The sequence below is a fragment of the Myodes glareolus genome, chromosome 2 (genome assembly GCF_982192425.1).
Source record: "Myodes glareolus chromosome 2, mMyoGla1.1, whole genome shotgun sequence".
NCBI classification, from domain to species: Eukaryota; Metazoa; Chordata; class Mammalia; order Rodentia; family Cricetidae; genus Myodes; species Myodes glareolus.
In genome coordinates, this window is record NC_142027.1 from 87890360 (window position 1) to 88008176 (window position 117817).

Here is a 117817-nt window from a genome sequence, read left to right on the forward strand (position 1 = left end):
CCTGGTCTGTCTGTCACACACAGAGCCATGCCACAAGCTCCCACCAGGCCACTCCACATCTTCCCTGTCATGATGGACTGCACCCTCTGAGATCACGAGCCATTAAGTTACTTCTGTCACATCAGTGATTAAAAAAAAAATAGTAAGAGCTAAATATAATAAATGAGACAAGTGGAGGTCATGGGAAATCCCAAAGCTGAAGGGTTTGACAAAGGTATGAACCGGTACAGGGCCCAGAGAGCCCTGGGTAACGAGCAAGGAGACATCCCAAGTGGAAAGGTGGGGGGGGGGGGTTCAACACGGACTCCTGCTGCAGGGACAATGCAGCCACCTGAGACTATGGGGTGAGGCCGGCCATGATGGGGAGGCCTGGGTTTGGGAAGGGGTGGTCAGGTGAAATGACTTCAGAGGTCTAAGCCCCCTAGAAAGCTGAACCAGGGTGGACTCATGGAAGCATGGTGAGAGGAAATGTTTGAGGGGGCCTCTGAGTTCCTGCCGGCCTGGGAAGTTGGGATCCAACACTCTGCCTAAAAGTCCCAGAGGAAAACCTCCTTCTGCAGTCTGCGCCTGGCCTGCACTGGCCTCGCGAGCTGGCCTGCTCTACAGCATGTGCACAGACTGGCCTTAGGGTCACTGGGGTCACACACCTAACGCCACATCACGCCACAGCTTGCCAATCTGAGGCACGGAACGCCAATATAACTAGAGGGTGAGAACAAAGAAATCGCCACCAAAGTTCGGGAATTTCATATCCCTGCTGTTTTCCAAATAAAGAAGTTCTTCCTCTGCCACCGCGGAGCAATCTGACCAGGGAAGCTTTCTGTGTTCCTAACCAGGCGCATAGATTTACAACCCGTTGTCACAGGGACCTCTCACGGAGCTTCAGCGAGTGCTTAATCAGATGGTTGGCCTGTTGACACCAGTGGGTCTTAAAGTGGGGTTATTTACGGATGTGGTTTCTTGGGTAGGGTCACTGTGGGGCCTAATCTGCATACGGTTCTCAGTAAAGCTGGGCAGTTATTTGCATAAGAACTAGTCGGGTCCTTTAGAGGATTATAAAGATAACAGGGCAGACTCACCACAGGGAGGGCTCAGTCACCCAAAGCTCTGGTGAATCTGTCTAAAGCACTCTGGATACTGGGGAACCCCATCTTTACCACACCTCAAGTCAAAAGTGAGCCAGTTGCTGCTGGCTCCATGTCTGAGGGCCTCTCAGTTATTAGTCTAGCATGGATACCCAAGAGCCCCTCAACTCCTCCCTTTGAGCTCTGCCCCAGGGAGAAGGGATGTGGTGTTTGTAAGTCAGAGGACAACTGAGATCTACTCGCGCTAGCTTTGGATAAAACCATATCCTGAGCATTTCGTGGGGCAGGCAGTATGAGAGAGCGAGCTCCCTGTGCCCACAAAAACTCGTAGTCCAAAGAGAAAGAGAAATGCCATCAAAACCAGAGCAGCAGGTGCTGGAGAGATGGCTCAGTGGTTCAGAGCACTAGCTGCTCTTGCAGAGGACCCAGCACCCACGTGGGGACTCACCACCATGTGTAACCCCTTTCCAAGGGATCACAACCCTCTGCTGGCTGCCATGAGCAAGGCATAAACATAGTACACGTACACTTGCTTACACACTGGCTAAACACTCATCCATATAAATTAAGAATACAATTCTTCTTTTCAAACAGAGCAGCAGATTCTTTTGTATTCTTGACTTATGAAAAGACCACTTTATCTCCAGTAATTTTCTTTACTCTGGTCTCTATCACTTAATAGCGGACTCTCGTCTCTCTTTAAACGTTTAGATAGTATATCTATAAATGGAGAACATCCCTTAGCCCGGTGGTTCTAAACCTGTGGGTGGCGATCGTCTTGGTGTCAAACGATCCTTTCGGAGGGGTCGCATATCCCATATCCTGCATATCAGACGTTTACATTACAATTCATAATATCAAAGTTACAGCCATGAAATGGCAAGGAAAGTAATGTTATGGTTTGGGGTCACCACAACATGAAGAACTGTATTAAATGGTCACAGTGTTAGGAAGGTTGAGAACCACTGCCTTAATTGTTCTGAAGAGACAGGTTTGCTGGTTAGACATTCACCTTTTTTATGTATCTGAGAATGTCTTTATTTCCCTCCCCCGTTCCATTGCAGAAAGGTATTTCTGCTGGCTATGGAATTTGTGGTAAGCCATTCATTTCTGTCAGATTTTTTTTTTTTGCATTTTTATGTGTGTATGTAGGTATGTGCACATGCAGTACTGAGGAAGGCCAGAAGGGGGCATCAGATGCCGCCCTGGAACTAGAGTTACAGGCATTTGGAAACCATATGATGTGAGTGCTGGGAACTGGACTTGGGTTCTCTGTAAAAGACGTGAATGCTGTTAACTGCTGAACCATCTCTCCAGCCTGGTTGTTCTTTTCTTCCAGTACTTGAAAAGGCTTACAAGCTCTGCCTGGTGTGGTTTCAGATGGAAAGCAAAAAAAAAAAAAAAAAAAAAAACAAAAACAAAAACAAAAACAAAAACTTTTTGTTTTATTTTGGTTTGTAGTCTATGACTTTAAAAAGCTCAGTGCTGCTGTATTTTGGTATGGATCGCACATCATCTGGGTTTAATTCTTCTGCATTTCTCTAAGCCGCTTCATATTTCTTTCTCGACTCCATGAATACCTTCCAAGGAAAAGTAGGATCATCCATCTACACTGCCTCACTGCCAACAAGGGTGGGTGTGAACTCGGCTCCCCCAACCCCCCCCCCCTCCCAATGACATCCAGGAGTGGGGCGGGGGATGCTCATACCGCTTCCTGCTGCAGGGTTGGGACGGGTGCTCAACTCCTTCCTTGACCTCTAACACCAGAGAAATGGAAGGGCAATGAGTCGACTCCCGCATCCTTCTGCCTCTCTGACACCAGCTAAATATACGACTCCTCACTGTGACTTGAGCCCGAAATGCCCCCCACAGGCTTGTGTGTCCGGACACCTGGTCCCAGCTAATGATACAGTCAGGTAGGCGGTGAAACCTTTAGGAGGTGTGTGTGTGTGGGGGGGGTCACAGGGCTGGGAGGTCACAGGGGCTGGACTTTGAGGGATCTCCTCTTCTCTCCTGGTCTTCATATCTGTGAATGAACTGGGCTGCAAGCTAGCGCCGCTGCCACAGACCTAGCAGCAGCCGCTGGCACGCCTCCCCGACAGTGGTGGGCTGGCTATACCTTCCAGAACTGTGAACAGAACCTACCCTCTCCTTCCTTAAGCTGCTTCCGCAGTATCTGGTCACAGCAACAAGAAAACTACCATACCTCTGTATTCCATGAACATCCCCTGGCAGGGTCGTCAGAGCATTCCCGGCTTCTACAGAGCGGAGGGTGGAACAGTTGACCTCTGGGCCAATCACTTCACTCACCACGCCAGAGGGGAGAGAGGACGCCTCGGCTGCGCTTGTGCCCTCCTCATCTCCGTGGAGACGCAAGGGATGCGGTTGTTCTTCAGCTGAGCAGGCTTCTCAGCCATCCTAACACTGTGGTCCTTCAATACAGTTCCGCGTGTTGTGGTGACCCCGACTATGAAATTATTTTCGTTGCTACTTCATAACTGTAATTTTGTTACTGTCATGAATCGTAGTGCATTGTGGGATATTTGATCTCACTGTCAACCTGAGATTGTGTTAACTGAAGAAAAACCTGAGATCAGGGGGTAGTGCCAGCAGCTAGCTGACAGGAAGTAGCCATGGAGGGCAAAGAAGGAGTCAGGAAAACAGAGAAGCACACAGAAAATAGAAGGGAGGGACGGGGAATTTGGGAGTTCTTTTGGATTGGAACAGCGGCAAAGGCTGTTCTCTCTCTCTCTGAGATGCTGGCTAAGGAGGAAGGTCAACTAGCAGCTCCTCAACCTCTCCGACCTCAGGTTTTTATTTAATTAGCCCAATTTCAGGGTTCACAGTGTGAGCTAACAGCCTGCAACTGTCATATAAATATCTGCGCTTTCCGACCACGTTAGACGACCCCTGACCCCTACAAAAGGGTCGTTCATCCCCCATAGAGGTCAGGACCCACAGGTTGAGAACCACTGATTGGAGGCTGTCAAGAGGGGCCGGGAAGAGTTTCTGTGGTGCTCGGGCACACTTGTCGGAGGTTCTGCTGGAGTCCTGTGGAGAATAAGAAATGCCCAGGAGTCACCACCATGGTCACCTAGATGTGAGGACTCTAGGAAAGACATTGAGCTCAGTCCTCACTTCAGAGCCGGCTAATGTTTCTCTCTCGTGCCACCTTGACTTGTCTAAGAATCGTAACCCAAAGTCTGACTCCACTTGGCATGTCTGGGGAAGGCCAGAGGTGCTTCAGGAGACCTTTTGGGGTTACAGGAACATCGCTGAGTTTCCTTATGATTGAATGGGATGGAGAAGGAACTGAGAGAAAGATCCAATGAGCTGGCCCAAAAGACGTGGAGGGAAGAGATTCTGTTTTTTGTTTTCTTTTTTAAATTGCTCTCAGCAGAGGGTCTTTTCCACAAATGCTGATCTGGGAACTTGTTTGAGGACCCTATTTCAAACCATAATGTATGAACTTTGCAGGACATGACTCGCTTTGAAAAGCCCAGGAATATGCGGAATTATATGCCTATAGCCTAGCCCCTCCTCGGGGTCAGAGAGCCAAAATCACTCTTTTCTTTTTTAATCCCCGTGATGTTTTTAATAAAGTTGCTTCCGATTAATAGACTTTGGTGGTCTGCTCCCCGTTATTTGTGCAACCCCAGGACCCAACAGCTTTGCTCATGCTGGGCAGACACGTTAGTTATTATTGTTCATTCCTCAGAGAGCTACTTAAGGTACTTCAAAGAAAACCACCTTCGGTGTCAAAGGTAAGGCGAGCCCTCTGGACCCTTGCTTGCCTCTACCATTTCTTCACTATGGGCTTTCAAGTCATCGTCCTCAAAGGCTCTTCACAGAACATAACACACACGGGGCACCACGGCAACACTCAAGCATGCCAGAGCAGCGAGCATGGGTAATTCTAATGGGCTTTCTGGGAAATATGGGCGGGCAGGGGTGGGGGGAGACCAAATCAATAAGGCGAGCTTTGATGTACTTCAAGAAACAAATGACTTTTGTCCCCAGTTTCTGACATCTCTTTCAACATGAAATGTCTAAGCATCTATTTCCGAGGCTGAACAGGGAGTCTCCGAGCAGTCATGGCGCTTCTGGGGTGTCACGTGGCAGCTACGGCTTCTGGGGTGTCACGTGGTCAGCTGCAGCTTGTCTCCATTTTTGCCTTTTAAACAAGTTCAAAGCCAAGCATTTTAATGTGGGGGCGAATCTGCAGGGCCACTTTTACAAATGGTGTCATGAGCCGTACTCAAAGATGGGACTCCCACTTTGAGGGTGACAAAGGGTTGCTTGACCCCTCAGTTGGAGTTATCTGTTGGGCACTCCCTCTTCTGGGCACCCACTTTGAGGTAAAAAAAAAAAAACAAAAACCAACAACTCATGATCCATTGACTGATCAGCTTCGGTGCTGTTTCTGGTCTCTGTCAGAAGCTTGCATAGCTTCAGTGGGTTGTGAATTTCATGAGGCGTGGGTGCGTGTGTGTGTGTGTGTGTGTGTGTGTGTGTGTGTGTGTGTGTGCTGTGAATTTTTGCATGTGGTAGTGGGGAGGTCAACGTAGAGATTTTTTTTTTCTTGATGAAATAGAAGAGATAGCATATGGTGAGGTAACCTGAGAAGGCCAGGTGCGCCTGCATCAGAAGCTAATGTGCCGTTGCCATGGAGACCAGCGCGCCTTCCACAGTACAGGGCCTCTACCTCCCTGCTCTGAGGAGCTTGCCTGGCTAATAAGAGCCTGTGCTTTGACGAGCAAGAGAATTAAGCCTTGAGGGCAAGCCTTCAGCAATTTCTGATCTCTTTTTCCTTGCATTTTCCGGGAGAGTTTGTGCCCTCTGGACTTGCAGCTCCGCTGGCAATGCCTTAGCCGAGTAATCATATTTACATCTACGGAGACAGGACTTTGTGTTACACACAGCGGCACAGAGGTGTTTTAGCTGTTTATGAGGAAACCAAAAGCTTTCAAAAAAAAAAAAGTGAGACTTGTCTCCAAGTCGTAACTCTCTGTCCAGGCTAGGATCTGAATCCAGAACCATCAGCTGTCAGCTATTAATTTTTTCGCTCAAGTCAGATGAGTTGTTATCTAAACCAAACCATTGTGATTTTGTCTAAACCCATGCCTTCGTCATAGAAGGGAACACAGTAAGAGCCTAAATCCAAAGGAAAGTGGATGTGAAGCAGCTGCTCTTAGACAGCCACGCTGCCGTAGCCTGTTAACAGGACGGGTGTGATCCTGAGAGTGCACGGCTGAGATTTACCGAGCATCTTCGTGTCATTCACTCTTTCAACAAATATGTATTGAGACCGACTTAAGCCGAGCATTGTCCTCAGTGTGTGGGTACAGCTGTGGCTAAACAGCTGGACAAAGGCGACTGCCCGTGGGGACTCCTCTCTGGGCTGGCGCTGTGTCCCCGGGAGCTGGTAAGCAGGAAACGGTTTGTACTCCAGAGTTGCAGACAATTTAGGCGTCGAGACGAAGCATAAATTACCCAACTGTAGAGCACAGTGTTTAACTGCTGGTTTGGGGAGGCAGACGGTCCAAGTGCTGTGGCTGATGACTTACAGGGTGGCTGTGGGTGACCTGGCTGCCTCTCACCGTGGCCCGTTCCAGTTCTGTTGACCTCCCAGGGCTTCTCTGGTGACACATGGGAGGGCCACCTTCGTTCTAAGACCGGGTTCCCAATCTAGCACATTCAGTGATTTCCCTCCCTCATTTCATTCCCTTACACTTTGCTTTACTCATTCCAACTCATCTTTTCCCTGACCCTACAGAGCCATTTGCAAGAAAAACACCATCCTCGGAGGCTGGGGCAGAGGGCAGCTCAATCATTGCCGTGCAAGCACAAGGACTTACACCAACAGAGGAAGCAGAGACAGGAGGGTCCCTGGGGCTTACTGACCCCAGTCTAGCCCAATCGCTCCAGGCTAACGACAGGCCATGTCTCAAAAAATAAGGTGGACAGCATGCCCAAGGTTCTCCTCTGATCTCCACATGCATGCATACGTGCATGCATGCACACACACATATATGCACATACACATGCACACACTCACACACATGCATGCATACCCATATGCACAGACACGTTGGTGCACACACACATGTACATACATAAATACATGCACATATGTGTGCACACACAGATCTTGACAGAAAAAAAACCGAAGGGGTGAGAGAGATGACTGAGCAGACTCACATCATCTGCAATTCCAGTTCCAGATCATACAATCCCTTCTTCTAGCCTCCTTGCGCATTAGGCACACACGTGGTGCACATACATACATGCAGGCAAAACACTTATATACCCCATGTACATAAAATAAAAATAAATATCCCTTTTCTAAAAGTCAAGAAAAATCACAATAGCTTTGAAATCAAAGCTACAAAAATCACACTCCCCAAATCTCTGGCCATGAAGTAGGACTAGGCAGCTGTCCCTCTGTTTGGTTCATCTGTGAGCAGACAGGCGTGATATCTAAGTCATACAACAGAGTCCAATGTTAGTAATGAATAAAACTTAGAACGACATGAACCTAATCCATATTAATGATGCACACAGTCATGATGGTGCCCTGTGGTAATCAGATAGGACGGGTAACAGACTCAACAGAAGCTGAAGTCCTTCCGTCAAAGGCCCCAGGGCACAACCTGGGTAAAGGGAGGAATGAGAAAGAAGGGATCAAGGTCTAGGGACACAGACGTGATCATCTTTACAGGTGGTGTTTGCTCTTTCTGAAGCCAAGCATCTCCAAGGGCCACCATATACCCTGCTGTCCAAGGGCTTCCTGTCCCTGGAGACAGTGGAACTGAAAACCAAGGAACCTGAGCAGGGGAGCAGTGTGGGGACAGCTGCTGAGGAACTACTTTCCAGGAAGCTGGGTCTGATGTTCTGAAGGCGTTCACACGCAGAGCAAGTGCCCCCCCTTCCCACTCATCTAAGAGGGGAAAGATCTTAGATTAGGGGAAGAGGGGGGGTCCACCTTAGACAGAACTCTTATCAAGGAAGTCATCAAATCATCCGAGGAGAGGAGGATGTCAGTCAAAATGTCAGACAGTTATGTGCACCAGCTGCTCTTCCAAAGGACCTGGATTCAGTTCCCAGCAACCACATGGTGGCTCACATCCATCTCTAACTCCAGTTCCAGGGGATCAAACTCCCTCTTCTGACCTTTGTGGGTACTGCATACACATGTGTGAAGGCCCAAAAATGTGAGCCTATTCCACCTTGTCTGAAGGTCAGAGAGTTTGACCAGTTCCTGGTGCTGTGCTGATGCTACGTACTACATTTACGTGAGTTTCTTATCGCACAAATGTGACTGGGAGCGGGGCTGTGGATATAAAACCAGGCTAGGCTTCATTCCCAAAGGGATCCTGCAGCTTCTGCTTTCTGTCTCTGTCTCCCAGAGAGATGTAGCAACAACCCATGTTCTTTGGCGACACTGCCCCAAGTTGATATGATGAGGGACTCATTTGCTCCTGTGACCTCACATGCCCTCGTAGAAACACAACAATGTTCACCCAGCTGTAGCACGAATTCTAGTTGGTCTTAATGACAAAAACCCAGAGTCAGTATAAGGGTTGATGCTGAAAATCAGAGAAGCAGAAAGACCAGCTACTAGAGAGTTCTTCTACCTCTACCTATCCTGTCCTCAGACTGCACCTCCAGACTCCGTCTGTCTCCACCACACCTCAGACTGCACTAAGCTCCTGTCTCCTCCCACCCCACACTCCTCTCCCTGTCCAGCCACATCTCTCCTGTCTCCACCTCCCTGTGCTGGGATTAAAGTCTCCTGAGTCCTGGAATTAAAGGTGTGTGTGTGACCACTCCCAGGCCTCCGGTGACTTAGCGCTGCACTCTGATCTTCAGACAAGCCTCATTTGTTAAAACATAAACAAAACGTCACTGCACCCAGCTCTAGAACTTTCTGATGTTCCAGCCTTTAGACTTCCAAAGAAGAAAACGTGACTTTGAGAAACAAAGTCATGGGAGCTGGGGTGGCAGCTCAGGCAGTGCAGAGGTTTGCCATCAAGCCTGATTGCTCTTGCCACTGTGAAGATTGGTCACTCAGACTGGTTTAATAAAGAAGCTGACTGGCCAGTAGCTGAACAGGATAACGTTAGACAGGGGATTCAAACTGAGAATGTTGGGAGGAAGAAGGACGGAGTTGGGGAGAAAGAAGGGCGGAGCTGGGGAGAAAGAAGGGCGGAGCTGGGGAGAAAGAAGGGCGGAGCTGGGGAGTCCCCTGCAGATGCAGAGAGAAGCAAGACAGGCATGCCGTACTGAGAAAAGGTATCAAGCCATGTGGCAAAACATAGATATGAAATATGGGTTGATTTAAGTGTAAGAGTTAGCCAGTCACAAGCCTGAGCTATTGGCTGAGTATTTACAATTAACATTAAGTTTTTGAGTGATTATTCGGGAGCAGCAGCCAGCACAGGAAAACTCTGCCTATACCTGCTAACCTGAGTTTGATCCTCAGGGTCCAACATGGCAGAACAGAAAACTGACTCCCCTAAATTGTCCTCTGATCTACATACACACACTTGAGGACACCACACTAAACATAAAAGAAATCTTTAAGTTACACAGAATAATCCCAGTTGCCAGGGCCCTAAGTAAGGAGCACTATTGCATGGAGAGATGGTCACTTCCTGCGGCTGAGTGTGCTATTATGCCTGTCTTGGTGTTCTGTTGCTGTGAAGAGACACCAGGATCATGGCAACTCTTATAAAAGAAAACATTTGATTGGAGCTGGCTTACAGTTCAGAGGTTTAGTCCATTATCGTCATGGCAGGAAGCATGGCTGCATGCAGGCAGACTTGGTGCTGGAGAAGAAGCTGATAGGCTTACATCCAAATATGCAGACAGCAGAGAGAGAGAGAGAACCACTGGGCCTGGCTTGGACTTCTGAAACCTCAAAGCCCACCCCCAGTGACACACTTCCTCCAACAAGGCCACACCTCCTCATCCTTCTTAAGAAGTGTCACTCCTATAACTAAGTGCTCAGACATTGAGCCTATGACGGGCGCTCTTATTCAATCCACCACAGCGGCCATCTATTAAGCCTCCCTCCCTGGGAGAACTGTCGGCTGATAGCACAGAGGGCACTGTCTGGCTTTGGGGACAGTGAGCTTGGCCCCATGGCTCACGGTGGCTGAGGGGGCAGGAATAGGAATGAAATCACAGCCAACACATACACACACAATCAGGAAACACATCCTGTTATTGGGGGATGATCTGTTACCCCACACCAGGTGTAGAAGATAAATATTCCAAGACTGGCCAGCGGACCTCGACGAACACAGGCCTCCAGACAGAAGCAGCAGAAACTTCAGGAACAATAATGCTGTGAACACTGAGAGGTAAGGTCATGCCAAGGTGTAGTGCCGGTGGCCTGCCGTGGGAAGTGGGAGTCAGTATGGCGAAGCCATCATGATCATACCTTAATCCCTCCTATCTCCAGCTGGAGTCCACGTGAAGGCAGAGAACACTGTTCTTGTCACCCAGAGCCCCAGCTCACTCCCTGATTACTAAAGCCCTCCGAAGTCTACTTCGGAGATCAGCTGAGTAACCTGGTACAGACATAGTGATTCTTTATCCAGGGGTCATTTCTGTGGCCCAGACTGTGCACACGTGTGTGTGTGTGTGTGTGTGTGTGTGTGTGTGTGTGTGTGTGTGTTTGTACACACAGAGAGAATTTGTGGTTGTCCATCAAGTTGAAGATGCAATGTTTATCACCCTAATAGAGCAAACGGGTTCTAGCTTGGTCTGTGTGATACTGAAAAGAAGATGAAAGCATTGTGCAGTCTGGACACAAGCCTCACCCTTCACGGCAGACGCCATGTCTGTTAGAGGCACGCATCGACTTGATGCATCAAACTAGGGCAGACCAAAAAAAAAAAAAAAAGAATTTTCCAAGTGAACTGTCGGATAACATGGGTGACCGTGGTTTTCTATGGAGACCCCTCGCTTAGCAGGTGTTTGGTGAGCAGTGTCTATGCTACTTTAAGAGAAGAAAACAGAAAAAAAAAAGACACAACATAACAACATATAGAGATAATTAGATTTACAATCTGGGAACAAAGTCAAAATAAAGATCTCAAATCCATTTTCTCCCTTTCTCTGCAGCCTGAGGGCACTGGGCAAGAGAAATTACCATTAAGTGTGAGTAACGCAAACTAGATTGTGCGAATTCCTATCTGAAATGTGTGAATTTAATATACAACTGTAAATTGGGAAGTGCCTTTTGATTTTTCCAAAGTAGGCTGGGTTCACAGGTGGAACAAGTTCTACCCCACTGACAACTCTGGAGACTGGGGAGAGAGAGGGGCAGCGTCGGAGAGCTGGAAAGAGCCCCACAAGTGGAGAAGGCTCAGAATCCAACAGCTCAGAAAAGCTACGCTGTGGCAGGGCTGCACAGCTCTGGGGACTGTGGTCCCCTCCCTCTGCGTAAGCACAGTGTCCTAGTGAGCCCACGGCCAGCCATCCCAGAGTTCCCTTTAAGTCATATCGCACTGGGAGGAAATGAATTCCTGTAGCTGTCCAGGCCCAGCCACAGGCTGGACGATGGGTTTAACTCTGAGCTTTCCACTCCGGAGAAGGTCAAACCCAAGACCTTGCTATGGTGAAATATCTTCAGGGAAGTGTCTTAGCTTACAGAGAGGAGACTTTCATGTCGGAGGACAGATTGGTGAGTAAGTACCAATGATCTTCAGACCCCCGGGGAGGGTGTAAGAAGAAGCTGCCTCAGCCCTCACAACCAGCGTAACTACTGAGAGGCCTCCATAGCACAAAACCATCGAGATCAGTAACATCTGCTGGATGAACGTCCCCTCCCTCTGTAGCCCGACTGCAGGCTTCGCACGGCTGGAGTAACCTGCTCCTCATGTGAAGCCTTCTCTGTCCTCTTCTAGACGGTCTCGCGGCCATGTGCTCACCCATCCAACACAACCAGTATTCTCTGGCTGACATGGCTCTCTACCATGCCGAGCTGTGAGGGCAGGGGCCAGGCCTCAAATCAGTTAGGGAATCAGTACAACGAACTGATCTTACACAAATCCAAATTATAGACTTACATCAAGATTCAAAGTAGAATAGACGGGAAAATAAGTCCTGGCTCAAGCCTGCAGACTCTTGTGTAACATCCCAGAAGTTACACGTTAAACTTCCTGGGGAGAGACTTTAGGGAAAGTCCTATGGAACCCGAGCCCCTCTGCTGTCACGCAATGGGCCATGTCACTCTAGCGTGCCTTTTAAGCAAAGCGCGCAGAAATCAGGCAGATTCTCGCTAAAGGACATGTGCCAGGTCTACAGTAAGGAAAAACGTGATGTCTGTAATCACCCTCCAGTTCCTCTTTATTGAGAAATTGGGGTTGCTGCTTAGTTTCTGCTGAAAGCAGAAATGGCTGCCCTGCTGTGTGCCGCCTGAGGTTCAGGAGAGACTGGGGACCAGAGAGAGCAGATTCTCTCTTCTCGCCTCCTCCTGGCCATCACTAGGAAAACAGCTCAGCAGAACACTTGGTGTGCCCGTGGCTGCTGAGACCGTGCGCCTCAGCTGTGAGCTTGGGGACTTGCAGGACAAGAACCATCTGCCTTGACGAAAGGCCAAGAGCAGTGTGGGATAGCCTAAGTGTTGGCAGGGAACACGGAGGAGCGGCCACTTAACTCTTGTCCTACAGCTTCTGTGACATAGCAAAAAATACAGAGGAGACCTTGGTTTTGACAGCTGCCAAAGCAGTCGTTCATCCCACAAGTCCAAAACGGTTCAGTGATAGTTCATTATCACATCTGCGTGTTCCAGGCGACAGAGCTGAGAGGTGGCCAGAATGTAGCGAACAGCAGCATGCTGGTTAAGAAGCCCTCCTGGGACTCTGCAATGGCCGCTGCTCCACCATGCTGGATGCTCTGGCCTCGTCCACACCAGGGCTAGCACACTGCAACCACGGACTCTTATGAGAGGCCACTGCAGCACCAGAGCCGACAGACTCCTGCCTGTCAAGCACCTCACTTAACCTCAGCAGAGATATCAGAAATGATGGTTATGTGTATCTCCATTTTCAGGTGAAATAAAAGGCACAGAGAGGGTAAGTCACTTGCCCAAAACCTCACAGCTTGAAAGTGATGGAGCTGGGGTTAGAATCCAGGTCTGGTTCCAGAGCTGAAGTTCTCACGATGCCAGTGCCTCTTGCTCTCTGATGGGTGCGATAGGCATCTCAAGGAGGAGCAGGGATAGCTCTTTGGATGGGGAGGCAGCCTGCAGAAGACCAAACGTCCACACATCCCTTAGACCTTGCCTGCCCAACCACAGAGCGCATCCCACCATCCTGCTTTGAAAACTCCCTTTCTCTCTGCAGCCTGCCACACCCTCACAGTTTGTTATTAGTAAAGGTCTCTGCCACTCTTGGACTCATGATAGCCAAAGTTACATTTTTAACTTTTTATTACTATGCCTTAGAGATCCGTGAAACAAAAATACCTCTGACCTGCAAGACCCCTGCCCAAGGACAGACCGTTCCTGAATGCTGGAGACTGTCGTTTATGGGAGATAACAAGCCACGTGTTCTCACTCCCTAAACAAGTTTGTTTGACCCGTCCGCAGTGGATGTGCTTGGTCCATGTGGGTGGGAGGTATGGGGGCAGGAAATAGGTCAGGATGTATGCTTGCCCCTGATTGGACCTGATGGGAAATACAATGAATTATGGGTTCACATTCTTAAACCCTTGCCATACTAGATTCTGGGCCATTTTCCGGGAACCTGGCCATGGACCTGGCCAGAGCCCATCCACCTAGCCAGTATTTAATTAAAGCTTGCTTCAGATTTGGCTTTCAACTCTGGTGGTGGTCGTATTCTTGATCGGTGTGATTAACAGAATTCCCTTGCGTTGCTGCTGGCTAGGCAACCTAAAGCGCCGCTTCTGTTCGCGACCAGCAAAGGCCAGCAAGCAGCTGTCTAACGATCCACGCTGCCACCTTCCCAGGGAACTCGCTCGATGTGGAGAAACACAGAACAGACATTAGCACAAGGATCACCGACTGCCGACTGGTTTCTGAACAATGAAGCAATCCTGATGACATCTCCATGTCCCATCTGGATGTCAGGAGTTTATGCTTGTGGCGAAATGAACGTTCAATCAGGAATCAGACTTCTCCCAGGTACGGGCTGGAGAGATGGCTCAGAGGTTAAGAGCACTAGCTGCCCTTCCAGAGGACTCACGTGGCAGCTCACAACCGTCTGTAACTCCAGTGCCAGGAGATCCTCTACCCTCTGCAGGCACCAGGCATGCGTATGTTACACAGACATGCAGGTAAAACACACATACACATAAAAATAAATGAAACAAGAACAAAAACCTTGCCCAGGCCACCCAAAGACAACGAGGACTGGGCTGAAGAAGTCCGGAGCAAGTGACTAGGGGGCAGACGCCTAGGATGTCACCTTGACAAGCTGCGGGAGCTTAAATGATAAATCTGTTCCTAACGGCCACTTGGGAGCAGCATGGTGGAGTACAGGCAGGGGCATGGGTTTCTGCTACTCCCCAGCCCACTTCTAGAATGGGCTAGAGGATCTAGCACCGATGTGCTGCTGGGGCGGGGTGTGCATCCAGGGGCTAGCCGGACGGGTAGCCAGTTTCCTACACCAGATCAGACAGCTTTATGAAAGGAATTCACTGGAGAGTAATGCTGTGCCTCACACATGGTAGAGGCAGATATTGGTTTGTATTAAACTTTTGCTACGCATATAAACGTATTCCCGTACAATGAAATGCGCATCTCAGTTATCTATAATTGATTCTCTTTTAAAATGAGGAAATAATGATCATTTTAAAAGGAATTTGTCAGATGAAGACTGATGTTGAGAAACATTCCCATTGCTACAGGGTTTTGCTGCCAAAACCGTTGAGTCTCTTGTTAAAACTCTTAATATGGGCAACTTGTATTTGAAGCAATTTTCCTATTTGTTAAAAAAAAAAAGTTTGAAAGGAAGAGGTTTGGTGGATTTTGCACTGTTAATACAAAGCTGCGACCTTCCAATTAACGTGAAGGCGCTGAGGCGCTCCAAGAAAAACTTGAAAGTTAAACAAAAACTTCTGTATAATTAGTGGGCACGGTTCACAGTGAAGCGCATTAGGAAGTTGATCTCACACGGAAGCGAACGATGAATCAGCTTTCCCGAGCGGGCGAGTGCAGCAAAGACCCTGGGGGAGGGAAGGGTGCAGAAGACGGCTGGGGGGGTGTGGGTGCGAGGCTGGGCAAGGGGAATAGCATGGCAGGTTCCATATAGCCCGCAAGCGTAACCACAGCCAACTGCGTGACTTCACGGTGACTAGCCAAGAGGACTCCGATGTTCCTGACACACGGAAAGGCTAGGAAAATGATGTTTCGGACTTAAAAGTGCAGCCAGCGATTTCCGGGCGGACCTCTGCCCTGCTGTAAAACAATTCTGTGAGCAGTGACAGCCACTGAGGGTGAGTAGGAGGAACAAAGCCAGTGCCCCCAAATTGTTACCCTTCCCTCCCCTCAGAAAAACCAGTGGAACACATTTAACCTCTTGGCTTTCAACACAAATCGTTCAGCATTTTTGTGTAGATTTTGTGCCAATAAGGTTCTCTGCGTTCACAAATCTCATCTTTAAAAGTTCTACATCGTGTTTTTAGATATTTTATACAAATGCTGTCAGTTACAAATGTTTCTATAAGTCATCAATAGAGAGGCCAGTGGTAAACACACCTGTGTGTGTTGGGTGCTGTGCTGTGTGGGCAAACCCAGGGTCTTGCACTTGAAGACAAGCATCACCTACTGAGCTACACCCCCCAAGGTCTCGCTGTGCAGTCGTGTATCCTTTCTTGGAACTTCCTGTGTAGTACAAGCGAGCCTTGAACTCATGATCCTGAAAGCTGACATTACAGGGGCACACCAACCATGCCTGACTCCGTCAAAGCCGGGGGCAGACTGTCCTAGGTTAGTGAAGAGTCTGGCATGATGCAGCCCCAGAGTTAAGGGGAAGAGTGTACTGACAGCCATGGCTGGGAGGAAGGAGTGAGTCACTGACCCAACTTCTACTGTGTTCTTACACCTTAAAATGTGTGTGCTTCTTTTGTAAAGAAACCACATGGGAAAAATACATAGTAAACAGCAAAAGAAAAAAATCTTACTAAGGTAAAGTTGATATTGTCTTAGTTTCAATCAAGTATCAGGCTAATTCTTAAATTCATCTATCACTATAGTTTCCCTGAAATATTAAGATTCCCTTTTGTGGCACAAACTAGTGAGCCCGTGAGAAGCCGAGTTACCCTCAAAAGGCACAAAAAAAGATGTCTCTACCAAATAGATCCTAGGAAAACTAGTTATTATGGGGAGGGCGTCAGGTGTGTTCTTGTGCTAAGTGGATGCACGCTTTCCAAGTGCCTGCCAGCTCTGACAGACGGTGTGGCTCTCCTAGTGTCTCCGAGTGGTGTCCAGCTGCCTCCAGCAAGCCCCTTGCTTCGTCGCTACGCCTCTGCCAATCTTCCCCGAGTCACTGTGGCTTATGACATTTTGTCCACTTAGCTGTCGGCAAGCTTCCCTGTACCTTCACTGCAATGACTACTAACTGGTTCAATCAGAGCTAAACAAACAGCCGTTCTCAAAACCCCACTGCGGGGCAACGGGAACCCGTTCAACTAAATCTCCAGTGGAAAATATTCCTAAAATACAGATCAGATCAACTATTGCAACTCCACTAAATTGTTAATTTGGTTGAGAATAATATCTTGTAAAAGAAAAAACTCTCAGGAAAAGTTGAGAATCAAAATCTTGGAAATCACGAACTTAGGGAACAGACATGGTACTCCTCTCAGATTCCGAGCCATCTTGGATTTCAAAGTTTCTGACGGGATGGGCTCAATTAGTAAAATCTCTGCAAACATCCCCAAATCCAAACAACTTCAAACGCTGAAGCACCTTTCTTTGGTCCTGAGCATCTCTGGTAAGGGGTATACAACCTATACAGGCAAAACCTAAGTTGACCTATCAGAATTCATGTCATTTCTTTAGAAGCCAGGGTCTCAGGCAGTGTAGCCTGGCCTCAAACTTGTTTGTAGCTGAGGGTAGCCCGCCTGCCTCCTCTACCTTCTGAATTCCAGGATTTCAGTCCTGTTTCCTCGGAGTGTTAGGGAACCAAAATGGGGCTTCAGGCATGCTAGGCAGGCGTTCTACCCACTGTGCTACGCATCCAGCCCCTTCCGGGCTGTTTTCATGGGACGACGAATACACCCCAGTGTGCGATGCTGGGTTACACACTCAGTGTGTGTGCTTGAGCAGTTCACCTCCACTGAGTGTGACAGGCAGCGAGCGTTCCGGGCCTTCACACGCACATTTTGTAAGTCCTTTGCTGGTATTTGCTTGGAAAAACAGTGAATGAAGCTGCTTCTCACCGTGAAATCAGACTAATTCATTATCGTCAGTCTGGGGCTAGCTTAGATGTCAGGCTCGGCAGCTGCAGCTGAACTAAAGCACTGTATCCACATCCATCATCCGAGGAAAAGTTACAACGGGGGTGTGGATTTCCGAGGCTAGCAGAATTCGTGAGAAGGGTTCTTACAACTTCTCAGAAAACAAACTGCTCTTAAAAAACAACTTTGATGAGTGAAGTGCAGAATGAATGAGAAACACATGGGTTATATTTCCCTAAAGATGCGCGAGAGTTTAAACACTAGAGGGAATGTGTTTGCAAAGTGTGTCTGAGAAGGGTTACAAAATAGATTTCAAAATGCTTGAAAAATAGCCTGAGGTAGCTGGCAAACCTCAGATGGGGCACAATAGTTCATCTACCCCTAACTGCATAAGAAACGCGAGTACCACAACCCAAGATTTATGTTATAGAAGAGCAGTCATACTGCGGTCAGCTATTTGTGTAAGAAATTATTGAAGACGTGCTAACTGAAAGCCATCTGAAGCATGCAGCACTAAGCCGGGCTGTGGAGCGGAGCGTCGATGGTGCCCCATAGCTAATGACAACCATACATACAGCCGGAGAATGAGGCTGCACGGCCAAGCGCTGGAGAGCCGTGCCGCCTCCATGATGCTCCAAATGCATTCTTTGAAACTCTCAGGAGGCTTAGTTTATTCCATAAAGCCTTGCACTAAAAAAACAAGAAACATACACCTGCCCTCGGACACAGCGAGTGGCAGCAACAGCCCCAGGTGCATTGCTTCCCCCACCCCCATCGCTAACATGAAAAGCAACAGGAGATGTTAAGATGGTCTTCTAAAAAAAACGTCCGGGTCAAAGAGCCCTGCCGGTAGGGGAAGGTGAGCGGTTAAGGATCTCAGAAAGCAGGGCAAACTTGGCGAGTATCTATTGTGTATATTTGGCTTTGCTCAGAGTAATCCAGAGCCTAACCTGAGCTAGGCTAGGTTCCAGTCCTCCTGCATGAGCGCCATGTACCTTCAGCCGGTTGCCCTACAGCCTCCTCGTCTGCAGGAGGCTGAGCAGAAATCTGATGACAATAAACGTATCTCGAAGACACTCAGCATTGCAGATGGCATCTTCGGTTCTTCAAGGCCAGTGTCTTGTATTTCTTAACTATTGTCAACCTGAGCGAATCATCGTGGCATCCCCAATCCAAAATGCTCCAGAATCAGAATGCTAGACAAGATGCCACAAGCAGAGCCCACCCCAACAAGCCTCATGACAGGGCACGGCTTAAACAAAGGTATAGTAAAAGGACTGTAAGCTGCAAGATTACCTTCAGTCTCCATCTAGAAAATATGTACAACACAAAGGATCTGGGTTTAGACTTTAGTCCCAGACCTAAGATATACACACATACTCCTAAGTCCCAGACTCCTAAGTGCTTCCGGCCCCCAGCACACTGTACAAGGAATACTCTAGCTGCACATATAGCACGCACTTTGCTCTCTACCTTGTTGCCTTGCTGCCTACCTTTGGCAGACCGCTTCGCGGTGAGAAGTGCACACGCATCGGTTCCTAGATCAAAAGATCACTTAAAATCTCTGGCCAGCTTTTCAGCCCAGAGAGACATGTTTGTGCCGTCACTGGCCCCTGACTTCAGCTCTGAGTGATGATGAGCCGCTCCCTCGGCACATCCACAGAAGGTAATATCGGGAGAGGTTTGATTGCTTCCTTTCCCACCTGTGTGGGGTGCGGAGGAGCAAGCGCCGTGAGGAGTGAGAGCTGGAGCCAGCCAAGGGAGGCAGGGGATCCCCGTTCCTCTGTCTGTTCACTGGAAAGGAAATAAAGGATGGGGGGCGGGTGAGAGGACCAGGCCACGCTCAGCTTTCTCGGTTTCTTGATTAACTCCTGGTTTCTCTGGGGAAACCCCAGCAGTGAACACCACTCTGCCCCCAATCTGCCCCCACACAGCTCCAGGTTTCTCTGGCCCTCAGCCCTGGACAAAGGGCAAAGGGCTTATGGGGCAGAGTGGGACAAGCTGGTCCTCCCTGGCCTCTTCTAGTTTGGCATCACTTACCAGAAGGACAAAAGGTTTGTGGTCACAGGAAGTAAACTAATCTGCTTCCAGGTACGACCCTGTGTGCGGCAATGTAGCTGCAGGCAAACCCCGGCTTCATGCTTGGTCTCCCCAGAGCTCTTCTGGGAACCAAGTGTCTTGGTTTCTCTTCTGAGACTTCAATAAAAATACTCTGGCAAAAGTCACTTAAAGGAGAAAAGTTGAGTCTGGCTTACAGCTCAAAAGTACAGTCCTTCACAGTGACGAGACAGGGTGGCAGGAATGCCATGCGATGGGTCACATGGTATCCTCAACCAGAACGCAGGGAAAGACACATGCCTGCCAGTGCATGCTTGCCACTCACTCTCTCCATCTGTCGGAACCCAGGATCCCAGCCAGGACGGGTCCAGCCCACAGTGAAGACACAGTGTCTCAGACATCCCCAGAAGCTAACCTCAATCTCCACCATTCCTCATGGGTGTGCCAGAGGCTTGTCTCCTAGGTGACGGCAGATCCTGTCAGGATGAACACGAAGCACTAGGAAGAATCACAGAGAATCCAAGGAAGGGAGACAACACAGCTCACACACCAGAACTCCCCTCTTCCCTGTCCCCAGACAGCTTGTACTCGGCTGCTATGATTCTCAGCGGAGGAAGAGAGGTCACTCGTGCTACAGAGTGGTAGCAACATTTGAAAAACAAATGCCAAAGAGGTGTTTGGAGCCCCTAATTCTCTACCACGAAGAAAAGAAAAAAATTAAATCTCTCACTTAGGAACCCAGAGCAACAGTGTGTTATGTCTAGGCTCCAATTAAATCTCATTAAAATAACTGGGTGGGGGCCGTAGAGATGGCTCAGCTGTGAAGAGCCCTGGTTGCTCTCCCAGAGGACTTAGTTTCCAATTCTCAGCACCCACATGGTGGATCACAATCATCCAGAACTCCAGTTCCAGGGGATCCAACACCCTCTTCTGGCCTCTGCAGGAGTGTATGAATGTACTACACATACAGAAAACACAGACAAAACTCTATACATAAAAATAAAATAGTAGTTTTCAAATTAATGAGCATATGAAAAGATGCTCACCATCAGTTGTGGCTGGGAACAAGTGAATTAAAGCAGCTATTACACACTCACCATAGTGGTGAAATCCACACCACCACCACCACCAATTGCTGGTAAGGGTTTGGAGCAAGGGGATCACACATTCTCTGCTAGTACACATGCAAGAGGGCCTTGGCCACACAGGAAGACAGTGCTGTCGTTTCTTAGAAACTTGTCTTAGGCTGCTCAGGGAGCACAACTGGAGGTATTTACTCGAAGGAGCTGAAGAACTTAGTACCTCCTCACACAAACCCCCACATGTGAACACTGTAAATATGAAGCATGGTTTACAGCCATTTTATTCATAAACTGCAGAAGTTAGAAGTCATGAGACATCTTTCGGTACAAACAGAGAAAAGTTAAAGGTGCAGCTGATTCGCGGGTGATGCACAGAAGTCTAAAAAGCTATGTGTTCTGGTTCAACTAGACTGAGAGGTGGAAAAGGTGAAACTACGGAGACAGGAGCACGGCTGGAGGGCCTGGGAGGTGGCAGGGAAAATGCAGAGCAGGTGGCCCATGGGGCTTTCAGGGCAGCGAAATGATTGTCCATGAAACAGGTGTGGTAGGTACGTGCATTGTACTCTTGTCAAAATCTTGTCAAAATGCAGACCGAAGCCCATTGCAAGCTATGCACTTGCATGCCAGAGCACGCGGACCACACCAGTGCAGCATGCTAGTCGAGGGGAGCTGCGGTGTTGGTGCGGGAGGACGGGGCCTGGAAGAACCATGTCTGCTCCTGTTTTCCTAAAAGGTCTCTAAAAACTAAAGTCCAATAATTCAGGAAATGGCTTTTGGGGTATCATCAAACAAGACTCACGATCTAGAAAATTCACCATACAGAACTTCCATTATGCAACAGCATCACATAAATATTTATTAAAATGATTAATTGGAAAACTACACACATTTACTACATCAACCTTAAATTTATTAGTATATTGCACAGAAAAAATATCAAGTGGCCAACATGTGACTTCCGGAGGAAAGTCCGAACACAGATTACTGTCAGCTGGGGGGGAGGGGGGTGGCATGCTGTCCCTGTAGCCACGGGAAGCACATGTCACATCCACAGTAAGCCACAGGAGATACCACCAACAGCCGGCTCTCTAAATGTCTATCCCGACATCACAGCTCACACACAAACACAGCAGACAGCAGTGCAGAAAGCAGCATTGAAAGATGACAATGACTGAGAACCTCTTTTTATTAATTAGTTTCAAATACTGGATGACAAACACCGGAACCAAACTCTTAGTGGCACACCTCCGAGCCATTCTGACACATAGGGGTCCCACTGGACGCTGTGTCCACTGAGTGGCCACCGAGGACAATGAATGCTCACCAGTCACACAGCTGTGTGAGCAGGAGGGCTTTCCTAAAGTCTGTAGGTTCTCAGAGGGTGGACAGGGGAACGGCGGGGCTCCAGGTGTTTAAGATCAGCGTGTGGATTTGGATTTGCAGAAATCTGAGAAGCTAGCAGAGCATGCGCTGTGTGTGGATCTGCTCCATGGGATGAGACACACTCAAAGAAAGAGGCCGGTCCCACAAGGGGAGAAGCAACTTCTAGGCTTCACAGAAGGGTCATTTGGAGACCCTGGCTTTGCCAGAGGAGGGATGGCAAATGTGTTCAAAAACAAAATTCAAGTTAAGCTGGGTATGTGGCGCACGCCTTTAACCCCAGCACTTGGGAGGCAGAGGTAGGAGGATCTCTGTGAGTTCAAGGCCAGCCTGGTCTACATTGTGGTTCCAGGACAGCCAGGGCTACATGGCTAGATCTTGCCTCAATATAATAAATAATAATTTTAAAAAATTAAAAATTAAAATTCTAGTTTAAAATTTGAAAGTTAACAGGAGGAGGCCAGAGCAGCAGAGAAGACGGCACCTGAAAAAACAGACCTGCAGGGAGAGGGGAAACTAAGTGAGGAGACTGAGCCCTTGGCTCCTCTCCCGAGGGCGAGCATGCTCAGCTCACTGAGGGCGGGGGAGCAGACTTTGTGTTCGCCCGTTCATAGCAGAAATCCCTGCGTCAATCCCCATGTGGTGCCAACCGTACCAATCCCATACCACTACTAATAAGCCAATATTTAGATTTTAGGTTTGTTTTTAGTTTTCTCAAGGTCTGAGAAAAGCAAAGCAAAAATAATTTTGTAGCATCATCTTAATATAGTTTTATTAACAAGGCACCTGAAATGAGAAATATCATCAAAATTAGAATTTTCAGAGAAAAAAAACTAATAAAAATTCAAAGAATTACTATTAAGTAAATATGCAAAAATATATTATTGTACAGATTTAATTTTTTACTCAGTTTCATGTTAAGAAACAATATCAAAAGCAAATGATCCAAAAATTAAATAAATAAGTATGAAAAACCTAAATTAAAATTATAAATAAGTAAACATATAGTAATTCAAACAAAGTAAAAAAAAACTACAAAATAATTAGTGAAGATGAGAATTAAACACGTAAGGTTTCATAGTCTATCCTGATGTGTCCTTCAACTGTGTCCTCCTGCTTCTGTTGTGACTGACTCAAAGAGTCACATAAATGCTGTATGCACCACAAATTTAATACCATACATTCAGAACATTAAGAAACAAAACAAAGATACAAAAAAGTTGGAATATTCCTGATTCTTTCTTCATACCGAGTTAAATGACCTTTGCTTGGAAAAGGCCAAGTCCCACCTACCATTTTCCCCCAAAGCACAGGGCATACTGTAGTGTGACCTATATTTAATAACATAACAGTGGAAATGCATTGCTATGGGGGAAAAGGACTGAAGAAGACGACACTAGGGGAGCCAAAGCCAGACGCGCTGTGCAAATGACTTTTCCAGCTCTTCACTTCCACCTCAAGTGGACGAGGAAGAGGAGGTCAGCTTGTCTATGCTTGGGCAGAGTCGGGATCCTTTAGTGCATCCAAGGAAGGAAGGAAGACTCATGGCCTTAGATACCTCAGACCGAAGAGACCACTGAACCCTACAGAGTCACGACACAGAAGGACAGACGAGCAACAGGCAACGCTGTGAGCTGGCCTTGCGTGAACCTTCCCGACAGCTGCTGGTTTTAGAGCCCGGGCACTTGCCCGCCCTCCTCTGGGTGCAGCCCCACCCCGCTCCACTCTCTGAGCTGTCTGAGGTTAAACAGCTATTTGAGGAAACTGTGACACAGGTGCTCCTGGGAAGCCCATGGCAGGGTGCCCTGCGGTGTCTGAGGATTTCTGATGACCGAAGTCAGAGCCCAGTGTGTCTGGGTCACTGCTGAAAGGGCTGTGATGTCACTGCATTCCCATGCTGGAGTTTCCCAAGCCATTTGTCTGGGGCATTTCACCAATATTCATTTACTTTCTTTTTTTTTTTTAAAAAAAAAGAATTATGGAAGCAAAACATTTACAGCAAACACATTTCATGGGCACATCTTATCATAAGTACGTGTGTAACTGTCGCATGGAAAAATAAAATGGGTGCATTGCAATTGAGCTTTAATTCCTTTATACTATTTAAAACTTTTCATTTTAAGACAAATCAAAGGCCAAAGAGGAGAGAGGAAAGCCTGTTTGTATATTCTCTTCCCCAAGCACAGAGATCACTGTGTCTCTCCATTCATGAGCTAAACTTGTGCTTTAGCACGGAAGTCAGGAGTGACAGTTACTGAAAAAAATGGCCAGCCAGAGCTTCACTGTCTGCAGCAGCTTTGCAAGCTGCGCGGCCTCCACCCACCGTCCTGTGCACAGAGAGTGACCAGCACAGTGCGCCCAGGCAGGGGCTGTCCATGGCTCCCGTGAAGGAAGCCTGCACACACCAGTCACTGTGCTGTGGCCCCAAATGCTCCTGCTTTCAAAGGACAGAACCAACCACCTCTGCTGGGATAACACATCGGCCTTACAACTGAGAAGCAAGCAAACGTCTCCTGCGGCCAAGACAGGGATGAGAGACATCTGGAGGGGCCTGTGCCAGACCCTTCCAAGGGTTTAAGACATGCAAAGCCTTTGCCGTCCATTGACAGCCAAAAGGGACCGGAGGGCTGTAGAGACACCTGACTCTCCCACCTAACTCAGCTGCAGCAAACACCACCTACCCTAGGATGGATGCGCAAATGCTGCACGGAATTATATGAAGGATTAAGAAAAATTCGATTGATGCAAAGGAAGTAATGCAAAATCCAGAAAAGGCCTACTGACCCGGAGTGACAGAGAGGCTTCTTTGTGTTTGTTTGTTTGTGAACAACATTATTAGATGGTGATGGTTTGCTAGAGAATTTGAGTGGGGTTATTTATTTCTGTTTGTTTTTGAAGATGGGGCCTTGCTATGCTGCACAGGCTGGATTCAGACTACATGTATGTTTGTGCAGGCTGGATTCAGACTACATGTATGTTTGCGTGCCTGGGGCCACGGAAGTCAGAGGATGTGCTGCATTCTACTACCCACTCAGCAGCTGGAGGACACTGGGTCCTTTCCATTTCCTAGTGATCCTCCTGCCTCGCCCTCCACGTTGGCTGCTCATTTTAAATGTTTATAAATTATCTGGGGAATTCTGCCAATGCCCTGATGGAGAAGCTGAGGTCAACATCTAATCTGAAATATTAAAAGTGGACACAAAACTATTTCCAGAGTGCAGACACTGAGTGCATTGTTGCCGGCGATGGAGATGATGACAGAACCTGCCTCCTGATAGCTTATACAACAAACAAGTCTCCGCTGGAGCGGGTCCAGCTGTTTTAACAGCTGTGCAGTCACAGTTAGGACTGGTAGAGAGCCATGTGCTCTTGGACTTTTTGATACTGCAGGGCAAGTGGATCATGACAGACTGCAGCCGCTGAGTCACCCACAAACAAACATTTTTCTAGTATGTTTTCCAGTGGTTTCTCCATCCTCATTTGAAAATGTGAAAGAAAAGCAGGGACCTGAGATAGCTCACGACTCTCCAAAGACTCCTTTCATACTTGTTGGAACCCAAACTGATCTCAGAGATATCCCCTCTACTATTGGGAAACTTGCCAAGAACAGACAGAAGCCTATCACTGAGGGACTGCTGAAGAGCTGGCCCAGGATTGGAAGGCAGTAAGCGAAGGCTCCGCCTTCACACAGAAAGGCCTAAGGAGCTGTGTGGTGGAGCACTCTTGGCTGTCCTGCAGTCTCAGGTGTGTGCTGCCACGCCAGGCCTTTCCAGAGCCTTTCCACACAGCCGCTGCTGTCATCACACTAACGGCAATGTCTGATCAAACTAAGGGTTAAAAATCAAAAGTCATTTCTGCAATAATGACAGATGCCCTGAACCTCCCCACACGCACCCTTTGGTATGGTCCCCCTTCCAGCAAGTTAGTTTTGAATAATTGTGTATTGTCTGAAAAGTGATAAGTGCTAGTTTTTGTTTCCTTGTTTTTAAAACAACAACAAAAGCCCACCGCCGTTTTGTTTTGTTTGAAGGCAAGGCATGCTGTGGTGACTTGTACCAGACTAATCTGGGTTGTCATGCTTCTTTTGGAGAGTTATCTGGGCATCTTAGGTCCCCCTCACCCCCAGCCCTTCTCTCCTTTTGGAGTGTGCGTGGGGTTCTTAGTCTTGTTTTTTCAAAGTTGTTAACCAATGGACAGCTCTTAAGGAGGTTATTTCCACATCCTACAAATGTGTCCCCCCCCCCCAGCTCTTAGGAAGGCGTGTAGAAATGCCTTGTTTAATAACACGCTCCTTGGAAGCTGCCGTCTCTCTCCACCCTTGAGTGGATCCGGACTTGGGTGAAACTCAAGAAAGTGGATGGAGGTTGTCCTGCCCCCTTTCTAGGACGCACTACGTACGTGACTGTGGCCTTCAAGGGTGTTTGCTTGCCGTTTGCTGATTTGGGGGTGAGTTTCTAACTTCTTTCACTGACAAATGAAAAAACGCATTGCACCTTTTGAAGTACACTAAATGAATCAAATCACTAATTTACAAAAAAAAAAAAAAAAGAAAAAGAAGAAGAAGTTCTTTTGCCCCATCAGCCATTTTCTTATAAGCTTAGCCCAGATTTGCAATCACTGTAACGTTACTAGGCTTCCCTAAGGGACGGTGCTGGAGGGCGTGGTTACTGACAACTGCCATCTCCCTGCAGGTGACGCGGTCACAGGCCTGCTTCAGTACGATGCTATGACATGTGGGCTGGGGAGCATACTCAACCAGCACGGGGACCAGTCAGGCTATCCCCTCCTTTCCTTCCATGCCTATGAGGAACCCTTGAACAACTGGCTGGAGCTCTCTCATTCAAGGAAAAAGGCAAGAATCTCCTAACTCTTCAGAAGTATTAATAGATTTTATCAGATTATTTTGTTTGTAGGTTCCAATTTTTAAGAATGTTTAGGTGGCCTACTCCTTTCCCAGTCCTAACTGTGTGGATTCATCAGTGCTGAACCAATGCTTCCTTGTGTCTCACTTCTTTGTAGAAAATTCTTTTCAGATGACATTAAACAAACAAAACTATTCACAAGTCAATAAATAAATAAATAGATAAATAAATAAATAACCTGGGGGTACGGCTAGAGTCCCAGCTACTCACGAAGCTGAAACGGGAAGATCACCTGAGCCCAAGAGCGGAAGAGCAGCTCAGACAGCTCTTCCAAGCGAGACCCTTCCTCAAGATAAACAAGTAAACACAAGCTTGCTCATCTGTCTCTCTTCCTAACTCTTCAATAATTAGTCCCATCACGATAAGATCATGTCTTCCGATTTGAAATGTATAATGTGTGTCTCAGAAGAGGACACTTTCTAGGAATGAGATGAACCCAGGAGCTTGGAGAGTCAGATTTAGATTACCTGAAAAGAACACAACAGGTTTGAGTAAGGAAAAGAGATCAAATATCTTAAGCATCACAGTGAGAGATTCTGAAAGTGCTATAGGATGTGTATAGTTTTAAAATAGTAGGCGTGAGAATCAAGGTTTCAGGATTTACCACAGGCACGCTTTTTAAGTTGACTATGGAAGCATGGATTGCCTGATGATCCAAATGGATGGACATAATTAATTACAGAGAATCAACTTGAGGACCCAGGACTTGTGACTGGATCCATGCAGCTCCCTTTCTGAGGTCTTCCTACTGTCTAATTCCATGTCTAATGAGCATGTCGTATTATTATTCTAATCTCATTGCATACACAGGGTCTTAGAAGGAAAACTTTCTAATTATTGAGTATTGTTCACTGTTAGTATTCTGTTTGCAAAATAAGCTGTCTGAGAACCATAAGAGATTTTATTTGTGGGGCTGGGAGATGGCTTAGCAATTAAGAGCACTGAGTGCTTTTGAAGAGGATCTGGGTTCTATTCCCACCATCCTTATGGTGACTCACAACTGCCTGTAACTTCAATTCCAGGGAAATCCAATGCCCTCTTCTGGCCTCCTCAGGAAGTACAACACATGTGGTAAACACATACAAACTGGCAAAATACTAGCATATGGAAGAAAAGGAGATTTTTGTTTTGCATTAGCCTAGAGGCTAGACTTGTTTAGAACTCAGGGTACTTATCTTAAACACGAAAGTCAAACTCAACATAAAAGCAGTGTTGGAAGTGAGAAGAAACAATCGCTCTATTGATTTGAGCATATTGAAAAAAAGTGAGAATTCTGGAGAGTAGGGTGAAGACAACTGCTAGCAAAGTAAGATTCTTCCCAAATGACATAGCAGAGGCACTAGCAAAAAAATGACTATATGGCAGGGAAAAACCATAGATCAGACTATTCCTCAATAGACAGAAGCCAGCAGCTAAGAAGAACTGGCAGAGAAGGGAAAATTCTAACTACATATTAGATCCTAACAGTAAGCATTAAGTTCTACAGATTTAAAATTCATTATTTCTTTCAGAATTTACTATCTATCATTCTCAAAATGACAATTAATAAATTTGGCAGAAACTGAGTTTTGCTGTGTGTGTGTGTGTGTGTGTGTGTGTGTATGTGTGTGTATGTGTGTGTGTGTGTGTGTGTGTCTATGTGTGTCTGTTTGTGTCTGTGCACTCGCACCTGGTGCACATATGTGTCTTTTATGATCAGAGAGCAAAGAACTGGGAAAACAGACAATGAATGCAAGTAAGCAAGAACATTTTGCCAAGGCTCTGTAAGCGAGGCCCTCCAGCACAGCCCCACCCCTCAGCCCTGCCCACTGGCTTGCGAGCTCTGTGGCATGAGGACGAGGCTTGTTAGCTCGAAGCCAGCGGACTCTACAGACGTCTCATCTCTCAACTGCCTTTCTCTGTAGCTCTAGACATTTTGCTTTGTTTTGGCGTTTAAGTGAAATTTTCTCTGACGAAAAATTCCAGATTTTTTTAAATTTAAGGAATTTCTTCACACTTTATAGGTAAAAATACCAGAAATGGAAGAGCTGACAAAAATCACGCAGATCCAAATTCAACCATCCACTTCTCGTACTTCTCCAAGTCGGCGGCAGAGACAGACTTGGCAATTTTCTTCAGCGCCAGCTCGAAGTCCCCTCTGGTGACTGGCATCTGCAGCTCCTCCTTGGACAGGGCCCTGATCTCTTCTGGACTCAGGCCGCTGATGCGCCGCCTCATGGCCATCAGAGACGCGTCCCTGGAACCAGGCAGAGCAGTCAGTAGCCGGGCCGCACACGCTCTCGACACGTCTAGCTATAACAAGCTTATGGCAAACGTGCCAAGGGCTATTTTATACGTGCTCCTATGATGCCACTCAGAAATTCACCCTTCGTCCTGAAATTTCAGAAGAGGTTAACAACTCATACACAGCTGGGGAGGTGGCTCGGCTAGAACTGTGCAGGCTATGAAAGCACAAAGGACCAGGGGGTCAATCCCCACCCACCCCCAAAATGCTGGGTATATTGGCACATGCTGGTAATCTTAAGGTTGGGGATGTGGAAACAGATTTCCATAGGACTTGTTAGCTAGCTAGCCTAGCCTACTTCGCAAACCTCAGGCCACTGAGAGACTCTGTCTTAAAAAACAAACAAACAAACAAACAAAAACAGGGAAAGGCCAGGTGTGGTAGGGCACACATTTAGTCCCAGTAACCAGGAGACAGAAGCAGGCAGACCTTTATGAGTTTAGGGCTAGCCTGGTTTACATAGCCAGCGAGAGATACACAGTGAGACCCTGCAAAAGAAGAAAAAGCAAAAGAAACCGGCCCATATGTACCATACACAAAAAACCAGGTGGCCAGCGCCTGAGAAACAAAGCCCAGAATTGATCTCTGACCTCCAACATGCATGTACACACATGTGCACAGATATCTGGACACATTCATGTTCCTGCACACACAGGACAGGAAAAGATAGATTTATCACAGAAGCCCGGGGCAAACTCAGCTAGCACTCAGTACTCTTTCCTTCTCTGTGCCTCTAAAACAGCCAGGAAGTTTAGGAAGAGGAAGTCCAATTTTGGAATCCAGAGCTGCATACTTGGAATGAGCATATGGCTAATGTGAAAATAATTTGATCTGTGTGAGTCAGTCCACAGCCCGAGCAGCAGGAATGAAAGGCAGGGCATGAGCATATTCACATACTGGAGAGAGCTCCCTACACGGATGTTTGTGGGAAGCCAACAGTAGAAACTCGGGCTTCTGACTTCATTCAGCCCCTTTGCCCAACTATAAATATAAAAGAAGGTTTCGAAGAAATGGCTAGGTTCTCATCAAGACCTACTTGGGAGGACAAGCCAGCCACACCTTCAGGATTGCCAGGTTTTACTAGAGACTGTGAAAACTACAGTGGGCGTTGGGCCTTTGGACTCAGACACACCTAGAAAAACACTAGCAGAAAACATGAGAAAAACAGGCAAGCGCCAACGCTTCCAGGGAAGGCTGCTGAGACCAGTTACGCAGACTTCTCCAAATAAGAACAAAAAATTCTCTTTATCGGGTGATGTGTCTAAAAATTATGAAACCCTAAAGTGAAAGAGAAAGAAAACGTGTGTTTCTTGCACCGATGAAACGGGCCAACTTCATTCATCTGCATGTGGTTCAAATTTGCCCGATAAAGCACACAACATTGCCTCCATCCGTATAGCTGGGCTCCAACAAGTTAACTAGCCAGAGGCTGCTCGGCTGTTATTGCCAAGTAAGACACAGCGGTTCTCGGGATAATAAAAGTCTAAGTGAGGAGTGGGGCTGGAGCTCATCGGTGGAGAGCGCTTGCCCAGCATGTACAACACCCTATGTTTGTGCCCAGTGCCACAAAGGGGAAAATCCCAAACCCTAAGTGAGCATCTGTAACCCTAGCACTCCTGAGACAGAGGCAGGAGGACCATGAATTTATACTCTGGGCAACAGAGGATCTGGTATCAAGAGCAGAAGAAAGCAAAAATCATTGTCTAACAACCAATGAAGGCATGTGTTAAGGGGACACTTCCGTATACTATTAGGTGGATGTGTGTTTTCAGGGCTGACCATGTGGCACTGGATAGCTTGCTGGCGGCTGCTCCATGGGGAAGACGGTTTCTCCTGCTCTTAGCATTCCTTTGCCTACAGTTCCTTGTCTAGGGTTGAGGCCTCCTGAGCTTGGCTACCTTCTTATTGCCATGTCTACTGTTAGATAGTTCACGCTTTGGCAGTCACTGGGGAAGAAGAAAAAAGGGAGAATAATGTAATTATATTATAGCCTCAAAAGTATTTTTTTTGTAGAAGAAAGTAAAGCTCATTGAAAAAAAGAAGCCAGTGCACCAGCAGGAAAGCCTCTCAAGGGAATGGGCTGCTGCCCTCTGTCTGGGACTCTTCCACTGACCTAGAGACTAGCTGTCCTATAACACTAAAGCTGACGCCAGGGTCACAGGTCACAAAGACACACCTGCAGACATTAGTTATGTCGGCGCCGGAATAGCCCTCAATCTTGTCTGCAATGTCCTCCAGGCGAATGTCAGGATCCAGCTCCACCTCCCGAAGGCTGATCTTCAGAAGCTCGGCTCTTCCTTTTGCTGTTGGAAGACAAAATGGTTTGTGTAAATTTACAGATCATTTTGCTGAGGAATCCCATACAACATCCAGGCCAAGAGAGCATTATGAAGAAGAGTCAGAGATGGTGAGCCCCAAGCACTCTGGACAGTCCCCCAGCGCTCCAGTGCTCTGCATAGTCCCCTGTGCTCCAGATATTCCCCCAGTGCTCCGGATAGTCCTCCCTGTGCTCCGGATAGTCCCCAAGTGCTCCAGATAGTCCCCCAGCGCTCCGGATAGTTCCCCAGTGATCTGGATAGTCCCCCAGCACTTGGATCTGCCGCTCAATGCAGAGGCATTCTCCTCTCTATGTCGCCACTGAGAAGTTCAGGGACTTCATTCTCCTTACAGATCCAAGGCCTGCTATGAGAACTGAAGACCTGAGCTCTCCATGATAGACAAACACTGTATTCAAATGCCAGAACTGCTTCTGAGTAAATCATGGTGGGGGGGGGGGGGGAGCGCAGCTCAGCAGTCTAGAGCACCTGCTGCTCTTTGCAGAAGAACTGAGTTCAGTTCCCAGCACCCACCGGGGGCTCACACCATCTGTAACTATCTCCAGTTCCAGGGGGTCTGACACCATATTCTGGGTTCCACAGACACTGCATGCATTTGGTATATATAATACATGCTGACAAAATACTATACACATAAAATTCATTTTACGATTGAAAAATGGTTTGGCCTACTTTATCAAATACAACTGAACGAAGTAACTCCTATAAGTGGCTCAGCTCCCGTGTTAGAATGACAGATTTATGGAACCCTCCCAGTGGGTCTAAGAGGCTCCGAGGAATTAGCAGTGAGCACAGACAGCTCATTAGCGAAGCTGCTACTTAGAAAGTTAGTCCTGCGCCACTTGCTGCCACCACGGTTTCCCCCAGTGCTGGTGCTCATGGGGCTCCCTACTGAGCTACTTGGCATTTTACTGCGGCACTTGGTGGCAGACCTGCTTGAATAGGCGCTATGACAGACCATAGCAGGTTTGCCTTGGTCTCTGTTCCCTAAGATACAAAAGGTTTAATTTTCCTCAACTGTTATTTTAATCCACTGGTTGCTAGTAACACTGCTCGAGCTTCCTACTTCTCCCTCCACGGACACTCGTGAATTGCGAGCTGGGTGCAGGTAACATCATACCCACATGCTCATGAGTAGCATCTCCTGAGAACAAAGACAGATCCATATTCTTCACTAACTTGGAAAGACAGCAGCAGGACCTAAGCAGTAGCTGAATCACAACTCAAGGTGACTCTCCCTGTCTGCCCAGCCTCGTGGCTGCTAACCATCACATCCTGCACTCACACCCTGTCTCATCCGCGTCTCCCATTCAAGTCAGACCCTACAAGTCTGTTTTTTTTTCTTTCATGACACAATTCTTTCCCCAATTCACAACATCAAAGCATGCCCACGAATGTTCGAAAAGGTCTATTTACAGAATCTCCTGGCAGATTCTACAACGCGAATGCATACGGGAAGAACCAAGCACCACCGAGGTGTTCTAGAGGAACCGCAAGGTGGAAGAATCGCTGCTAACAGTTTACAAGACGGCCTGCAAAGCCACAGTTTCTGCCAGTGGGACGCTGTGGGGACAAACACATCAGCGGACAGAAACAGGAGTGGGGGACATCCGACTCCAGGTTATAACAGGTGGGTCAGGCAATACGGAAATGTTAAGTCTGTCCTCGGGGAGAAGGAGATCCAGTTTCCCCTCATACTATGTACAAAAATCAGTGCCAATACATTACAAGTAAAATAAATGTAAAATTATAAGCATTTTAGAAAAGAACTAGGAAAATAGTTCATGATCTTAGGGAGAATTCTCAAGATAGATGTTTTTTAAAGAGGAGGACTGGGGCTGGAGAGATGGTTCAGCAGGTACACGGCTTGGTGTTGAATCTTCAGGACCTGAGTTTGGATCTCTAGCACACACATCAAAATCTGGAAGTGAACACATGGAATCCTTAATTCCTGGACTGGAAAGAAGGCAGAACTGGGAGGCAGAACCAGGGTCCTGAAAGAGAGGGGGGCAGAACCGGGGTCCTGGAGGGGGGGCAGAACCGGGGTCCTGGAGGGGGGGCAGAACCGGGGTCCTGGAGGAGGGGGCAGAACCAGGGTCTGGAGGAGAGGGCAGAACCGAGGTCCTGAAGGGGGGACAGAACCAGGGTCCTGGAGGAGGGGACAGAACCAGGGTCCTGGAGGAGGGGGCAGAACCGGGGTCCTGAAGGAGGGGGCAGAACCGGGGTCCTGAAGGAGGGGGCAGAACCGGGGTCCTGAAGGAGGGGGCAGAACCGGGGTCCTGGAGGAGGGGGCAGAACCGGGGTCCTGGAGGAGGGGGCAGAACCGGGGTCCTGGAGGAGGGGGCAGAACCGGGGTCCTGGAGGAGGGGGCAGAACCGGGGTCCTGGAGGAGGGGGCAGAACTGGGGTCCTGGAGGAGGGGGCAGAACCTGGGTCCTGAAGGAGGGGGCAGAACTAGGGTCCTAAAGTGGGGGCAAAACCGGGGTCCTGAAGGCTCATTGTCCAGCAAATCTACTCAGTCAATGAGCCCAGGTTTGTAGAGACAGGAGTGAGAGATGAGGACCCCGGCACTGATCTGGTCTCCAGAGGCGTGTGCACAGCACTCCTGCACACAGGTCCACATGCATGCAACACATGACACACACACCACACACCACAAAGGTGTGGAGAAAAAAAAATGCTTGAATAATTAGTCCTAATTATCAGAAGAACCATGTCCTCAAATATTCTTATGCTGAAGTCCTAACTCCAAGTCCTTTGGAATGTGACTGCACTTGGTGACAGGGGTTTTTAAAAAGATACAATGAGGTCACATGAGTCTGCCCTACCCCAGTATCACCAATGTTCTCATTAAAAGGTTAGGACACACACGTATTCAGGAGGAGGCCATGTGCTGACAAAGAGAGGGGCCTCAGAGTGAGAGATGCCTACACAGCCTTGATCCTAAGGAATCAGAGCCCTTTCTCCTCGCTTGCTCAGGTGACTGGCAGCATTGATACTGGGTAAACCCAGCCAGGTCATGACTTCCCCAGCAGCCTTGCTGAGAGGCCCTGTGCTCTGTGCTCCAGCTTACAGTGGCTTCGGCTCCTTTCCTAGAGACTCGACAATCTCCTTAGAAGGAAATACTGTTTTCCCTTGGCTCCACAGATGGCCCATGGCTAGGACAGGATGAGAAGGTCTGGCATCCTGTGTCTGTCCTCCTGGCTGGCTTACCCTCCGGGCAGATTCCACTCACCCTGCACATAAGCAGGCTGATTTCTAGAAAAATATTTTGTCTGGAACCATACTTCAGGGTTAATCTGACTGAGGTGCACCTAGTCTCGCATCCCCTTCAAGGTAAAGTCACACAGACCAGAACACCAGCCCATCAATGGAAGGAGGAAAGGTGGCACCTGTGCTCTGGATGACCTCTGCCTGTGCCCAGGAGGAGTGTGGGTGTTCCTCTCTCCTCTGTCACTCCTTCCAGTATCCAGAACCATCTCTCTGTCGCACGGAAGCTGGCTGCCAGCAAAGTTTCCTCTTCCCCATCCTCCCACTGCTGATAACACTTTTCAGCATCCCCAGCACTGACGTCTCGGAGAGATCTCCACATGCACCACACCCGGGTCCATTCCACCTGCAGCTTGGACTCTGTGACTTACTCAGCTATGAGCCAGTGTAGTTCTGTCGGTAGACGCGAGTAGGTTGTGGTGCCTGCAGTAGCACCCCTAAAAACCCAAACACAGTAGAGCACCACATGGCACCAGGAAGGAACTATAACCATATCTGTGTGTGGTAACGCAGAGTCTCTAAAAACACACTGAGAAAAAGCAGCAAGGCAAAGAGACACCATTTTGTGAATGAATTTATATAAAATTGCAAAAGAGATAAAGCTGTTTGGAAATACATTAAGTGATAAAATTACAAGGAAAAACAATAAATGGCTTCTATAAAAGGAATGACAGTGGTCAGCAGTCAGGAAGAGAGTGTGCTAGCGAGGACTCTGTGGCGCTGCTGCGTTCTGAGGACGTCCTGTTTCTTTCCTAGAAGAAGGGACAAGAGTACTTGACTTGCCAGCTATTGACTAAACCGAGAATGCTAATAAACGAGCCTGCCTGAGTTGTTCACGTGTACAACACAGAAGTAGTTACAGCGGGAAGACAACAGGCAGGAATTGTTTCAAGTTTTCCAGGAAAAAAAAAGAGAGAGAGAGAGAGAGCGCACAACTCGGAAACCTCCACCTGAAGATACAGCGCTCGGGAGATGAAAATGAGCCTGAGGCCTTTGGGACAGACGTGTTCAAGTCACTGGTGCGACAGTGCAGGACGGCTGTGTCTCTGAGGGGAGTCACTCCAGCTACTGCTGTAGGTGAGACCATTTCACCGCTCAACTAGTAATTAAGCACCGCTGTATGAAAGAGAAATGTTTTTAAGTCATGGGAGAGTAACAGCCAGCAAAGGAGCCACGAGGCAGAGCCTGAAGCTGAGATTCTACCAATAATTATAATACATAGACTGAAGGCCAAGCCACAATAGTGATCAAGTCATAGGCTATAAAATACGGTTTCAAAATTCATAGGCAAGGCTTCCCTTTCGAGGCAAAGAGAAGTAACTGATACCAGACCAGCCGTCCTGTGGCAAACAACTATAAACTTAGATAAAATCACAAGGCCAAGTGTTTTCATGCACGGGCGTTTGTCGGCCTATACGGCTATGCACCCTGTGTATGCAATGCCTGCACAGCCCAAAGATGGCAGTGGAGCCCCTAGGATTCAAGTTACAAATGGTTGTGAGCTGTCATGTTGGTGCTGGGCCCTCTCAAAAAGCAGCCAAAGCTCTTAACCACTGGCCATCTTTCCAGACCCAAGAATTTTAAGATAGGGTTTTCTGAGTTTTACCCTTTAGAGGAAAGCAATACCCAGACTCCCTACAATATAAGGCATATTAAATAAATCACTAGACATATTAATAAACAGAAAATGCAAATAAATCAAGAAAAACCAGACAATAGAAACAGGTGGTCTAAAAGCCAGAATGGGTTAACTAAGTGAGAAGTAGCAGTCTATTTCTGAGAAAACATTAAAGTTCAGAGGCTTAAAGTAATGTTTTAGTCCCACAGTTTCTGAGAATCAGAATCTGGAAGCAGCTTATCTAGAGAGTTCTGGCTTGGGGTCTCGCTGGCTAATTCATTTGTTCAACTTGGCTGGAACACGGTGCCCAAATTTTATGTCCAACTATATTCTGAAGCTCAGTATTTAAACTGATGGACTTTGAGGATGGCAGACCAGCTGCCCCACGATGTGGCTGAGCCTCCCCAGGAAAAGGGAACCCGGAGGCCAGCAGCTGTCTGGCTTAACTGCCGGTGACATCAGCTCTTCCTGGGTCTCTACCGTGGCAGCTAACCCTGCACACCATGACTTGCCAGCCTCCGTGGTTGCATGAGCCATACCCTGGAATTATTCCATCCGTCAGTATCTCTCTCTTCCTGTCTCCTCTTCTTTCTCCTTTCATGCCTCCAGCACACAGACAGAGAGATGTACTCTAAAGGTTCTTTCTCTCTGTCCAGCCCTTTCTGCTGGATAACATATTCTTTCTGCTGCTGTGATAACATATTCTGGCCGAAGTGACTTATCAGGAGGACGGGTTTATTTGGCTCACATCCATCACTGGGGAAAGTCAGAGCAGGAACTCAAGCAGAAACCTGGAGGCAGGACTGCTGGCCACTCCGTGTAGCATTACCTCTAACCTGCGAACTCACTCACAGCCAAGGAAGTAGAGCAGAAGATGGAGGCTTAGCTAGCTTTTCTATATAGTTCAGGCCCGAATGAATAGGATAGTGCTACCCACAGTAGACTGCCCCCTCCACATCAACTAATAAGACAATTCCCCATGGACATGCTCACAGGCCAATCTGAGAGGACTCCCTTCTCTAATGCAAATCAAAATAACTCTGAGATTCCATCTTACACCTGTCAGAATGGCCAAGATCAAAAATACTGATGACAACTTATGCTGGAGATGATGTGGGGTAAAGAGAACACTTCTGCATTGCTGGTGGGAGTGCAAACTGGTACGGCCACTTTGGAAATCAGTATGGTGATTTCTCAAAAAATTAGGAAACAACCTACCTCAAGGCCCAGGAATACAGGAACTATAATTATAACTATAATTATATCTATTCTTCAACTTCATTAAAGACTCCAGAAGGATATAATACCGCCTAAGTAAACAGGAAGTGCATTGTAAGCAACTTCCAAAACTCTAGAACTGACCGAAACATCTCGCTGCCTGGACAGTCACCCAAAGTTCTTCTGTATCATTGGGGCATCCATCTTCAGCCCACAGGCCCATAGTATCCAGCAGACCTTTTCATGTAGCAGGAAATTTCAAAGACAGTTCTGGCTATAATGGTAGTTTGTCAGTCACTTTCTTTTGTGTCCTACAGAATATCTGGCAGACTCTTTCATGAAGCAGGAACCCTGAAGGACTGTTTCACCTTCTTTAGGTAACTTCAGTAGTCATTTCTCTGTGGGTCCTGCATGTCCAGTTTATACAGCATAATATCAAGCAGTCCAAGCAAGAGCAGTTTCTTGCCCAGATGGCTAACAAACTTCATGAGGAGCCTTTTCGATGCCCATCTTCCTCTTGAAGTAGCTTGGTGCTGCCAGGAGCAGATGTGTCTCATGTCATGAAAAGTTCTAAGTTCTTAAACATTTTAAATGCCATATTCTGTAGTTTTTGAAAGGTTTGAAGAATGCCTATCCATCTGAAATAATCTATGTACATCTAAAAAATCTAACTAACATGACTACAAGCTTGACTATTATAGATGACTCTTTATTAACCTATATTTCTTAATTATACATTACATTTTTAAATGATCTGTACAAACACAATACCTTAATCAAGAGCAGGAATATATAAATATATATATATATAAAATTGACCTTAAATTTCTATCAATAAACCAAGATCCATATCAATGCAAATTTCTATAGCATATCCCCCTTTAAATGTAAACAAACATTTATAAACAATCTTTTAGAGAATTTGGGCATAGTTCTCTCCATACTACCTCCTGCATTTTGTTGAGCAAAGTAATTTTTGGGGGGTGTTCAAGGCAACCTTTTGGGGGATCTTGGTCCACCAAAAAACATTAGTCTAGAATTAATCCACAGGTTCTCGTCTTCTGTGGAAACAAAAGCAGAACCTCTTTTCCAAAGCAACATATCCTTAGATCCAAATTTTGAAGACAAGATACCTTTAAAGTATATATGTTGGTTAATTAGCTCCTTCACAGTCAAAAAATTCAAAGAAAACACAATGGTTGTCTTTACTCTCTTTAAAGACTTTGCCCTTTTTTAAACCATTTATTTCTTTGTATAACTGTCTATATTCTTTTTCTTTTCTCTCCCAAGTCTATGTACATTTATCCAACACTGTGACCAATAAAAGCAACACATAAATACAGAAGGACTTCCTACACCAAACCTAAACAACAAAGAGGACCCTAAGAGAGATATACATGGATCTAACCAACATGGAAAGTAGAAAAATACAAGATCTCCTGAGAAAATTGAGAACGAGGGGATAACGGGAGAATGGGGAGGAAAGGAGGAGTAAAAAATATATAGCTCAATAAAAACAATAATAAATAAAGACCCCCTTTCTCAGGAGCCTCTGGGCTGTGTCAGGTTGACAGTTGAAGCTAACAAGGACAGAAAGTATCTCATGAGATTGTACTCCAGGGCTACACCAGTCATTCAAGAAGCAACTAGTTTCCATGACTGGCAAGATGGTGGCTATTAGTAGAAGTCTTCAGTTCCTATGTGGGCTTCCCCATGGCTGCCTGAGCAATCTCACGTCACACCTGCTGGCCCTCCAGTGAGGAAGTCAGGCAGAGACTATCATTTTTCTGAGCTAGGTTTGGAAGTCCTTGGCATCACTTCCACCATACTCTATTCCTAGACACAGAGCACCCAGCGAAAGTGGGAGCGAATTCTGAGAACTAAAGGGAAAGACAGGCAAAAGTGAGTGATACAACAATTAAGAGTCCCAGCAAAATAATAGAAGCTATTTGAAAACTGGAAATGACAGATTTGCAAAACAGACCTAAAATGAAAAGTCACAGGACAGATACAAAGCAGAAAAGAGATGGCAGAGGCAGGGGTCAGTGAACAAAGATAGATGACGCCTATCAGAAAAAAGGGTTAGAAGAAGTGAACAGCACCCCAGTGATGGTTACAGCAGGACCAAGATGTCCAACACACATGCAGAATAAAAAAGTGGGGAACTCCATGTGACAGCCAAAGTGCACCATCTTAAACACAACAGGGAAGCCAGTGACTAGCCGGTTACTATAGCCAAACATACGTCACCATGTCACTTCTCAACACTGATGCAGGAGAAACTGGAGCATCAGTGCTCATAGCAGCCTCCTTCACAATGGCCTTAAACTAGAAACAGTCTAATAACATCCAATGGGGAGTGGAGAAACAGTCTGTGACATGTTCAGACAAACAAACAACAAATCAGCTCAGGTGGGGGGGGGCAGACTGGAAAGACTCCAGAGGCCTCTTCAGAAGGAAAACGTATGTTTGCTTCTTGGTGTGTGGTCTCACGGTGCTATACAGCTGCCAGAGCTCAGACTCTTACACGGATGAGGTTTATTGTGTCTCAGTTATTCCTCAGCAAAACTGATTTTATTTTTTATTTTTTTTTTAAAGATTTATTTATTAAGTATACAGTGGTCTGTCTGCATATGTCCCTGCAGGCCAGAAGAGGGCAGCATATTTCACTACAGATGGTTGTGAGCCACCATGTGGTTGCTGGGAATTGAACTCAGGACCTTTGGAAGTGTAGCCAGTGCTCTTAACCTCTGAGCCATCTCTCCAGCCCGCAAAACTGATTTTAAAAACAAAGAATTCACCAGAGAGGGAAGGACATACCTTGACACACAAGGGGACAATGATATTAATGACAGATGACATCACATAAAAAGAGGCTCAGAGTGGCAGCAGCAGCACAGGGAGTAGGAGCCCCTGATGCTGTTCCTCCTGACGGTGGGAAGACAATGGTGTAACCTCACCATGGCTCAGAAGTCCCCTAGCAAGTCACAGAAGCAGGTATGTTTGCTCATCCTAAGAACTTCGTGGAAATGGGTAAGAAAAGCTGCCTGGCTCTGTAGTCACTTCTTCGCCAAGCTGACACCGCTCCTAGAGACCGGCAGGAAAAGGCCAACTAGTAGCTTCCCCTTGGGAGGGAATGAGAAGAGGGAGGCGTGTGCCCCGCATTCCAGCTTCCCATAGCACTGCCAAGGGCCTTGACTCTGCTGGCTCTGGCTCCAAGCACATGGGACCAATCGGCACACCTTGGCCTGAGGGCTGCCAGGAACAGACCTCAGCAGCTGCTCCTGCACCAGAACCTATGTCACCTTGAATAAAAGTCTGCAGGGCTGGAGAAAGTGTCCAGCGATTCCCCTGGAAGGAAAGAGGAAAGTGGAGCAAGTGTCTGTGTCTGACACTCTGACATTCAGGAAAACTGCCTGGGGCACTAATATCCAGCTTGCTAGACTGTGGTGCAGGTAAAGTTTATCCTTTGAGTTTAACTTCCTCCTTTTCTGAAAGAAGAGGTAGAGGATAGAGTTGAGGCCTTTCTTTTTAAGTGCAAATGTTGCCAGCTGTGAATATCTAACACACAATGACTTCCATGGTTTGTGCTGATCAGAAAAATGCAATGAAGAAAATTTAGGGAGACTCCACTCTCACTTAGTTGAGGTCCTCTAGAATTACACGCTTCATCTTCCTTTACTGTCTGTAGGAGCTGTAATGGTGACTCCTTCATTCCTAATATTGGTAATTTATCTCTGTTGTTCTTGATTATATTAATTTAAAAAAACAAATATTTCCTTATTAATATTTTATTTCATATTTCACTTATTTTTTCTAATTTATCTCCCTACATGCTGAGACTAATTTCTGTTTCGAAGGCTAACACAGTATCTACTCAAGTTTTTTTAATGTACACATTTACAGACCTTAAAACACTATGTTTGCTTCATATCACAATATTTAGTGTGACATATTTTTCTACTAAGATAAAAATATTTTTAATTTTTCCAATTTTATTTGGCCCTTCTGTTATTCAGAGCTAACTTATTTAGTAGCAAAATATTGGAGATGGTCTAGATACCTCATTGTTGGTTCCTAACTCAATTCCATTACTATTGAGAATATATTCTGCAAGATGCCAGGTTTTAACATTTCTATTGAATTGAGAAAATTCCTTTCAGCAAATGGTACTAGAACTGAATATACATATGGGAAAAATAAAAGCCCACCCCACTACCATGCATACAATTAATTCAAGGAAAATCACAAAGCTAAATATAGTTTCTAAAAGTAAACAGAAGAAAAAAGTCTTACAGCCTAGGGGTAAGCAGATATTTCCTAAGATACAGGAACTCCTACTAAGGAAAAAACAAAACAAAAAACTGGGGGAAAGGTCTTTACAAATTAAAATACTCTGACTATCAAGAAATAACATTAAGGAAATTGAAAACTAAACTACAAACTGGAAGGAAAAAATATAAAAATGTAAGTAAAGATAGTTTATATACAGCATTAATAAAACATTAAATATTACAAAATGAGGGGCACACTACATCAGTTCATGAGAAGGTGCTCAAGATAGAGGTCATCAGAGGATGCAGATTAACCATAATGGATGTCATTTCACACCAACCAGAGCAAGTAAAGTGGAAACACTGACAGCAACTATAGGCCAGGCTTCTGCATTGTCTTCCCGTTTATTGATGGTGACGGTGACAATATAACATGTAAACCACTCAGGAAGACAGTGAGTATTTCTCATAAAGTTAAGTACAGGTGCCTTGTTAGAAGTGGGCAGAGTATCAGACTCATAAAGTTAAACACATACCTCCCCTATGACTAATCTATCCTACTCATACTAGCTAAAGATATAACGACATCAACTATAAAAATATTTATAAGGCATATAGCTCTACTTATAATAGCCCAAAACTAGAAGCAACTCCCGCCCCCATCAGCAGGGGAATCAACACGCAGTCACATCAGCGCATGGAGAAAGACATTCTGCAGGGCGAGCGTCACCAGACACCAGCTCCATGCTGTCACTGTGCGTTTACACAAAGTTTAGCAGGAGAGAACACGGTCTCAGTGACGGGGGGACCAGGCAAACTGCTTACGCAATGGAGATTTAGATGAACTGCCGCGGCACCCAGAAGCCTTCTGAGGTGGCAGGATGTTCCCACATCCTGTCTAGGATACTATCCTGATCCACACACTTCAGAGAACTCATCCAGTCAAAACACACTCGACACACACCTCTCACTACATATACATTCATCTCAAAGGAAAAAGATGAAAACAATTTAAGAAAATTTCAACACTCATGAGAAAATCATAATTTTTAAAACAGGGCTTATGAAATGCAGTTTTAGAAGGGAACCCAAGCGCCACCACACTTATCAGCACAGATACTGCTCTGGGCTAAAGGTTTCTCTGAAGTGCAAAGGACTTCACAAGGCCTCTGCCTCCATCACTCGGCTTGGCCTCCTAATGCCACCAAGCCCTTCAAACAGTGAGACAGTGAGACAGAGATAAATAAATAGGAAAGGGTTAACAGGAAATGACAGAGTTCAGGGTTCAGTAAAGGGAAGACATCTTACCTGTCGGGAGGGGGATGTAGATCCTCTTCTCTAGTCTCCTTCGCAAAGCTTCATCGATATCCCACGGGAAGTTAGTGGCCGCCAGAACCATCACCATTTTGGACGGATCATCATTTTCTAAGGCTCCTCCAACTCCTGGGCACAGGGAGCAGGGAACAGGCTGTCAGTGCTGTGACGGACACTTGGATCCTTTCCCTCAGTCAGCCTCTCTAAGTGTCAGCCACAGCTCTTGATGGACCTCAGTGAAGCAACTTCAGCATCTCTGGAACCTTGATGGAGTGGCAAACCCAGACAGCAACACAAAACAAAACAAAGGAGCTAGAGAATTTGACAACCTAGGAAGGGATCTTGCCATCTTTATGTAAGGACAGAGTGCATATTGCTTCTGAAATTCAGACTGCAGGCCACTTAGTCTGTTGATGTTCCCGCTCTAAACTGCCTCTGATGTTTTCTTTTTCTTAGTTTTAGGTTTAACTTAGTTGTTTTTCTGAGGAAGTGAGACCAGCTGACACACTGTAGTGTTTTGCTTCTTCACAATGAAAATGATAGGATTAAAAAGATTAAAAACTGTATCAGGGCATGATGGTGCACACTTTTAATCCTAGCACCTGGTGGGCAGGGGCAGATGAATCACTGTGAGTTCAAGGCTAGCCTGGCCTATATAATGAGCTCAAGAACAGCAGGAGTTACAAAATAAAGAAAACCTGTCTCAAAAAAGCAAAACAACAACAACAACAAAACCTTTGAGAGTGTGCAACTGGCTCTGGGCAGTCCACCGTGAAATATCATTGGTGCATGTGCTCACAATACACCATGAAATATCACTGGTGCCTGAGCTCACAATACACCATGAAATATCATTGGTGCATGAGCTCACAATACATCATGAAATATCATTGGTGCATGAGCTCACAATACACCGTGAAATATCATTGGTGCATGAGCTCACAATACACCGTGAAATATCACTGGTGCATGCGCTCACAATACACCGTGAAATATCACTGGTGCCTGAGCTCACAATACACCGTGAAATATCATTGGTGCATGAGCTCACAATACACCGTGAAATATCACTGGTGTATGAGCTCACAGACATGACTGGCTATCAAAGTAGCATAATTTGAGCAACCCAGTTCAACATGCATAATTAATAAATCATTACTAAATGCCTTTTTAAATCATTCTTAGGAGGAATAAAGATGTCCAACTAACAAGTAGTCATGATACTGTTCAATGAACTCCTGCTGGCTGAATGTGTATTCAGTGATGCCCTGGCCCCAGTTTTAAACACTTAATGTTTTCTGCTATGCTTTTCTCCCAAGTAAAACATATTCCTTCCTTTCATATTTAAGCAAGAGCTGAAATGGTGCACTGACTGAGGGACCGGTCTCCTAGCACACAGTACCATTATTGGTCTCTCAGTGCCTAGCACTGTGTACCATGTGATGTTAAGGACCCATCCTAAGTATAGTGTTTTGAATGAAAATGGTCCCCATATGCCCCTATGTTTGAATGCTTCGGCCTCAGTTAGTGGAACTTTTTGGGAAGGATTGGGAGGTGTGGCCTTGCTAGAGAAGGTGTGTCACTGGGGGTGGGCTTTGAGGTTTCCAAAGCCCAACCCAGGCAGTCTCAGCCACTCCCTGGTGTAGGAGTTCCTTCTGTTTGTGTGTTGCTTTCATTGGTTAATGAATAAAGAAACTGCTTTGGTCTAGTTGATAGGGTGGAACTTAGGTAGGTGGAGAAAACAGAACTGAATGCTGGGAGGGAGAAAAGCAGAGTCAGAGAAGCCATGGATCCTCCTCTGCCTCAGAAAGATGCTGGTTAGAATCTTGCCGGTAAGCCACAGCCACGTGGCAATACACAGATTAATGGAGACAGGTTAAACTAATATGTAAGAGTTAGCCAATAAGAAGTTAGAGCTAATGGCCAAGCAGTGTTTTAATTAATACAGTTTCTGTGTGGTTATTTTGGGTGTAAGCTAGCCGGGTGGCCAGGACAAACAAGCGGCCCTCTCCCTACAGCAACTCCCTCCCCCCTTTCTGTTTCCCCAGCACTATGCCTGTCAGGTCCCCACCATGATGATACTGACTAGCCCTGTGGCACTGTAAGCAAGCCCACAGTCAGATGCTTTCTTCTGTGAGTTGCCTTGATAGTGGCGTCTCTTCGCAGAAACAGAACAGTGACTAAGCCACTGAGTTCACAGCTGGTAGATGATCAGAAACAACACTTGCTGGATATTTTAGACACATTTTTACCTTCTCTTGTGGATTGCTTAAATTGCCTGTTGTCTGCCATACAAATACCAGACTGAGCTGTGTCTAAAGAAGTGCTAGGCCCCTAACTTTTCTTCATGGCTCCCCAAATGTCTGGGCAATTCTAGCCATGCATCAAAGCTCCTCTGCCTCCAGCGCTGCAGCCCTCCCACCCTGACCACTGTGACTCCCACGCCCAGAGTTTCCTTCTGCCACAGAAGGGCCACTGTGTGACTTCTGGTCAGCACTCTGCCTCTGATCTCAAAGGTTTTGGTCTCAAGAGCTTTGATGCTCTTAAAAATCCCTGGAACTCTAAAGAGCCATCATTGTGTGGAGTATGTCTATCAGCATTTTCCACTAGAAATCAAAACAGAAAGGCTGGGGTATTGGCTCAGTGGTGCCTGTCTATCAGACACAAGGCTCCAAGTTCTGGTCTCGGCACCATAAGTAGATATAGTGGTAGATAGAATGTTTAAAGTATTAATTCATTGTAAACATAAGACTCCATGACTCATCAAATTCAGATAAGTGGTATGTTTAATGAAAAATAAGCATAGTTTTCAAAACCTCCCAAGTCTTAGTTAAAAGACTTTTGTTTTGGTTTGTTTTGGTTTTTCCAGGCAGGGTTTCTCTGTGTAGCCCTGGCTGTTCTAGAATTCGCGCTACAGACCAGACTGGCAAACTCAGAGATCCGCCTGCCTCTGCCTCCTGAGTACTGGGATTAAAGGCATGGGCCACTACTGCCTGGCCTACAAGACTTATACATAAGTAAACGAGTAGATAAGAGAATATCTGCATTTTCCCAGGGTTTGTGGACCCTACTACATACTTGTGAGAAAATTAAAGCAAAACCAGTAAATATGCCTTGTTATTACTGAAACTGTGTGGCCCTCATAGAGCCCTCCAGTGGTCTAATGGTCCATGGACTCCCAGTCACACCTTCAGAGCCTTGGCTCTACCAGCAAACTCCTTGGAGGCCAGAGTAGTCCTTTGCTCCATAACCTAGAACCTGGACTGGAGCACGGTTAATGAGTCCTTAAAAAGCACAAACAAGGGCTGGAGAGACGGCTCAGAGGTTAAGAACATCGCCTGCTCTTCCAAAGATCCTGAGTTCAATTCCCAGCATCCACATGGTGGCTCACAACCACCTGTAATGAGGTCTGGCGCCCTCTTCTGGCCTGCAGGCATACACACAGACAGAATATTGTATACATAATAAATAAATAAATATTTAAAAAAAAGAAGAAGAAGCGCAAACAAGTGGGTGAGAAGCAAGTGATTAAAAATAAACCCCAGCTGCCTCCTGATGGCTCACTGAGTCCAGCCATGGCTGAAAGGGAGTGATGGTGGGGACAGTCTTTAAATGTCCGTTACCGTCCATCTGGACGAGGAGCTCAGACTTGACTCTGCGACTTGCTTCATGCTCGTCAGACGTTCCTCTTCGACTGCAGATGGAATCGATTTCATCAATGAAGATCGTGGTGGGGGCGTAGAACCTAGCCTTGGTGAAAGCATTTTAAAGTAATCATTCAGCGAGCTCATAAAGCACTCTGTATTTTTAAAGAAACTGTTGTTTTTCATTCTAAGACAGTGGCAAATGAAAGCAACAATTTTTGGCCATCAAATTGCTCCCACAATCTTATTGCTGACAATCATTTCAGGAAAAAGCAGTCCAAAGATAAATCTCACAAAGTTGGTGATGCTGGGTGAAAGATACATAGATAGTTGTTGCTTTTTTTCTACTTTTTATTTATTATTATTTTGAGACAGATTTCACTATGTAGCCCTGACTGACCTGGAACTAGCAATATAGACCAGACTGGCCTCAGACTCAAGTGATCCACCTGTCTGCCTCCCAAGGCATACACTACCACACCTGGCAATTCTTTCTAGTTTTATGATTAGAAATTTTCACCATGGGGGGGGGCTTTATTAGAAACAATTTAAATAAATCAGTATCTAATATCAGATCCGCCTCTAGCTGTGCTTCATTCAAGTCTTCTAACCCATCAGTGCACTAGACATCCAAACCACCAATCACCCTCCCTGGACAGGGTACCAAAGGGCCGGTTTTCATCCCATCAAGAATGATATGTTACAGACACACCAAGGATCCCAGCCAGTACAATACCCACACTGCTCTTTCTGATCACACGGTACAAAGACCTGGATATGAGGGATCACAGGCCCAGAAGGACAAACAGCACTTGAAAATCAAAATACGGTACATTTACCATTTCAAACAACAGACGGACCAGCTTCTCAGATTCGCCTCTGTATTTAGATGTCAGTGTAGAGGAGGAGACGTTGAAAAAGGTTGTCCCACATTCGGTGGCAACTGCTTTGGCTAGCATAGTCTTCCCAGTCCCTGGAGGTCCAACCATCAGCACACCCTGAAAATCCAAAGACAAAGTAAGTAACACACTAGATTTAAATGTTTTCCATAACCTAGCATCAACTGTCAGTGCAGCTGTACACAAGGATACCCCGAAAATATAAGCTCAGTTGTCACGGTGAGATCAGTGCGCTTAGCAAAAGCAATAAGAAAATGAAGAAAATGATTTCTCCAGGTATTTCAGGTCAGCAGTGGCCAGAGATAAGCTCATAAAAGACAGGCTGAGCAGCTACGGTGGCTCACGCCCATAATCCCGGCACATGGGCAGTGTGCACGGAGTGTGCACAGTTGGAGACTAGCTTGGACTACAGAGAAGACACTGTCTGCTAAAACAAAAGGTAAGGAGCAAGGAGGAAAGAGAAAGAAGAAAGGGGAGGAGAAAACGAAAGCCTTGGTAGCAAAGAGCCTTCTCATACATTCAGAAAGAGTTTTTCTTGAACCCAACGGGAGTCATTCCTGTAATTCGGTGGAGTACTTAAAGTGACCCTTCTGGGTTGGGAAGAGGGCTCAGTGGTAAAGAAACTGTGTTACTCTTGCAGAGGACCTGAGCTCAGTTTCCAGCACCCACAGAGGGCATCTCACAACCCCCTTTATCTCCAGCTCCAGGGGATCCAGTGCCCTCTTCTGACCTCTAGAAGTACTTGCACTCACATGCACATACCTGCACACAGACACACAGACACAGACACACACAAACACACACAAAGCCACACACAGACACAGACACACACAGAGACACACAATTTTCTTAACTTCTTATTTACAGAAAGAGACATCCAAATGTTCTTAAAATTAACCTCTAGCCCAGCACCTGAAACACGTGACTTTGAAGACGGCAGTGTGGCGGCTCTAAGCCCACCTCTCTTGCTGTGTGGCTGCAGCGCATCTCAACTACAAATTCACACCAGGAGTGGAGGGGATGTGAGCTGTCCAATGCACACTGATCCACAGCAGGGCTGCCCTTCGGTATGCAAGCATCCCCACTTCAAGTCTGTCAGACAACTCACCTTCCATGGCCTTCTAATCCCTTTGAAAAAGTCAGGCATCCACATAGGAAGGACAACAGCTTCCCGGAGCAATTTCTTAGCCTCCTCCAGATCTGCTATGTCATCCCTTTGAGAGAACAGAACAGCTGCATGATTACTCAAGGGACACCTCTGATTTATGGTCAAAGCCAATTACTTCAAATTCATTTACTTACAAAATTATTCTTATATTAAAACTGTATTCTAATACTTACCATTAAAAATGACCAGTGAAAGCATACTGGGTGTTTAATTTGAACACGCTATGTGGTTAGCAAACTTTGTCAGCATGTCAACAGTAAATTAACATGTAAAGTTTCCTTTGTTAGATTCTGACAGAGCTGTTATTACAGACAAAGGCATTATCGGGAAATGGGGGCAGGGCGAGACAATTCACAGTAACCCGCCTTATGATTTATTTTCTTCTCTACTATAATTCAAGACTCTCACCAGTGAATGCTAGGGTTCCTAGACACAATGTCCCTCTCCAAGGCTTCCACCAGATCCTTATCGTATCCAGCGCCATCAAATTTGGGGATTTCAGCATCACTTGCACCATCCTGCACGTTTTTCCTTCCCTGGAGGTATGAATAAAAAAGCATGGTTAGCAACAAAACAACTTTAATTGATATCATTAAGTTGTCAGCATAGAATTGTCTGTGTGTGCACATGTATACATGTGCATACATGTATATATGTGTATGTGCACATGTGTCCATCTGTTTATGTGTCTATATAAGCATAGAGCAGGGGGCAGGGATGAAATTCAGAACCTATACATGCTGGACAAGTACCTTAGGACTGAGCTATATTCCCAGTCTAGAGTAATCTCTTTTAAAATATTTTCTTATGAAGGGCAGGGTGGTGCACACTTATAATTCCAGCACTCAGGAAACAGAGGCAGACAGATCTCTGTGAGTTCAAAGCCAGCTTGGTCTACAGAGCAAGTTCCAGCATAGCCAGGGCTATTGTACAGAGAAATTGTGTATATGTATATATACAGAATATATATATTTCTTACTATTTAAAACCACATTTTCTGGTTGCTTAGATGCCATCCTACCCTAATTAATTCAGCAGAAGCAGATCAACTGGCTAACCTACATGACCACCCTCACATCTACACTCTTGAGGGACAGCTGCAGGGAAGACTCCGCTAACCCTTACTGGATCCGGCGGTCTGGAGAAGCCTGCCTCTGACTCACTGGATACAAAGGATTTGCCCCTCTGCTAGAAAACAGATAACTGATTTGCAAGAAGAGAATTAATCAGTGAGCCATGCCTTATGATAGAATATCTCACACAGTGTCTCATTTGATGTACCAGCCCCACACCACAGACTGCTTTTCTTTTTTATGGATAAGGAAAATGGGCCTCAGAAAAGCCAAGTAGCTAAATGCTTCTCAGCCTTTGGCTCGTTAAGTGTAAAGGCCAAGTCATACTCGACTCGCCAGCAAATCTGGGGAAAGGAAACTCAGCTCAAGCCTTCCTGTCTCCCCTTCCATGGCTCTCCCATCTCACAGTTGACTGAGCTGCTGAACGTTTCAGTGCTGATCCCCCAAGCAGCCAGGACAGAGGGTCCAGGTAAGATGGACCTGGGGCTTTTGCACTTCCAGAGCTTTCCCTGCCACTGTAGGCTGCCACTCAGGACCCAATGGTCTCCTTCAGCACAGCTCTCTTGGCCCCGTCACAGATTACGCACCATGGCACCCTACGCTGTTACAACATCCAAACTCCCTCTCATCTCCCCCTCCCCTTCCTTCTGCTCAATACCTTTCAGACAAACTGCCCAGAGGACCCGTTTTGATCATAGTATTGAGACCTAAGGAAATGTTTGATCTATCCTAAATTCTTTTACTAATATTGTAGCTTTTTAAAAAAAAGTAAGAATTCCAGGTTAGAGTTCTACTGGGCTCTGCCAGGATCCATTCGGTGCTGAGGAGGTGAATGTGGGAATGCTCTTGTTTCTCAGATTTCAACCACAAGAACAGCTTTAACAAGTACAGCCATGCCCCTTTCCGTCTGATCTAGAAATGAAAGACAAAGGGTCACGTTGAGGAGACAACAGAACATGTTGGACTTCTCAGATTCCACTTCAGAGAGAAACAGAAAGGCACAGTCAGTACCAAAAGGGAACCAAATGGCTCCTTTGGCAGATGCTCTGGCCTTTGAGCCACTAGGTAAACAGCCAAACAGTGTTCTGGTGACCTGATCACAAAGATTTACTTACTTGGGCAGTCTAACAGCAAGGCTGGGACGAATGCTTAGTAATAGCCCTGCAGTTCAAATGGCATGTGTTAAAACCGACTCTGAAAATGAGCAAACTTCTGGCATACCGACACAACAAACAACCTCAACGAATTTCAAACAAGCTCTGTCTCAGATCACATTTTACAGCACAGCTAGGCCACAGTGACAAGCCACGTTCAGGCCAACCCCCAGGAACTCTGTGATCATTTCAGTATTCTAGAAACAAATCAGCAACAGGCATCAACAGAAAACAACCTATCTGGCTCCCACCAAGCCTTCACAAGCCTTTGTATTTGAGACTTGCCAAATTAAAATTAAGTTCAAATTTTACTTTCACGAGTGTTCACATGACAGGGAGACTTCACACACACACATACACACACACACACACACACACACACACACACACACACACACACACACCAAGAGCAAGGGAATGCCCTGTCACTATCTCAAAGAAACAGGAATCACAGAATCCTAAGAAAGGAGCTCTGAGCAGTGTGGCTTCAGGGCAGGGATGAAGAAGCACGTGTTGCCCTCACTGAGCCTCTAGTCCGGGGAGGGGGACAAGTCATCAATGTGACTGAATGAAGAGGCTGGAGAAATGGCCAGCAGTGAGTTTGGTTTTTATAAAACAGAGCGTGGGATAGCATAATATGACCCACATTTTAGATGACCCACCTGCTACTGTGGGGAAGAACGCTGGGGAAGAGGAAAGGAACCATGGAGGTAAATGGCTTCCACTGCAGAGGAGGAAGTGTGGGTGTGAGACACAGAAGGACCTGCCCGGTACATCCCCACAGAGATCGACTCCCCAGTGAGGACCACAGAGATCAACTCTACAGTGAGGACCACAGAGATCGACTCCCCCAGGGAGGACCACAGAGATCGACTCCTCCAGTGAGGACCACAGAGATCGACTCCTCCAGTGAGGACCACAGAGATCGACTCCTCCAGTGAGGACCACAGAGATCAACTCACCCAGTGAGGACCGAATCAAGTCAAGATGCTAAAGTGAGAAAAAGGGAAACCTAGTGAAGCCACAATGAAATCACTGGGAAAAGTAGACAACTGTTCACATAACAAACATGAATTAGAATGGGGTAGGCAACATAAACACTGTGTGCCTGCGTAGGAGTAGCCGATTAACTGCACTACTTTAATGAAATGGACAGTTTTCAAGGAATAAAACTAAGACTATCACTTGGGATACGAAATACTAGGTGACTTATACGAAATACTAGGCTGGACTGTCACATGGTGAGCTCTGAACTCTTTCCTCAGACTTATGCACTCATCGTTAAGGTCAGAATTAACAAGACTGTGACAGTGAGGAGGTTGGCATACATTTTTTTCAATAAGCAAAACGGCTTCTTTTTACTGATTTCTAAATTATTCATATCAAGACAGCTTCCTTGAGGATTTTTTCTGAGTAATGCCTAGTCATACCATCTGACGGAAATGAGGCTCTAGGTGACGAGCCAGGTATTTACAGCTTGCAGTCAATGACTGGTGCTGCTTGTCCTCAAATGCAAACAGTGCTTGCGTTTGCCTCTGCAGCGCCTCGCACTGTGGAACGAAGTGACTGAGGTCACGGTCTGTGCTGTGCACTCTACAGAGACACTGCTGAATGAGCTACACCGAGGAACAATGACCAGATGATACATGCCTCACACGTCATGCCGTATGAAGGATCCAGGAAACATGTGCCACGTAATCTGAGGAGATGCTACTGGAGCAATCCCACCCACCAGCTGTTCTGCTCCTGCAGGCAAGAAGCCAGGACCAGCATGAAGCCACGGGGGAGGTGGATTTCAGACCAGCACAGGAGTTTCTAACAATGGGTCCAGTTCAAAAAAGACACTGACATTTTTGTCAGGCAGTGAACGACATACAGTCAGAAGGACATCTTAGTGGAGCTGTAGGTGGCCTGTGGTTTGTTCTGTAACGTTGTGGTTGCTCCCATGTCCAGCTTACCCTGCTTTACTGCCTGACTCCAAGGGCAAAAAAAAAAAAGTGCAGGATTTCTTGAATATTTCATTATTCCTTTCCTTCTTTCCTTTTTCCTTCCTTCCTTTCCTCTCTCTCCCTCCCTCTTTCTTTTGGAACTGAGGGTCAAATCCATGGCCTTACAAATGCTGGGCAAGCACTCTTAACACAGAACTATACACAGTCTCAGCCTCGATATATCAAATATATACATACATACGTAAATACACGCATGCATATTGGGTTTTTTTTTCCAAGACAGTGTTCCTCCGTGTAGTTTTGGAGCTTGTCCTGGCACTCACTCTGTAGACCAGGCTGGCCTCGAACTCACAGCGATATGCCTACCTCTGCCTCCAAAGGCTGGGATTAAAGATGTGTGCCACTATTGCCCAGCCAATTATATATTTTTTTAAATTATAAATTTTTATTTTAAAATGTGGTGCGCAGGTGCACAGAAGCCAGAGGCATCAGATCCTCTTCCAGTTGAAGTTACCAAACCCAAGTCCTTTAGGAGAGTGATATGTGCCCTTAGCCACTGAGTCATCTCTCAGCCCCTTCTGTAAAACATGAATGTCATACAGTCTTTCTCATGTCGTTTCTAGCCCTACCACTGTCGTGTTGGCTGAACAGCCAGCCTCTGCTCGCTGTGTCAGTGTCCTGGGGACTTAGCACAGATCAGCACATTCATTCTGAAAGAAGTATGAAGTATTCTTTCCTCCATCTCCCTAATGAGAAAGTTGAAAAACAAAACCAGCAGCCTGTCTACATGCGAATAGCAGCCTGTCTACATGTGAACAGTAGCCCGGGCACTCCAGCTGCAGGCCAGTGCTTGTGGTCACTTTGTTCCCAGGGCATGCTGCTGCACGTGGGGGCTGCTTCCAGCCCGCAGCAGAAGCAAACACAGGAAATGTTAGGCAAGTCCCCCAAACTGCTGCCTACCGAGCCTTACTTTTCCACAAAGTAAAGCAGGCAGATAAATGCAAAATAGCACTTGCTGTGTGCTGCACTGTGCTATCAAGACACTAAGATCATAATAATAAATCCACAGCAAGATGTAGACTTACCAATATGCATGTTCTTTACATGATACTCATGAGCATGTTTAGTGTGCCAGACTCGATTCTAGGCACAAAGAATACAGGACACAAACACAGTCAAGTATTTAGGGTTAGAACATTCACAGTAAATGGGCAAGGGTTGTGCTCACAAGTTCCAAGAACAGGGGCAGACAGAGCATCGCATGCAGTGGGCTGAGGGCATACACAGAGGTCCTAACAGCAGTCAGGCCGCCCGGGGCTTGTATGCGCTGGGAGAAGGACACTGGCTGGTAATCTAAGGGGGGAAGTCAGCGGAAGGTTTTGAGCAGAGAACATAATGTGGGCTGTGTCCTGGGCTGTTTAGGGCCAACAGACAGGAGCAGTAGCTTCCCTGGGTTCTGGCTCACACTTTCTGTAGTGTACAGAATGGGCAGCGTGAGTAGGGGTCTCTGAAAAAGGAGAAAAAAACTAAGTATGGTTACCAAGATTCCACATTCAATTTCCCTATTTATAAAATACTACATTTAAGCAGGAGCTTACAAACCTTGGCAACTTGATTGCCTTGACACTGAGAAAAGTTTAGCTCAATAGGAATGCACAGATTCTAAAATCAAGACGCTGAAGGACGGCCGTTGAGCAGGGCTGAAGTACAGGAAGGAACTCACCCTGTGGAACACCACTGATGAGACACACCCCTCCCATATTGTAAGAGCTCATCTCTCATAGACTAAGATGTAACAAATGGGTAAAAAAAAAAAACCACTGTGGATTTTAAAAGGATAGCGCTAGTTCCTACATATGTGCAATTCAGTCACAGTTATAGAGATAAAAATGTTTTTACAAAATGTAAAAACATTTTACATTTTACAAAATGTAAAAACATTTTACATTTTACAAAAATGTAAAAACCCCACAGCACTACATATTAGCTGATGCTCACATCACTGAAAAATGGATGGATGGTTTAATGTTGGAAAGCCAGTATAAGACAGTTCTTAAAACACATCACTGACCAAAATGTAGCCAGTACACAAAAGAACTGATTTAGTCTTCAAAGTTACAAAGTATTTATACAGCACACCTTCAAGAGACCAGCAACTGAGTGCAGGCACCAGTGGAGACCTGCGGTTCCCATTCTGCCAATTACAGTGCAAACTGCTAACACCTGCTTGCAAAACCATCTGACGAGACCTCCCAATGTCTAACCTACAATCTCCTATGAGCCCACCACTCCAACCCCAGTGTGCACTCACTAAAAATGAATGCACATTTCATTTTTAAAAGAAGAAGAAAAAGAAAATCTACCCAAACTGGCACTATTCAACAGTTCCAGACTAGACAGCCCAAAAATTCTATAAGAAAACAGATTTAACTGTACACAATGGTGTGTAACTATGAGAATAACTTCCGGTATCTGCAGAAGCATGGAGGGATCCCACAAACATACATTAATCAGAGGAAGAAAAGAATAAAAAAGGGAGGAGGACGGAGGGAGAGAGGGAGGGACAGAGGAAGAGAAAGAAAGAGAGAGGAAGGAAGGAAGGAAGGAAGGAAGGGAGGAAGGAAGGAAGGAAGGCAGGCAGGCAGGCAGGCAGGCAGGCTAAAATCTAAAATCCCGCTCAAAAGAACAGGTGGCTGAAAACAAGGTGCTACTAAATGGGCATCCTAAGGCAGAATACTGGTTCCTCTGAGGAACAGGGAGTGTCAGAGACTGAGAGAGGACCATGACATCTGACTTCCGAGGAGCCAGTGTTCCTTCCTGACCTGGGATGGACACACTCATGGCGAGGAAGCTACAAGGGTCACTACAGAAACTGCTCCTTTTTGGCTTATGATAGACAATTATTAAATTTTCAAAAACTTTTAAGTCAGTTGTTAACACATTTAATACTAAAAATCAAACCTTTGCATGCTGGAAATACATCTTTACATAAAGTAATGTTCCGCACAGCCTGTCTCAAAAGATAAGGTGAAGAATGACAGAGACACCTGCTGTCAATCTCTGAGCTCCATACATGCATGCATTGGTATAAACGTGCATAGGCACACACACCTAGACACACACACATGTGTATATATATGCATACATCATACACATACATGCACGCATACACATATGTCATTTCTGTTGTTTTACATTATAAAAACACAAAAAGTGAATATTCTTCCAATATTTGAAAATTATCCTTTGTCAATGTCACACAAGTCGTGGGCAAATTAGTAAAATTCCACGGCTTTGCTACTGTCTTACTAATGAAAACAATTATCAACCAGCATTCACATCTACAGTGCATTCCTCCATCAGTGCAATCACAGGCCAAACAGAGGAGAGTGGGCCCGAACTGCCGAAAGCATTCTATGAAGTCTGTAAGGAGCATTGGAGAATTGTTATTTCGAAATTATGAGCATGCCTTATGTTGATATGCAAATCTGCACATGTGCATGAATTATATGTGAACATATATTTTCCGGAAAAGGGATTCTTAAGCACACATCAGTATCCCATGTGAGATTATCATTCGTAATATAACTCCATTACGATTTATGCACTCTCTTAAGTCACTGCTCCTCTGTGCAGCCACCAATCAGCAGAATATTCCCAATCGGCAGAATATCCCAGTCCTCTTTCCCACACCTCTTCATTCCTGCGCTGGGCTAACTATGAGAAGGAGAGCATTCACCCTGGCCGTTTGCTACGAAGAATGAGACAAAGCACTCAGGCTGGAGAACTGAGCAGTGAGTTCAGGGAGCAGAACTTGCCCTCTAGAATCACATGTAGCCAGAATAAAGGGGTCATGCAGAAACTGCTCATTAACCACAAATTAGTTAAGCCAACACGGCTAATCTAACATATTTGAGAATCGTGGTTTTCTGACTTAAAACTTATTTTTATTATAATATAAAACCATTCCTCTACTCCCTCATATTTACTTTCAGTATATCCTCTCTATTTTTTTAAAAAAGCAATTATTATTTCTACATAAACCTCTAGTTCTCGAGTATGGTTAGTTAGCTCTTGGAGACCAGTGTTCCTCTGTCTCATGACTAACGCTACACATCCTTTCAAACAGAATTTAGGTGAGAGCAGGGCAGCTTATGTTTCTCAGCACACTTCTGTACTGACTCTATGCTTAAATGGCAAAACAGTAAATTCCATTTTTCATGGGCTATAGTCTGAACATATGGCTTCCTCCCAACATCACATCAAAAGCCAGGCCCAGGTATACTGGCATTAAGAGGTGGGGCTTTGTAGATGCCTTCACCAGACACTGCCTGAGGTTCCACTGTCTAGAAAATGACCTGGTGTTTGGGACGGCATCCCAAACAGACTGACACCTGGTGCATTCAAATAATGCCAACAGCATGGCTTAGCTGTTCCTGCCATTCCTGTCAGTAATGGGAAATAGCCAGATGTCAGGGGTCCTTTTTTGTAAGACAAAGTCTCACTATGAAGCCCGATGGCACCAAACTCGTGACTATCCTGTCTCAGCCTCCTGAGTGTCGGCATTATAACAGGTACACTTTATTAGTTTATATTTATGGCTAACACAAAACGCATACCTAGTAAAAGTGTACTAAATAAAGTAAGGTACACACTGCCATTCAGACCCACGACCTTCAGGATTAAAAAGAAACACAGCCTCAACAGCAAATTATTATGCAAAATGATTGGTGCTTGCTGTAAAACCAGCATTTTAAACTCAGACCCAGTCTGAAGCCTATCAGAGGCTTTAAAAGAGATGGGGGTCGGGGGAAAGGATGCAGTCTCTCACAAATTTTACCAGAATTTTTTTATAAAGTGTTTTCTTATGACAGAAAAATTAATTGAAAAATTTAAAAATAAGGAAGACTTTGACACTGTTCACATCGTGATTCAGAGCTGGGGTGCACAGTCCCGAGCCTCTGCAGCCCAGTCCCACAGCTTCAGACTGAGCAGGAGGTGGGGTATACTCAGACAGGATCGCAGAAACCAGCACAGGCTGCAGTGCATCAGAGGTAACAACGAAGTCCACGCACTCAGGGAGAGCACCGTTTCTACTGCTGCTATGTGCTGCCCCGTCACTCAGTCCTACACACGAAGCCAAAAGGCAAATACACTAGGAACCCTTGCCAAGCCTTTACTACAAATTCCTTTACCTGCTGAGCCATTTCCTAGGCCCAAAATAAATTTCTCTTATCCTCATTTTTTATATTATATCAATGAAGCTAAGTGTCTGGAATATAAAAGGCTTTCAGAATTCTATACACAAAGTAATAAATCTACTAGATTATGAGAACACACAAGCACATGTTTATAAATAATTTTGTTTTATTTTTGTGGCAGGGCCTCAAGTTACTATGTAGACCTGGCTGGCCTTGAATTCACAGAGATCTGCCTGCCTCTGCCTCCCTAGTGCCTGACCAGAGGTGAATGCCACCACACTGAGCCTAAAACTGGGATCTTAATGGAGAGATAGGTAGGAACCAACAAAAAGCAGATACACTCTGGGCCCTTCACCTGCTCATTACAAGTTCTTTAAACAGCTTTGTCATAAGATACCTCATCGGGCCATAAGACCAGACTACTTGCCAAAGAGGAGCGCCTATAACTGAATGCTTATACACTTACTTAACTAAATATTTTCAAGATAATTACTACCTTTATTATAGGCATACAGTCTGATTTTTCTGAACTACTTTATTTCTTTTTTTTTCAAGCATGTTGCAATACACCAACCAAATGTTTTCCAAAGGAGTCTAAATACCCTCGTGACCCTCCCATCACCACTGTCGTCTCTGCTAAAGCTTGCATGGCGTGGCAATCGGCTCAGAGACAACTACGAGCTAGCCTGACACGTTAGAATTTGTCTCTTTAACGGTAGTTCCTTTTACTTTGGCGGAGACTCGGCGTCTCTCTTCCACCTCCTCACCAACCACAGAAATGAGGAAGGCTAGCGCTCCAGGGATAGGCTGAGTATTTAGCATGGCAGGGGCAGGGTAAGACTGAGACAGTTACTCAGAAACGCTGCAGATGAAAAGCCATAAACGTCCGGAGGAACAGGGTGGACGTCTGATAACTGTGGCTTGGTCGCCATGTTCTCACGTTTACAACTCGAGATTTATTCAGCTGTGGGTTTCTTTATTCAAATCCCATCCAGACTTTAATGGTGAGTGGGGTAGGGGAAGGGAAGGTCTTCAGATGCCACCCCTTTCCCTGAGAGAACTGGAGTGCCCTATTAGGTTGTTACTCTAAAAAGGGGAGTGGGCTGTCTCATGAATTATTCATGAGGGTGCCTAGAGCCTTCCAGTAACCCACAGTCAGGGTTACTCCTGCTGTTCCTTTCTATGGTGTAATGCTGCTGTACAAGGTCTAATTTACTAATGCATCTATACCCCTGTGTGTGTGTGTGTGTGTGTGTGTGTGTGTGTGTGTGTGTGTTTGGTGTACACTTACTACACCTGGCTTTCAGAATATAAAAAACCCTAAGGAACCCTGCAAACTCAATACCAGTTACAACATCCGCCAAAGCCTCTACTGAAAGCGCACGAATCGCAGCCTTACCTTGTCGTCTCTCCCTCGGGCTCTACAGTCCTTGTCCCTACTTGCAGGCTTGTCACTCTTGGATATTGGGTGTGCTCGGCCCATGAGTCCTCGGGCTCCGGCTCCCATGTCTTTCCTCAGAGGCCTCACTTCTCGGTTGGGACGTCTGATCTGAGGTGGAGCTCTGACAACAGAAAGACAGGAAAATAAGAACTAATCAGAGACAAGTAGTTCAAAGCCATCTTACTCAAGAAGTTGTCGCCGTTTTCCCTAATGTGTAATGATTTATACAAGATTAAATATAGGTGACAAATACGGGGCCATTACTCTGCCGAAAGTAACTATTAACCGCCAACAGCGGCAACACAGCCTGCATCCGCCTGTTAACACCACTGGAAAGGCCTCTTCATCCCCCATCAACTCCGGGAAGTGTGGAGCCCTATGAGCACCCCCTTCCATGATGAGGTACCACAGGGTCAACCTTGTGAAGATCTTGTGCAGGGATTCACAGATGCTATGAGTTCATGGAGACACGCCTTGCCTGGAAGTGAGCATTCCACAGTCCTCCCTTCCAGCTCTCGCATTCTTCCTACCCTTCGTCTGCAATGGACCCTGCAGGCTTGGGGTCTGAATTCACCTGCTCACCAGAGCTTCCTTCCTGGTATCATAGAGGCTAGCACAATAATAGCAAATTTGACAAGACAGGAAAATGGCTGAGGACCCATACACTCGGGGAAAACAGTGAAGTCTATGATGTTGCTGTGGTTTGATGTAAAATGACCTCCACGGGTTGCCGTCTCACTCGGTCTCTGGTTGGCAGTTCAGCTTTGGTAGGTTGTGGACCTTTAAGAAGTGAAGTGTGGCTGACGCAGTGGTTTGATGGGGTAGAGCCCAGCCCTGTGCCATCTCTCTTCTTGTTCAGCCAAACGAGCAACCTTGTACTTCTGCCTACCTCTCTCCCTCCCGCTGCCACGTTTTACTTTCATGACGAAGTGACATCACTGAGTCAAAATCAAGCCTTCCTCATCAGGATTCTGTCACAGCCGCAAGGAGAGCAGCCGCTACATACAGCATATTCACATTGCTGGGATCTGCTAGGACTGGGAACGGCTGCTAGAGCCTCACAGCTGTCTGTCGGGCTTATCGCACACCCATCTTCATCCTCAGAGTGTGGTCCAGCTGAGCAGCCATTTTTGGACACAGCTAGTGACAACACTGGCCCCAGGAGAAGACAGAGAGAAGGAAACAATAGTGTGACAGGGGCCACGGGAAAGGAACTAGGGAAGAGAGGTCACTGCAAAATGACCAGTGGACACTTTGGAAACTGGTTTTATCACATTATTGGTTCTAGGGCGTTCTTAGTCATTGAAACGTTCATGAAATAAAAACATGAAGAGACAGTGAAGAGTGAGAACTAATAACGGTCAATTGCTGTCTAGAGTACACAGGTCTGGGGCCGCGGGTCAGTAGTAGAATGCTTGCCCAGCATGCACCAAGATCTGGGTCCACCATCTAGCACAGAAGATAAAAGCTCAAACCTTTTAGTCTGTCAGTGCAGTGCTTCTGCCGTTGTTGGGATAGGGCAGGTTTGTTTTACTTAGGTTTCTGTTTTGAGGAAGGGATAGTGGTTGAGCGCAGTTCTGCTTTATGGATTTGTGTGTTTGTGCATGCCAAAATGTCTTTCCTGCCGCAGTCAAGGGCACAGGCAGAGAAAATGAGTTGAGACTATCTCTCCGCTTAGCAGACATCGAGTGTCTCCTGTTGCTGGCAGCTGTGCTTGCTATTTAAATGACTGTCGTCGTGGTCCAGCTTTTTAGACTCTACTCCAGCATGAGGCCTCTGCTCACCGTCCCCGAGGCTAGCCCTCACAGCTGTGCGCAGGCTCTCTGCAGCCGCCAGACTCACCCATGAGGTCTGGCCATGAATCCTGAGACAGTCCTGACCCTCAACTTGCTACTCAGCAGCAGCTCTCGCCCTACCACAGTCGACTCTGTGCACACATCTGGCTTGGTGGCTATGTCATTGGATTCCTACTAAGCTGGCTCACAGGCTGCCTTCCAGGGCTGCCCCCGAGCTCGTCCTGCCGCGCACTATTCAGACGGGCTCCCAGAGGGCCTGAATGAAGTGCTCAACAAGCTGGAGGTGGCCTTGGGGAAGGATGCATGTGCTCTCTGTCTTCAGTTCCGCCTCACTGCAGCTGGAGAGGACATGTGTAACCCACTCTGCCAGTGTCCCCGAGGACAGCCTTGACTCCGCTCTGGGCTTCTTTGTCCATTGCCGCACCACTGCACAATGTCATGCTTCACTGTGGGGCCCTGTGACAGCTTCTAGGCTGTGTGAGCAGCAAACTCATGAGGCTTCTTTGAAGAGTGGCGTCAGTGGGATGCACAGCACCGCTGCCCTCGGCCCTGCTGGTCAAACAGAGACTTACACTGTGCTCGCATACAGCTTTACAAATGCGGAGAGCAGCTAGCTAGTCATCAGAGCACAATGAATAAATACCAGCCGGCTATTCTGCCCTGGACTACCATTTAAGAGCGCCAGGAAGAGACAGATGTTCTAAAACACAATCTGGCAGCTCACCACTAACGGGACCTTCACTGTGAGACCCACTAAATACACATCAGCCAGGAGGAAAGTGAAGCAGAAAGATAAAGAGGGAACAGAGAGGTGTAAGCAGGGGTCTACACATTCCTTCAAGAAATGCTTCTGGAACACCTACACTGTGCCACACATTCTTCTTGGGGCTGGGGGTGCAGCACTGATCAAGTCCACGGCCCCAGTTCTTCAGGTCACATGATCTGGGGCCGTGAACAAGAAGCACGTGTGCAGTCTGGAAGCAGTAAGTACAAGTGGATAAAGTCTAAGGTTGGCCTCTCGGAGTCATGCAATAAAGACAGGTAAGGGTCAGTCACTGGAGTCAGGTGGAAGCTGCAAGCCTGGCCGCACGCCCCGCCGGGCCAGGCCGCTCTTCATATTCTCCACACAACTACTCGGCTTCATTCTCACAAGCACCACATGAGGCAACTGCCACACTGATTCAACTACCGAGGAGGAAAATGAGGCCAAAGCCGGCTACCTCCCTTGGGGCCACTGGGTGGCAGAGCTAAGAGGAAACACCCTCTCCCCAGAGCTGGCAGGTGGTCTGTGCAAAGGCAGTCGCCCTCCTAGAGCAGATGACGTTGCACGGCTAGGACCCACTCCTGCTTGTCAGCTCCCAAAGGGCACCAGTGCGGTCAAGGAGAACTGCATGGGGGGCACAGGATCTGGGGACTAGTGACGAACTAGGGAGAACGGCGGGGCCATGTAAAAGTCACAGACGCTAGAAGTGGGGAAAGAGTCCCAACAGAAATGGTAAGCAGTATCACAAAAGGGGAGGAGTGAGTCTAGAGGGAGCGGACGGCATTATCACACCTGTGGGCTGCTCATGGCAGTGAGTGCAGGGATGCGGGATTCCTAGTAACTAAGGAGAAGGGGAGAGGGTTACACTCTATAGCAGACAGCAGTTTGCCAGGAAAAGGACAGCAAGACAAAGATTTTTTAGCCCAAGTGTAAATGCGTTATGGTTTCGTTCTGACATGGCTATCTTGTCTTCACACCTCCATTTGTCTCTAAGAAAGTGCAGTGTCCACTTTCAGCTGCCTTTTCTAAAACACAGAAATACCAAGTTTAGGGGGCTGGAGCGATGGCTCAGTGAGTGGGTAAGAGAACTGCTGCTCTTGCAGAGGACCTGGGTTCAGTTCCCAGCACACGTGTGGCAGCTGGCAACCATCTGTCACACCAGTTCCAGGAGATCTGATGCCCTCTTCTGACCACCACAGGCAAGAGGCACGCATGTGGTACACAGACATACAAGTAGGCAAAGCGTTCACACACATAAAATAAATTGCAGTGATATTTCATTTGTATTTTAATAAGTAAGTTCAGAGAATAAAACAGTCGCACTGATCAGCCTTATAGACCAGGCAGTGGTGACACACACCTTTAATCCCACTAGCTACACTAGTTTACCATAGAAACTGGGTGGTAGTGATGCATGCCTTTAATCCCTGTACTAGAGAGGAATATAAACCGGGAGGAGACAGCTCTCACACACAGACTCAGTCTGAGATTGCTGGAGGCAGGATCACCATTTCAGACTGAGGTAGAGATAAGAGCCAGTGGCTGGCTGTTTTACTTTTCTGACCTTCAGATTAAACCCCCATATCTGTCTCTACAATAAATCTTAAAAATATATTTTAGGCAGTCACTGTGGTAAATACCTAGAATTCCAAAATTCAAAATTCAATTATTTTGTAGCAAGAGACAGATGTTTCCTACAGAACACTTATATATATAAGAGGAAAAATGAAACTCTAAAAATCAAGAAGAAAGCCCAACAGAATGCCCTCCCCCTTAGGACACCTGACCCCTCAGCTTCACACAGCCTTCCTCAGCGCTCCCTTCCTGTGAAGTGACCACAGTACCCGTGGGAGGGAACCCTTACTCCACACCTGGCAGCTCCTACCACTGAGCTTTCTGTCCCCACTGCTGCACCAGTGCCACTGCTCCCGAGACCTGAAGGACACTGGCCCCGCAGCAGTGCTTCTCAGCCAAGCATGTCCGTCTGCACAAGCAGGCCGCCCTCTGCCCTCTGCCCTCTGCCCTCTGCCACTAACTCACGGAGACTCTAGGGCTTCCCCCAACCGCCACTCAACGCTGCTCCCTGACAGTGGGACATCCACTGTCTCTATCCTGACCCCGGTCTGTCACTCTCTGCTGGTCTACTCTGACTGTGCAGCAGTGGGACAAGCTGAAGTCTCAGGCCTGGAAAACCGAGCCAGACAGGCCACGAGCTTGAGATCAGTCCAGGCTCCAGAGCAGATCATGCTTTGGCTATCCAAGTAACATTTTCGGATATGTGTTTTTGAAGCTGTGCACTGAGCCACGGGTGAGCTCCTGCTGGTAAATTCCATCTGATTCCCAGCCCGTGTCCTGTAGTGGCTATGGTCAGGGGAGGTTGTGAAGACTAAATTCTAAGCCAGGTAAAGAACTCAGTAAATGCCATTTATTACAGAGACAAATCACCCTACTACCTACATTCTCCTCACAATCTGAGATCAGAGGCTGTCCCATATTCCAGCCGATAATGTAACTCCAGAATGTTAAGGAAATGGGGGCAATCCCAGGCTGGGCCCAGTGTTAGGCAATAACCTACTTCATCATATGAAGAACAACCTTAAATTGTCTGTGTTCACCTTGGCTGACTCTCGGGTAACTGCCATTCTTCTCCCACGGTCTGTTCTTCCCTCTAGCTCCTAGTCAACAGCCTGGCCTGGACTCTCGATTATGGAGTCCATTTGCTCTCATTCTGCCCGTCACATCAGTCACTAACTTTAGTCCATTTTACCCAGCATGCTCTACACCCACCTACAAGACCAAATGCTTCCAGGGCAGGAGCCATACCCGCTGCATATTCTATATGGTGTGCACAGGGCCTGGTGCAGCCCCGCTGCAGATGCCAGCCTCCCTGAGGCCAGGCTCTGAGAGTTAGCTGTCGCTACTATACTGCCTGCAGGCCAAAGATAAATGCCTGGCATACAAGGGACATTTACAAAGCTCGTGGCAGATGGCTCCTGCAGCCCTCTTCTTCCCGAGGTTTGATGCAGGGCTACAGAGCGGGCTCACTGTGATGCACACCTCACATTGGGCGAGCTTGGAGGATAACCGGATCGGCGCTACAGCAAACCTTCTCTTCCACCCCCTATGCCAGGAAAACAACTGAGTCAGAGCAGAGGTGAAGGACTTGCCAACAGGAAACAGCAGTTTCCTCTCAGTTCTTGACTGAGCCTTAACGGAGCCTTTCCATTATTAACTGGGCTTTTTCTTTCCTTTTGTTTTGAATTACTTAAGCTAGCAGGGAACCCAGGGGAACGTGCTAACAGCCTTGACATTAAATCTGTAAGAACTTGGGCAGGGACTTAAAGAAAACTAGTCTCCTAAGTGTACATGGAGACATATTGTGCTGTCTCCCCAAGATCGTGTGTGCGCGCGCACACACACACACACACACACACACACACGCACACACAAAATGACCTAAACAGAACAAACTGACTCAGTAACTTCAGATTCATATATATATATATATATGAATACATATGAATATTCATATATACATACATATATATATATATATATATACACACACACACAATGTCATTTGCCCTTCCTCTACAAGGCATGGCTGGTTAAAATCTACCACATGGACATATAATCTGTATATCCATCATAAACAACACCAATAGATACTCAAAAATTAAAAATAGGGGCCGGCAAGATGGCTCAGCTGTTAAGAACACTGGCAGCTATTGTAGAGGACCTGGGTTTGAGTCCCAGTATTCACATGTGGCTCACAATTGTCTTTAACTCTAGTTCCAGAGAATCCAGCGCCCTCTTCTGACTTCTGTGGGCACTGCACATATGTGATCAAGGGGAGTAGCAGACCCAGAAGCAAGATGAGTAATTCTTGAATCTCCGGCTTTTGAAAATGCAAACTTAGAATGCAAAAAGATAATTGGGCCTTTAAGGTTTAGATCAGCACCTATAGATGAATGGATTCTGCGTATAATGAATGTTGAGACATTTGACTACAATGCTGAATCTTGGGTAGGAGAAGCAATTTCCAAAGTAATGAGGAGACATCAAATTGCCAAATGTTTTAATTGTGGTGAAATAGGGCAGCTGCAAGCACCGCTGTGCCAGGGATTTTACAAAAAAAATGCTTAGACAACTGCAAGCCTGTCTGGGCCGTGGAAGGACCAAATTGTTCACCCAGTGGTTGTGGAGTTTAAACCCACGTGGGCGCCTGGTGTCGCGGGGAACCCGCCAGGTGAAGCCGTAAACAGACGCTTAAAAGAAATCCCACACGAGCTCAGAATTGAGAAATAGATAGTTATTTACTTGGGGGTAAACTCACAAATCAGAATCCTCTGCTTGACCAGTTGAATCCGACAATCCAAAACAAGCAGCCGGCAGAAAGGAGGAAGGAAAAAAGGGACGGATGCAGATTTTGTATCTGCGTATATAGTATAAGAGGCCACGCCCCCAAGAGGCCACGCCCCAAGAGGCGGGTACTTACAAGCTGCAGGTCTTCCTACAGCACAAAACATCTACACACATACACTAGAAATAAAAATTTTAAAAATTAAAACTAGAACGACTGTATGACCAAAGAGTCCCACTGTGAGTCTATATCTAATAAAACTGGATGGGGCATTGACGGGGCGTGAAGTCCTGTGTCTGCCTCAACCCTGCTCACAGCAGCAGGACACGTGCACAGCTCAGAGGGATGGTAAGGAAATGTGCTGAGAAGAAGGTGGACTGTTATCCAGCTTTAACAAAGAGAGGACTGAGGAGGAGGAGGAGGAGTGGACAGGGGAGATAGACGGGAGGTGGGGGGAAAGAAGAGAAAGGGGGACAGGAAACAGTCATTGGTATGTAAAACAAATGAAAAAAATTTAATTTAAAAAAAAGAGCTTTTTTTATTTACAAAAACATAGATGAACTTAGAGGACGTTGTGCAGAAAGACAAATGTGGAATCTCATGCACATCTGCCATCTAAAACAGTCAGATCACAGAACTGGGGAAGAGAACGGCGGCTCCCAGAGGCTAAAGGACAGGGAGATGGTTTCTCAGCCCAGTAGGTGCCACTTAACAGAATGTCTAAGGCTGGATAATGCAGAATGAGCGGACATGGCTTTCTTCATAGCTCGGCGCTGAGAAGGCTAGGTCTGAGCGGCCCACACCGGCAAGGACATTCGGGTGGCAAGGCTCCATAACGGAAGGTACAGCAGAAGTGGCTATGCCAGGAGGACACTCCACCTTCACCCCGGGGCCACACCCTCAGGACCCAATCCCTCCTCAGAGATCCAGCCTCCCACCACTGCTGCCCCGGGGAATACGCTGCCAACACACGAGCTCTGGCAGACGCCCAGAGCTCAGCACAGCTGACACTGTCAGGAGCCGAGCTCCAGTCACACGAGAATCAATTCTGGACAGTTAGCACGTATGAAGGTGACCAGGACAGTTAGCACGTATGAAGGTGACCAGGACAGTTAGCACGTATGAAGGTGACCAGGACAGTTAGCATGTATGGAGGTGACCACAGCTAGCCGTCTCTGTTACATACTTGAATTCTGCTAAGGCAGAACCTGTGTTCTCACTACAAAAAGGAAAAAAAGGGCAAATTATGTGAGGTGAGGTGAGTTTAAATATAGTCAATATTTCACAATGTAATCCAATCATTATAGCTTAAATACAAATTCTGCTTCAGGAAGGCTGGGAGAAAGATCTGCCATATTCACTTTTTAAGATGAGTAGAGAATCTTTAAGGGCTAGAGCAGTGGGGCTGAGGGCAGCATCTGCTATGTAAGCAAGAGGACCTGAGTCTGAATCCCACGCTCCGCGCATGCCTGCGACTGTAGTCATGCAGTAACAGAGGCAGGAGCATCACTGGGGCTCACGGCCTCCAGCCCAGCTCCAGCTTCAGTGAAAGACCTTGTCTCAGCGGAGTAAGGCAAAGTGAGGGAGCAGTGTCCTTGTCTCAGCTCTATACCTGCACTCACACAGACATGGGCACACACACTCACACACTCACACATACACACATTCTCGTACACACACATGGACATACGCATGCACATTCACTCACACACACGGACATATACACAAAAAGAAATAAGATGTATTTTACTGACTATATCAGTCCTAGCTACAGACAACCTTAGTCTAAGGCCTCACAAGAAGAGGAAACCTTGTTAAAGAAGATGTACTCACTAAGCCTAGATGTAAAATATTATCGGAATCATTTTACTAATATAAGAAACCTACTTACAAAGGACATAATCTGAAGGCTTCTTTTTTTTAGAGTTTAACTCTACCATTGCTTTGACCCTACTTTCACAACTCAATTTTCTCAGATTTAAGGCAATGCATCTAATTTATTCAAAAGACTGCTTTGATTTATCTAAGCAGCTACCGGTGAGTTAAAACATGATCATGATTAAACTCAGCACATCCATGACACATAAAGTCTAACTGCAGAAAACATGGCAAATCCACTGACAGAAGCTGCGTGTGCGCACGACTGTGACGCGTAACTGGAAGGCCAAGAGGACATTCTGGACGGCGGTTCCGTGAACTGAGCCAGACCCAAGTCAGACAGGCTGGCCAGATTAGCAGCCAAGGCCAAGCTCGTCAACTACTCTCTGAAAGGCTTTGTAGGAAAACAGTAAATTATATTTCTCTATTGACTAAAATAATTATTTCAGTGTGGTGCTCCCACAGGGACATGTTTTAATTACATTTAAATTATTAATTTTTATTTCAGTAAGCATTTTCAATTTCTTCATTCTAGCACTACTATAAGAATTTAATAAGCAAACATTAGGACACAGACTATATATCAAACTGTAGCCACAAATGCCACTGGATGTGTGTGCTGAAATCACAGAGCAAAATGGATGCAAATAAGACCACTGGCACTGGGAAGGTCTGGGTTCAAATCCCGACTCCGGGAAAAATAACAAGCTTAGCGTCACTATCATTGACTGGACATCAGGGTCTCAGCATTAACTGAGCATGCTCGAACAGTCCGCACGTGGTGGGGTCGCTGGAGGACTTAATCAGAGACCACTTAGAGACAGAAAGTGGCCAGTGCTAACTTAGTGGACCCAGTTCCCTGAAAATGAACACCAACTTCATGGGTCAACAGTGAAAGCCCAGCATGTTCTCTGCCGGCGTTATCCAGAAACTAAAGATTTATGTAGAATTTTCAAGGAGAAAATATAATTACTTGAGGTTTTTCTGAATGAGATCATTGTTAATTACGTCATTCTTTTATTATTTATCTCAAAGAATACAGTAGCTCTTTTTTCCAAAGCTGACGTTGATTTAACTTATACCTCTTGGTCATCACTGAGTTCTCTTATTTGATCCCGCGAGGGAGAGACTCCGCTACAGAAGAGGCTGAAATCCATGTTCTGAGTTCAAATAACTATGGCGCCAGAGCAGGTGGGCATCGGTCACGCCGCTCAGACCCAGGTGGGGATGGCAGCTGTCCTTGTAAAGAACCTAGTCAGGCAGCCGCCATCTCCAGGTGGAGCTTCTGCTTCATGACTTGGAGAAGAAACACAAGGTTTATAGTAGTAAAACAGCACTCCATTCGAGCTTCCCACGGCCTTTAACTGAGAGCACACGATGACCTGGTCATCCTTGCGCACGTTCAATGCACCAGGCTGAGTTGGTTCAGTAACGCATGCGTGCGCATCACTAAAGCATTCTCCACGGCGGCAGGCCGCTGTCGCTTGTTTACAGGCAGAGCCTGTTCCTGGAGTCTTAAACTATGACCTGCATTAGTACTTAGGAATCAAACATTCCTCACACTCAACCTCCAACACACGCCCCCCCCCCCCCATACAACCTCTTGAGTTGTCCCATGTTTTCCTGTGGTCACTGACAGGTGTGATAAAGGTCTGAATGTGAAATGTCCCCACGGGTTCATGTGTTATACACTGGGTCCCAGGGACAGGGCCATGTGCACCCTTCACCAGTAGGGCCAGCATGTACTGTGATCTTAAAGTTTGTACTGTGATCTTGCTTCCGGCGCCTTTGCCGCCCCTCTGCTTCCAGTCTCTAGGCAAGCAGAGGACTCCTCCACCAGGGCTTCCTCCACACAGGCCTTCTGCCCACAGCACAGCACCCAGGGGCCTTGGACTCCAGCCTGAAGCCCTGAACACTGAGCCTTTCTTCATTGTTCCCATCAGGTGTTTGTACTGACACAAAAGCAATACAACGTGGCAACGAGAGTCTCTCTCCCAGGTGGCAGGCATGCTCAGATTGCCGTGTTCATATCCACTGTCTCTAATCCGCAGAGAACCAGAAGCACACACCACGAACAAGGGCTATACGTGGAGGAACTGCTTTAAGACTCTGTTTTCCTTTATGTGTGCACATGCCATGGAGGCCAGAAGATCCCCTAGAGATGCAGTTTAGAGGTGCTGTGAGCCGCCCAGTGTGGGTGTTGGGCACCCAGCCTGGGTCCTCTGCAAGACAGCACACACTGAGCCATCTCTCCAGCACCCACATAGGAAAAAAAATTCTTTAATTTAGTCTGGAGAAAGTCTGCTTTGTGTTTATCTTTTACTTTCATCATTTTAAAAAATAGGATTGAAAATAAGTATAGACACAAATGCAGTCTAAGTTATAGGCGTGTCAGAAGGACAAACAGCAGGAGAAAGCTAGTTAGGAGCCGGTAATGAGTGACAGCTTCCAGGTTGGCGACATCAATGGGGGAATGTTAGCCACAGTTTTATCATTCAAGTCACAAATGTTAGAGTTGCCTCCTGAAATTAATGAAGGTGACCTAACAATTCAGAACATGCACTCTAAAATATCAGTTTACTAGTAACTCTTAGCTTTAAGCCAGAAGTAGATTTTGGAATTAATGACTTCCAGGAAAAAGTGAAGCATTCCATTAACTGCATGTACAGGGACAATGTGATGTTCTGACAGATGACCGTCCCTTCCTTCCTTCCTTCCTTTTTTTCTTCCTTCCTTCCTTCCTTCCTTCCTTCCTTCCTTCCTTCCTTCCTTCCTTTTCTTTCCTCCTTTCTTTACAGTATTTACTCTGGAGTTTCCCAGAGAACAATCATGACTCCTCAAATGGTGCTCTGAGGGGTGAGGGCTATCTAAGCCAGAAATGCATCATTGTCCTGAAAAAGGAATTCTCATCTAGTGCCTGCCTTTACTAGGGAAATCACAAACACCCGGAACTCAGTAGCAGAAATTCCATTAGAATTTAGGTGGTTGAGATGGTGCTGAATGCAATCCTGTCACTTGGGAGATTAATTCAAAAGATTCACAGATAGAGGCCAGCCTGGGCTACATGACAAGTACTAGGACAGCCTGGTCTACATAGCAAGGCCCTGTCTTAAAACAAAACAACAAAATATTAACCATTTTTCACAATCCTTTAAATGTATTGGAAAACTTCAAGAGAGCAGTTGTTGAACAGATGACCCCAGCTACTGGCGAAAGGAAGCTGTTTCCTCCAGAACACCACTCTGCCCACAGAACCACTGCACAGAAGAGACAGAAGGGAAGCCCAAAGACCTGATCTCAGATCCCCGGCTAACCTAACTCACACATCCAGCTCCCCCAGGGCTCAGTCTCCTAACTCGTAAATGTAATGGAGTTCCTCAGAGAGTGTTGAACTCCTACCATGAGCAAGCCTCCGTGTTAGCAAAGGACATTTGCTGTGTGGTTTTAAGCAAACACAGTCTTGGCCCTTGCCTTCCATCACTTGCTCTCTAATCCTGAGGAGACAAGCAAATACAACATGACACCTGCAAGCCCATGCTGCAGCCAGTTGACAGGGCCCTGAGGACGATGAGCAGCTTAGAGGTGTGAATTACTGGGTTCCTTGGAGAGAGAACCCAGCACAGACAGCAAACAGGAGACAGGAGGAGGAGAGCAATCAGATGGAGAGGTCAGAGAAGCAAAACAAAACTTTTATTGGGAACAAAAGTCTGCCATGCCACCCTGAGGAGTCTGACCTTTAAGCAATGATAGGCCACTAAAAATTACAGGTGTCCCATCCACAATAAGACTCTGGCAGCCAAACCAGATGAATCCAGTCTCCCCATGCTCACTGGAAGCGGTCAATCCTCTCAAACGAACACCAAGGTGTGGTCGCTAATCTAAAAGCCGTCTCTTAACTGCTAAGCTGTCAGGCACCTGTTACAGTGACAACCGTAAGGCCATGGAAAGCAAAGGCATGGCACGGATTTGCCTCTTCTTTTACCAACACAAACTCTGGACCCCTACAAGGAACAAACATGATAAGCATATTCAGTCTATAAGCCCCCAAAATGCTTCTGCAAAACTGTTCAAATAAAGCTTGCTCTGAGCATGGTTATCTAGAAGCTCCTATTGACCGAGTCTCACTTACCTGTGTTCTGCAGGGACAGGGGGTGGCCAAACTGCCGGATCTCTAAATGGCTCATCTTGACAAGACACAGGGAAGTCTGGGGGCTTGTCGACTTTAAAGCTTTCTAGCGTGCTGACAATGCTCTTAACTTGTTCGTATTCTTCCAACAGTTCCTGCCGGACCTGGAGAAAGGAGCCGTTACATTAGAAGCCGTTCAAAGTTCACATGAAGTGCAAATAAATTGCTGCAGAGGGTAAACTTTCTTAGCGTTAGTCAAAATGTCCAAATGAGTCACAGATGCGTTATAAACAGCTATTCAGAGTGACGGGCGCAGAACACAGGGAGAGCGGAGGCTGCACTGCACACCCCTTCACAAAGGGAAGACTGTGTCTAATAAAGAGTGTGCTGGTTATTAATATAACTTAAAGCAAGCATTTGCATCAGGAACAAGTTATTCACCCTGTACACTGAAGATACTATGCTAAATCTTTCAATATTCTTAGAGATTAAAATAAAATTAGTCAAAATCGTCACCCCCATCCCCCATCGCCACTGTCACCAAGCATGAAATGCTTGCCTCGAGGGACTGCTAAGGACCACACAGCACCCACCCTTATTTATGATCCCCTTCACCTCAGCCTCTTTTGGCCTTCACCTCTTCTGAGTCCTGGATAAAGTTTATCTTAAGTCAAGACTTTCCCTACATTTGAAAAACATAACTGAGTACCTACACGTGGAAAGTCCTGTCTTCAAACTTGGCACCCACGCTAACTCTCAAGAGCAAACAACGACTGGAAAAGTTGTACCTATAAACTCCTTTTTAACAATTAGAGCAATTTTTAACCAGAAAGCACACTTAACTCCAAAGCAGAGCAGAAACAATTTCCCTGGAAGAGTATACTGCAAAGAGCCCCGAGGAGCTGCAGAACAATGGCCTCCCCCAGTGAGAGCGGACCGCCAGCGCGTGTGGCCATAAGACACAATATACAGGACATTACATGCCAGACCCGTGTAAAGTGCGCACAGGGATCTCTCCAGAGAAACACTCCCCACCACAAAACACAAGCACTGCCTGGGAGAGGCAAGAAAACCTGAGACCCAAGAATTTCAGCCCAAGTTACAGCTAATGCGATGTTCTTACTCAATGCAACTGGTGACTCTTCTGTTGGAAAACAAGCCCATTTTCCCTCAAAACTTAGGGAGCACTAACTTCTGACCGGCAGAGAAATGAGGGGCGGCTCTGGAAACACACCAAAGGAAATGGAAACTTCAAAGTGCTGTCAGACTTTGTACTTTTAATTTTAAAAGGATTTTAAGTTACAACAGTAGTTGGGGAAATTATAATTCAAGTTTGCATTAACTGTACTATTATATAATCAAGTTGTACAGTCAAAAAGACAGAAACGATGTTAATGTCTTGATTAGATTACCAACTCATTTGTGTTTGTAAGGGCACTTTCAAGGAAAACTTTTATGAAATAGGTCAAAACTACAAACAAAAAAAAATGAAAGGATAGACAGCAAGAAGAAACACCTAATTCTAAAAATTTGCTGGCAGATACAATTGAGCACAAACATTTTCGAAATTAAGAAAACCTTCAGCTACAATTATGTGTCCTCAAAGATTAAAATGCATGGTCAGAAATACAAAGACTACTGAGTAGACAGTCGATCAGAACCTCACATAGAATTAAATGTGAGATGTAGTTCAGTATTCAGACCAATAACAGAATGTGTGAATTCTCTGGTAATTTCCCAACTCTGCTGCAAGTTAACAGACCACAGCCGCCATGGCGCACGGAACAGTTGCGCCATCCTACCTGATGCCACTTCCCTTTGACAGCCGGGTCTCTCACTGACTGGCAGTGTCTCTGGATCTGCTGGATCACCCCCTGGTAGTACACCATCGAAGAGTCGTAATTTCCCAGAAGCGCGTACTCTCGCCCTTTCTTGGCATTGTCACAGATCTCTGCCAAATTCATCTTCCTTCAGATACCTGAACAATAAAATGCAATGCGTTTTTTAAGATTTTAAAACAGGTATCAATTTTGTAACATGTGCATCAAACTGGTTCAGAGTCAAACACTACATTTCCAGTTCTCTAAGTACACAGGAGGTCACAGAACATCCAGGGGATAACAGGGAACGCCACCGAGGTGACAGACAACTGGTTGACTTACGAGGAGATGAGGACCTGCGTGCTGCTCCTAGCTCATTTCTAACTGCCACCACCACAGTCCCATATAGCCACGAGATTCTCTTCTGCCCACTATCTCTTTATAATGTCGAAAGACGTATGTGAATACTATGAAGTCACTTAACTTTTGCTGTTTTGCTGAGACCCTCGGCCCCCAGAAGGAAAGAGTCCCACTTCAGGTTATACTTCGGAGGACAGCCGATACGTCCATCATCATCCAGGTGCCGTGACTGTGCCACACAACAGAGCGAAGATAAACTGTGAGAGATTTCTGCATCTCAATCTGTCCTTCTCCTTCAACGTGTATTTATTTTGTATAAGGAAGAGGAGGCCAGATAAGTTTCATGAGTTGACTCTACTTCCACCATTGAGCCATCGCTCCATCCTATTTGATGCTATCCTATTGGGTCCATCCATCTGACGCTGGGAATGACCTCTGAGCCTCTGGTTTCTAGGCCAGTCCTTCAGCTCGGCGATGCTGGCTTTTCTCTAGACTTTCCCAAAGCCTCCTAGTCACCCAAGGCTTCTTAGCAAAGACACTTTCTACACAAGACCATAAGCATAGAAACTCCTGAAAGACAGAGAAGAGGCCCTAGAAAGAATACAAATTACCCTACTATCTCTGTAACAGCAAGCCAATTAAATGTCTAATAGGGGAAATAGAAATATTTCTTCTTGCCTTCCTAGGAAATCACACTTTGGTTTGGGTAGCCTGACTTTCCCTACGTAGACAGTGGAATCAGCAAGCTCTGGGCCCAAGAGAGAGACCATGCCTCGACATTTACGGTAAAAAGCAAAGGAGGGGAACCCTGATGTCATTCTCTGACCACCACGATTTGTTCACGGCCATGCCAGTGCACCTACACACATTCATGCACCCACAAACATGAATACGCACACACATTCACACCATATACATACATTTAAAAAAAATTAAGAAGTGCCCAGAAGATCAGTAAATTACTTCTCTCAGTCTATCCAGGAGAATGTTTCCAAAGAAAAATCAGCCTTGGAAATAATGCCTGCCCAGAATGTGGGTAGCAGCATCTCATAGGCTGGGGACCCAGACAGAAAAGCACACTTCTCTTTGCTCTTTGGGTGCCACAGCTCTGTCACCATGCCCCTCTGCCCTAATTCACTAACTACCTCAAGAAGGACCAGAAGCATGGAGACAGCCTACCATCGACCGAACCCAAAAACTATGAGAGTCAAACAAAGGCTTCTTCCTTTAGACTATAAGTCACTCCTATCGGTCACAACAGTCTAGACTCATGCTTTATGGCTAGCTTAGCCTCGGTGAATAAACCTGTACACACAAAGTCCTCCATAAATCATGTTCTCCTAAGGTTGCTGTCCGGCAAATTATATTATTTCTGCTAATATGTACAGTCATACCATTTCGTGGGGAAAATATTTTGATATAACAAAAGGGCTGGCATCCCTTTTTGTAAAAGTTCAAACAGGCATTTAAGTTCTCAGGACTAGCAAGTAAAATAGAGGACACTATGCAAACAATTATAAGGTAAAACGTTCCACATTCTCTAGTGATAAAACTAAAAACTGTAGATAGCAGTGACTCTGTAAAGCAGGCCTCCTAATGAAAAGAATCAGCACTCTTCAAAGCTTAGACCTGAGTTAGTGTTCCCTGCCATCAATCACAAGCAGCACGCCACCAGCGCTGCCTTTAATACGCTGTGTGTGTCTCATCTGTTCTTAAACGACTCGATGGAAGACAATGTGGTCCTCCCACATCACGCTAGCAAACTGCAGTCACGTGACTTCCAGTCAGCACCGGCACTGTTCAGAGAGTATTTCAACAATGCATTCTGCAGATTATTCAAGACCAATTAAAGAGCAAGCTGAAAGGAACTTCAATATCATAGTTAAATGGATATCAAATATGAAAATTTGCCTCAGTCTGGAAAACGATGCTGAAACCCGTCTGAGCTCAGAAGAATCCTGACAGCCACTGTAAGAATGGAGATGTCAGCCAGACAGTGGTGGCACATGCCTTTATCCCAACACTCAGGAGGTGGAGGCAGATGGATCTCTGAGTTCGAGGCCAGCCTCCTGATCTACCGAGAGCGTTCCAGGACAGCCAGGACTACAGGGAGAAGCCCTCTGGGTAGGAGAGCAGAATTGAACTGGCACTTGTTTGTCTTCTGACTATAGGGAGAGCTGAACAACGCGGAGCGTGTGCAGAAACACTAACTGGCACCGCAATAATTTTTTATTGTGGTCTTGGTTTTGATCTAAGTACCTGCTCTGTCTTAGAACATGTAGGGTGAACTCATTAAGAAATATTACTGAATTTATGGCAAAAGCAAGCCACTTGGTGTTCAGTAAGAGTGGCTGACAACTTCCCACCTCCACCCGAAGCTCAAAACCTAACTATTGCTAAGCCATCAGGCGGCTGTGCAACTAAGGCAAGGGAAGGTGTTGCTCCTACTCTTGACACAAACTTACGGACCTGACAACAGCTAATTTCATAAGGGAATTCCAAATACTGACCCTGCATGGACCTTGACTATGAGAAGACATAAATATTATCTGTGAAACACCAAAGGATGAACGACAGATGACCACAGCTTAATCTAACTGACCTTTTCATGCCTCATAACCATGTCCACCTGAGTTCACTTCCATTCGACACCACTGTTCACAATCACTTTTCTAATGATGTATCTTTGAAGAGTCAGGTTGTATGGAAATATTTTGATGTCTTGAAAACTCTGTATGTGTCCTCGATGCCCCCAACACACAATGTTTGTTTAAACTCACTTTTTAATCACTTCAAGTTCAGCGTTGACTTCCCAAATAAACAACTGAGCAATATTGCTAACATCTGCCGTCTCATCAAGAGCCAAGGAAAACCACTCAAAATCATTTCTTTGGGTTTTTAATTGATTAATGGTGCCCTCAATGCTTCGAGCAACCGTTCATGCCAAAAGGCTAATCATTTTAAACAAGTTTATTTTCTCCAGACACAATTCTATGCCTGCTGCAATCCAGCTCCCCAATGGTCAATGATTTTCTTGCTTGGCTAACAAATGAGCCATTTGTAAAGGACCAGCAGCGCAGCTTCATTTCCACTTTGCAATTCTGCGAAGAGATTCTCCTGGAAGCGGGTATCCGTGTGAAAGCTTGCTGGTTCGACCGGCCTTGGCTATCTTATGCAGCTTGGCTATGTTGGGTTGGCTTACTCTGGTGACAGTGGTATATGTATGTACTGACTGCCCCACTTCAGCACGGTCCCTGGGCCACTGCATAAGCACACTGCTTCATCCTCTGACTCGTTGAGATCTAAATGTTCCAAATGCATTTTTCTACCTTTCCTTGTTCTGAAATGAGTATGTACTACTAATTTAGGTGTCAAGTTCAGCACCAAGACTCGGCTGGCAGCCTATCAACTACTTGTATCAGGCCTGTGCAAATGCCACTTGGTCTCTGACACAAGTCCTTAACTCTGCCATTCCAGAGAGAGGCAGTCATAAGCAGTACATAAACAGCTGGATGGGACTGCATCCCAATGCAGGGTCTTATGCATAGATACTGAAATCTGAATTTCCTTCCATTTCTATGAGTGATCAATATACCAATATTTTTTTTCCCTTCAACTACTAGAAAAGGGCAAAAGTGATCCCTAGTTCTTGGGTCATTCAAGAATAGCCTGCTGGGTACTGGCCCCTAGACTGCCGTTTGCTGGTACCGGCTCAGAGCAACCCATCTTTCATTTTAGGGCAGGAGGGGTTAAACCCCAAAGAGGCAGAAAGGGAAAACATAATAAAGAGAAGAAATCGTGCCAAGGGAGCTGGGTAATGACTTTAATCCCAGCATCTGAGGCTGAAGCAGCTGGGTTTCGAGGACAGCCTGGTCTACACAGTGAGTTCTAGCCAGCCAAAGCTAGAGTGAGACCCTGTCTCTAAAATAAAATGTGAATACAGCAACCAAAACTTTAAAAAAAAAACAGAGAAAACACAAAACACTTCAATGTGGCCAAAAGAAGATTTTTCAGAAAGTTCAATAAAATTCATCAGCTTCTAGTGAAGCTAGCTAGGAAAAGTGGGAAACATTACCAATCGGAACTGAGGGAGGGCTAGCATTGCAAACTTCGCCAAACAGCTTACTGAAATAGACAAGTCTGTGAGGTCACAACACACCAAACCCCCTCCAGAGAACCTGAGAGCAACCTCACCTGTCTTGTATCAGTCGGGGAAACTGAGTCTGTTATTTAAGACCTCCTCAAACCACTCCAGACCCAGCAGCCACACGCAAGCCCTAGAGAGTCCTAAAGGTGGTTGTTTTTACTCTTTACTCTTTGTTTCCTGGGGGCCTGCCACCCAGAACCCAAACAAATCATTGTTCTTTCTCTTTTTTATTATTATTTTTTATCATTATTCTTTCTTATGAATGCCCAGTCTTAGCTTGGCTTGTTTCTAGTCAACTTTTCGTAAATTATACCAGCTACCTTTTGCTTCTGGGCGTTTTCCTTTTCCTCTCTATATCTTACTTTCACTCTTACGCCATGAGTAGTTGTCTGGTTGGCCACTAGCATCCTCCTCCTTCCTTGATCCCTCTTGCTTCCCCCCCCTCGCATTTATTCTTTCTGCCTGCCAGCCCCACCTATTTCCCTCTCCTGCCTAGCTATTGGCCACTCAGTCATTTATTACGCTAATTAAGTGTTTTTGACAGGCAAAAGTAACACAGCTTCACAGGGTTAAACAAACACAGCATAAAAGAATGCAGCACATCGTTACATCATTAAACAAGTGTTCCACGGCATAAACAAATGTAACACATCTTCAACACAGCAAAAGACGTTCTCCAGAAAGACGCAAAAATAATTTCAACTCATGTTTGAAGATTGCCATCGATTCTAAAACCAGACATAAGAAAACTCCATGCCACTATTCCTCATTATTGTGGATACAAAATGTTTACATTTGAACCAGTTCTGCACTGTATACCAAAGGTCTCCTCTGGTCTCCATGGAGACCAAGCTCTCCTAAGAGGTTGTGGAAACCACACCGGTGGTTGGATCATGAGTTAGACACACTTGGTTGAAGTCTCCAGTTCACGACTTTGGACAAGCTCTCTAAACCCCTTTCGTCATCGCTAAGTAACAAAAACTGGTTCACATTTTCTTTGTAGGGCTTAACTAAGGACCTCAATGCAAACCACTGTGTATACGCATTCAATAAAGGGGATCATTCTTCTTGAAATTACTGTTCCCATCACACAATGGTGAGGAAATGAATGTATGCCACGTACGAGATGGTCATCTTCTATTCGCCTCTTTAGTTCCACCACTTAACATATTAGCTAGCAGTAGAATAGTCTTACATGTATTTTAATGAATAAAAATAATACCTGAAATCTCTACACTGTATAAGACCTCTTCTCCACCCCTACAGCCTTACTATTTTACCTCCTTATCCAAAAAACAAAACTAAAGAAAAAAACCACTACTTTAAAATGTAAATATGTCAGCACAATTGAGAGAAAAATAAGTTTAGTACTCCTGGTCTTATTTTTTGCTGTTATTTCTAAAAACATAAGCATACAAAAAATAACAATACAATAGTGTCAAGAATGTCCCAACTTACCCCATATAATACCAAATATGAGGTTATCTATCTATTGAAAACCTTAATTTAAAGGATGCTGAGGACCACTTTCCAGATCTGTCAGCTTTCTTCCCATTAGGCCTTTGACTCAGTTCTTGTGACTAAGCTGTATTCCATAGCACGGCATTTAAAACAGTAATACTTTTTTAAAAGATATGGCATAGCATGTTTTATTTTAAAAACATGGTCCTCAGAAATTCTGAAAAAAAATATTTAGGATAACTAAGGAAAATACCACATACCGTCTTTAAAATTTTTACTATTTGTTTTAAAAATTAACTAACCATTTAAAGTTTAACTAGACTTCAAAGTACAAACGTGCAGGCTGATGAATGGGGAGCGGAGGGGGAAGGGGCGGTCATTATTCCACAATACTGAACCTTATAACTAAAATGCAAAACGGTTTAAAAAAAAAAAAAAGGCACCGCCAGATAACAGAGGCATCGTTTATCCGCTCTCACGCTTATCCATTTAAATATTACTGTCCTCTGAACATACACTAATGAATGGGTTTACTATGCCAACAGCTCTGAGCTACTTGAAAATAAACAGAAATACCTAGAGATTCACGGGGAAAGGCAAAAGGCCTTTTAATGACGGGTTCGTCGGGTCTCGCATAGACCTTGTGCGGTACAGACAGTTCTGCACCAAGGGGCAGCGCCCTAGGAGGCCCAGGCCCCGCACGGTGGCGATGGGGCGGGGCCGCGAGTGCAGTGGCTGCCGGGCCCGAGCGCAGCACTGAGGCCCACGGCTCACCTGCGCTTCCCCAGCCCAACGCACCCCGTCGCGTTCAGCGACCACCCCGAAACCCCCTGCAGACAAAGCCCCATTAACGTTCTGAGGTCCGCTCCCAGTTCATAAGTCGGTCGCCGCGCTCGGAACCGCTGGGCTTTGTAGTTCTTAGGACCGAGTCACCCAACCTAGGAGGCGAGCCTGGAAAGCCATAGAACTACAAGTCCCATGATGCCCTGAGATCGGGACCACTGTCCCCGCGACTCTCTGAGGAGCGGCCTAGCGTAGGGCCACCAAAGGGATGCGGACAGGGACTGCCCACCTGGGCGCCGCAGCCCTGCTCTCCCAGTCACGCCGGCCCCTCGGGCTCACCACCTAGATCCTGCAGGTCAGGGCTGTCAAAAGGGGTGGGGCGGGGCGGTACCCAGCCAGCTGCCAACCGGAGTCCGTTAGTTCGTCGCTTGGGCGGAGAGGCGGCGGCGTACGGTTGCCATGGCAGCCGTGGCAGCGCTGCGGGGAGGGCGTGTGGCTGAGTCAGCTCTGGGAGGAGCCTGGGAAGACGGGCTGTGGGGAAGGATGCTCAGGGGCCGGACCCGAGACCCGGTGCAGAGCGTGCTGCACCTGCCACATTCTCTCTGGACGTGTGCGGCGGCCAATCGCACAGCTCCTCGATCCAAGGGCATGACCTCGCTGAGAGCCAGCCTTGTGGACTGGAGGCCGCTCGCAGCCCTCTCCTGCCGTTCTCGGAGTAGTGGGGTTGGAGAGAGCCTTTGCAAAAGATGGCGTGTGCACACAGCCTGCAGGAATTCGGGACTCGTTTGGAACTCGTACATGGTCCTGATCCCCACCCATCTAATTCAAAGCTATAATGTGTCTTAGGTAGTCCTTTGCCCACTCACCAGGATCGCCATTGTAGTGTGGGCCTAATAACCTGGGCTTCTCACACAGCGTCCTGGCTAACTGCTTGATAGCTGATGACTAGGGCACCTTACCTATCCACTCCGACGTGTAATCTGCAAAACGGAGATATTCCTCTGTTCCTGTGAGAAACTTTAATGCTGATGAAGCAGTATCAAGGTCTGGCACATCACTAGGAGCTTTTAGATATTAGTTAATCCAGCCAAAACACGGGGCTAGCCATTGAAGATGGGTTAGCCAAGGGGGTAGTTGTCCTGCACTGATTAAAAAGTGCTTTACCTTGCTAAAGATGTAGTCAGGGAAGTGTGTGTAGCTGTCAGAACTCAGTTCAGATCTGCACATTTTACTGTACTCAAGTTTACCTCAAAGGGAATGTAACGAGAGAGCTCTAGCAGAAATCGTAGGGTATTCTAGGCCCAGTCTCCAGCTTTCATAGATGAAGAAATTAGAACATTAATAAGAGGAAGAAGCAAATAATTGGCTTTGGTGTTTTCTCATAATGTCTTTCGAGAAATTAGGACTCGGGTGTGGCTCGTTTGTTAGAGTCCTTATCTAGTGTGCGTGAATCTGGGTTTGATCCCCACACCACAAGAACGGAGCATGGTGGCACATGCCTGTAACCCCGGCACTCAGAAGACTGGAGGCAGGAGGACGGCTGTTCAGGATCAACCTCAACTACTCAGAGTTCAAGACCAGCTTAGCATACGTGAGAGCCTGGGAGAGGGAGAAAATGACAGATAAATTATGGTGGACCTGGGCGTAGTGGCTCACAACTACCTGTGATCTAGGGTGTGGGAGCCTGAGGGAGGAAGCCGACCTCAAATCTGAGGTCAACCTGGGCGACAAAGTGAGACTGTCTCAAAAACGTGGGGAAGGAAAGGGAGGGTTGAAAAAAACACAATACTGTTTGTCAGAGTCACCTGTCACAGAGGCCTTGTAAAAACTGGTTCAAGTTCGTTGCCCACCTCTGTGGGGACACTCACCCAGTCTAAGACGTACTGTCCATGGGGTACACAGTCTCGGGGTCACCTCTAGTTCAGAGTTCTTTCTCTGAGCACTTAAAGCTTCCTCACATCTTACCTGCAACTACCCCTCCCTCTCTTTCTCTTTCTCTTTCTCTCTCTCTCTCTCTCTCTCTCTCTCTCTCTCTCTCTCTCTCTTCCCCTCCCTCTTGAAAATCAGTCTCCTCTCTTTGCTTATTGGCAAAGCACATTTTTCTGAAGGTCTGGAGTAGGTGGTTTTTAATGAAACACACACACCTAAAATTAGAAATCCTTCCCCTTAAAGGTCCTTTGTTTCCTCCCATGACATTTTCATCCACAGCTCCTATCCCTTCAGCAAAGCCACAGCTTGCCTTTGTCCCCCATTTATGAGTGCCGTTTCTGCAGAAATCCTTGTCCTCTCTTTGTGCGGTATTTTTACATCTCCCAGTCAGTGTTTTCATGACTGCCGACCATGGCTAACCTGGTTACCAAAGTATTTTCCTACACAGAGAAAATTCCCTCCCCAAAGGAACTCTAATGCCAGGAATTACAGGGGTTTTCTGCCTCCGCCCCCAGGGGCTGTGGAGATGGCACAGTCTATAAAGTGTTTGTCATGAAAACACAGACAAAGTCTTGAATTCAATGCCCAGAAGCAATAGGGCAGAAAAAAGCCAGGTGTGGCAATGTATTGTAATCCCAGCATGGGGGAGGCCAAGCCTAGCCTACTCAGTGAGTTCTGGGCTGCAGCAGTTTTGGTACCTCTGGCCTCCATATGCATTTGTACACACACACACACACACACACACACACGTATACACGCACACGGTGTTTTTATATCATACTCTTTATCCCCCTATTGATTTGATCCATATGCATATGACCCGTCTATCTTCAGAGTGGTTCCAATTATTAATACTTTTACTACATCTGTGAGAGTTATTTGTCTAATAGAAGTGTGAAGTCGGGGGCTGGAGAGATGGCTCAACGGTTAAGAGCACTAACTGCTCTTGCAGAGGACCTGGGTTCAATTCCCAGCACACGTATGGTAGCTCATAACTGTAACTTCTGTTCCAGGGAATCCGACACCCTCACACAGACATACGTGCAAGCGAAACACCAATGTACATAAAATACAAATATTAACTTCAAAATTATTTTTAAAAAGTGTGAAAGCAGATGAAAATAACTAGAATGTGTTCTAAGGAGAAAGAAATGAAATCAGAACTCTGCATATGTTTAGCTTGTAGAGCAGAAGTGTCAACATTGATTCATAAAGCCCGGGACAGAATCCGAAGCAGAATGACATCTTTAGAGAAGCAGCACCTGGACCTGTCACCTGTCACATTTTCTCCACAGCTCTGCATATGTAATGAGCGTGTGTATTCTTTTTTACTAGAGAAAGTGCTACTGATCTGCTCCCAGCTGAACACGTTTTTTTGTAGTAAGAATGAGAGTCACCTGATCCACCCATCCCTCATATAGTTTTCCTTATGACCGTCACTTGTCTCTGCAAGGCAGCTGGCCAGGGTTGGAGTGCAATCCGCAGCCATGAAAAGGACACCAGAGACAAGATTCTGATGCCTAGTTGCCTTGATTTTTTTGGTGCCAGGATCCCAGAAAAATCAGCTTAGCGGGACAAGCCATGTGAGAACGGGTGGCAGCAGAGACAGCAGACAGCTGCTCATGTGGGCTAGGGTGATCATGAAGACCCTTAGCCACTGAGGCATTGCCAAAAGCACCCTCAAAGGCCCCAAAGAACTTTGGAGGAACAACAACCAACAAGAAACTTTTTCATATTTTCCCTGGATATTTTGTGTCTGTTACTATTCTATTGCTGTGAAGAGATACCATGACCAAGGTTACTTATAAAAGAAAACGTTTAACTGGGGGCTTGCTTACAGCTTCAGGGGGCTATTAGTTCATGATCATCACCACTAGAAGCATAGCAGCAGCTAGGCAGGCATGGTGCTGGAGCAGTAGCTGAGAGCTTATGTGTTGAGACAGAGAGAGAAAGCTAATGGGGCCGTGGGCTTTTGAAACCTCAGAACCCACCTCCTCCAACAAGGCCACGCCTCCTAATCCTTCCCAAACAGTTCCACCAACTGGGAACCAACTAATCAAATATATGAGCCTATGGAGGCCATTTTCATTCAAACCGCCAGTCTGTGTCATTAAAGTGGTAATTAACACTATACAAAACCAAACCCCAAACTGGAGTTTAGAACGTTAATGTTAATTAATCTAACACTCTTACAAGGAGATATAACATGTCTGATGCAGTCCTATGGGTCTTCTTGGCCTCTGATGTTCGACGTTGCTGGTCACCCATTGTGGTGACCCATGACCCTTGTTCTCTTCAGAGCTTCCTATCTGCCCATTGTGTAATTCCCTAACTCCTCTACCAGTTCCAAAGGTCTCATCTCCACACCCATCCCATTCCCAGGGTTTCACCTCACAGCTCTAGTGGCTGCTCAGATTTCTCTCTCTCTGGACCTGGCACTCAACTCTCAGAGTCCCATCAAGCAGGCCTTGTGCATCCTTTGCTTCTGTTCACTTGTGTGGCCACCATTGGCATCTTCACGTCCTGCAAACATTAACTGAGGCTTCCCAGGAACTCTTCTCAGATATCACTTCTGCTCCTAATCATCTCCCCCTTCTCTCCACTCACAGTATCTCCTGCCACTCACTCGCTTATAAAAAAACCTGCTATCTGTTCTGTCTGGTGATAGCTCATCTCTTGCTTATTGATTGGCTTTTGTACTTTCTTCTTGCTATATTTCAAACTTTTCTGTGTATTTCTAGGTAGTCCCCAAACGCCATCAAAGATGGGTAGGTAGATAGATAGATGATAGATAGATAGACAGATAGATAGATGAGAGATAGATAGATAGATGATAGATAGATAGATAGATAGATAGATAGATAGATAGATAGATAGATAGATAGATAGCATGTGTATTGGGGTGTACATGTGCATACATGCATATAGAGGGCCAAAATTCACCCTCAAGTATCATTCCTCAGGTACCAAACACCTTGTTTCTTTGAGACAGGGTCTCTTGTCTCTCACTGGCCTGGAACTCATCAAGCAGTTTGGACTGGCTAGCCTGTGAGCCCCAGAGATCTGCTTGTCTCTGCCTCTTAGAGCTGGTCACAAGGATACCACCAGGCCCAGCTTTCTTCATTGGGTTCTGGGACCTCAAACTGTGTCTTTGTACTTGTTCAGCAAACATTTTATCAATGGATATTTTTACCGATGATCCCTTACTTTTCCTCTACTACCTCTCCCTGGAATTGTGACAGTTCCCATTGTTTGTAGAAGATTGTGTGCAAAGACCACCAGTGGACAGTGATGAATTATGTATGCTGTCTTCCCCCAAAGACACACTGTGATTATAAATTAGCCATGCAAAGAGGTTAACCATAAGTATAGACTAGAATAATGGTACTATAATGAAGTTACCTAAAGCCACACCTTTAATCCTTAGGAGGCAGAAGCAGGCAGATTTCTGTGCCTTTGAGACCAGCCTGGTCCACAAAGTGAGTTCCAGGAAAGCTAGGGTTACATAGCGAGATACCCCCACCCTCCTTTGTCTCTGGAATCTTCCATTTAACATTGTGAACCTTTGTTGACTGTATGTAAGAAAGCAAACTCAGGAATAAGTGGAACTAATTGTGTTCAAAACATCAGTGACCGTTCAATATAAACATCCCTGGAGCTTGGGGACATAGGACCCCACATGTATTCAGCAGAGGGGTCCCTGGCAAGTCAAGTTTCTGTGAGAGGAGGCAGTAGGAAGAAGCATCCCATGCTGGAGCTTCGTGTCCTCCCATGATGGTGTGGTTTCCTCACTGGGTCATGGCCTGCCCATGGCTCACAGGTCATCAGTGTGATGGACCTCATGTAGCAGGCCTGGAACTATGTGAACCAGACTAGCCTCAAACTTGTGGTCCTCCTGCCTCAGCCTCCACGAAGACTGGGATTACAAGCATGTGCAACTGTCCCAGCATCTTAGTAGTTCAAACGTTGCAAATGTGGTAACGTGAAACAGAAAGGTGGGCAATGAAAGCGCAGAGCACATCCTCAAAGGTTACGGGGCCATTTGCTACTTTCTTCTCCAAACCCCCTCCCCACTGGCGGAGCAGGTCCTGGGTGTGGGAGCAGTGTGCATCACCCCACCAGGTGGGCCTGGGAACCTGGTGGCAGGTCTCCTGGCTGCAGCATAATCCTTTATCTCCTCCCTTGGCCCCAAGCTGTCAGCTCGGCCAGGCAGTGTCCCTTTCTACAGTCCAGTCCCGTTGTCCCATCCCCTCCTCCAAGCTTCTGCGCTCTGATGACCCAGCCTCCTTCCCAGTCTTGGTTCTGCAACCTTGGAAGCTGCAGCTACCCCTTGAGATTATTACATGCAGCTAGCTTCCTTTCAAAAGCTTCCATGTTCACTAAACTCCTTACACAAAATTCTCTGTTTAAATCCTCTGGTTTCTTCTATGCCATGAGACCAAATGGTCTAAGTTGTTCCAACATAGTGTGGAGCATGTCTTAGACAGACAGGGGGCCATAACTGGCATGGGGGACCACTTTAGACTTCAGATTTATGACAAATGAGACCTTGTAATATGACAAATGAGTCCTGTAATAGTCCAGCCACTGTTGGACCCCAGGTGTGGTCCAGCCTGGACTAACTAACTCTGAGACTCTTGTGGAGTCTGATTTGCCTCACTCATGTGACACTCAGCATCCTGATAGGAAGAATAGAACAAAGAAGAAAACCAGGGAAGCCAGGTACCTGGGGGAAAATGAGACATGGTGGATGCAGGAGATGGACTTCAAATGCTAAGGAGGGCCAGGGGCTGGCTGGAGAAAAGGTGCTTTTTCAGTTCCTGGTGTCCATATCACATAGCTGGACACGGTGGTGTACGTCTGTAATCCCAGCACTCCCGTAGCCAGACAGAAGGTGGAGCTGGGAAAATCGACCAGAAAATTGTGTGTGCCACCTAACAGCAGGAGCAAGAGAGGTCCTGCCTCAAAGCAAGGCAGAAGGAGAGAGCCGCCTCCTCAAAGCTGTCCTCAGACCTCCACAGCCACACCACAGTGCACCAAACAGATGTTTACAATGGCAGCTTTGTCTCCAGCGCTATGGCTTCTTGTGGGTATTATGAGAAGAACAGACAAGAGGAAGGAGTGCACAGCCCAACACCTCCTTCCTGCATTTCTGCCTTATCCAATCAAAATGAAAAGTGTGCTCTGACTCACACTGTGCTTATTCTTCTGCCTGCCAGAGACAACACTCAGCCATACATTCTCCATGAAGAGTACTGTCTCCCGTGGTAAGAATTTAAAATATTTCCTAGGTATGCCAAAATAAACTTTTTAAAAAAATCTTTTTGGCAGTAGTTCATGAGGGTTCTCCTTATATATGGCTTTGTATTTATGCAAACTTAAACTCTGAATAGAAAACCCAGGAACGAATGGCTACTACAGTGATCTGATTGAAATGGCCCCCACAGTCGCATAGGGAGTGGCATTATTGGAGTATGTCCTTGTTGGAGTAGGTGTGGGCTTGTGGGAGGAAGTGTGTCACAGGGGAATGGGCTTTGAGGTTCCAGATGCTCAGACCAGACCCAGTGTCATGCACACCCTCTCTCATTCCCTCTTCCTGCTGCTTGCCAATCCAGATGTAGAGTTCTCTGCTTCCTCTCCAGCATTTTGTCTGCCTGTGTGACATCACGCTTCCCTCCATGGCAATAACAGACCACACCTCTGAACTGTAAGCCAGCCCCAATTAAATGTTTTCCCTTAAAAGAGTTACCGTGGTCATGGTGTCCCTTCACAGCAATGGAAACCCTAACTAAAACAGGTATAAGCTTTGGAGTGCCATAGGCATAGAGCTCACAGGATCAGCGCCAACTTGGCTGCGAAGGCTGGAGTAACAGTCCCTCCATGAAAACAGCAGTGAGGCTCTCTTGTGCGCTGCTGAAAGCTACTGTATTAGTAGAGGGATCACTCAGGCCAATGTTGGCGACTGTTCCTTAATTTGTGACACACAGACTATCTCCCACTGAACTGAAAAGCATGTCGCCTCTCAGTGCGTCCTTTCTTTGCTTACAGGAGATGCACACAATTGTGGGGACTTTACAGGTCCTGTGTGACAGAGATGGGACCCAGAGAAGGCAGGTGTTAGCCTTTTCCCTATTGCACACAACACTTACCCCCTTGCTGCTCCTGCAGTGCATCTTATGGCGGCCATCCGGTCGTTTCGCAGCATGTTGTCACCTTCCTACCTCCTGTCTGTCATCTTTACAGGTGCCCTGGCAATGACGCGGGGGGGGGGGGGGGGGGGGAGACTTACAGCAGCAGGAGCCTTGCTACTGTAGGCCTCGGAGGACCTCGGGCATCTAGGTGTCCAGATTCTATCCTGAATGATTTGCTTCTATCATGCTTCTATCATGACAAAATGTTATGCAAGGATGGATAACATTTTTTACTTTGTTTCTTTATGTGTATGAGTGTTTGCCTGCATGTATGTATGCGCATTGTGTGCGGAACATACAGGCAGTGCCTGTGGAGGCCAGAGAGGGCACTGGATGCCCTGGGACTGGAGTTACAAGTGGTTGAGGTGGTTATGTGCTACCTGCTACAGACTCTAGAAATCAAACCTAGATCCTCTTGTAAAAACAGCAAGTGCTTTTAACCACTGGTCCATCTCCCAGTTCTTACTGATGTTGGCATGGATGCACAGGGCTCATCTCACAGTTTTTTAGCTCTGTGTGCGTAAGGCGATGGTAGCATGAGACAGAGGACAGCTGCTTGCTTCATGGCTGACCAGGAGACAGAAAAGATGGGATGGAAGAAAGGGCCAGGTTGTGCTCTAGCTGTAAGCACACATCCCCAGTAACATATTTCTCCCTCCAAGGCCCTACCATGCAGATCTATATTCATGGACTGAAACATGTATGGGGAAGCTCTCCTGACAGAATCTCCTCACAGACATATGCAGAGGTGCATTTTACTGATGTCCTAGCAGATTGAAGTCAGCTTCATCAGACTGACCTATTACAGCCTAAGTCCTGAGTCAGGGAAGAGCTGGTACTCATCTCTGGTCCACTCTAATGTGCAGCTTAGGCTAAGGCCTGCTGCTATGGAGACACATTTGCATTTTCCATGGCTACTGATCTCAATTTCAAAAGAGCATCACTTGTGGTTCTGAAAAAAATCTATCCCCTTGTAGCTACAGGGGGCATAATACAATATATCTGGGGTCACTTGGGAAAGATATCTAGCAACTGGACCTTGAACCTGAACCCCAATAATCCTAAAACCTCACCATCACAGAACCCAGAAGGCCTCCTATGTAGGGCAGCGTTCCACTGTGACAGGACACCTGGCCTAGGGCCAGCAAGACAGCAGTAAGGACACTTCTGCCATGCCTGATGGTCTGAGTTCAGTTCTAGAACTCACATGGAGAAGGAGAAAACCAATTTGGAAAGTTCGTCCTCTGGCCTCTACACGTGTGTAGTGGTATATGCTGAAGCTTGTCCTCTGGCCTCTACATGTGTGTAATGGTATAGGCTGAAGCTCGTCCTCTGGCCTCTACACGTGTGTAGTGGTATATGCTGATGCTTGTCCTCTGACCTCTACATGTACGTAATGGTATATGCTGAAGCTTGCCCTCTGGCCTCTACACGTGTGTAGTGATGTATGCTGAAGCTTGTCCTCTGACCTCTACGCATGTGTAGTGGTATATGCACCCCCCTAAAAAATTTTTTTTAGAAGCTTGAAATGTTAACTTAAATAGAGGAAAGATTTTCTGGCTTGAGGTTGCACTGGTTTCAGGCCACAGTTGCTTGGTGTTTTGCGTTAGGCCTGGTACAGCATGTGGAGTGTGTGGCAGGGGGGAACCTATATTACTTCATAACATCCAGGAGGCAATAACAGACCAAAAAAGGTCAACGTCCCAGTCTCCCCTTCAAAGACATCCCCAGTGTCCTAACTTCCTCCCTGTCTCCTCTCCTAAGTATTCCATCGGTGCCACAGGCTTGTGACCAAGCTTTGATCCCTGTACTTTTGAGGGACACTCATGATCCCGTCTAACTTGCCCCTGTTCGGGGGAAGCATGGCTGATTGGTATGTGCTGCATAAGGTGGGGAGCTCAGTGGAAAGTCTGGGGACATCCAGACCCCTCCTGCATCCTGCATCGCTAGCTTACCACAACAGTCATCTCTCAACAACGTGCACCATCCTTTCCCTTGTCGAATTACATTTTTAGATTTATTTATTTTATGTATGAATGTTTTGCCTGCTTGTAAGTATGTACGCCACATTCACGCAGTGCCTGTGGAAGCCAGAAGAGGGCGTCAGATCCCCTGGAACTGGAGTTACATTGTTGTGAACCACCAGGGCTGGGACTGAACTTCAGTCCTCTGCAAGGGCAGTCAGTGCTCTTAACCACCGAGCCATCTCTCTAGCTCCTTAGACATTAGAAATTTATTTAACATTTATTGAATCCTAGAGCCAACAAGTGGCTAATTATACAATTTCCACCACTCATAATGAAGAAATGGTCATTCGGTATTTCGTCTTAGTGTCTCCCATTGAACTCTCTTGTATTGTAAATGATAAACATTCTCTATTTTTCCCTCTTAGGAACAATCCACATGAGCACTGATATACATTACAGATATAAATGTGTTATATTTCTTAAGAATATTTTCTAGCCAGGCACGATGCTACATGCCTGTAACCCCAACACTTAGAAAATGAAGACAGGAGGGTCAAGAGGTCAAGGCCAGCCTTAGCTATATAACGAATTCAAGTCCAGTATAGGCTACAAAAGAGAGAGGTGGGGGTTCAAATTTGTCCTAAAAAAGGGAGCTTGAGAGATGGCTTTGTGGTTAAAGGCACATACAGCTCTTGCAGAAGACCAGAGTTGAGTTTCCAGCTCCCACATCATCTGAGGTGTTTCCAGCAGTTGACAACCATGTGAAATTCCAGTTCAAGGGAATCTGATGCCCTCTTCTGACCTCCTCAGGCACTGCAAACATGGTGCGCTTACCTGGACATGCAGGCAAACTTAAATGAAGATTAAAAAAAAAAAATCTTGAAAGTTTTTTTTTCTAAAAATGCCCTATTAGAAAGTATCCAGCTCAAATTCAAGATGGAGCTATATCTTTAGTTCGACTTTGTGCCCCACAAAACTAAGAACAATTTCTTGCCTATGCATGTTGGGATTTGCTTCTCGTCCTATCAAACATGGGGAAAAAAAACCAATAAAAGGCTTTGACTTTTATGGAGCTCTTCCTAAAGTGGGCACCATCCAAAGCGACCCCCCCTTCCACTGTTCTCTTTCGAGATGCTCTTGGAATATGCTGAGTTACTGTATTTGATCCCACCTTGCATACGGCTGCACGTGATTAGGGGGTCCTACTAAAAGGCCTGGAGATTTCAGTGGTGAAGAGGCTTCTGTCTCATCTGAGAAGGTTTTATAGCGCACACAATAGCCTATAGATAAATACCTCTGGGACCCACAAAATCAGTAATTAGACAGCATTTTAATGACATCCAGTGAGGGGTAGAAGAGAAAACTGGACAACTCTGGGGGCTCAGAAACAACACTGGCTCCCTAGAGAGCCCACACAAGAAGGCTGGCAACCTAAAATATTTAAAGGACTTAAGACCCCCCCCGTGAGAGAGTTTGTAGCTGCAGAGATAAAAATAGATGAAGACCTTGCTAGGTATAAAAATGCAGTTTTTAATGAAAACCTCAGCAAACTACATCAGCCCAAGTTTGGGTAGAGCATCCTTAAAAAATAATGCCAATCAGAGATCCCATCTACAGAGAGGACAATTGGAAGGCTTCACCATTTTCTTCGTAGTATCAGAAGATAAAGATCCAAAAACAGACCTGCAGATAACAGACCCTCCTTCCTCCCACACTCACGGGAATGTGGCATCTTCATCTCACACGTGGCGGACTTGATCCACATCAGCCCCTCTCTGTCCTAAGTCCTACGATGGCCTCTGCGCCGCCTCCTCGAGTCTCTAATTACAGTTCTGCTGTTTATTCTTGCGTCTTCCACAGTCCTGTGAATGAGCTGCAGTGTGTGTGGTGGGTAAACCCTTGGACACTAGCCCCAGTTACCTGAACCTGGCGCTGTGACCTTGGCAATGACATCACGTCTCTGCCTTGGTTTTCCTAGGTGTAGGATGAGGGAGGCAATGAGCCAGTCTCTCTGAGTTGTTGGGAGAATGAAAACAGTTATTACAAGGGAAAGCAACCAGAAAAGGGTTCCCTCCACAGGCAGAAGTCAACAAGTGTCCGCTCTTATTACCACCACACTGTTTCTTTTGGCACCTATAGAAATAACATCTTTTAAAGAAAGAAGTTTTTTAAAAGGTGTTTGGACTAATAAAAGACTGTTTTCAGATTTGCAAATGCATTTATGTGGAAAGTCAAGGTGCTTAGTTAAACATTCGAGATGTCCTTTTTAAAAAGATGATGTACAAACCTAGAATCCAAACATCATTCCCGGCATAGTCGCTTGTCCAAAGCATTTTGTATTTCACTTAAGAAACTGAACGTAGACCCAAAGAAATGCTGGACACAACTGCAAACCTAGCAGGGCACATCAGCAAATGTTTGGAATTCAGCACTCAGGAGGCGGAGGCAGAAAGCTTTCAAAGTTGAGGACAGCCTGGGATACATAATGAGACCCTGTACACACGTACGCACACACACACAGCACACATGCCTGCAGTCCAAGACAGTCACAGTTATTGTGTATAAGCAGTTCAAACTCTAAGAGTTACAAAAATTCAAAGGATGAAAATCGTATCCTATTCCACCGTGGCCAGAGAGTGCATGGAATTCCCTGGAACTGGAGTTACAGACGGTTGTGAGCCACCATGTAGGTGCTGAGAACCAAACCTGGGGCCCCTGTGAGAGGAGCCAGTGCTCTTACCCACTGAGCCAAGCCCCAAAGGCTGAGCTTCTTATGAAATGTAATAAAGTTAAAATAGTTGTGTTTGAACAAGCGTGGACTTCAATCAGCAGACTCAAGATACAGAACCACAGGCCTGGAGGTCTCGAGCCTCATCTCTACACACACAAAATAAAGTTTTTAAAAATATACAGTGTTGCCCGGTGGTGGTGGCACACACCTTTAATCCCAACACTCGGGAGGCAGAGGCAGGTGGGTCTCGGTGAGTTCAAGGTCAGCCTGGTCTACAGAGCGAGTTCCAGGACAGACTTCAAAGCTACACAGAGAAACCCTGTCTTGAAAAACCAAGACCAATAAATAAATAAATAAATACATACATACATACATACATACATAAATAAATAAATAAATAGATAGATAATTTCAATGTTGTCTTGATTTGTCCAACGGCTGTCACTGGTCATCAGTGTGTGTCCCTTTTTATCTAATCTAAATGCCCTCAGGCAGGCAGGGCTCACAGTGTGGCAGGGTGTTGCCTCAGGCCCATTGCCATTTCTTGACTGGCTGAACCGTTGGGAGTGTGGTGTGGCAGGATGGGGGACGCAACAAACAGAAGAGGCAAGACTTGTCCTGAGTCGAGAACCCAAGAGGTAACACATAGAAATTGCTATAAAATTTGACAGTCATAAGTGGCTGGTACAACTTACTCCTCGGAGTCCAGCAGACAAGTTAGCCGAGGGAACGGACTCACTCCAATTGAAGTGATAGCCACTGATTATTTCTCTGATGTCCCAGTTACAGGTTGCCATCCATCCTGGGCTTTCTGCTGTAAAGGGCCCCGCCATCCTCCTCAGTGCACGCTGGGCCACAGATTCCACAGCCACGGCATTAATTTCCTCTCGTTTACATGCTGCCGTGTGGAATGATCAGTTACATTTCCTGACTGTAAAGAAGAGGGAGCCATGAGGCATCCCCAGCTGTCAGGATGCGCAAAGCAGGCTACTGCATGCCTCGCCTTTGCCAGTGTCAGAGAGGGACCCACTTGCGTGTACTCTCTCAAGTCTGGCAAGGCCAGAGGTCCAAGGAAGGCTGGTACTGATCCAGGTCTGCCTTCCTTCCATCAGAATCCCGATTTCATTCAAAGTGGCAATGTGCCTGTTGACACACGACCCTTGTAGCTGTGAGGGCAGGTGTCAAGGTGTTGGCCAGCGAGTTCTGTCCGCTGTAGATTTCTAGACCGGATTTGCTGTCTCGTTTCGGAGCATCCTCGGCCGTTATTTAGTCTCCCCTTCCATGACCGAAGAGTGGCACGGGAGACCAGCAGGAGATAAAAGGCATCCTGATGAAGACCATAGCAAAGAAGAAAGATAGTCGGGGTCACCAGGGCCCAGGTTTTGAACCCCCCCAAAAAAAAGCTGTTATACTAAGGAGCGGGGCCCCTTGTTTGTCCCGGCTGCCCTGCTAGCTTACACCCAAAATAATCACACAGAAATTGTATTAATTAAATTACTGCCTGGCCCATTAGCTCTAGCCTCTTATTGGCTAACTCTCACATATTAGTTTAACCCATTTCCATTAATGTGTATCACCACTTGACTGTGGCTTACTGGCACGAGTCTAACCAGCTTCCGTCTTGGGCAGGAGAATCATGGTGTCTGCCTGTCTCTGCTTTCTTCCTCCCAGAATTCTGTTCTGTCCTCCCCACCTACCTCAGCCCTGCCCTATCAAAAGGCCAAGGCAGTTTCTTTATTCAACCAATGGCAGCAACACAAATACAGAAGGGCCTCCTACACAAAAAAGCTCCTGTAACAATTTTATAGCATGAAACTATTCTGTGAATAACTTTCCTTGTTTATTTTGAAAGCCAATGTACTGATTTCACTGTGGTATTCTCACCATGTCAGGAGACTTTGCTCTCATTCATCCCCCAACCTAGCCCACCTGCTTGCTCGCCTCTTTCCAGTCCTCTCCTCCCCTCAAGTAGTCCTCTTGTTGGTGTCACGTGATTTGCTTTATGCTTCTTTTATTCTTTTTCCCCCTTGAGAGCTCTTCCTCACCTCTGATGTTCACCTTTCTGTTTACACCACATAAGCACACACACACACACACACACACATCAATAATCTTGGTTTGATCACTAAGCCAATTAAAGAGACAAGTAATTGTGAAAGCAAAGAAAGGAGATTTGAATGACACGGCCACATTGGGAGGAGGTGCGGCGACACCTCCCATCCCAGTTGACACCTCCCTCCTTTCCCAACTTTGAGTTTTTCTTGGCTTCCATCCATAGCCTTAGTTGAAACAGTCAAACCTTATCCCCCTAACAGAGCTCGCTGGGGAATGTAGGCAGAGACTGTCCATTTGTTCCCAGCTGCCCAGACCTGAAATAATCACACAGAAACTATATAATTTGCAATACTGTTTGGCCAACAGTTCAAGGGTATTTCTTTTTTTCTTTTTTTTAATTGATATTTATTGAGCTCTACATTTTTCTCTGCTCCCCTTCCTGCCTCTCCCCTCCCCTGACAACCCTCCCCCAAGGTCCCCATGCTCCCAATTTACTCAGGAGATCTTGTCCTTTTCTATCAAGTGTATTTTCTAACTAGCTCTTATATCCTAAACTAACCCAGCTTCATTAATCACCACAAGGTCATGGCCTACCAGCAAAGTTCCAGCAGGCTTCTGTGGGGGCGTCTTTCTCTTTCAGCAGCTAAATAGTTTCTCTCTGACTCCACCTACTCTCTCTCCATATCTTTTCCAGGTTGGCTATATTCTGTTAAGCCATTGGTCGAAAGCAGCTTCTTTATTAACCAATGGCAATAAAACATATTTACAAAATACAGAGAGGAATCCCCCCATCACCTCCCCTTTTCTATCCAAATTAAAAAGGAAGGTTTTAACTTTAACATAGTAAAATTACATATGACAAAACAGGTATCAAACAAAAATTACACTTACAATATTTATATCTACTTTATCTTTTAACATAACTAATGAAAACTATAATTATAACTATATTTCAATTCTATCAAAGACTCTAGAAAGATATATTACCTAAGTAAACAGGACGTGCATTGTAAGCAACTTCCAAAACTCTAGAATTGACAGAGACATCTCACTGCCTAGACAGTCATCCAAAGTTATGTAACATTGGGGCATCCATCTTTAGCCTATAGGCCCATAGTATCTGGCAGACTTTTCCATGAAGCAGGAATTTTTTTTTCTTGCAGAGAAAGTGGGTATATTTTATTTAGTGGGTTATGGAAGGGAAGGGAAAAAGGGAAAGGAAGGGAGAGAAAGAGAAATGGGAGGGGGGCAGAGAAAAGGCCGCAGCCACCTCTTCCAAAGAAATATGGGGTAGAGGGAGAGAGCGAAGCAGAAGATTTCAAAGACAGTTCCACCTATATTGGCAGTTTGTTAGTCACTTTCTTCTGTGTCCTACAGAATGTCTGGCAGACTCTTTCATGAAGTAGGAATCCCGAAGGACCATCTCACCTTTAGGCAAGGTCAGCAGCCATTTTTCTGTGGGTCCTGCATGTCCAGTTTATATGGCATAACATTAAGCAGTCCAGGCAAGAGCAGTTTCTTGCCCAAATGGCTAACCAACTCTATAAGGAGCCTCTTTGATGCCTATCTTCCTCTGAAAGTAGATTGGTGCTGCCAGGAACAGATGTGTCTAATTGTCATGAAGAGTCCTAAGTTTTCAAAACATTTTAAATGCCATATTCTGTAGGTCTTTGAAAGTGTTGAAAATTATCTATCTAACTGAAATATTTATTTAGAAAACTAATATGACTACAAGCTTGACTATTAAATGACTATGTATTAACTTGTATTTCTTATATATAAATAAATATATATATTTATATATATAAGAAATATATATATATATCTTATATATATTACATTTTTAAATGTGCTGCACAAGCGAAATACCTTAATCAAGAGCAGAAATATACATATAACAAAATTGATCTCAAATTTGTATCAATAAACCAAGACCTATATAGTATATCCTCCTTTAAATGTAAGCAAACATTTATAAACAATATTTGGGAATATGGACATAGTTCTCTAGACTACTTCCTGATGATTGAGGTACTGTTAATCAGATCTTTTATGAGGTATCCTGTGTGATAGGCTCATCTCAGTCAGCAATTCTGAAGTTTTCATGGATGTTGGACCATACCGGCCATTTTCAGGAGGTCTTGTTTGGTTAAACCACATTAGTCTGGAAGGAATCCACAGATTCTCATCCTCTGTGGAAACAAAAATAGAACCTCTTTTCCAAAGCAACACATCCTTAGACCCAAATTTTAAAGTCAAGATACCTTTAAAATATATATGCTGGTTTAGCTTAGCAGCTTGTACAATGAAATGTCTCTCTGTACTTAACTCATTCACAGTCAAAAAATTCAATGAAAACACAATAATATACATGATATAGACTCTGGGTATATTCCATCTTTTTGTGGCTTATTTTTCGTTACTCCTTTAATTTATGACTGTCTGTACTCTGTCTCTTTAAAGACTTTGTCTTATTTTTCTATACTCTTTTTTCTCTTTCTCCCTCAAGCCTATGTACATTTCTTTTCAACTCTTCATCTTTTATTTGACTTTGTATTTTTTTATTATTGATTTTTATTGAGCTCTACATTTTTCCCTGCTCCCCTCTGTGCCTCTCCCCTCCCCTTCAACACTCTCCCAAGGTCCCCATGCTCCCAATTTACTCAGGAGATCTTGTCTTTTTCTACTTCCCATGTAGATTAGATCCATGTATGGCTCCCTTAGAGTCCTCATTGTTGTCTAGATTCTCTGGGATTATGATTTGTCGGCTGGTTTTCTTTCCTTTACGTTTAAAAATCACTTATTAGTGAGTACAAGTGATAATTGTCTTTCTGGGTCTGGGTTACCTCACTATGTTTTCTAGCTCCATCCATTTGCCTGCAAATTTCAAGATGTCGTTATTATTTTCTGCTATGTAGTACTCCATTGTGTAAGTGTACCACATTTTCCTTATCCATTCTTCAGTTGAGGGGCATTTAGGTTGTTTCCAGGTTCTAGCTATGACAAACAATGCTGCTATGAAATAGTTGAGCACATGTCCTTGTGGCACAGTTGAGCATCCTTTGGATATATACCCAAAAGTGGTATTACTGGGGCTTAAGGAAGGTTGTTTCCTAATTTTCTGAGAAATTGCCGTACTGATATCCAAAGGGGCTGCTGTGTCGTCGTCTTCTTCTTCTTCTTCTTCTTCTTCTTCTTCTTCTTCTTCTTCTTCTTCTTCTTCTTCTTCTTCTTCTTCTCCTCCTCCTCCTCCTCCTCCTCCTCCTCCTCCTCCTCCTCCTCCTCCTCTTCCTCCTCCTTCTTCTTCTTCTGTTTTGTTTTTCGAGACAGGGTTTCTCTGTAGTTTGGGGGCATTTTCTGGAACAAGCTCTTGAACAGCAGGCTGGCCTCAAACTCAGAGTAATCCACCTGCCTCTGTCTCCTGAGTGCTGGGATTAAAGATTAAAAGTGTGTGCCCCCACCGCCTGGTGGCCTTTGTACATTTTTTTAACATACATGACTCATTTAGAGGTTTATTTTTGTCTGAATCTGTCTTTATTGCATATCTGTAATTATTTTCTGACCAGGAGCACTTTCTTTTCCTTTTTTTAAATGCTAAGTGGACATGACTAGGACCAACTCTGCAGTCCTGCCTGTTGGCTCCACCCAGTCAAACATGGCAGAAGCATGTTCACTGCCTCTGAGAGGCAAGCACCCTGCCCCAGCTCCAGGGTTGCAGTAGGCCTACGTCACCACACAGACCCCATTTAAGTGCTCTGCCTCCTGAAAGAGCTAGAGTTCATGCTGGCAGCATGAACCAGGAAGCCACTGCTTCTTATGCGGAGTCAGTGAGCCTCCGCTGCTCCCTATGCGGAGTCAGTGAGCCTTCCTGAAGGAGCTATGGCACTCATCGCCATCAAACAGAGCCCACCCGAAGAAAGAAAAATGCCAACTACCAAAAAACCATGCTTAGCTCTATTCTTTTATGTCTAGAATTCCTTTCCAAGCTTTCTCAGGTTTTTCATGAATGTAGTCAGCCCGCGTTGGGCACCAATCTGTAGGCAGAGGCTGTTTGTTCATTTCCAGCTGCCCAGACCCAAAATAATCACACAGAAACTATATTATTTGCAATACCGCTTGGCCAATAGCTTAAGTGTACTTCTAGCTCGCTCTTATATCCTACAGTAGTCTATCTGCATTAATCTGTGCATCACCATGAGGTCTTGGCCTACCAGCAAAGTTCCAGCAGGGCAGGGGAGTCTTTCTTCTTTGGCAGCTACATAGCTTCTCTCTGACTCCGCCTCCATATATATATATATATATTTTCTGGACTGTATATATTCTGTTAAGCCATTGGCCGAAAGCAGCTTCTTTATTAACCAATGGCAATAAAATATACTTACAGAATACAGAGGGGCACCCACATCAGGGGACGAAGCCTGTCTCCTGGTCTTGGGGCTGAGGCCTGCAAGACCCATAAGGACAGCCACCAGCACTGTCACCATGTGGAAAGTGAGGAGGCAGAGCCCGGAGAGACTGAAGCTCTGACACAGTGTTCGGCAAACTCGTCCTGGGAAGGGTCTCGGGGGAACTCCTTTTTTTTTTTTTTTTTAGGATTATTCAGTCAAGTAGTGTCCTCTGAGCCACCCATACCTGCCATTAGATAGGGAAGGCAGCCATGGATAGTATCAAATGAGACAAAAATAAATGACCATTAGGGCTAGGTTCCAGGAGACTTTATATTGGCACTTGTCATGTATTTTTTTTTTACATGCCATTAACTAGCATTCTTTCTACTTTGTTTTCCAACCACATAATAAAGATAAAAGTGAATCCATTTTTAACTCATGGGCTAAACAGAAACAGGCAACAGACCAGGGCAGAAGTGTCAACCCTTGATGTCAGAGAGCATCTCACAGACACTTCAAGGCCCTAAGACAGACAGACAGACAGACAGACAGACAGACAGACAGAGATACTTCATTGCTTGCCAGATGTCTGGTGAACTGCAGAGCCTCAGGCTGCTCTGATGGGGATCTCAGGCAGGTAGATGGGACTATGTGGCACCTCCAGAGTCCGGGAGCTCATGAGAGCATCAGGGTGGGGCTGCAATCTTTCCTGGAAGTGTCCAACTGTGGGGTGATCTTGCGAACGCAGAGCCTTAGCAGGAAGAGGAATCATTTGTACTTCAGAAAACAAAACCAGGAACATTTTTAGGTCTAAGGATAGGCCCCCACAGTAGAGTGCCAGCCTCCAATACCCAGTCTCCAGTTTGGATCCCTAGTGTCACAAATGTAAATGGTTTATTTGGATATGTGGATATCAGACCCAGGACCTTAGGCACCAGAATTCTCAGTTTGAGAGCTTGAGAGATGGCTCAGTGATTAAGAGCACTTGTTGCTCTTACAGAGGACTTGGGTTCAGCTCTCAGCACTGCCTGATGACTCACAAGCATCTGTAACTCCAATTCCAGGGATCTGGCGACCTCTTCTGGCCTCTGCGGGCACTGCATGCACACAGTACACAGACAGTCATGCAGGTAAAGCACCCAAAGACATAAAATAATGAGATAAAAATAATTTTTTAAAAAGTTGTTTTCACTATTGGGCTGGGGAAGCTAGCTCAGAAGTGGAGTACTTGCCTAGTACAAGGCGCTGAACTCAATCCTTGGCTGTATGCATTTTTTAAAAAAAAAAAAATCCTGCTCTTTAGCAGTATAAGAGGAAAAATAAGTTTTTCCATTGACAACTCAGTCTTACAGAATGTCCATCCTGGGGTCCTTAAGCTCTGGTCAACAGCCGTCCACTTTGGACATCTGAGGTGAACTCAGCTTGCCTTAAGAGGCTAACCGGACCTGCTGGGGTCTCCTCTGCCTCCATCCTTCCCAGGGCAGAAGAGGGCAGATGTGGAGGGGGAGGGGAAGTGAAAGAGCAACTCTGGTCTCCCTTTCTCCAATGACAGACATGGTAGAGATGAACTCCCCAGCCCCCTGTGTGATCCCAGACACCCAGCCGACGAAGGCCCCTTTGAAGTTGCATCTCCCTGCACAAGGAGGCTGTGATCACATCTGAATGCTGTGAGGACTCCAGTATCCTGAGTTACTACAGCCACAGGGAGATTTTTTGTAGAGGAAAAAGGCATCCCAACATAACCAGGAATGTCCAGGAAAAGACAAACACAGCCCTGGGCTTTTCTCTATGCCCTGGTTGGGCAGGCATGGAAAGGAAGCCACGGGGGCACAGATTGACTTCCGGACACTCTACATCAAGTCTGGGCTCAGGACAAGGAGTCAGCCATCTTCTCTCGATGTTATGCACAGTTGGCAAATTTGGTTGACACCATAGAAAAGCATATTTCATTGCGGTTAACTCTCTGCCAAAATTTAGATTTTCTTAAAAAATATATCATAACTGATTCTTAAAATTATTTTATTTTATATGTATGAGTACCTTTTTGTATGTACATACGCCATATAAGTGGCTGTGGCTTTGGAGGCCAGAAGAGGGTATTGGATCACCTCTAACTAGAGTTAAAGGCAGTTGTGAGCTGTCATGTGGGCGCTGGGAACTAAACCCAGGTCCTCGGAAAGAGCAGTCAGGGCTTTAACCACAGAGCCACTGCTTCAGCATCCTAGCTGACTTTTATTTTTATTTATAAAAATAAAAGATTTATTTATTTGTTATGTATACAGTGTTTCCACCTGCCTGCCAGAAGAGGGCACCAGATCCCATTAGAGATGGTTGCAAGCCACCCTGTGGTTGTTGGGAATTGAACTCAGGACCTCTGGAAGAGTAGCCAGTGCCACCAATCTCTGAACCTTCTCTCCAGCCCTGCATAGATAACATTTTTTAAATAACACATTTTTCTGGGCTTGGTGTCACAGCCCTATAAACTCGGCACGTGGGAGGCTGAGGCAAGAGGATTATACATTTAAGACCTGTCTATCCATGAGCGCTCTCTCTCTCTCTGTCTCTCTCTCTCTCTCTGTCTCTCTCTCTGTCTCTGTCTGTCTCTGTCTCTGTCTCTCTCTCTGTCTCTCTTTCTGTCTGTCTCTGTCTCTCTCTCTCTGTCTCTCTCTCTGTCTCTCTCTCTCTCTCTCCCTCTCTCTCTCTCCCTCTCTCACTCTCTCTCTCACACACACACACACACACACAGGAGGGAGGGGAGAGGATTTCTGGCTATTCTTCCTATGGCACACAGTCAGGTACTCCTTGTGCTCCATTACCCTCGGTTAAGACACCCAGGCAATGACTCAGCAGAGCTGCTCAGACCACACTCTTCAGGCTGAGAGGAGTCTCTGGCTTTGCTTCCCTCGGCCAAGCAGAGACAGAGCCACAAGGCCAGGGGGTGCTCTCATTTCCACTGACCGGAACGAGATTTGTAAACATTTCCCTCTAAGCTGGATTTCTTAGGGTACCGGGAATTAACGGAGAAAGGAAGGACGGCACCAGTGTGCACTACCGTCACCTGGTCCCTGCCCCCAAGCACCACACAAGTAGAGGTTATCCGCGGGGTCCCCCACTTCTATAAACTAGGAACTGTGGGAAATTCAGCCTCTTGCCTGGACTCATACTTCGGGAGTGAAGTGGAGCTTGGCTTCCAGCCTAACTCCCTCTGCCTTCGGGCCTGGCTGTAGCCACCGTTCCACAACGCCTGGCTTAAGTAACCTGCTCAGTGTTGGCCAAGCGTTCTACAAGCACACATTTCAGTCGCTCCGTCGTGGCCTCCTCGCATGAATTCTCCCCACTTTTCCTCTCGGAATTTTACTTTGCACCATAACTGCCCAAGTGCTGGGTCTGAGCTACGTGTGCTGTTTGTCTTCATCCGCTTTGAGGTCTAACGTCTCAGCATGGTGGCAGGGGTGGGGGGCAGAGCCCGGTCAGAAATGTTGAGGTCAGAGGTGCAGACCTGAAGAATTCAACTGGATTAGCTATTGTTCTAGCTCAGTTTCCTGTTGCTGTGGAAGGGGAAAAGAAAAAAACAGAAACAAAAAAACCAAGGTAACTTGGGAAGGAATGGGTTGATTTCAGCCGACAACTCCAAGCTCACAGTTCAACCTCAAGGAAAGTCAGAAAGGGAACCCGGAGCAATCGCTCACCCACCTTTCCTCTCTATAAGCCCAGGCCCATCTGCCTAGGGCCCACGGTGGGCTGGGCCCTCCTGTAGCATTCGGTCATCAAGAAAAAGCCCCACGGATGTGCCACTGAGCAATCTGATGGGGTAACTTCTCAGCTGAGATTCTCTCTTCCCAGGTTTGTAGTGAGGTGTCCTAAACTAACCTGCACAGCTACTGCCAAAGCTTTGCCGTCGCCTCGGTAACCCAAGCAGCCAGGATTGCCCACCGTGGGAGGGAATAGCCAAAGGTCTCACCAGAAGTCAATAGGATCAACAAGATGTCGTTGAACTTCCCAACATGTGTCTTGTTTTGTTTGTTTGGCTCACTGGCTGTTGCTCGGGGTTTGGGTATGAGGGTTGCTTTGCTTTTTTCCAGGCAGAGTCTTCCACGTGTAGCCCAGGCTAGCCTTGTACTCACGCTCCCCTTGTCTCGGCTTTCCTGGGACGACTTGAGCATCTTTTTTTTTTGTAAATCACCCACAAAGAGAAACAGACCAGACCCGGCCGCAGCAGGCAATTTCTCACAATATCCCAGAGAATCAGAACACAAGCGAGCGAGAGCCAGTAATCGGGCTAGCAGCGTGACTCCATGGTAGAGCTTTACCTCCCATGGGCAAGGCCACAGGGTCCACCCTCGCCACCTCAACAGGTCGGGGGATTCGTTTAACAAAACGCATGAGGTTGAAAGTTAAACTCACAGAAGGGAGGTCTGTAGCAAACCAGCTGCAGTCCAGAACCTTGGAAGAATCACATAGGTTCTCTCTCTCCACGGCACAGGGCACAGACGTGCTGAGAATAAACTGTTAAGAATGTCTGTTTCCCGGGCGGTGGTGATGCATGCTTTTAATCCCAGCACTTGGGAGACAGAGGTAGGTGGATCTCTATGAGTTCAAGGCCAGCTTTTTCTACAGAGAGAATTCCAAGACAGTCGGGGCTGCACACACACACACACACACACACACACACACACACACACACAGGTATGTTTCTTCTCATTCCTATGTGCACCTGTGCCATTGTTCCTGCCTGGCCTTGGGAAGAAAATTTGAATTACAGAGGCACTGTGTCCAAGAAAGCTGGGCACAGCTAAGAGCTGGACTGCCACACATTTGGGAAGCAGATGAAAGGTGTGCACTTGGAAATTTAGAACTCAAGTGGTTTCCTGGCTCCCACGATGCTTAGCGGTAAAGCTTATTATACCCCCTGGTGAATAGCGGAGGATTTGCTTGGGAAGCTGATCAATATGGGAACAGGCACAGAGAATCACTGTCAGAAGTCCCTTAGAGCCACACTGAGAATCGCCCACAGGGAGGATTCATCCATCACCTGAGTGTTCATAACCATCGCTTGGAGTTTGAGGGAGGTCTCTTAGTGAAGACAAATTATGCTTGTCTACAGCGGGCAAGAGCGGAACAAACATCAACAAAACCTCTAATTGCGTACCTATCTTTCTCACAAAGCTCCTACAGGATGTGCTCCAACAAAACCAAGGTGGCTTTGGTTCCTATTTGGTTTGGCTCTCAGGTAGCCCAAGCTGGTCTTGAACTCACTGTTTTGCTGAGGATGTCCTTGAACAACTCCACTCCGCAAGGACTGGGAGTGCAGCTGTGTGCACCACACCCAGGCCAAGGAAGAAAATGCAAGCGCCAGGAAACAAGGCTCTCAGAAGAAAAGGACGATTAAAAGCACTAAGGGAGGGACTGCAGTGGCCACAGGACAAGGCCAGTCTGACTTCAGAGCAGAACGGCGGCTAAGGAAGATGTCATCAGAGAGAAAGGCCATGGGGGGCTTAGCATGTTCGTCATATTGGAAGAGTTTGGAGGTTAATTCTCACTAAAGACCAAAGAACGCCACAAGTCAACAGATAGCTAGAAGCAGGAGGATTGCCACAAGTACAAAGCCAGGACACGTGTGTGTGTGTGTGTGTGTGTGTGTGTGTGTGTGTGTGTGTGTGGTATGTGGCATGTGTAAGAGAGAGTGTGTATGTGTGTGTGTGTGTGGTATGTGGCATGTGTAAGAGAGAGTGTGTATGTGTGTGTGGTGTGTGTGTGTGTGTGGTGTATGTGGTGTGTATGTATGTGTTATGGTATGTATGTGTGTGTGTGAGAGAGAGAGTATGTGTGTGATGTATGTGTGTGATTATTAATGTCAGAACAGCAAAGATATCCAGGCGTGTAAATGCAGTCCCAGCTGGAGACAGATAATACTTACATAGTCAAAATGCAAATCTGAGCAGTGAACTTTATCGGATGTGCTAAGCCCTGGCTCACGATTCTATTTTAGCATCTAAGAAGTCAGAATGCCCTGTAGTATTAATTACTTATCTCCCTGCTGTAGCGGAATGCTCAACAAAGGACAACTTGAGAGAAGAGGGCACAGCTCGCGGTCTCCCTTTCATTCAGGCCAGCACCCGCTGTCCACAAGTGAGGTGTTTTCCACATCACGCAATCTAATCTAAACAACCCTTCCAGGGCATGCCCAGCAGCTGGTGTCCTAGGTTCTTCTAGGTCCTATCAAGTTAACAATATTAATTGTCAGAGTTTCATTAGGGGCACTTTGATTCTTTTGTAGTTCCTCACAAAATATTGTTGAAGGACTAGAGAGAGGATTCAGGTTAAGAACACTGGCTGTTCCCGCATGGGACCCAGGTTCCGTTCCCAGCACCCACATGGCTGCTCACAACCATGAGTAACTCTAGTTCCACAGAATCCGATGCCCTCTTCTGGCCTCCACAGGTAGTACAGGCATATGATGCACTTACATCCATGTAAGCATACACATAAAATGGTTTTTGTTAATTAGGTTAAATCTCATGATGGAGGGCAGGTAAGATAGGAAGAAATACAGAAATTGAGTAGTAAGCAGGCCTGAGGAGGGTGAAAAGCTTTTCCTTGGCTGCCATAGCAACAAGTCAAGTAAGAATCTCTAAAATTAAGATTCTGATGGCACAGCTTTTAAAATGTATTGTTTCGGAACGAGGGCTGCAAACACTTGAACTGCAACTAAAATCAGAGACAGCGGTTCACTGAGGGCGTCTAGATGGAGGTACGAATGGGCCAGGAAGCCACAGCCTTGTGATTTTCAGAAAGATTTAACATGTGAACTTTTAAGCTACCTCTGTGTGTTTGGAATAAAATTTTTTAAAAAAAATAAAAATAAAAATAATGAAGTGATCTCTTCCACTCCCAGCCTCACCAGAACGGGACTTTTCAGGCTGTGGGAACCAAAGGGCTTCTCCACCAGGTTAGTCACCCTATAACTTCCAGGGCAATGCATGTCACCTCAGCCTCGGTCTCCGCATCAGGGGAAGCCTAGCTTCTGACTCCGATGACATACAGCTATGCATTTGGGGGAAAGTGGAAACCGCAGCGTGCAGATGCTCTAGTGACTCAGCCCTGGAGAGAGGAAGGAAGCTGGCGGCTGGTCCAGCAGGTGGGGAGCCTCCTCCGCAGACACCTGTCGGCCGTTCTGGGGTTCCAGCATTCCTCCAAGCCGAGAGGCATCTGCTCTGTCCACCGAAGGATGTACACCCGCGTCTGGGAACCGCGTGACAAAGGAGAAGGCTCCTCCGCGCGAGCAGGCACGGCGGAATGCTGAGCCCAGCTGAGCTCCACACCGGGGAACCGCTGCCCCAGGCTCCCACGACCAACTCCACGCGGGGACCAGTTGTGCCCCTGGGAGAACAACCTTTTTACGTCGCAGGGGCTGGTGGGGGATCCTTCTCCACGGTCTGGCGTGAGCACCAGTGCCCCACACCTCCCCAGCGCACCTGGAGATCCAGCCTGCGGCTCAGCAGGGGAGCCTCGGGAAGCAGCCCCCGACGCTCAGCAGGAAATCTGAGACTGCGCAGGCCAGCAGTTAAGTATTTTAAACACCGCTCTCTGCAACCAAAGCCGACTTCCTGCAGAAACCGTCCACCGCCCTCTGCCAGGCCCCTTTCCTCCCTAGCCCGATTTCTAACACTTCATGAAGCCTCCACTAGATTGTTATCCCTGTGAGATTAGGGGAAACTACAGCAGTGGAGTAGTTAGGCCTCGGGTCGTGCTGAGACCCGAGTTAAAACATGCTAACCTGGCTTGCTGGAGGCATCTGGGTACACAAAGTCCTTAACCTTGGTGGTCAGAGGGCTTCCAGCCTCAGCTTCTCACACCCCAGCTGCCCTCAGAGTTCCCGGCCTTGAAGGGACCCAACCCTTGAAGGAATCCCAGGCTCCAGCCCTGGGCCTAGTTCAGGCGTTACTCTCACAGTCATGAGGAGACTGCTTCCCCGGGGTGGGCTGTTTAGCTGTTCTCTCACCCTTCAGAGGAGACAGTCCCTCTGCCCACCCACCCTGTGAACAGGTCCAAGCTGTAAGACCCCAGAAGACCAGTGGAGAGCTTCATATTCGCAAGCCAAGGTCATCTCCTACTTAAATAAGAAAAATGGTCCCTGGCTGTCTCCTGGATTATGGTGTGTAACTAATTTAACCTACTTTGTCAAACGCCTGGGAAAGTATGGGATAGTCAGGTGATTGCAAGAGATTTCCTTGATCTCTTTGAGTTCAGCAAACTAGGCTGTGTTGGGCCAGCAGGCCTCAAGTCAGGGCAGTGAGCTTGCAGCAAGACTAGAGGCTGCAGGCTGGGTCTGCAGTTTCTCACACGGCCCATGCCACCCCCAAGACCCCCTCCACCTCAGCACCCCCTTCCTTTTAGCTACATCCCTCCTCCCCCCTGTACCCCTCCTATCCCTCGCTGCCCCATGCTGTTCTCTGCTTTGGTTCGTGAAGGACACCCTCAGTTTTGCTGAAGTACCACTTGCTATCTGGGGTGGTGGCTGTTAGGGACAAATGTGGTCAGGGGAGAGCTGCGGAGATGGTAAAGGCCCCTGACCGACTTAACAAACAACCTGAGTTTGATCCCTTGCAATCACAAAATGGGAAGAGAGAACTGACCCTACCACACTGTCCTCTGACTTCCACATACGTGAAATTATACCTGGATGGGAACACACACATGCAAATAAATAAGTAAATGAATATATATATATGTGTGTGTGTGTGTGTGTGTGTGTGTGTGTGTGTGTGTGTGTGTGTGTGTGTATCCAGACAAGGGAGGGAGAACTGGTGAACCAGTCAAGAAATCAAGAACCAAAGAGCTTGACTTGTCTCACTTCCACAAGAGGCACTTTAGGGGTGCAGGGTAGAAACGTTAAATTCATGCTACTAGAGAAAAAAACATCTATGTAAGAGGGAGAGCCATCACTGAATGGTGGCAGGGGCAGCTGAAGTCCTGGCTGAGGAACCTTGAGCCCAGGAGTTCCAGGCTACACTGAATAGCAGAGTTGGGAGTTGCTGGGTGGGGGGGATCAATGGTATATGCTCTGGGTTCCAGTCCCAACACCGTGTTTCCAGGGACTAAGACATGACTCGGTGGTTAAGAGTGCTGGCTCCTCTTCCAGATGGACCCAGGTTCAGTTCCCAGCACCCACATGGCAGCTCACAACTGTATCTCTAGTGCCAAGATATCTGGCGCCCTCTTTTGGTCTGTATAGACACTGAATGCCCTGTACATATACACACATGCAGGCAAAACACCCAAATACATTTTTTTAAAAAGTAAATAATTCTAAAAGAGTTTTAACTAAAATTAAATTTACAAAGTAGAAGAAACAGAGCATGGTGACACTTGTCTGTGACCCCAGCTACTCTGGAGGGGGCAATGGCTTTGCGGATCCCACCTCAAAGAGAGAGAGAGGTCCAGGAGGACCCCATATCAGTATTTAGGAAGTCTTCTTTTTCAAAGTTTTAAAGGTGATATATAGATTAACATTTTGAAATTAAAAAAAAAAACTTAACATGTATACACACCTACACAACCCCCTTCCTCCCCTGGCCATCAGCCTAGCCAGAGACCTCCATTTACACATACTTTTCTAAATAAACACTGAACAATAGAGCCGTATGTTCGCATCTCTACTGGTGGATAAATGGAATTATACTGCACATACTGCTTACTATTCTCTCTCTCTTTCCCCTTCTCTCTCTCTCTCTCTCTCTCTCTCTCTCTCTCTCACACACACACACACACACACACACACACACACACATCAGCATGAATTTGAGGTTTATCCCCATCAGTACAGAAGAATGGTTGAGCTTTTAAAACAACCGCCTGGTATTCCATCCCGGCATTCTGCTGGTTAAGCACTCAAATCATTTCCAGCCTTGACACAATGAAGGTCTTTGAGCATGTCCTTTTTGATCTATACCAGTGTTTTGCCTGCTGTATCTGTTATTCCTTATGCTCTGGTCCCTTTAAGAGCTAACCACGCCCACTCCCAGGGATGGAGCCCTTGCAGCCTTGACCCCTATGAAAGGTCTCTCCTCAAAGCACTTAGGAGGGAAGTTTCTAACACGGACCCTGACAGGACACATTCAAATCACAGTGTTCTTCTAGCTCTCTCTTGTTATTGTTCTCCTAAGTGACAAAGTATATGATATATATGTTGGGGGTTTGAGAGATGGCTCAGCAGTTGAGAGTACTTTCTGCTCTTCCCAAGGGCACAGGTTCAGGTCCCAGCACCCATATCAAGGGGCTCATAGCTACATAGAACTTCAGGGATTTGGCACTCTCTTCTGGCCTCTGTGCATAATGTGCACAGCCTCCCACATGTGTACACACACATCCACGAACACACACTTAAAACTAATACAAATAAACCTTTTTTAAAATGATACGTATTTTTGGTATACAATACGATGTTTATAAATGTATGTACTCTAGCTTTCTAAGAGTAGATACAGCCCCAGGGACTCAAAACATATTTGTTATTCAGCGAGAAACAAGATGTTGGTGTGGTTTACACTGGAAGAAGCATGAAGGATGCTGGACGATGTAACACATCCCCACAGTGGCCTCTGAGTGGAGCATCGCCTCATAAGGGCTTTCCCGTGGCATACCAGGACTATGGAGCCCCTCACACTGTCCACATCTGGAACTCCACATATGGAAAAGTGCTGTTGGGCAGATGTGGCCACCCAGGGAGTGATACATGTCACCACCGAAAGCCATTAGGTCATCCGCTCTAGCATCCTGCATGCTGTGGTCCTTGCTGCCACGAGTACCCAGACACTGATGTCTCTCTTCACAGTCACCTTACCTTGTTTCCTGGAAGACTCTAGCAAGGAGAAAAAAAAACAGTTTCACTTCTGATTTATTCATCTTTACTTTGTGGGTGAGTATTAGCCTGCATGTATGTATGTGTACTTTGTGTGTGCTTGGTATCTGTGGAGGCCAGAAGTGGGCATCGGATCCCCTGGAACTGGAGTTATTGGGTAGGTACTGGAAGCTGAACCTGGGTCCTCTGCAAGCGTGGCCGGTGCTCTTAAGCTCTGAGCCCACGAAGGTGTAGCTCAGACTGGCCTTGAACTCGCGACCTTCCTGAGTCTGCCTCTGCAGCATATCCACCACAGGCTGTTTCACTTTATACTTCCTGGATACAAGATTTTCCTCCTTCCTACAAGATACAAGCCAGGCCTTAACAATATCTGGGGACAGCCATGTTAACTCAGTCCTTCTTCTGAATCTTAGTTTTTTCAGTCATTTCTCAAGGGTCATGTCTTCCGAACAGTCACCGTGTTAACTCTTGCTTTGAACACCTTTCTCCTCAAACAGTGAAGAGTCCCCGAAACCACTGCCCAGAATCGAGTTGCATCCTGGGAAATGAAGGATGAACTAGGCCTCTGCTAGGAATAGTTTGCCTTGGGTTGTCAACACAGTTTTCCCTTCTGGGGAAATTACTGGAGACCAATCCCTTATTCCATTGATTCCTGATTGTCCCTGACTGGTTCCACTTGAAAGATGACAATCCATACAACCCAGTTAGATTATCTGGTCCCTGCCCCCCTGGATTCTCAGGAGAACCGTGTAACAAAACCCCTTGAAGAGGAACGGTTCTGTTGCCCTGTGTGGGGCAGAGGGTCGTCTCCTCTTCTTGGCTCTTCAGTCGCTAACAACTATTCCAACCCTTTCTAGAAAATTCCTTTCTCATTAAGTTATGGTCCATTTCACTTGCATACAAGGAGAAAACTCACCGTGGGCCGGAGACTGCTAACCATCTAACAGGTTCTGCATGTGACTTCATGTCCCCAATTTCAACCGTGACAAGCCTATGGGGAGCCCAGGTCTCTCTTCTTCATTCTTGTTTCCTGCCGTCTGCAGATCGGGCTAACTTGCCACCAAGGTTTCCATCAAGTTCCCACACTAACTGTTAGAGGAGCTGGAGAGATGGCTCAGAGGTTAAGAGCACTTGTTCTTCTAGAGGATCTGAGTTCAGTTCCCAGCAGGCTCACTGGGTGGTTTGTAATCGTCGGTAACTCCAGCCCCAGAAGATGGGACACCCTCCTCTGGCCTCTGAGGGCACACATACATGGGGAGACATGTAAGTTGATAAGAAAATTAATCTTTAAGGAAAATAAGAACAAAACACTATCATGGTAGGCAGCCAGGCATGGTGGCATGTTCCTGGAATCCTAGCACCTAGGAGGCTGAGGCAGGGTGCCTACAGCCTGGGTTACATAGCCTGTCTCAAAACAAACGGGTAAGTGGCTAGTCACAACTGCTGCATACTAACCAGACTGGGTGCCAGCCGTCAAGGCAAGGATTACAAGATTACAACCATTTACATACAAGGTTACCTAATCTGCTAGTAAATGATGGAGACAAAGTGAAGTCCAACTCTATCAGCCCGAAGCCAAGAGATAGAAAATAGACTCGATCCCCTCAGGAGTTCCAGTCCAGAGGACACTGGGGATGGGCTGCATCTTCACATGCACCTGAAAGCCTGGGAGAAAGAGGGAAGGAATAATACGTGAGCACCAGAGGCAACGGCAAGCTTCTTCAGACTCCTGTGCTCACAGAGAGGTACAAAGGACCACTGAGTGTTGATGTCGGGAAAGGAGAGGGTGGAAGGCTGCAGCGGAAGCAGGCTTCATTCAGCATCTCAGGATTGGGGTCAGGTGCCTGCACCTGCAAGGCCTTCCAGCGTGTCTCACTTCTGAGGTGACGAGACAGACAGCTCTATCTTCCCAGGCGTCTCCTCACAAGATCCTGCTCTCAGAACCCCTGCTTCGGTGGGGACAGCTCCTAGGGAAGGGGACTTACAACAGAAGAAATCTGGTACACCCGGGGTATGGGGGTGCAGGGTGCGGGGACGGCAGGCATTGTGGGATAATGGAACTATATGGAGACAATTTTAGACTCTGCTTTCAGAGGGTTTTTTTTTTTCTCACCCTGATTGGCTAGTGTAAAACCCTCATTTACAACCTTGACAGAGACCCGACTAATTTCTGTCGTTGAAACAGCTTTTTATAGCCACAGCATCAAGATGTGGAATACATTTCCTCTTCTCTCCCAACAGATCACATTTCTTGGCAGACATATATAGCAGAAAAGTACCAAAATTTTTTATAATGAGAACAAACTCAAAATTCCGCCCCTCAGCCTTCTCTTGTAGACTATTTCTTCCTGGTAGCTCGCCCCCTGCTTTAACTTTCTCCTAGTGACTCACACGTTAAATTTTGATTTCAGCAGCCTCCAGTCGTGTTACAGGATCCTGTCACCACAGGACAGGGCCCGTGACCTTAAAGATTTCTAAACTGAACGGACTGTACACATGCGTTCACTCTGGAGTTTGGCCCCGTTCAGACCGCTGTCACTTCCCACGCGAATTCCAGGGACAAGCCTAAGAATGGCCTTCCTGCTCTTCCATCTGGGTTTAATGTATCTTCTCTCTAAGATTTCCCTTTTGGAAACTCTGTGTGTGTGTGTGTGTGTGTGTGTGTGTGTGTGTGTGTGTGTGAACTATTCAAAGAAAAATGTGGTTTTTAATTGCGTTTAGGGCTAAAAAAAATAATCAAGTTCAAATCTAAAGCACCATGAGATGCCACACGCCAGCCACACGAGGGGTCTTTGCTCAACAGCCGGGGGCTCCTGCCGCTGCCAGCCGAGCCGCCGAGCCTTTGCTTTCTGCCCTGAAACAGCCTTCCCAGCTCGGCTCTGCGCAGTGACTAACTCCATCAGGAATATGACCCAGTTTGCTTGGCAGGATGTGATTTTTTTTTTTTAACTCACTGCTCTCTCTGGTCACGATTCTCTCCCAGGCATTTAGCGACTCCCTCTTGGCGTTCGTCTGGTGCCGAGCCGGATTGATAGCTCTCCCCAGCTGTTCCCTTCCAGCCAGCCCTCCTCTTTCTGGTAAATCCTTATTCCATTTGCTTTTCTGCAGCAGGCTGCTATCTCTAGGGTCTCCTTAAAATAGATAAACACTGCTCTCCAAGGGAAGTCTCGAGGCAAAACCCACAGCACATACTAGCCCAATAATCTGCTCCAGAAGGCGGCTGGATAAAGAGTCGGCAATGGGAACCACCCAATGGTACAGGCTTTTATCATTGACCAAGCACTTTTGACCCACATGGTCTTATTTAATATTCACAATAAGCCATAATGCAGGTATAAGGGCTATTTCCACCTTATAAAAAAAGCCCCTAAAGGAGTCAAGAATTCTGCTGCCCAGAAGTCGGGCCAGGATTGGAGCCTGTTCTTTTGAAAACTGCTATGTAAATTCTATTTGCTCAGCCACACAGGGCCAGGAATGCAGCTCCAGGGCAGGGCTTTTCTAGCACACACAAGACCCTGGATTCAATCCCCAACACCTTGAAGGGGGAAAAAATAGACATAAGAATCTTTGGTGCTCACTTTGATGGATTCTGCAACGGGCATCCCCGATCCGAATGCATGGGACCAGAACTGCTTTGAGTTTAGGAATCTCCCAAATTTGGGAATATTTCCATGCACATAATGATCTCATCTCAGGGATGGTACCGAAGTCCAAGCACAGCATCTGTTTGTGTTTCCTATACATAGTCTGAAATTATTTTGCGCAGTATGTTTAGCATGCCAGAGTGTTGGCCGTGTTCCGTTCCCGTGTCATCAGGCAGAGGACTTTCCACTTGTGGCGCACTTACACACTCAAAGAGCTCCAAATTTCAGAGTTGGCCCTTTTTCTTGTGCACCACACTGCATCTCTGGAACTAGCAAGATGGGTCCCACCTGCCAGATCTAGAGGTTCCGGGCTTTGGGAAGTCAGGCCAGAGCTTTTTGCATGGAAGGGCAGTTCAGTTGGTTGAGTGAACCTCAAGGTTTGCAGATTATGGAGAATAGGTCCAAAATGAGAGCCTTCTTAGCAAATGAAACCCAGCACTCAGCACCCTCAGAAGCATGTCTCTGTGCAGGCGGGTTTCAGAAGGAAACAGCTATAAAGTTGAGAAAGAAGGACTCGAATTCTGCTTTAAAACAAAAAAAAAAGTCACCGTTAGGGAGCTGGAGGGATGGTTCAGCAATTAAGGGTGAGTACTGTTATTGCAGAGAACCAGAGTTTAGTTCCCAGCACTCCCACCATGGCTTGCAACCATCTGTAATTCTAGTTCTAGGGAATCTGATGCCCCCTTCTGGCCTCTTTGGGCACCGCAGTCCTGTGGTGCACATACATACATGGAGGCAAACTGCATGTACATGTAATAAAAATATTAAAGTCAGTGTTAGAATTTAAATCGAGACTGTCCTCTACAGGTTCATGTTTTTAGCATTTGATCTCATTCATTTCATGACCTTTATAAAAGGGGGCCTGGCTGGTGCATGCCCAGAGACAGGTCTTTGAAAGTTATAGTTGAGTCAGGCAGTAGTGACACACGCCTTTAATCCCAGCACTCAGGAGGCAGAGGCAGGCAGATCTCTGTGAGTTCGAGGCCAGCCTGGGCTACATAGCAAGTTGCAGGACAGCCAGGACTGTTATATAGAGAAACCTTGTCTAGGAAAACCAAAATGAAGAGGAGGAAGAAGAGGAGGAGGAGGAGAAAGAGAGAAGATGAAGGAGGAGAAGGAGGAGGAAGAGAAGAAGAAGGAGGAGAAGGAGGAGGAGGAGGAGGAGGAGGAGGAGGAGGAGGAGGAGGAGGAGGAGGAGAAGAAGAAGAAGAAGAAGAAGAAGAAGAAGAAGAAGAAGAAGAAGAAGAAGAAGAAGAAGAAGAAGAAGAAGAAGAAGAAGAAAAGTTCCAGTTGGCTCCAGCCTTCCAGCCTGTGTTCTCTACTTCCTGTTTTCCACTGTGTGAACAAGCAGCCACCACGCACTCCCACCACCAGGAACAGAATTGTTCCGTGTTGCCTTCCCCAACATAACAGACCAAAATTGCTCTGACACCCCGAGCCAAACTAAACCTTCCCACCCCAACCCCAAGCCTTCTGTCAGCAGTTCTGATCACAAGTAACCAATGCAGTCACTGCGCTGCGGCCTCAGTCTTCTGGGACCTTCACCACAATGGTCTGAGGCCACTAGTTTGAAATGGGGGGGGGGGGGAGCTCTGAATTTTCATATCAGAAAATTCACTTTGTGAACCCATCAGACCCATGAGACACATGTTATATTAGAGGCTTTGCAACTAGAGACCTCCACCCAGGGGTGAAAAATGAAAGAAAATAAATGATAAAGGCGCATCGTGTCGCTTTCCCGGGATGCGTGGGTCACTCCCCATGATGATCAGCCCTTCTAGAAACTTCCATCAGGGAAAGGCCATTTAAGACCATCTTATCTGACTGGGAGGAGGTGGTCCACACTTCTAATCCCAGCACTCCAGAGGCAGAGGCAAGTGAATCTCTAAACTGGAGGCTAGCCTGCTCTCTAGAGCAAGTTCCAGGACAGTCAGTTCTACACAGAGAAACCCTATTTCAAAAAACAAAACAAAAGACAACCTTATCTGTGGATCTATCTGCACCATGTTACCTGAACTCTGTGTTGTGTCTTGCAAAACAGAGCTGCTTCCTCTTGGATCTTGTTTGCACCCAGTGGCGCCTGGTGAATATTTAACAACTTTTCCCAGGAGGGGAAAGCCCTAGAAAGCCAGTTTTATAGAGTTCGGAGATGTCGTGGAAGAGCAGGTTTGAGAGTCCGCCTCTGTGACTGTTTCCAGCGCCCTCCCAATTTGAATGGCTTCGATTTATCTAGCACCCACTGACCCACGGGCAGCCCAGGAGGCTGGAGGGAGGATGATTTGTGGGCAGCCCTGTCCCCTCCGCTCGCTCGCTCTCCCAGACCCTCTCCAGAAGAAAGACCATTGCTGTTGCTCCGTCAACAGTTTGCAAGGGTTCCAATCAAAGCTTCTACACCCCTTTGAAGTGCCTTCAGAGAAGCCAGAGTCTTGAGGGCAGAGTCCGCAGGAGCAGCTCAGCCTTTCTTGTCTGGTCTCCATGAATAACTGGCCTGGGAGTGTGTCTAGAATCTTCCTGAGCGTCAGCATACTTTTGAGGTTTGTTTGATTTCTCTTTTAATAGACAAATTGCAGAAAACACAAGGAGAAGAAAAAACGCATTTCCTGTTCCCAGCTCAGCATCTACGACCAGAAAGAAGCTAGAAAGAGCTGGGAGCAGGCTCTCATTCATAGACACCCTGTGGAGTGGCTGCCACTCGGCAATCCATGTCCTTAGCAACAGAGCCAGGAGGGCTGGAGGAAGGGCTCAGGG

General features: G+C 46.3%; 1 protein-coding gene and 1 pseudogene across 4 annotated transcripts; one reads left to right on the top strand and one right to left on the bottom strand.

The window, feature by feature from the left end:
- Window positions 1-18511: 18511 nt before the first annotated feature.
- LOC125390406 (cell division control protein 42 homolog) lies at window positions 18512-26909 on the top strand (annotated as a pseudogene).
- Window positions 20926-81792, bottom strand: Katnal1 (katanin catalytic subunit A1 like 1). Of its 4 annotated transcripts, none has more exons than XM_048418768.3 (11): window positions 81643-81792; window positions 74535-74710; window positions 72736-72896; window positions 59765-59927; window positions 49397-49524; window positions 48929-49034; window positions 47761-47919; window positions 46901-47027; window positions 43272-43406; window positions 31425-31551; window positions 20926-29200 (listed from the first exon to the last, which is right to left on the bottom strand). In XM_048418768.3, the coding sequence occupies exons 2-11, from the start codon at window positions 74694-74696 to the stop codon at window positions 29002-29004; spliced, it is 1467 nt and encodes a 488-aa protein (XP_048274725.1). In that variant the 5' UTR covers window positions 74697-74710; window positions 81643-81792; the 3' UTR covers window positions 20926-29001. The 4 variants fall into 4 exon arrangements, with proteins under 4 accessions (XP_048274725.1, XP_048274739.1, XP_048274730.1 ...); XM_048418782.3 differs by having other exon boundaries at window positions 81593-81747; XM_048418773.3 differs by lacking the exon at window positions 81643-81792 and adding an exon at window positions 81295-81423.
- Window positions 81793-117817: the final 36025 nt, after the last annotated feature.

What these genes read in the sequence shown, in the direction of transcription:
- Katnal1 (XM_048418768.3), bottom strand. Translation starts at nt 74,696, where the DNA reads ATGAATTTGGCAGAGATCTGTGACAATGCCAAGAAAGGGCGAGAGTAC. An exon ending in TCAAAGGGAAGTGGCATCAG is followed by an intron (nt 72,897 to 74,534) that starts GTAGGATGGCGC and finishes TCCTTTCTCCAG; the next exon opens with GTCCGGCAGGAACTGTTGGA. An exon ending in CCTGTCCCTGCAGAACACAG is followed by an intron (nt 59,928 to 72,735) that starts GTAAGTGAGACT and finishes TTCTGTTGTCAG; the next exon opens with AGCTCCACCTCAGATCAGAC.